Source organism: Hyaena hyaena, unplaced genomic scaffold (genome assembly GCF_003009895.1).
Source record: "Hyaena hyaena isolate Hyena2069 unplaced genomic scaffold, ASM300989v1 scaffold_482, whole genome shotgun sequence".
NCBI classification, from domain to species: Eukaryota; Metazoa; Chordata; class Mammalia; order Carnivora; family Hyaenidae; genus Hyaena; species Hyaena hyaena.
Genome location: NW_024081119.1, coordinates 76,729 through 198,624, shown reverse-complemented (window position 1 = coordinate 198,624; position 121,896 = coordinate 76,729). Strand labels below are relative to the sequence as shown.

At 36.5% G+C, this 121,896-nt stretch overlaps 2 protein-coding genes across 3 annotated transcripts; one reads left to right on the top strand and one right to left on the bottom strand.

Annotated features, from left to right (window-relative positions):
* Positions 1 to 371: 371 nt before the first annotated feature.
* On the bottom strand, positions 372 to 10,861 carry ENY2 (ENY2 transcription and export complex 2 subunit). Of its 2 annotated transcripts, none has more exons than XM_039254392.1 (5): positions 10,779 to 10,861; positions 9,262 to 9,338; positions 5,557 to 5,627; positions 4,152 to 4,226; positions 372 to 1,502 (listed from the first exon to the last, which is right to left on the bottom strand). In XM_039254392.1, exons 2-5 carry the CDS (start codon positions 9,327 to 9,329, stop codon positions 1,426 to 1,428), a joined length of 291 nt encoding a protein of 96 aa, XP_039110323.1. In that variant the 5' UTR covers positions 9,330 to 9,338; positions 10,779 to 10,861; the 3' UTR covers positions 372 to 1,425. The 2 variants fall into 2 exon arrangements, with proteins under 2 accessions (XP_039110323.1, XP_039110322.1); XM_039254391.1 differs by having other exon boundaries at positions 10,707 to 10,853.
* Positions 10,862 to 11,081: 220 nt separating this feature from the next.
* Positions 11,082 to 84,532, top strand: NUDCD1 (NudC domain containing 1). The gene is made up of 10 exons (XM_039254389.1): positions 11,082 to 11,289; positions 24,030 to 24,184; positions 38,058 to 38,243; positions 42,050 to 42,230; positions 45,924 to 46,106; positions 49,238 to 49,442; positions 52,485 to 52,629; positions 57,552 to 57,677; positions 81,749 to 81,908; positions 83,913 to 84,532. Exons 1-10 carry the CDS (start codon positions 11,172 to 11,174, stop codon positions 84,203 to 84,205), a joined length of 1,752 nt encoding a protein of 583 aa, XP_039110320.1. The 5' UTR covers positions 11,082 to 11,171; the 3' UTR covers positions 84,206 to 84,532.
* The last annotated feature ends 37,364 nt before the right edge of the window (positions 84,533 to 121,896 follow it).

The following is a 121,896-nucleotide window of genomic DNA, read 5'->3' as shown; positions in this document are numbered from 1 at the left end:
TAAAATGATGAGGCTTGACCTTTTGTAAGATCACTTAGGTAACAGTGTGGAAGAATCATTGGGTAAGGAGGCATGGACAACTAAACCGGAAACAGGAGCCTACTGCAATAATCTGTCTGCACTAAGGCAGTCCAGATGGCAGGAAGTGGACAATTTTACAACCTTGCTACAAAGTGTCCTCCCTCAGCTGCATAAACCTTGACTGAGAGAGCCTGTCTGGAACGGAGAAATCTTGTGCCATACCTCTTACCTTCTGAATTAGTATTTTAACAAGCTCTGGTAATCTGTAGGTCTGGGAGGTACCACTCAGAGATAAGGAACACAGTTAAGGGCAGTTACTGGAGGAAAAGAAGTCACTGTCTTAGGTGTGGTCAGTTTAAGGTGTTTATGGAACATCCAAGAAAGCTGATCCACAGCAGTTGGGTACCCGGGTCTGGAGGCTGGGTTGAAGTCTGGTTTGGAGATACAATTTACCATTTATCAACAAGTTTATATTTGAAGCCATAGTCCAACCCAAGTGTCCTGGAATTTGCCCAGGAAAAGTATATCATTAGTCAAGCAGAGGGCCCAGGAGGGAGCACTAAAACACGCCATTTTTTAAAGTCCCATACAGCAAAAGGTATCCACAAGAAACAGTAGGAACTTCCAGTGTAGGAATACACAATGTGAGGAGTGGGAAGAAAGGTCCAAGTGGCAGGATGGTCAACATTCTCATTCCAGCAGAGGTCACATAAGAATAGACAAGAGTCCATTGGATTTGGCAATCTTGATGTCAGAGTAAAGCTACAGGTGGAGATTATTTCCCAGTAAGTTCTTTCTTGACCTTAGTATGTGGGGATGCAATTTAGAGTTTCTGCTCTCAAAGTTCAGATGAGTAGAGTATGTGAGAGGAGCATGGTGTGGAGCCAGTTTGCAAGTGTTTTCTCTTCCAAAAGGATGGTAAGTTCTTTGAGGAATAAGGAAGGCACATAAAGATGATTAAGACCCAGTCCCAACCCTCAGCATTTATAACAAATCAGAAATAAGACATCTGTAGTACAAGATGGGACATGTATTATAAAATACCATAGAGATCCAAAAGAGGAATATACCATATCCAGAAAACAAGAGCCTGCTTACTTCTCTTCACTTGTTAACAGATATATGCACATACTTAACATTTAAAGTGTATTACTTGCTGACTTTTTCTTTCAACAAATCTGGTGAAGTATTAATAAAGTCCCTTTTATTCGCAAATCCAAGGAAACTTCAAACTCATTCATGAGATATTTATTAAAATAACACATTTAGGGAAAAAAATCAATACAATGTATACATCATTACCATCATACAAAAAAGGATTTTATTTTGGGAAATCGATTCCTAATTTATGGCAAGTTTTACTTTCAGAAATAAAACCACAAAACGACACAATCTAATTCAATCTTAAAGGCTGGCATGCTGAGCAAGGAATGTTCTTATTCTTTGTAGGAGCTCCTTCTTTACACTGTCAGGTACCAGGGCTGAAACATAAAAATAAAAATGTAAGAGTAAGAAGATTCCAATTAACATATGTCAATTTGGTATTTGATATTTTATTCTGGATTAACAAAATAATTTCATGAAAAATCCACATGCTTCAATAAAGAAATAGGTAAAGATACCTGAAAAAGTATATTTGCAATTCATTATTTGAGTGAACTGTCCAATACCTAAATACACTGCACACTGATGAGGAAAAAACAGGAGACAATTCTTTAAACTAGGAGTGGAAAAGGCCTTTTTTCAACACAGAAGTACAGCAGGTTGATAAATTTGTTTTAAATGCAACACTGACAATTCAGTAAGTTGGTCAAAATCACCATGAACAAAGGCAAAAGACAAAAAGCGGAAAAACACTCTTACAGAATTGGGCTGATCTCTTTACTATAGAATTTCTCCAAATTGATAAGAAAAAGATGAGACTAATAGAAAAATGAGCAAGAGAGATAAAGAAAAGGAGAAACACAGTTCTTGAACATAGAAGGGGTTTAACCCCATAACTGAAATGTAAATTAAAACCACATTCAAATAGCATGTTTTACCAATCATGTTGGCTAAAAACCAAAGGTCAGTAATACCCTGTGCTGGCAAGACTGAGGGAAAACTGGCGCTCTTACAGTAGCTGGTAGGGAATATAAATTGGTTGCACATTTTTGGGCCACTAACTTGGCAAGACTTTATTGAAGTGCACAAACTCACTCAGCAAAAAGATGCAAAAACTGCAACAGGGGTTACATTTATGGTATTTTTACTTTTTCAATGTTGAACCATGTGACTATTATCTATTCAGAGTATCAAACTAAAAATGAAAAACAAAAAAGCCCTACTCTTTAAAATTTCCATTACTATTAAATGTCAACAAACAAATGTACACTATTGTTTTTCCTTTTGTGGCTACTAATAAATAAGGACAATTGCAAATGAACAAAAACTTCTCATGCTACTTGCTTGTATCTAAAGGAAACTAAAAGCTTCAGATACAGTTAAATATTTGTATAGTGAATTTCACAAATAAGTATGCAAGTTAAATAAGGCACAGACTCTTCCTGACAAACTGTTTAAGCCTGTGAGAAATAAAGGCTACATAATTATGATCACTAGAAATGTAATCAGTACGTACATTGAACATACTTGAACAAACATTATGTGATGGAGACTAGAGCGGTTGCCCTGGAGTTAGGGATATACCCTGTGACCATAAAAGGACAGCTTGAGGGATGGGGGTTGGAGGTACTTACACGAATCCATACATGTGTATAAAATTCATAGCACTGCACACTAAGAAAAAGTCAATTCTACTTTATCTTAATTTAAAAAAGAAAATATTTCTCTTTTTTATAAAAGACGACAAAGAACATAAAGGATTCATTTTGACCTCTGTGTTCTGTATTTGCTCTAGCAGTGGAGCTACACAGGACAGAAATGTCCAAGATGCAAGTGTTAAGAGAGAAGCAAAGGAAATTTCCATCCTGTATAACCAGCTCCTAAATGTTAATAGATTAAACGTAAATTAAAGAAGGAAAAGAGAAAAAGAAACTGGAGAAAATTATTTTAAAATGTAATTCGTGGGGGGAGCAATACATACTGTTTCTTGTTTTGTCTTTCTTTTCCCTGAGACATGCTTGATGAAAAGTCATGGTTTTTAGCGTAAACAGGCCTACAGATGGCTGGAAGGGACGATGGGATTCTGTAGCTCTTTCCCAGCAGATAGTTCAGAGAATTAGTATTCTCTAGCAATAATTTTCAAACTCATTTACTTTTCACACTTAAATTCTTTTTACTATTTCTATGTGAGAAAACAGATAATGAATCAAATGACCAAAAAAAACCCTTTCTTCAAAATAAATGAAAATCATGTAGCTATATCTGAGGTAACAATGTAACTAACTTAGTATATATTACATTAACACCAATGTTAATATACTTCCTCTCCTTCCTTTGCCTTCTGAATGGAAATAAAGATGATTGTAGTGTGAATTTTAAATATAGGTTACTTTTAATATGAAGTTGTGGAGCTGCCCAATTCTTAATTAGACACTTAAGCAGACAGAACTTTACTTTTCTTTTCAAAATGTTTATTTATTTTGAGAGAGACCGTGTAAGTGAGGGAGGAGCAGAGAGAGAGAGGGAGAGAGAGAATCCTAAGCAGGCTCCATGCTGAGCTCCATGACCTGGGCTGAAATTAAGAGTTGGATGCTCAACTGACAAAGTCACCCAGGTGCCCCAGAACTTTACTTACTTAAAAAACAAACAAACAAACAAAAAAAAACATTAGAGCATTGACTCTGGGGCTAGAGAAACTTTGGATTACTGAAATCGGGCCATATCTAATAAAATTTATGAATCCTAGCTTCAGGTAATACTCGACCCTACAAAATCCTGTATTTTAAAAACTATTTGTCTTACCAACCATTATCAACTTACATTTCTATACTGTTTCAGAGTGCAAAAACATTTCATACTTCTATTTATTACTCAAGACTATGCTAGACAGGCAAGTAGGCAATTATCTGTCCCACTGAGGAAAATTCAAGTATCCAAACATTTTGGAAAGGGTGAACCAGCAAGAGAGAAAGTAAAAAGTCATGTCTTCAGCACACGTTTCCTTCCGCACAATTTGTATTCCTTACCTCTGCCTTTTGGTGTGATTTCAGCCACCAAGTCATCAACAGTAACGTGTTCTAGTCCTTTTTCTTTAATTACCTCTTATGCAAAAGCAAAAAACAAATCATATCATTTAAAATCATTATCTGTAAGAAAGATTTTCATAGAGGAAGGGTTAAGATCATGTTTTTAGAGTGCAGACTGGTCTTTAAAAAAAAAAAAAGAGGACACTTCTTTTTTTCTTTTCTATTGAAGATTTAGTTCAACCTTAAACACATTAAGTATTCACCAGATCAAAATCTTAAAAGCCTATACAAGCTAAATAACTTGTAACTTAACAAGTATAACACTAAGAATGAATCTGAACTGCAAGGTCAAATCTCACATGTGTAAAAAGCTGGAAACTTAGAACTGGACAGATCTTATTTCACTATAATGGCAGCTTCTGAATGCGTGGAGGGAGGAAAAGCTATTATTTGAGCCTAACTTGTAATTTCATATCCCCAAATTAAAGTATAGAACAACTCATTTGTTCATTTCTTGTCTCTAGGCTGGGTCTAAAGAAGAGGGAAAGGAGTTAACATTACTGGAACCCTATGTGCTGGGTGTTTTGCAGCATTTAATATTCACAACAATCTAATGGGCTGGGCATCTTTCCACTTCACAGGAGAGCCAACTGAGGCTTCAAGATTAAATAATTCCTCCAAACATGAGCTGAAGTCCAGCTGCAGTCTCTTCCAGTGAAGGTCTGTACGACCTCAAAGTCTATCCTTTTACTAATTCATAACATTGTCTTCTTAGGATTAATGATATAAATAGTTTCTAATATCATTAATTGTAGAAACAATTACAATATAATGGGAGTTCACTGAAAGTATTCAGAATTCCATTATTCCAGAGCTGAGCCAGGAAAGACGGCTCGTCTTCAGGACACGTATATAATCTACCTAGTGGTATCCTTGTTGATACTCAGTAAAGTAACAAGCCTCCACACCACAGTTTAAAAAGTAAGTGTAATTATGTAAGACTTTTGTAGGTAAATTCTTCAAAAAATAACACTGTTAAAGCCTAGAGATATAATTCCTATAAAGTCTGCCAATCATAAAGTGTTCACTTTGTTATAAAGTTAAAACACAGGAATAACTAATGTTTCACTTTGTGTAGGGACACTGAAAATGGTTGGATTCCATACTTCAGTGCTGGAGAAAATCTTGCGTCACTGAGTTACAAAAAATACAAAGAAAATTTCTAAAGATTCAGGAATTACATCTACCAAAAGGAAACAAAAGGAGGAAATCATTCAATTTTCCATATGTTTAAAATTATGCTCAGCACTCAAAAGATCTTAAAATACTGCCTATAATATTTCTAGTGAACTCCAAACCAACAAGAACAATGGAATTAGCTTATCTTGTAAATGAAACTGATTACCTTTACAGTGTGCCTTCAACTGGTCCTTCCAGCCACATTCAATTAATTTAGCTCTCAGCAACTCTTTGAGGCTGTTGAGAAAGAAATATTTTCATATTAAACTACAACAATGGACAGTATTTTAGATAGGATGTTTGAGGCAAAAGTTCAAATGTTCAATTAAAAATTCCCTGCCTTCTAGGCACAAAAGCTTTAACTGTGGCCTAATCTTGGTTCTATTACTAATTCTTTGATCTTATGGAAATCATTTAGACTCTGGACCTCATTTACATCATTAGTAGTTAAATGAAGTGGATGAGGTAGAAGGACTTCTCAAGAAACTACTGTCTGGCCTTCTCATACACATTCTATTTCCCTCCACCAACAGGAATACTGTGAGTCCAGTACAATTTCTAGATGGTATTAGTTGAACTTGAAGCAGGTGCACCTCAAAAGTCTTCATATCTATTCTCTGACTACAAATCCTTATCCTTTAGCTTTCTTGCTCCCCATCATATTCCTCTCTAACCTCAAAAAAATTTCCCCTCAATTTTTCCCAACAACCTTCCAAATTATATACTAAGTATGGTATTTCATTGATTCTAAGACTGTTTTTCGCCCCCACATTCCAATAATTCAGTAATTGGTATGCCTGTCATAACTTAATTGGCAGTATTTTCTTTTTCCCTACTGGTAAAAAAATAATAATAATAATGGTGTTTATTACAACTGACTGCATCATGTGTATAATAAAATATTTCCTATCCTTTTGCTATACCCATTCTTAACAAATCTTCAATCTTTAATCTAAATCATTTCTCAGCTTCAACATGTCATGTCCCAAACCAAACCATTTCTCTTTCAATATTCCTAGACATCCACTAAGTGACATTTCCATCTTGGTATTAAATTAGGTCTTCCCATCTTCCTTTTTCTTTTTTTTTTTAATGTTTATTTATCCTTAAGAGTGTGTGCACACAGGCTTCAGTGGGGGAGGGGCAGAGACACAGAGACACAGAATCCAAAGCAGACTCCAGGCCCTGAGCTGTCAGCACAGAGCCCAAAGCAGGGCTCACCCTGCTGAGCTAAGCAATGAGATCATGACCTGAGCTGAAGTCGGACGTTTAACTGACTGAGCCACTTAGGCTCCCGGTCTTTCCATCTTAACAGAGTCAACACCCAACTCCTTCTTCTCTCCCACCTCAACCTAGTCTGTCAGAATGCCAGTGTCCATCCTGGTTCCTCAGGCTAGAAAACCTGGCAGCATCCTTCACTCAGCAACTTAACATTATACATATAATCCATAGGAGCAATTCCTCCTGGTTCCAGTTTTAAATACGTACCTACAATCCAATTTTTTTTTTTTTTTTTTTTTAACCATCTTTGCCATTACTCCCCTAGTCCAAACCAGCTTCTTCTCTCGACTGGACCACTACCAAAGCCCCTTTCTCGTCCCCTGCTCCACTCTCCTTCTCCTTCTGCTCAAAACAGCCCAGTGCTTCCCAATTAATTAGACTAAAATTCCAGGTCAGCCTAAATAACCCTCCATGACCTTCCCCCTCCCCAGGTATCTCTTCTTCCTCTCAATTCACTCAGGCTGATGAACTTCACGTGCTCCTCAAAATGCCAGGCAAGGTTCTGTCTCAGGTCCTTGACTCTTGGAAGTTCCCCCCATTCACTCATATCCTTCTGATTTCTTATCTGTAAAGCCCTCTTTTTTTTTTATTGTCTCAAATACACACCCCATTATTCTGTTTTATTTCTCCTCTAGAACTATACCATCTACATAAAACAGACGTATTGTCTGTCTCCTCCCATTAGAATGTAAGCTCCATGAAAGGACAGACTTTTTATTTTGTTCACTACTGTATTTCCAGCACCTTAACAGGAAATAGCATGTGGTAGAAACTCAGTAACTTTAAGCTGCATGAATGAAGAGACAAATAAATAGTAATAAATAATCCCCTTTATATATTACTTTCAATACTATCCTCTCAGTTCCCCAAGGCACTGTTCTGGATGCCTTCTTCCTCATTTCTCATATTTGAGGGCTGTTGATTTTACTTTAAAAAATTTTAAGTTCTCCTTTCCATTTTTGCTTTTTTTCGTTTTTAACCTGATATATAACCTGTTAATACATTCTTCTGTAATATAGCTCTAGCCCTTTAAGTCTATCCTCCACATTGCCAGAATAGTATTCCTAAAGAGCAAATGTGATGTAGTCACACACACCCCCCTCCTAGGTATTTTTTAATTTCTCCCCCCACCCAAGGATAAAGTCAGATGTTTTTGCAAACCCATCACCCGTTTTCCTGCCCTTTCTTTGACACCGTTCTCAGTGTAATAAATCTGTGCAGGGTTCCAGCAATGGAAATGAGACCCAGGCAAGGCTGATCATAACTGGCCTATGTACCTAAGTAAGATGGTAATCAAGCCAGGTACTTTGCTGGAACTACTAGGAGAAAGGTAGTCTGAGCCAGAGGGATGTGAATTCTGAACTGCTGATCTCTGCCACCTTGTGGGTAGTCTGCTTAAGAATAAAGCCAACACAGAGGAAAACAGAGCTGAGAAAGAAAAAGAAAAACATATTCTTGGTAACAAGTTTTGAGTGCTTGGACCTAGCGGAGCCTGAAGCAACTTCAAGCTCTTGACTTTTTAATTAGATAAGCTTATATATTTCCACTGATTAAGCAAGTTTTTGAGTTCAGTTTCTATTATTTACAAATGAAAGAATTCTGACTTACACCAAATCCACTCCTCCTGTCTACTGTTCCAGCAACATCACTTTCATACTTTACCTGCTAGCTTTAATTTTGCAGTTCCTCGGAACGTTATCATGTTGTAACAAATCTGTGACTTTGCACATTCTGTTCCATTTTGCCTTGAATGTCTTCTCTGCTTTATTGGCTGGAAGAACTGCTAATCTTTCTGCCTGAGCTGAAATACCTCTTTTGTAACTGATTATGTTAACCCCAAGCAAAGTTGAAAGATCCCTCCTATTCCTTAAATCTCTCTTTTTTTTTTTTACCCTACTTCTGTAAGCCTTTCTTTATTCCCAAGCCTCTGCTTAGTACTTCTACACCTGTTCATTCTTCAAATATTTACTTGGCCAGTTACGTGCTAGGCATACAATGCTGGGGATACAATGGTATTTCTACTGTCAAGGAACTTAGGTTATATTGGAGGACACAAATAAGCAAAGTAGGTGGTTATAATACAATGTGATTAAGTGCTAGGATAGAACAAGGTATCTTAGACTTAAGGGATTCCTATAAGAGATGATATTTAAACTAAGACCTGAAAGATGAGCTAGAATTAAAGACCAGGGAAGAGGAATGTTTTAGAGTAGGAACAGCACATGTTGCTCTGAGGGTAACAGTATGGTAACTGAAACTAGTTCTATCATATTATCTCTCTGTTAATAACTAGGGAACATGAGGTTTTTAGTTGTAGTAATCTGGGTATATTTTCTTCTCCATTAGATTATACATTCTTTGAAAGTCATTTCTTGTTCATCTTTTTAGAGAACTCCTTTTCATTTGAGTCATGCAATACTGAACGGTCCTATTTTTTTATAGATGTTAGGAATTGAAGCTTTTGATAATCTCAATTATCTGTAATTCCTTCCATTGACATCAGTTTGCTCCTTGATATTAGATTCTTACATTAATATAACCATAACTTAAAGATATTAAATGTAATTTATTAACACAATCCATTGCTTACCGTTCTCTTTCTCCAGTTTCTATCAACTTTTGGTTAATCGCTGCTCTCATCTGCGCATCTTTGTTCATCTTGCTAACCTGAACATCAACATGTATTTTCAGATACAGAACACCCACAAAGCATTTTCTTCTAAATCCTCTAGGTAAGCATCCCAACACATAACATTCTATCAACTGAAGGGGTGATAAATTTCAACATTGTGTTAACAATGTCATTACTCTCATACTGATTAACTCACGATTTTCTTCCCCCATATGCCCTTTATTAATGAGTCTTTGGATAATAATAATTATTGTAACATTTATGACACACTTATGTGCCCATTACTGGTTTTTTTTAACCTCATTTAATTCCCAAAACTTATCCTTTTATGTATGAATTATTAACATAATTTGTATTTTACAATTGAGAAAACTGAGGCACCAAGATAGAAAGCTGCGAAGGCAGAATTTGAACTCAGGTACTCTAACCTGAGAAGCCCCAAAACACTTTAACAGTACATCATAAGTGACTGCTAATAATTTCTGCACTTGAACTGCATTCCAGATTTCTGGGAAGTCATAAACCCTAAATACCAATAAAAGATTAAGCACTGTTGGTGAAAAATAAAGTTTGCAGACTAGGCTCTAAGTGCTTTACTTTTCACTAGGATGTGCCCAGAATTACAACTCTCAAACTACCTCCAAATATGCGTTTGTGTATGCACTTCATCAAAGCTTGCTGGTGGGATAAGGGAAAAATAAATCTCGAACTTATTCCCAGCCTAGAAAATTTTCAATTCTCAGGAAAAAAAGAAAAAAAAAAGACAACCCAAACCAAAGTGATGTAGAAAGTAGGTTCGAATGTAAAAACTTGGAATAAGGTAACATTACTGCGCATAATCTGTCACTAACTTGGCACTACTTTTGCTGTCCCCCATCTTCGCCTATGTGAAAACTCAGACTGGCAATGAGTTTTGAGTTGGGTAAAAAAAATTTTTTTGAGTGGAACAGGAAAAAGGAGGGGCTGAGAAAGGACTTAGAAATGTTTGCTTATGTCGTTGGAGGCTAACATTTTCAAAATAACTCTAAGGTCTAGTCGGTACCATTCCTAGAGTATTCAACTCGATCTCGCCTTGGCCCCTAAAAGACGGATAGTGACCTTGGACAAGTCAATTCTTAAAGGCCTCAGTTTTCTCACTGGTAAAACAAGGGCGCTAGGGGATCCCTCCCAGTTCAGACATTCTTTGGGAAAATAGAATAGGGCGGAGACAGCGGGAGAGGCGGGAGGGGAGGAGCCAGAAAACAAAGCGTGGACTGGCTTCAGGCCAACTCCGGTTGCACGCCCTGTCGGAGAGCCCTACAGGCCCGCGAGCGCGGGTCGGGAAAGCTAACGAAAGACAGCACATCGAAAGGAGCCTGGGCTGGGCCCGGGTCCCGGCCCTGAGGACCACGGGCATAGCTCACCACCATCACCGCGGGCGAGGGCCGTCCCTTCCCAGCGACGAAATGACCCTTGCGCTGACGACCGTTACCTACCACACTCTTCGGCTGCCCGGACTTAGACCCTCAGTAGCTCGGGCACCTAAGCACACAGAAAGCTAAAACACGCATTTCCGGGGCGGGGTCTCGCCACCCTGCCTATAAATGTGAGAATTTAACCAGCGCGGGCCGCCTCCTGGTAGCTCAGCCCTCTGGGTAAGAAAGTCCATACCCTGCAGTCGCGCGAGCGCTAAGTCTCCTAAAGACTACATAGCCCGGCATGCAACAGAGTCCACTTTCGCATGGACACTACATTTCCCAGAAGGCATCCCGCACCGCAGTGTTTCTTGGGATGGGAACCACGCCGCCTGCCAGCCTCGGTGCTACGAGCGAAGCGCGGACCTTTCAACAAGAGCTTTATTAATTTTCACGCTGCGACCTAGGAAGGCTATGGAGGTGGCTGCTAATTGCTCTCTGCGTGTGAAGAGACCTCTGTTGGATCCTCGCTTCGAGGGTTACAAGCTCTCCCTCGAGCCGCTGCCCTGTTACCAGCTGGAGCTTGACGCAGGTGGGAAGCGGCGACGACCCCCCAGACTCTTCCCCCTTTCGGTTGCCAGCCGTCGGACCCTTTCCTCATTTTCCTCCTTTCTGACTTGGGCAAGCAAAGCGACCGGGGCCTTCCGCATGTCCCGTCGGGCTAGGGTGGACCGGGGGTGGCCGCCTCTGGAGAGGGAAGCCCATCCCGGAACCCAGTGGGAGTCTCCTTCGCCGGGTTCGGCCCGAGTTCCAGGGTCCGTCACGCAGCTGCTGGCTGGGCTCTGGCCGCTTGTCCGTCCCTGGCCTGGGCCCCGCTTTCGCTCTCGAGCATCCTCGGGAACCGTGTGCCTTGAGAAGTAACATCTTAGAGGACCCCCCCCCACCTCCCGACGGCAGAGATCAATTTCTTAGAAACTCCATTGCAGTTCAGAGCATTTTCAGTTCCATAGGTGCTGTCAGACTAAAGACGCTATCTTAGAGAATATCTCTAGGAAATTTTGAGGAAACGTTGATTTAGTACCTACACTTATATTTGTTTGTGTATCTGAGGCTGGCCATAATATTCATCCTTGTTCTTACAAGGTTATGAATGGTATTTTCGTTAAAGATAAAGAGCCCAGAGATTTGCATTTTTAACACCTCTAGTGATTCTGATGCATGTTGTGAGTGGATCACACTTTCAGAAATACTGATCTAGAATTAATAAATCTTATCAGATAAGTGTTTATTAATTGATTTATAAAATTTGGAAACTTCTATCAAGAGCCTGTTTTATGTTACCTGGTGATAATCAAGATAAATTAGGTACAGTCTGTAACATAAAATGCAGTCGTGTATTTGGGAAGAAAACTGTAAACATAATTTTAAAACGATCCGATAAGGCAGTGATCTGGTTATGTACAGAACACAATGTTAGTACTTAAGAATCTTTCCAAACCAGCCTGGAGATCTGGAAAAGCTTCCTGGAGGATTGATATCTAACATGAGTTTTTAAGAATAGGTAAGAGTTGACTCAGGTAAGATAAAATGAGCTTGGTTTTTCTTTTCATTCTCTTCCTCTCCTTTTCCCACCCTATGTCAGTAAATGGTACCATTATGTTTAATTTATGCATTAAAAGGCCACCCAAAACTCAGTGGCTCAAAGAAGTAAGCAGTTATTGCTCACACGTTTACAAGTCAGGTAGGTGGTTCTTCTAGTCATGGTTTGGGCTTATTCCTATATTTTTGTTCACTTATGGGTCTGTTTGTTGCTCTGCTCTTGGCTGAGCATATGTTTGGGGGTTCTCTGGCTACAGATTGGTATAAGATTATTTCAGATGGTTTCTGCTTAGTTCTTCCCCATGTGGTCTCTCATTCTTTAGTAGGCTTTTTAATCCAAGAGAAAACTAGCAGTGCACAGGCACTTTTTTAAGCTGCCAGAAGTAAGTTTGCTGTTGTCCCATTGGTCAAAGCAAGTCATATTGTCAAGCCTTACAGTCAGTTTAGCAAGCTCATAGCAAAGCCAGGGAGGCATAAAAAATTGGGACTGTTAGTGCAAGTCTATATAGTTACTTATATTGGAGTCATGAAGTATTTCTTTTAGCCCCCTTGTTAAGTATGTCGGCAAGTACAGTCAGCTCAAGATTTGACTTCTTGCCCCGTCCCTTGTCCAAATCAGTTATTTCTTACCTTAACTATAGTAGCTTATTGACTAGCTTTCCTGCCATTTCATTCTCCTTCATTCCATTCTCTGTAAAACAGTATTATCATAGTTTTTAATTCTATATTTATTTATTTGATATCTTTTTCCTCCACTAGACTGTGAGCTCCATGAAGACAGTAATGTTTCTCTTTTGTCCACTACTTTATCCCTAGTGCTTAAGATTGTAGGTACTAAATAAATTGAATGAATGAAGAAAAGGAGTTGTTATGGAGATCATTCCATTCCTGAGGAAACATGAGTAAAAAAGGGAAAGCGTGCATGGGTTTCGGACAGGACACTGCTGCAGTCCTATGTTGCTGGAGGAAAAAATCTGGGGAATAAGAGATGAGTTAGATAGGGGAGAGTCTTAAGGACTTTATCTACACCTCTTGGTGTGTTTCTTTTTGTGGGCCCTTACAATTAAAAATAAAGTTCAGCTGTTAAAGATTTGCCAACTTTTTAATTTGCTGAGTGGAGATGCTTCTTTTGTTTGTTTCAAGTGTTTATTTAAATTCTAATTAGGTAACATATAGTGTTATATTGGTTTCAGGAGTAGAACTTAATGATTAATCACTTACATGTAATACTTAGTGCTCATCACAAGTGCCCTCTTCAATACCCACCATCCATCTAGTCCATCCCCCCACCCACCTGCCTTCCATCAACCCTCAAATCTGTATAGTTAAGTCTCTTATGGTTTGCTCACTTCCCTTTTTTCCTTTCCTTTCCTGTGTTCATCTGTTTTGCTTCTTAAATTCCACATAGGAGTGAAATGATACAGCATTTGTCTTTCTCTGTAGCTCTTAAGTGGAGATGTTTCTTAAGCACTGTGATGTCCTCACCATTCTTTCATAAGTCAAAGGATATTTTAACATCAAAAAAGCAGGAAGCAAACTCTCACAATAGTCCTCTAAATTGAATACATTAACTTTATTAATGACTCCCTGAGTTTTTATTGTTGTTCCCTCATTTCATCATTTTTTGGTTTTGGAATCTATGTTTGGGATGCACAATTGGAGGTGATGATGAGCTGCCACTTAGGGTTTTACGTATAGAAAGCAGATAGATTTATTAGAGATTGATTCGAGCCCTGCATTGGACTCTGTGCTGACAGCTCAGAGCCTGGAGCCTGCTTCTGATTCTGGGTCTCCCTCTCTCTCTACCCCTCTCCAGCCTGCACTCTGTCTCTCTCTCTCAAAAAATAAAACGTTTAAAAAAAAAGAGGATCTGTGGCGACCGAATCTGGGAAATTGGGGAATAGAGACAGGAGACTAGTTGGGAGGCTTTTGCAATAGTTTAAGAGAGGGACTTGCATTAAGAATTTACTACCTGATGAGCCATCTGGGTGGCTCAGTCAGTTAAGCATCCAACTTCAGCTCAGGTCATGATCTCACGGTTTGTGGGTTCGAGCCCTGCATCGAGCTCTGTGCTGACAGCTAGCTCAGAGCCTGGAGCCTGCTTCAGATTCTGTGTCTCCCTCTCTCTCTCTCTGACTCTCCCCTGCCCGTGCTGTCTCTCTCAAAAATGAATAAACATTAAAAAAATAATAATAATAAAGAATTACTACCTAAGGATGATGATGAAGAGGATAATTATTTCATTTTTAATTATTTGTTTTTTAAGTTTATTTATTTTGAGAGGGACAGAGATAGTGTGAGTGGGGAAGGGGCAGAGAGGGAGATAGAGAGGCAGAGAATCCCAAGCAGGCTTTGCACTGTCAGCACAGAGCCTGGCATGGGGCTCAAACCCATGAAACTGTGAGAGTTGAACCAGAGCCAAACCAACGAGTCCAACGCTTAACCAATTGAGCCACCCAGGTGCCCTGAGGTTAATTCTTTTAAAAATTGTCATTTCTGGAGGTGGTGGGGTATGATTGAGGAGCTCTTCTTGGCAACTTGATTTCTTTTATACTACTCAAGGAATTTACAGTATTTCAGCAAAAATGTTAGCGGTGTGTGAAGCTTTGCATTTAGGATGTGAGGTTGAAGATGTGCTCTCGTCTTGGAGTTTTAGTACTGGCTCATTTTTATTCTCTTTTTTTAAATAATAATAGTAAATTGTTCCCTTTGCTATATAAACAGTACAACTGCCAATTTAGGGTTTTCTTTTTGGCCAAATTTTATTTATTTTGAAAGAGACAGCTCTTGCTGTCAGCACAGAGTCCAACGCAGGGCTCAGTGAGATGAACTCATGAGATCACGACCTGAGCGGAGATCAAGAGTCAGGCACCTGACTGACTGAGCCACCTAGACGCTCCAGTTTGTGTTTCTCTTTGCTAAAGAACTAAGCAAAAAACTTCTTTTTATAAAATTGTGATTGTTTTTTGACCCGGCAATTCCATTTCTGGGTATTTATTTTCTTTTAAAATTAATTAAAATTAATTAATAAATTAATAAATTAAAATTAATTAATAAATTAATAAATAAAATTAAAATGAATGTTTATTTATTTATTTGAGAGAGACAGAGGCAGTGTGAGTAGAAATAGGAGAGAGAGAACCCCAAGCAAGCTCTGTGCTACCAGCACAGAGCCTGACTCGGGACTTGAACTCCTGAAACTGTGAGATCATGATCTGAGCTGAAACCAAGAGTTGGATACATAACCGACTGAGCTACCCCGACACCCCTCTGGGCATTTCTTTTATACAGATCTTGCGTACTTCCTGTGCCCTTCTGTTACTAGCCCTCTGTTCCTCCACATACCCCCTTCAGTCCCTAAGCAAACTACTGCTATGTTGTCTGTTACTATAAATTAGTTTGCATTTTCTAGAGTTTTATAAACATGGAATTACACAGTATGTATTCTTTTTTGTCTGCTTCTTTTACTCACCATAATTACTTTTACTTCATGCCTGTGTGAGAGAAGGATATTGAAATCTCTGACTATAATTGTAGATTTTTCTTTTTCCTTGCAGTTCTGTTCATTTTTGCTTCATATCTTTTGAAGCTCTGTTATTTTGCATAAACATCATTGGTTATTATATCCTTCCTCCAGCTGTCTTTTGCTAAATATTACCATAGTGTGTGTATTTATTTCTACCTTTTAACTTTTAACCTATTTGTGTCTTAGTATTTAACATGTGTTTCTTATTGGCAGAAGTAGTTGAGTCTTGTTTTTTTTATTCAACCTGACAATCTCTACCTTGTCATTATGCTGTTTATATTCAATGTGATTATTGATTTTGTTAGTTTGATATTTCATCTTGCTAGTGGTATTCTGTTTGTACTATTTAGTCTTTGGGAAAATGGAATTTTCCTTTTTTTTTTTTAAATTTTGTTCATTTCCATTTTTCTACCTTCTTTGGGGTTGAATATTTTCTTTTTTTTCTTTTTAAAACACTTTTTAATGTTTATTTCTTTCTAAGAGAGAGACAGAGAACAAGCAGGGGAGGGGCACAGAGAGAGGGAGATACAGAATCAGAAGCATGCTCTGGGCTCTGAGTTGTCTTTGAACTCATTATGAGATCATGAGCTGAGCCGAAGTTGGATGCTTAACCAACTGAGCCACCCAGGGGCCCCTGGGTTGAATGTTTTCTTAAGAATTCATTTTTATCATATTTCTTGATTTTTTTAGCCATAGCTCTTTGTTATTTTACTAGTTGCTTTAGAGCTAATGGTATACATCTTTAAAGATATTTTTGATGTTTGTTTATTTTTGAGAGATACAGAGAGAGAGTGTGCGGGCACTCAGGTAGGAGAGGAGCAAAGAGAAAGGGAGACAGAGTCTCAAGCAGGCTCTGTGCTGCCAGTGCAGAGTCCAATGTAGGGCTCAAACTCAAAAGTATGAGATCAGGACCTGAGTGGAAACCAAGAGTCAGATGCTTAGCTGACTAAGCCATTCAGGTGTCCCAATAGCATACATCTTTAATTTACTACATGATATGTTCAATAATGTTATACTTCGCTTGTAATATAAAACTCTACAATAGTGTACTTCTATTTCTTTTCTCCTGGCCTTTATGCTGTTAGGTTTGTATTTTCTTTTCATTTTTTTAAAATCTTTTCTTAATGTTTATTTATTATTGAGAGACAGAGAAGGAGACACAGAATGTGAAACAGGCTCCAGCTCTGAGCTGTCAGCACAGAGCCCGACCGGGGCTCGAACTCACAATCCGCAAGATCATGACCTAAGCCGAAGTCAGATGCTTAACTCACTAAGCCACCCAGTCGCCCCTGGTTTGTATTTTCAAAAGATATTTTTGCCATGTGTAGGAGTCTAGGTTTATACCTTTTCTTCTTTCAGTACATTTGACCCTGGGATAATGTAGGTTTGAAATACACAGGTCCATTTATATGTGGATTTTTGTCAGTAAATCTAGTGCAGGACTGTAAATATGTCTTCTCTTCCTTATGATGTTAATAGCATTTTTTTCTAGCTTATTTTATATAAGACTACAGAATATAGTATGTATACAGAATATGTGCTAATTCTGTTATTGGTTAGGTTTCTGGTCAAAAGAAGGCTATCAGTAGTTAAGTTTATGGGGAATCAGAAAGTTACATGTGGATTTTCGAATGTGCTATGGTCAGTGCCTCTTACCCCTGTTATTCAAAAGTCAAATATGCTTTAAAGATGCTGCCCTACTCTCTTCTAGCTATTATTGTTTTGATGAGAAATCTGGTGTTCTCCAATCTTTACTCTTTTATATATGACATGTGTTTTTTCTCTTTTACATTGCTTTTGAGCAATTTGATTTGAGTTTGTTGTTCTGTCTAGATCTGTGGGTTTATAGTTTTAAAATTTGTAAAATGTTCAGCCATTTTTTTCAGTTCTTGTTTCTTCAGAACTCGTCTTTATTTTAAGGAATCTAATTTCCCGTTTTTATTTTTTATTTTTTTTTTAGTTTATTTATTTTGAAAGAGAGAGAGAATGCAGGGAAGTGGCAGAGAGAAGGGAGAGAGAGAACCTCAGGCAGGCTCTTGTGCTGATAGCGCAGAGCTTGAGGCAGGGCTTGATCCCACGAACTGTGACCTCCTGACTGTGTTGAGATTGAGAGTTGGACATTTGACTGACTGAGCCCCCCAGGGGCTCCCAGTTGCCCATTTGTAGATGGCTGGATATTGGCCCCTGCTTATCAGTGCTCTTGATTTTTGTGTTTTTTCCATTCTTTTTTTCCTCCATTTTGCATAGTTTTTATGTTCATTCCTTTAGCTTCACTAATCTTTTCTTTTGCAATGTCTGATTTGTTGTTAACCCCATCACGTGTATTTTTCATCATAGATGTTGTAGTTTTCATCTCTGTCTACATTTTTCATGTTTGTTATTTTGAACATATGGAGTATATACTTGTTAAATCTTTTTTGTCTTTATTGTTTTGAACAATGGAATGGATTTTAATAATGCAGTGTTCTCTTCTACTAATTATAACTTCTGTATCAGTTATGTTTAGCTTCTGTTGATTTTTCTCTTCGGGGCACCTGGGTGGCTCAGTTGGTTAAGCATCCGACTTCAGCTCAGGTCATGATCTCACAGTTTGTGGGTTTGAGCCCCACATAGGGCTCTGTGCTGACAGCTAGCTCAGAGCCTGCAGCCTGTTTCAGATTCTGTGACTCCCTCTCTCTCTGACCCTCCCCTGCTCACGCTGTCTCTATCTCTCTGTCAAAAATAAAAAACATTATTTATAAATAATTATTAAATTTATTTATAAATTATAATTATAATAAAAAATAAAGCATTAAAAATGGATTATTCTCTTCATTGTGGGTTTTTTCCCCCTCTTTCCATGCCTAGTAATATTTGGATGCTAGAAATTGTGAATTTTACCTTGTTGACTGGAGAATAGGTTTATATTCTTATAAATCTAATTGAACTTGATTCTGGGATGCAGTTGAGTTACTGGAAACGTTAATTTCAATTTTTTTTATTTAAAGTTTTTTTTTTTTTTTTTTTTTTCTGAGAGAGAGAGAGACAGTGTGAGCAGGGGAGGGTCAGAGAGAGAGGGAGACACAGAATCTGAAACAGGCTCCAGGCTCTGACCTAGCTGTCAGCACAGAGCCCAATGCAGGGCTCAAACCCATGAACCGTGAGATCATGACCTGAGCCGAAGTCGGATGCTTTACCAACTGAGCCACCCAGGCGCCCCTGGAAACGTTAATTTCATTTAGTCCTTTATGATTTGTTAGGCTGGTCTGGAGCAATGCTCAGTCTAGGGCTAATTATTCCCCACTACTGAGACAGGACTTTTCTGTGTATTTTACCCATTATCCCATGAAGTAGGTGTTTTCTCCATTCTACCTGTTGGTAGCAGTCACAGTTCCCAGCCTTGTGTGAGTGTCCAAAACTTCCCTCTAATTCTAGAAGAGGTAGAAGAGAATGGAATAATAAACAACCAAGTGAGAATTAACCTTGGACAGGAGAAGAGAAGCAGGAAAGTTGCACTTTCTTTTCTTCATATGTACCATATAACAAGTACTTTACATGTTTTAAAGTGAAGCTTGTTAATAATTTCATTCAAGTATTATTAATTTTCATTACAGATGAGGAGATAGGGTAGAAAGGCCAGTAACTTAAGAAAACTACTTGACAGTGGCAAAGCAGACTCTAAAGCTTAAGCCTTTTCTAATGATTTATGTGTTCTCGTTGGGTTGTTTCTTCAGGGGAGGGAGAATAAAAGCTGGTGAAGATTTAGGCTGTAGTCGGACTAGGAGGAAGAAACGAGCTCTGTCACCATTGGAGTTATGTAGAGTTTACTGTAAAATTCATAACTGTTCCTAGGGTGGAAAAAATGGGCAAGAGAGGTAGATGACTGTTAATTTGTGCAGAAGCGTTGTATAAAATAGATTAGTGGGAGCAATGCTCTGAAGTCTGTTTCTGCTGTGTTCCATAAGTCTTGCTTCAGAACTCATAATACAGACTCGTACAGTAGTTACAGTTTTAGTTTTGCTCTCTTCCGTTTCAGTTATCCATGTCAACTGCAGTGTAGAAGCAGATGATCCTCTTTCTGATGTATTGTCAGAAGGTCAGTGGTAGCCTGACATTCTATCACAGTGCCTGTGTCGCTTACATCACTTCATCTGATCATACAGGCATGTTTTCATCTCACATCATTAACAGGAAGAAGATATTTAGAGAGAGACCGCATTCATTGTAGCTTTTAGGTCAGTATATTGTTATAATTTCTCTATTTTATTGTCAGTTACTGTTAATTTCTTAGTAGGCCTAATTTATAAATTAAACTTTACTATTCGTATGTATGTATAGGAAAAAACAATATATATAGGGATCGGAATCTGTGATTTCAAGCATCCACTGGGGATCTTAGGACATATTCCTTGTAGATAGGGGGAGTGGGCATGGGGGCTACTACTTTTTTTTTTTTTTGCATTTTTATTTTTTATACACAAATAGGAAACTCAGTAAGTAACTTGGTCAAAAGATTTAATTCATTGGGTATGATTAGAAGATAAATAGTCTAAAAAGTGACCTTTGTAAGTTAACATTTAATGTTCTTTGCCTCCATCCCTATTTTTTCTTAAAGTACTATACTTTGCTTCTGTTGGTATTAGAATGAATCATATTTAATTGGGTCAAATGAGTTGAATATTGGCAATTTCATGTGGTTCAACATAATAGTATATTTTGAAAGGACAAGAAGCAGTAACTGTAACCATTGTTAACACCATTACAAGGATCATGTGTGTTTTATACTTACTAGTATATGTCTACTGCCAAGTACAATACACATAGTAGACATTCAATAAATAATTTGTTAATGAGAAGCTATAGATTTTTGAGGTTTCATACAGGTTCTGTAAGAAATTTAGGTAAGGATTAAGGGAAATTTTCTTCTTGTCAGGTCCTAAGTTCTTTTTAAAAGACTGAAAGAGAAGAATTTTTCAGCAAAGCTCTTTTATTTCTTTCTTTTATTTTTATTTCTAATGCAAGATAATAAATAATAAAATTTTTACTACTCTGGCCTCTTAGCCTTCTGTTAAAGAGGTTCCCCTTCTTCCACCAAATCCAAGAACCCAGCAGAGATTTAATATTCCTTGCTCTCCAACTCCTTTTTTGGGAGGCTCTCTACTACTTTTGCCTTTCAGTTGCTCTCTCTCCTTTCATAAACTCAAGGTGGTTGACATGAAAAATGCAATGATAACTTCTCCTTTCTCATTTGAGGCTAGAAATGCAGCTTTTTTTCTGTGCATTAACAGCTTTTACAAACGATTTAGTATGTAATATGCCCAATGCTCATTTCTGTGTCCAAATAACTTACATAAATTATCTTGTTAGAATACAACAAAGACTTAGACTATATCATAGTCCCCTAGTAATAGTTTTCCAGATCCTTATCTTCACAGATAATAAGGCAGAGGGCTAGGAAGCCTCTGGCTTGTTTGGGATCGCCCGGGGTCTTTAGCACAAATATGAAGTAAATGTATTTGTCATGTTATTCTCTGGTATTACTGCTTTGGGCCATTATTTTATTATGCACATTTCTTGCAGTATTGAGTTTCATCCACACAGTGGTGCTAGAAAACCAAGAATTGATTATTGTTTCTCTCCTAATCAGTGGAATAAGTACTTATAACTGTTCCTTACAAAATAAATATTTCTTTGAATCATATAATAGCAATTTCCTCAACCTTCATCAGATCCATAACAAAGTTTATAATGATTTTACTCCTGTGATACCTCTAAACTTTAGTTATCCTTTACCAAGATGACTGCAGTAACTTCCTAATGAATCTTTCTGGTGTAAACCTTAAAAATAAAACAGCTGGGGCATCTGGGTGGCTTGGTCACTTAAGCATCCATCTTCCACTCAGGTCATGATTTTGTGGTTTGTGAGTTGAAGCCCTGTGTTGGGCTCTAAGCTGACAGCTCAAAGCCTGGAGCCTGCTTTGGATTCTGGTGCGCTCTCGCTCTCTCTCTCTCTCTCTCTCTCTCTGCCCTTCCCCCACTCATGCTCTGTCTCTCTCTGTCTCTCAAAAATAAATAAACATTAAAAAAAATAAAAATAAAGCAGACAAGTTATTTTATCAGCAAAATGGATTTATTTGAGATTATTAGAGATTTGGAATTCGGGACATGCAGGCTTTGGCAAAACCATAGGCAAGTCCAGCAAACAAAGGAGAATGTTACTTTATGGAGAAAAAGGAGGAAGTTGGGAGGGATTGTTTTGAATCTCCAATGTTTTGTCCATTGGAGAACAGCAAAAGTACAGGGTAATGTTGATTTCTCATTAGCTAAGTTATAGGAGTAGTCCCATTTTTTTGTAGGAGATGCAATGTATATTTTTTCCCTCTTGGGGCTTGTAATTGAGGATTCTTCCTATTGAATATTATTCTGTTGGGGTCTGCAAGTGCCAATTCTTCCTGTAATTGATGTTGAGTGGTAGGGTCCCCCTGCTATCCTCCCTTCTGTACTTCTAGTGAGGCTTCCCTTTATTATATTTAGTGTATTTTACCTTGCTTTGCTTTCGTCTGTTTTACATACTGTACTTAGAAGTAATCTTTTATAAATTTGAATCTGAACTGTACTCTTCTGCTTAAAAACTCTTAAATGAATTACAATTAAGTTTACCAGTAAATAAAGACAAGGTCTTTCATGACCCAATTTCTGCCTAGTTCTCTAGCTATTTACCTATAGCCTTTTCTTGTATGAATCTCCATAGTGCTTTGTAGTTCAGCCATCTTTTGGTTTCTTTGAACACAAGTTTTTCCTCCTAGTTTTGCCTGTTTTTCCTTTTGCCTATGATAAGTAGGTGTGTGTGTGTGTGTGTGTGTGTGTGTGTGTGCATGCATGTATAGATATATTCCTTCATAAGTTACTTTACTGTTTCCTTTCTAGCTTGGGTCATATTTCTGAAAACTTTCATTAATTCCCCTTCTCCACAGATCAGTGCCCAGTGTCATTTGTTCTCATAATACTAAGTAATTTTTCTTCCAAACATTTATTACAGTTTCATTATATATTTACTTATGTAGTTATTTGACTGATGTCCATTTCCTCACTGAATCATGAGTGTTAAGGTAGATTCTGTGCTTTTTACTCATCATTGTATCATTGGTGCCTATTAAATTATGCTGAATAAATCAGTGAATGAATATAAGTCAGCCAGGCCTCAAGGCAGGTAGGTAATGGAAGTAGGAACAGATGAACATTATGGAAAGAAAAGAAAATACTTGAAATTAGAATACAGTAAGTTCAGTTTACTTTTATATTTTCTGTCAGAATAGAAATTAATTCTAGGTCATGGGCAGCCCTGAGTGGTAAGGGTTCCTATATGCATGTGAAGGAAGGAAGAATGAGATCACATTTAGCCTAATAAAATTATGGAAATTGTTAAGAGAGTAGATCATAAAAGTTCTCATCACGAGAAAAAAATTAAGTGATGGATATATTAAGTAAACTTAATGTGGTAATCATTTCACAATATGTTCATGTATCAAGTCTTTATGTTGTACACTTTAAACTTACACAATGTTATATGCCAATTATATCACAATAAAGGTGGAAAAAAGTAAAATAAAGTTATGGAGGTTGCTAATGCCCAGTGGAAAACATTGTTCTTCAGGAAACTTGGTTTCTATTCCAGATAGAATATTTTGTTCTGCCTCTTGGGAAAGATGTGATAAAACACTGGAGAAATCACCATTTGTGCTTACATTTATTTCCATAATTGTATAACAATATAATGAAAACATTCTCTTTATTTCTTGATGTGTGGAAAAGAAAAAAAAAGAATGAGATACAATAGAGGTAAAAGCATTTTAAAAACTATAAAAACTCTCCATAAAATGGACTTAATATTTGCCCCAGAGACAGAAAATCCTTCAATTTTAGAATTTCCCTGTTCTTTTCATTCAAAATTATAAAGAAGAGGTGCCTAAAAGAAAAGATGTTATGGCATGAAAAGCTCTATCTCTTACGGCCACTGTCAGGGATCATGTCAGTTTGACTCACTGCTTATCCTCTACACACAGTGCCTAGTGGGTGCCTAGAAGTTATTTTGGAATAAATAATATAGTGAATTTGTTCTGAAAGCCTCTATGATTAGCATTCTGTGATTTCTTCATCTTGTAAGCACTGCAGAAAGAAATAATCAGAAGTGAAACCTGTGATGTTTGTTTATTTTTCTTGTATTTCAGCTGTGGCAGAAGTAAAACTTCGAGATGATCAGTATACACTGGAACACATGCATGCTTTTGGAATGTACAATTATCTGCACTGTGACTCATGGTATCAAGACAGTGTCTACTACATTGATAACCTTGGGAGGGTTATGAATTTAACAGTGATGCTGGTAAGAAAAATACCTGTAATAAGAGGATTTTCCAATAAATCTGATTCTTAATTTTCATTTTTAATCTGATGTCCAGAGAATTGAGATACACATATCTTTAATCTATGGAATCTAATCATTAATCTATATAAGGCTCCATTCTGTTTAATTCAATTTTAATTTTTCCCTTTGTTTCTATCACTTATTTATTCCCTTCCACTCCCACCAATGAGCAACAGACTCTAATGGGTTTTATAGATCAATATTGATCTAGATGTTCATTTCTGCCTTTTCTAATGTAAAGTATTAACCCTTACTATGACAGTGAATTTGTTTATTTTTCTTTTTAATTCTTGCTTTTTGTATTTTTAGTCATGTTATTTGGGGTTCAAACATTTTGTCTGCTATGGATTTGTCCTTTTAGCATTATGAAACACCCCTCTTTATCTCTAGATTCTGGGAATGATTTTTGTCTTGAAATCTTCTAATATTTATACAGTGTGATAGCTTTTTTTATTAGTAGTATATTCATCTTTTTCTGTCTTTTTTTCTTTCACTTTATCAGTGTTGGTTTTAGTCTGATGCCTTACACCGCTCAGCCATCCTGACATGACGGTGTTGTTATTTTTAAAGTGCATCTCTTGTAAACAGCATACAGTTGGGCCTTGTTTTGTATCTAGCATGACAATTTGTCCTTTAAATGAAGGGCTTAGTACATTTATATTTAATGTAATTACTGATATGGTTGTGTTTATGTTACCATTTTCCTGTCTTTTCAATTTGCCCCATCTGTTCTTTGTTCTTTATCTCTCTGTTCCTACCTGTTTTGGGATTAGTCACATTTTCTTAAAATTCCATTTAATTTTCTCTTTTGGCTTTTTATCTAAACCTGTTTGTACTATTATTTTTTTTCAGTGGTTAATATAGAGATTGTAGTATTCATCCTTAAATGGTAATAGTCTGCCTCTAATATTATTTTATTATAAAAACTTTACAATAATATTTCCCTTTTACCCTTTAAGCTATTTTTGTCCTATATTTCACTTTACATATTGTAAATTCCACACTGTTAATGTATTTGCTTTAAACAGTAGAATGATAATAGCTTCCTAACTACTCTGCTCTTTCTACTACACCTCTACATTGCATCTGCAGAATCAGTCAGATTTTTTTTTAAGATTCCACATGTAAGATTCATAGGGTATTTGTCTTTTCTGACTTATTTCACTTAGCATAATGCCTCAAGTTCCATCCATATTGTCGCCAAGGACAAGTTTCATTCCTTTTTATGGCTAAATAATACATTCCATTTTTTATATATATGATACATTTTCTTTATCATTCGTCTGTTGATGGACACTTAGGTTTTTTGGTTTTGTTTTGTTTTTGTTTTTTGACTATTGTAAATAATGCTGCAGTGAACATGGGGATATATATATCTTTTTGAGTTACTGTTTTTATTTTCTTGTGATAAATACCGAGAAGTGGAATCACTGGATCATAGGGTAATTCTATTTTTAATTTTTTGAGAAACCTCCATACTGCTTTCCATAGTGGCTGCACCAATTTACATACCCACTAACAATGCATGAGGATTTCCTTTTCTCCACATTCTTTCCAAACCTTGTTACTTCTGGTCTTTTTGATACTAGCCGTTCTGGCATGTATGCCATGATAATCTCATTGTGGTTTTGATTTGCGTTTCGCTGATGATTAGTGACGTCAAGCAAGTTTTCATATACTTGTTGGCTATCTGTAGGTCTTCTTTGGAAAAATGTCTGTTCAGATCCTCTGCCCATTTTTAAAAAATGTTTATTTATTTTGAGAGAGAACGAGCATGAGAGCAGAGGAGGGGCAGAGAAAGAGTGAGAGAGAGAGAATCCAAAGCAGGCTCCATGCTGTCAACTCAGAACCTGATGTGAGGCTTAAACTTATGACCTGTTAGATCATGACCTGAGCTGAAATCCGGAGTTGGGTGCTTAACCGACTGAGCCACCCAGGCCCCACCCCCATTTTTTAATAAGATTGTTTGTGAGGTTTTTTTGGGCGGGGACGGTGGATTGCTATTGTATAAGTTCTTTATATATTTTGGATAGCTTATGGTTTGCAAATATTTTTCTCTCATTCCCTAGATTGACTTTTCATTTTGTTAATCATTTCCTTTGCTCTGCAGAAGCTTTTTAACTTGATGTAGTTTCACTCATTTATTTTTGCTTTTATTGCCTTTGCTTTTGGTGTCAAATTAAAAATATCATTGCTAAGACCAACATCAAGGAATTTACCACTTACGTTTTCTTTTGGGAGTTTTATGGCTTCAGGTTACATTCAAGTCTTTAATCCAGTTTGAGTTTATTTAAGTGTATGATATAAGATAGGGGTCCAGTTTCATTCTTTTGCATATGGCTGTCTGGTTTTCCAAAGACCATTTATTGAAGAGGCTGTCTTCTCCCTATTGAGTATTCTTGGTTCCTTTGTTGTAAATTAATTGATCATATACATGTGGTTTTATTTCTGGACTCTATTCTGTTCCATTGACTTGCACTTCCATACTGTTTTGATGATTGTAGCTTTGTAAAGTATTTTGAAATCAGGAAGCATGATGCCTCCAGCTTTGGTCCTTCTTTCTCAAGATTGCTTTTAGCTTTTTGAGGTCTTTTGTAGTTCTGTACAAATTTGAGGATTGTTGTATTTCTACCAAAACTGACATTGGAGTTTTAATTGGGATTGCATCGAATCTGTAGTTTGCTTTGGCTAGTATGGACATTTTAACGATATTGATTCTTCCAATCCATGAGAATGGAGTATCTTTCCATTTATTTGTGCTTTCTTGTAAATTCTTTTTATTGGTTTCCTGTGTGTCCTTCCAGAGGTTGCTTATTTTTTCTGTATGTCTTTTATTTTTTTAGCAAGTGTAAATACAAGGTGATATATTTTAAAAATACAAACTCCTCATCTTGGTATATACAGTTTATTGTGCTCTTCTTTCCAACCTTGTGTTTTACCATTTTGTACACTAGTCTCTAGCAATACCTGAGACATGGCCTGTACCCTGGTGTCCCCCACTCATTTCCCAGGTGATTAACTCTACCAGGAACATTCTTAGTTCTTGCCAGGTTGCTTCCCAGTCGTTACTTAGGACCTAGCAAACCATCTCTTCTATTAAGCTTTCCCTGACATCCCCCCTTTGCTCCTCTAGGAATATTCAAGCTGTTGGCTTTCAGATCTGTGTGGACTTTGAATTCCTTCTAGGCCAGAGGTTCACAAGACTTCTTCTGCATAGGGCCAGATAATAAATACTGTACAGTTTGTAGGCTAGACAGTCTTATGTCACAGCTGCTAGGTTTTGGTGTAATAGTGAGAAAACAGCATTAGGCAATATGTAAATGAATGAATGTGACTGCATTCTAAGCTCATTGACTATAGTTTGCCAACCCTTGGTCTAGGCCCTGGGTTTTTCTAATATTTCTATTATCCTGCCATCCAGCAGAAGGCTTGGTCAGTTTGTTGAAATAACAACAACTGTTTAAAGCTTGTTTTTATCCTTTTTAGTTGTCTTTGCATTCTTGATAGGATCTTCCTCTTCATATTTCTTTTCTGGGTTCAGGTATGAGTCTTTGGTTTGTTGAGAGAAATAACTTGACTGAATAAGAAATGTTTATTTTTATATATGCCTAGTAATATATTTTTATTATAGATATAAACATACATTTTACAAATATCTTGTTTATATACATTCCTCAGCAAACATTTATTGAACGCTATTATGTGCTTAGTAGCCACAAACACAAATAAATTGATTAACATGTAACAGTGGAAGTAGGGATAAGATGCAGGCATAGTATCAGAGAGGAAATGACAAATGTTGAGAGATGAAGTGTTCCAAAAAATCTCAGACGAGTTGTCACCTTACCAAAATTGTGAAGGGTCAGTTAATTTGCCATACAGGTTGAGGCAGCTGTGTTTGCACACGACTTAAGACGCACATTCAGCAAATTTCCACAGGCATGTGTGTGCACTACAGGATTGCTAAAACACAGAGTATGTATGGAAGGACCTAAATGGTATATATGCAGCTTTGGTTGGAGATGAGGATGACAAGGTGAGCAGAGGCCGGGATGTGAAGGGAGGGAGGAACAGTCATGTGTTAAGCAAAGAGAAATATTAAAAAGGAAGATTGATTCTTTGACTCATTTTAGTACTACTATGCTTGGCTGGGAGAGGGGTATGGTAGAGTCACAGTTTTAGGCCAGAAGCTTGGTTTTATCAGTCCACTTGTTGATAATCCTGATTTGGGATACTAATTCCAATTTAAATCACAAGATTGATGAGAAATGCAGAATGAAAGTTTAATGATAGCATTTGAAATACCATAAGCAGTATGAACTGGTCAATATAGTTTTATTCTCCTGATAGAAAGTTTTCATAGGAAATCAAATGCTGTAAATTAAAAAAAATTTTATTAAAAATATTTCAATAAACAGTTTTGCTTTGAGAAGGAGACAGTGTGAGTAGGGCAGGGGCAGAGAGAGAAGGAGGCACGGAATCCAAAGTAGGCTTCAGGCTCTGAGCTTGTCAGCACAGAGCCTGATGCAGGGCTGGAACCCACAAACTGTGAGATCACGACCTGAGTAGAAGTTGCACGCACCACCTACTGAGCCTCCCAGGAGCCCCTCAAATACCATGATTTTAATACGATTGCTTATTTGACATGGAATCTGAGCAAAGACTAATATGTCTTTGATCCCTTTTCCTGACCTATTCTCTAGTTCTGTGGACATCTTAGAATAACAGTACTGAACTGTAAAAAATTCACATATAAGCGAACTGTTGCAGCTCAAACCTGCATTGTCCAAGGGTCAACTGAATTTCCTTCCCTTACTTCCCCAGTTTGAACTTAACATTGAAATAATCTCTTTTGTTCAAAAAAGTATACACCTTTCCATATATATAATGTATATTTAAGTTTGTTTAGCTGCCTGATAAAATAGGCTTTAAAAAAAATTTTTTTTTAAATTTTTTTTGTTTGCAATTACACATAACTTTTTTTTTTTTTTTTTTAACAAATAGTTTATTTTCAAGTTGGTTTCCATATAACACCCGGTGCTCATCCCCACACGTGCCCTCCTCCAAAAAACTTTTTATTGGCAAGCAATAAGGAATCATAATTTAGAACACAGGACTTCCAGGGGCGCGTGGGTGACTCAGTTGGTTGAGCGTCAGACTTCGGCTCAGGTCATGATCTTGCGGTTCATGGGTTCGAGCCCCGCGTTGGGCTCTGTGCTGGCAGCCAGCTCAGAGCCTGGAGCCTGTTTCAGATTTTGTATCTCCCTCTCTCTCTGACTTTCCCCTGCTCATGCTTTCTTTCTCTCAGAAATAAATAAAAAAACATAAAAAAAAAAAAAAAAGACTTCCAGTAAAGTTTCCACAAGTTGTATTCTTTCAGTTCTCATTTATCATCTCATCCCTGAACTCTTTGAGCACTTCATATGCATTCTCTGTTTAGCAATTGGATTATAAGGTCCTTGAATTATTCAGCTGAAAAGGTGTGTAATAGGGATGCCTGGGTGGCTCAGTCAATGAAGCATCCGACTTTGGCTCAGGTCATGATCTTGAGGTTTGTGAGTTTGAGCCCCGCATTGGGTTCTGTGCTGACTGCTCAGAGCCTGGAGCCTGCTCCAGATTCCGTCTCCCTCCCTCTCTCTGCCCCTCCCCTGCTTGCACTCTGTCTCTTTCTCTCAAAAATAAACAAACATAAAAAAAAAAAGGTGTATAATATACACTCTAAAATTAATTGATCTTGTATGGAAAAGACCTACCATATAACTTTTTTTTGTCTTCCTTCAGCTGGTGACACTGTATGTTTGACGATCGATCCCTGGCTCCGAATTTTAGTTTTTGCAGGTTTATCTCCTGGGCTGGAGAGTTGTCACCAGAGAGGAATCCTCTGGGTTCTTGTCTGAGAGAGAGGTGTAAGGCCTGATCCTGTTTTCTGAGATCCAAGGAAAAGAAAAGAGTTTGTGGTATCATCTTTTAATACGTGGAGATCTGACTCGTTCCCCTCTTTTCTTTCAGTAGTGTTCTTTACCCCTGTGTTTAGCTGGGCCTGGTGTCCAGAGTCAGTCTAGTTTAAACTAGAGAAATCTCCAGTGTTTTCCTGCAGTGGGGAATTTATATTATTTTGGAGAGAATTGGTATTTTTATGATTTTTTTTCCCCACCCCAGAACATGGTATGTCTTTCTGTTTATTTAGGTATGCTTTTATGTCCTTAAGTAAGAGTTTTATAGTTTTCCTTTGACCTTATGCTCATTTTACTAAATTTATTCTTAAGTTATTTTGAAGTTTCAGCCCATTGTTAATAAAATAAAGTTTTTGTATTATTTTAGGTGCTTATTATATAAACATTATAATAACAGCCACCTTATTTGATAATTTAGTAATTTTTACCTACTCCCATTTAGGTTTTCAAAATGTACAATTATATCATCAGCAGGAGGAAACAGTTTTTTTAAACCATTTTTTTTTTAATGTTTTATTTATTTCTAGGAGAGAGAGAGAGACAGCGTGAGCAGGGGACGGTCAGAGAGAGAGGGAGTCACAGACTCCGAAACAGGCTCCAGGCTCTAAGCTGGCAGTCAGCACAGAGCCCGATGCGGGGCTTGAACCCGCGAACCGCGAGATCATGACCTAAGCAAAAGTCGGACGCTTAATCGACTAAGCCACCCAGGTGCCCCAGGAGGAAACAGTTTTATCTCTCCTTTTCTAATGTTTTGAAAATGGAAATAACATTCCCTTCCCATTCCATTTTTGTCTAATTGCTGTTATAAGATAGAACCTCTAAAACAATGTTGAATAATAATGGGGATTGCAGGTATCCTTGTTTAGCTCTTGATTTTTATTATAATGGCTCTTAAATTAATTTAAAATATTTTTGGTTTTGATAAATAACTTTTATTTTTTTATTTTATTTTTTTAAATGTTTACTTTTTAACATTTATTTATTTTTGAGAGAGAAACAGAGCATTAGTGGTGGAGGGCCAGAGGGAGAAGGAGACACAGAATCCGAACCGGGCTCTAGGTTCTGAGCTGTCAGCACAGAGCCAGATGTGGGGCTTGAACCCACAAACCCTGAGATCATGCCCTAAGTGAAATCGGATGCTTAACTGACTGAGCCATCCAGGCGCCCCAAATGTTTGTTTATTTTTGAGAGAGAGAGAGAGCCAGCAGAGGAGGGGCAAAGAGAGAGGAGGACAGAGGATCTGAAGCAGACTCTGCTGACAGTAGAGAGCCTGATGTGGGGCTTGAACCCACAAGATCATGACCTGAGCCAAAGTTGGACACTTAACCAACTGAGCCACCCAGGTGCCCCCTTATTTTTTCGGTTTCTGTTCTGTATATTTTATCACATGCTTTTCAGCACCCACTTACTGTTAATGATTATATGCTTTTCATTAATTATCACTGTAGTGAATTGATACATTTATTAAATTGCTTACTTTCCTGGGATAAACCCTTTTTGGGCAGAGTATATTCTTCTCATAAAATATTGGCTTCTATTTTCTGATATTTTTAGAATATTTGTATTTACAAATTATAGCTGTTTCTTTTTTGGGGGGGATGATATATGTCAGAATTTCATTAAAGTTTTGCTGGCTTAAAGGAATTAGAGAGCTTTCTAGAGTTGGAACAGTTTAAGATTGGAATTATCTATTCCCTATATGTTAAATAAAGATCCTTTTAGGACCTGTCTTCTCTTTGTCCTTTTCAGTGTTAGTCTTCCAATTAACCTCTCCGATTCATTCAATGGTAATTGGCTTAGTCAAACTCTGTTTTTTGGGTAATTTTGTAATGTATTTTTTTGTTAGGGAAGATCATTTATTTCTTCTTAAGTTCTCAGATTTGTTGCTGTAAATTTGCATGTTTTATGCTTTAAGATTATCTTCTCTTGTTCCTTTCTCTGTAATCCTTTTTCCTTAATCAAACTTTAGAAGGATATTTTTATTCTTTTAAAAGACCCATGTCTGGGGTTGTTTTAGTTTGTTTTCTTAGTTCAGCTATTTTTTTGGTTTTCAAACTGTTTATAATGCACATCAGAATCACTTGGAGTAGTTGATGAAAGGCTAATTTAAACTTATGGTTCTTAAAGATTCTGATTCAGTATGTCAGGGTTGGTCATGGTCTGGGAATCTGCATTTTATCAGGTACCTACATGATTTTGTTTGTGGTCCAATGACCAAATTTTTCATTTTGTTTTGTTTTTAATTTCTTTTAATGTTTATTTACTTTTGAGAGTGAGGGACAGAGAGAGAGAAGGAGACAGAGTCTGAAACAGGGTTTCAGCTCTGAGCTATCAGTACAGAGTCCAGTGCAGGGCTCAAACTCTGGAACGGCAAGATCATGACCCAGGCTGAAGTCAGACACTTAACCAACTGAGCCACCCCGGTGCCCCATCATTGACCAAGTTTTGAGAAATTCTGCAAGTGTGGTGCAGATGAATACCACATTTCTTATTTTTCAGATCAGCAACAAGAAATTGATTTGCTCTTTGAAGTTCTGTGTTGCCGGGCAGGTGGAAAGTGTTGGCCACTGGCTATACGTTGACATTTTTTTATTTTTAAGCAGAAAAATTGTTCTGATACCCATTTTACTGTCTGTTTTTTTTTTTTTTTTTTTTTTTTTTTTTAGTCAAAGGCACACATGCACAAATCCCAAAGAGGGATGGTGGCTGGTTTACAAATAACTCCCACCTCCCCCTTGTTAAATCTGTGGTAAATACTGCAGTCAGAGAAGGTTGTAAGGGCCCAGGAAAGGAAATCCACACATCGTCTGACCTTGAGATGTCAGGAGTCCCAGCAGATGGCAGCAGTTCAACACACAGGTTTATAGAGGCATTCTACTTCCCAGTCAGTGTGATCTGTGGGTTTACAGTCCTTAATTTTAGAGAAATGCCAGATGGGAGGAAAAAGTGCTTTAGAAAGTAGAAAATGCCTTAGGAAAGCAAAAAAAAAAAAAAAAAGATTCTTAAAATTTAATTCTTACGTTGTCATTTTATTAGGTGTTAGGACTTCTTTTAAAGTAATGTATTTTATTTCTTAATATTTAGAGAATTCAGTCGATCATTATTTTTCCATTTATCTGAAAAACTACTTTGTTCTCCTAAAGAAGCATGCCTCTTTAAATTGCACTTAAAACTGGAGGAGAGTTGGCGGATTCTGTATGAAACCAGCATATGTGAGGCTATATCATGGGCTGAGTGACATGCTGTAACTGCTCGTTAGCCTAGCTCATTGCATGTCAGTATCTGTAGATTAGCATTCTGTAGACCTGCATCTTACCTTATTTTTTACAATTGCGTTTATTAATAGGGAGCCAGTAATAACTGGTAAATATACCTTCTTGAAGACAAAAATAAAAAGGGAGGAGGGAGTCAATTTGAACTATATGTTCTTCATCAATTATTAAAAGTTTTATGTTATATAGAGACATTACTCATTCAAATTCCACTTAATAAAACAGCATTTCTTAAAGCATTAGCCAAAAAAAGCGACAAAGGGAAAAGGAAAAAGGATGTTTTGTTTTTCTTTCAAATAAGCTTAACCGTTATTAGTGATGAAAGCCTTTCTCCAGAAAAGATCACTTCCTTTTAAAAGGGCAGAATTTTAAATGTCAGTGTGTAATAATACTAGTAAATGGCACCCTTACTTAATTTTGCCTGGCCATTTTTCTCTGAACTTGGGTAGTGCTTTCTATAAACATGTATGCATTAGAAAAATGCCTTGTCTGTTAAAACCTCATCTTCGTAGCTGTTAACTAAGAGGCCTTCAATCTCCTGTTTAGAGATGTTTTTCATAAATACAGTTCATATATGATTTACTATGTCATTTATATACAGTATATTAACATTATAATTTTTGAATTACATTTTACTTACCCAGGAATTTAATTAAAAATTTTATATAATGTTTTAGCCTGAAGAACAACTGAGTATGGCAATTGCATTCATAATGTTTTGTTTCTTTTTGTTTTGTTTTGTTCTTTTCTTGCAGGGGGAGGGGAATATTCCAGAAACTGCAGTGAGATCTTAGGTATAATTTGTTTAGAAAAACCAACTTCATAAGATTTTGTAATAGTTAAATGAGATGGCAAAAAGTCAAAGCACTTATTTCATATAATGCTTGTACATGTAGTCATTCAGTAAATGTTCCATTCACCAATGAAATTGTAATTCCTCTGTAATTCAGCTGTGAAATATTACTGCAGAATTATTTTCAGCAGCTTTGAATATAGTTAAATTAAGCTTTTTTTTTTGGTCTCGCAGAAGAAAATTATTGGGTGGGACAAAGACATTATAGATGCCAGTATCATAAAGCATTATTATGAGGACACTTTGTAAAACTGTCAATGGAAGTTATTCAGAGATAATTTAACACTCTAAGATTTACAGAAGAAAATATTTCTGTTGCGTACAGTCCATTTAAAATTAGATGTGCCCTTTAGGCCTTAGATTTCAAAAATTAGGAACATTCAGGTTGCTTTCACTTATTTATTAAAAGGTTATCATTTAACTTATGTAAGGGAGATACTGTGTCTTTTGTATTTTAATTTATTTTAGCTTTACATTTATATTTTTGAGTGTCTTAGTCATTATATTTGGTATCAAAATAATTTATCTGATAACTAGACTCCCAGGAATCTCAGTTATGTGTAACCTTACATTTAAAAGAAAGTGGTTTTAGAGTGGTTCTGTAGGTTAAGTGTTCAACTTCTGCTCTGTTCACGATCTTACTGTTTGTGAGTTCAAGCCCTGTGTTGGGCTCTGTGCTGTCACTGTGGAGCCTGCTTTGGATCCTCTGTTCCCCTCTCTCTCTGCTACTTCCCCATTCATTCTCTCTCTCTTTCTCAAAAATAAATAAACATTAAAAAAAAATTTAAAAGAAAGTGGTTTAAAACCACCTTTGTAATTGTATATGAAATGAAGAATAGTGATTTAACAGGTTTAAGCCCTGTATTTTACCTAACAGTGGTTCACTGGTTTAGTAGCAGTGAAGGGCATGTAGTGGAGACCACTAGAAACCTTTACTTTGAAACAACTGTATTAAGGAAGAACTCCCATTTTATTTTATGCTATTAGTATCTTTTAAACTACCTATATCACACATAAATTGCTGAGTGTGAGGAAAAAAAAAAAAAAAGTCAAGCAATGTACCTAAAGCAAAAAAGGAGTTTCCCTTACCCTCAGTCTCCCTGCCTGCCAGTTGCGCTATGGCCTTTGATCTTTTCTTCCTTTCTACTGGTAAATAAACACTGTTAACAGCCCAGCATGTCTGTGTACACCTTACTCTGTGCTGTCATACCACAGCATTTAGTTGTTTTAACATATACTATGGATTCATACTGTAGATATTCTGCATCTTTTTTTTTCCAGTTATTATTTTAGAGATCTTTTTATGTCAGTATTATAAATCCACTTCAGTATATTTAACAGTTGCTTGGTATTCCAAAGGATGGATTTTTACAATTAACCATTCCTCCACCAGTGCTCTCCAGACAGAGATGCCAGGTACTCACCTGTAGTTGAACAAGTTGTATTTATGATATTTTACAATAGAAGAGAATCTACACCATGGAGAACCACATAGTGTTTCACTAAGAAGATATTAGAAAGGATTTATTAGAGGATTGGGCTTCTATTAGGTGATTTTCTTTTTCCTGCTTAATTTTGTTAACCATAGTTTTTCTATTCTTTTTCCTTTTCAGCATTTTGAATAATCATGTATTTCTAGTTGTTAAGTCTTTATGCTGTCGATACTAATCCTGTGTTATTTTTCTCCCTGTCTCCTACATGTCTATTATTTTTCACAGGAAGACTTTCTCCACCCTGAGATTAAAACATGATTAATCCTCTAACAAAGTTATTTTACTTTTTCTTTAAAACACTTAGATTATTAATCTATTTGGAATGTGGAATATTTTTGTACATGCTGTCAGGGAGAGAGTAATTTTTTCCGGAAGATCTCTAGTATCCTGATACCGTTTGTTGGCCACTCCATTTATTTCTCACTAAGTGGAAATACCACGTGATGTTCTAAATGCCTACAGAGGCATCAACCTGCAGTAAAATATCTCTTAATTGACTTCCATTTAACTGAGTGACTGCAGTAACTGATATTCTGTATTCCTTCTATATAATATACTGACTGAAGACCGGAGTAAGCTTAATGTTTACTGCCAGTAGGCCACTCAGTACTTAATATGCTAAGAACAATTCTGTTTCTGCTAGTGGAGTTTTTATCACTAATACTCAGATTTGGTCATTCTAAAATCCTTATGCCAGCTGTCATTGTATTTTCATTATTTAATCAGTATTATGTAAACCAATAAACTATAAATACAAAAAGAAGGAAAGGTCCCATTTCAAAGCAAACCAAACCGGATGCTTTAGAAAGAGACAGTAGGTCACTATAGAACTTGTGGCTAGTAAGGACATTTTGTATGGTTTACTTAAATTTTGTTAATATATACACAGATTTAAGTAATTAAAAGGAACAGAATAAAATACATGAATCATAAATTGTTTTGGGGCTGTAGGGAAATTTGTTAACTGAAAACTAAAGCTTTAACAACAACAAATTATTGAGTTGAGTACATTTTGATGTATAAGATGAAGTCTATTTCCTGAAATGTAGACCTTTTGGTTTTAAGTTTATTTATTTATTTGAGAGAGAGAATGCCAGTAAGAGAGGGGCAAAGAGAAGAGGAGAAAGAATCCCAAGGAGGCTCGTGCAGAGCCCCATGCAGGGCTTGATCTCACTAAATACGAGATCATGATGAGAACCAAAGGCAAGAGTTGGATGTTTGAGCCACTTAGGTGCCCCAGAAATGTAGGCCTTTTTATATATTTTCTTGTAAAACATTTTAATGATGGAGCCATCTTACAGCTTTAAATTGTAAGGATATAGATACACTAAAAATGTGTTGACAGAAACCTAAGTTGTTAATAGTACGAATGTGGTGTTTTTGTACCGTAGGCTGATGTCTGTGGAGGCATTTAGAATCTGATGTAGTATTTCCAATTAGTTAAAAATTCTGGTCATTAACTCTAAACTTAAGAATGAAGAGGGACACCTAGGTCGTTCAGTCTGATTCTTGATTTCAGCTCAGGTCATAATCTCATAGGTCCTGAGTTCGAGCCCCACATGGGGCTCTGTGCTGACAGTGTGGAGCCTGCTTGGGATTCTCTGTCTCCTCCTCTCTCCACCCTGTACTCGGTTGCTCGCTCGCTCTTTCTCAAAAATAAATAAACTTAATAAAAAAAGAGAGAGAAGAATGATGACCAGATTGCTATAATGTTACTATAATTACTATTGGTGTGTAGTATCTTACTTCAACATTTAGAGACTTGAAATAATAAACGTGTGTCATCTCACACAGCTTCTATGGGTGAGAAATCAGAATGGCCTAGCTGGGTGGTTCCTATGTGTCTTATGAGGCTGTAGCCAAGATGTCAGCCCAGAGAGCAGTGATCTCAAGGCTGGACTAAGACTGAAACTCCCAAAACAGTTAGCTCACTGGGTGTTGGTTATGGTCAGGAGCCTTTATGCCCTCCCCGTGTGTGTCCAACAGAGCAAAATAGAAGATGTGAAAGAACCTATGACCCAAGTTTGAGAAGTCACATACTGTCACTTCTGCCATATTTTATTAGAAGTGAGTCAGTAGTACAGCTCATACTCAGAGGGAGGGGAATTAGGCAGCTTCTCTTTTTTTTTTTTTTTTTTTTTTAAGGCAGCTTCTCTTAAACGAGAGACCAACCACTACACTGCACGTATTTATTCTATGCGTATATGGATGAAGAAGAAGGAAGGGAGGATTCATTAATAATGTTTGACTTCTTTTTAGGACACTGCTTTAGGAAAACCACGAGAGGTGTTTCGACTTCCCACAGACTTGACAGCATACGACAATCGCCTTTGTGCATCTATCCATTTCACATCTTCTACCTGGGTTACCTTATCAGATGGAACTGGACGATTGTATCTCATTGGTACGGGTGAACGTGGAAATAGTGCTTCTGAGAAATGGGAGGTGCGGTTTTTGTTACATACTTCTTTTTAAGAATTATGCAAAGTCTGGAAAGTATATATGATACAGACCTTAGTGATTTTGAAATAATAGTTTCTGGGCATAGTTTATATGTCACCTCTTTGTTTTTATAATATATAATGTTTTTGAAGTTTTTAATTATGTAGTATGTACCTTTTACAAAACTGATGTGTTAACCATTTCTGGTTTGATCAGGGGTCGTTGCAGGTTGTCAGGAATTGCATTCATTTTTTCAGCGAATGTTTGTTAACTGCTTTATATGTGTGTAAAGCAGTACCCTAAGCATTGATATTACCTCCTTCTTGAAGAAGAGTTAGCCAGAAATTACACTGGGGTATCTTTCGTCCTTAACTCATGTGATATTTGCTGGTATCTTTATGGGCCCAGCACACTTCTGCAGTACCACCCTGCTACCTGTCTAGTGAGTTGCCATTGGTCAAACAGTGAGTTGACCAGAGTATTCCTCACTGAGAAGAATACACTGTAGGGGCACCTGGGTGGCTCAGTTGGTTAAGCATCGGACTTCAGCTCAGGTCATGATCTCACGGTTCATGGGTTTGAGCCCCATATCAAGCTCTGTGTTGACAGCCAGCTCAGAGCCTGGAGCCTGTTTCAGATTCTGTGTCTCCCTCTCTCTGCCCCTCCCGTGCTCATGCCATGTCTCTCTGTCTCTCTCTCTCTCTCTGTGTCTCTCTCTGTCTCTCTCAGAAATAAATAAAACATTAAAAAAAATTTTTTTAAAGAAAAATACACTGTAACACACATATACTGATGTGCCGATCTCTAAGATATTCTTTTTATTTCAGTTTTCTTTTTTCTTTTCTTTAAATGTTTGTTTATTTTTGAGAGAGCGAGCGAGTGCGTGCCAGTGGTGGGGGGGCAGAGAATGGGGGGGACAGAGGATCTGAAGCAGGCAGGGCTCGGACTCATGAACTGTGATATCATGAACTGAGCTGGAGTCAAGATGCTTAGCCTACTGAGCCACCCAGGTATCCCTATTTCAGTTTTCTTAAAGCAATGTAACATTTTAAAAAAAAAATTTTAAGTTTTTTTGAGAGACAGTGAGACAGCATGAATGAGGGAGGGACAGGGAGAGAGAGAAGACGACACAGAATCTGAAGCAGGCCCCAGTCTCCTAGCTGTCAGCAGAGCCCAATGCAGGGTTCAAACTCACGAACCATGAGATCATGACCTGAGCCAAAGCTGGACGCTTAAGTGACTGAGCCACCCAGGTACCCCAACAATGTAATATTTTTAAATCTTATGGGCAAATTAGGATTTTAATAATAATAAGTAAGGAATTAATTTCTCTAGTGTCACAGTTTTTGAAGGTAGGAAAGAATGACACGGAGTTATACTAATAAATATATGGTGATACTTCTACTGTCTAAATCTTAGAAGGTGGCCTTTAGTTCTGGGTAAACAAATAAGAACTTAATAAATAGATTTATATCTTATAAAATATTTTTAGCAGATCAGATACCTACAAAGATCTGGCTTTAATTAGTTGAGAAAAACCAAGAAGGCCTTAGAACCAAATGGCTTACCTTCCTAAGTTATATTAAATGGCATACTACCAAATTGTAGTAATTCAAAAAACTAAACAAAAAACATGATAAATAACCAGAACAATGATAGCCTGTTTAGAAGGGAACTTTGTAGGCCCTGGTAGTCGCAGATTCAAATATTCATTGGACACTGTGACATTTTCTAATTGGCCTCCAGTGTTAAAATTTTTTTTTATTTCCTTTTTTCTTTTCTTTTTTTTTTTTTTTAACTGAGGCAATGTGGTATATATAGCATAGCTACCTGAAACACTTGGAGTTTGGAAAGTGATGGGCAGGAGAGATATGAATGAGAACTTACTATTATCAAGCTGTGGATTCTGTTGGTTTTGAGCAGGAAGAGACACACTGACCGAGCTCACCTTCAGCTTAAAAATAACACCACATACTCTGCCAGAAGGAAATTTATATGGGTTTATAATTCATTTGGTTTCTACTATGTGCATCCCCTTGGTGTATATTAGTTTTTAGTAATATTTTCTAAATCAGAAACTTAAATCTGCTTCCTGCCCTCTTCAGTATACACTGCTATAATGAAATAAGCACCCTCTGAGATGTTTGTAGTGAGTAATAGTTTTAACTGGGCCTGGGAAGAGAGACTGGGACAGGGATTGGACCTGGGCGTTCACCAAGGTGGGAGGGATACTGTGGAATACTGGTCACTTTAAGAGAAGCAACTTAGGAGAGTTTGACTTTGGGGAAATTGGTGTAACAGAGAGGAATCTAAAGGTGCGAGTGGTTAGGGGTCCAGTAGAGCATACGGGGGCCAAGTAGGGGCCGTGATGAATGAAGTGTAGGAAGAGAAATAAAGGAGACAGGAAGACTGCCTACTTTACAGATGTGTTGCCTCTAGTGTGACGGGGTGCTGTGTATCAGCAGTACCACATTTGAGTTGCTAGGCTTGTTCAGGAGATAGGAACTTTCAGCCTAACCGTTTATAAAAGTTTAGACATCCACTCCATGGTCTCATTCCATCCTTTTCACTCAGCTGAGAGAGAGAAGAGGAGGAAGCAGCTATTTGTACTAGCTATTTGTACCTGACAAAGCTTATCATTTTTCTTTCCTTTCTCCTTTTTGTCTCCCAACGTCAGCCAACTAAAACTTACCTTTATCATCTCAGTTTTGAGTATTTGATGTATTTTTTCTTGTTATTGCTGTTTTCTGTTTATGCAAGACCGTAGAATGGATTCCAAAGGTCTACTGTTGGAATAATTTGGGAAGAGGTGCTCAAACATTTAGGGAAATTGGCATTAAAGCACACTTTTCTTTATAAGGCTTTCAAGTAGGAACACATAGGAAGAGATTCTGGATAAAAGGGGCATTTTTTGTGTGTGTTTTTTACCCCCAGAAAAAGGTTTTTTGGTTTTTTTCTAAAAACTAACTTTTGTCATTTGAACGTTTCTTTCAGCTGTTTATTTGAAAATCTTGCTTAGCCGACAGTCTTAAAATGTCTCTTATTATTTACTCTTAAATAAATATATAGTCTTTTAGATCATGTGCTTGTGATATAAAAAGAATTTAAGATTTTGTGATGCCTAAATTTGCTCTTTAAAAAGAAACTTCAGTATTCTATTTAAATAGAGTTTGCTGAATTACAACTTTTTAAAAATTTTAACCTTTAAATGTAAATAGGCTCTTTCGTTTTAGAGAGATTAGAGTTTTAGTGATGTGTTCTCCAATTCCTTTGCCTCTGTCCTTTGCAGACTTCCAGGGACAAACAGAAGAACAAACCAAAACAAAACAATAGAAAAAAACATACATGCACACACCTGCACACAAACATGCACGATACTCAGAAACTAAGAGAAACAAAGCAAAACCAAATCATATACGAGATAGAAGAGATGAGGGGACCGGACCAGCGTTGACCTGCTCCTCTTCTGTAGAGCTCTGTAACTTGATAATTCTTTTCCAGGAGGTCACTTCTAGTTCTCTTTCTCCTTTTCATACTGTTTGGATGCCTTATTGTTTTTCTTGTTTCTAAGCCAAGAGTACTGGCCAGTTTTCTCTGTTAAACAGAGAAAGACAGCGTCTTTAAAAAGTTCTTTTTCAGAGAATATTAGTTGAACTTGTCATCTTTATTTAAAGGCTATTGCATTTTTCTACTCCTTGTAATAAATAGTATCCAATTAGTTGTTATATTGTCAGTATTTTGTACATAACCTCTGATGTGCCACCTGCATTTGTACATTTATGGGTATGTGTATTTTTTTTTATTTGTAGATTATGTTTAATGAAGAGCTTGGGAATCCTTTTATCATAATTCACAGTATCTCATTGATGAATACTGAAGAACATTCAATAACTACCTTACTTCTTCGAATAGAGAAAGAAGAATTGGATATGAAAGGAAGTGGATTCTACGTTTCTTTGGAATGGGTCACTATCAGCAAGAAAAATAAAGGTAAAATATACCCACAGTGTGAATCCACAAGTGGTTGGTGCCATTTAGTAGTTTTTGAAATGCAAAGCTGTTCCTGTAAATGCTGTGTGCTTTTTCATAGGTGTTGTTGCTGTGATTCTAATACCCGACATCTAGTGGAATGAATTCCTATAGATAGTTTTTCCCCAGATACGGGTTATAGAAACAATAACTTCCACAGTCAGGTATGCCTTTTTGTATAAAAGGAGACATTCTTACATAATTGTGGAAGAATTTAAAGTGTATATTTTCAGTATATACAAGACTATACACATATATTCTTATGTGTATGTATATCATACATAAGGATTTACGTATATAATTAAATTTAAGTTAAAATACAGTGTAATTGAAGGAGAAATTAAATATAAATACCTAGATGGAAACAAATCCTTTATTTCCTTAAATCACAGTTGTGATGTCTTTTAAATCTAATTGAACTTTGCTGTTCATTTCTACCTTCAGGAAAAGTGCTGGTTTTTCTGACCCAGAGTGCTTCTTCTAGCAGTGTAGAAAGTCTCGACTCTTGGGCTGTTTGAAACTGTCTATCAGACTTCTAACTTGGACATCAGAAATTATTCTTCACTTTATTGAGTAGGATTCCTATAATGGTTTGGCCTTGCCCTTCACCAGTGCTTCATTCTTACTGTTGTTGAAAACTAAGGGAGCTTGTTTCCGTGACTCTGCCCTTTTTCTAAGTTTTTATTAACTTATTTAACATAAGTTAAAGAAGGTTCATAAGAACCTTAAATTACAGTTGACCCTTGAACAACAGGTTTAGTTTAAATTGTATAGTTTAAACTGTATAGTTCAAGTCCACGTGTACATGGATATTTTTGATATTTGATATTTTGATACAGGACAGTACTGTAAATGTATTTTCCCTTCCTTACAATTTCCTGAATAACGCTTTCTTTCTTCTAGCTTATTTTTAACAATACAGTATATAATATATATGCAAAGTATATGTTAATTGACTGTTTTTATTATCAGTAAAGCTTTCAGTCAACAGTACACTATTAATAGTTAAGTGGGAGTCAAAAGTTATAGGCAGATTTTTGGCTGCGTGGGGGATCTGTGTCCCTAACCTCCATGTGGGTTTTTTTTTGTTTGTTTGTTTGTTTTTGAGAGAATGAGAGAAAGTTTGAGTGGGAGAGAGAGAGGGAGACAAAGGATACGAAGCAGGCTCTATGCTGATAGCAGAGCCTAATGAGGGGCTCAAACTGAACCATGACATCGCGACCTGAGCCAAAGGTGGATGCTTAACGAATTGAGCCAATTTTACAGGCTCTCTCATTTCATTTCTTAATGTCTCATTCCTTTCATCCCCTTAAGTATTATTTATATAATTGTTATTCTTTTTCTTTTTTTTAATGAACATAACAGCAGTGCTTTTCTAAACTGTGTTATATAGAACATTTGATAAATTATGTTTTATAGTTAAATAAATTTGAAAATATGGGCATATAATAATATAATATCCCTTTTACACACTGAGCATGTTAAAGATTATAAAAGTTTTGAGTAAAAACAAAAAGACAACTTAATTTTAATCAAGTATTTCCCAGCTTATCTAATCATGGAGTTCATTTGAAATCCACACGTTATTTTCTGTTGCACTCATGTTGGGAAAAGCCACCCTGTAAGCCATGTGGTATCTAAGTCTGGGTGTTTGAAATCAGGTAGGACTCTTTCCCTTACAGGTACCTGTGTAGGAAGCATAGGAATTTTTAGTTCATTCGTAAATTTACAAGTCTTTTCTTAAATATGTGTGAAATGAAGGTGAAAGTAGGTGAAGATTTAGAGGAAAACAAGAACATCTATTTAAAACAGATTGTATCAGGGGCGCCTGAGTGTCTCAGTCGGTTAAGCGTCCGACTTCGACTCAGATCATGATCTTGTGGTTCGTGGGTTCTAGCCCCATGTTGGGCTCTGTGCTGACAGCCAGCTCAGAGCCTGGAGCCTATTTCGGATTCTATGTCTCCTTCTCTCTCTGACCTTCCCCTGCTCACGCTCTCCCTCTCTCTTTCTCTCAGAAATAAATAAAACATTAAATAAATAAGTAAATAAAACATTGTATCATTATGTATAATATGTGACATTGGGTTATAATTTTTGACTACTCAGGGTGAAGCTTGTTAAAGTTTAACTCCAAAAGAGTAACAGTGTAATTAAAGATAAGGATCCAAAACAAACAAACAAACAAACAAAAAAAACCCCACCTTGGGGCACCTGGGTGCCTCAGTTGGTTAAGCATCTGACTTCGGCTCAGGTCATGATCTCACGATTCATAGGTTCAAGCTCCGCATCAGGCTCTGTGCTGACAGCTAGCTCAGAGCCTGGAGCCTGCTTCAGATTCTGTGTCTCCCGCTTTCTCTGACCGTCCCCTGCTCACGCTTCTTCTCTCTCTCATTCTCTCTCTCTCTCTCTCTCTCTCAGAAATAAATAAAACATTAAAAAAAATTTTTTTAAACCCACCAAACCTATTTTCAAGAATAAATTCAATTATTTTACCAGTAACTTTCATTATACAGTTAATTTTATATCTTTTCTTTATATCTCATATTTTAAATTTGTATCTTAAAATCAAGTATTGTGGCACCTGGGTTAAGTGTCTGACTTAACTGTTGATTTCGTCTCAGGTCGTGATCTCACAGTTCACAAGTTTGAGCCCTGCATTGGGCTCTGTGCCGTCAGTGCGGAGCCTGCTTGGGTTCTTTCTCCCTTTCTCTCTGCCCCTCCCCTGCGAGTACGCATGTGTGCTTTCTAATAAATAAACATGTTTTTAAAAATTATCATTATTTATGCCTGATTCATTAGGCATATAGATCTGAATCATTTCTACCATAAACATTTCATTTTAAGGAAACCCCTTTAAATAACTAGAATGAGCAGAAAAATAGGTCACACCATACCTTTCCTTTATACTTCATTTGTGGCTCTTTACAAAAGTTGCCTATCGTGTACCTGCTGGAGAAGTAGTAAGGCTATAGTAAAGGAAAAGGTAGATCCTTCAGAAGCTGATATTTAGGTAAGTCAGTCTAGAGCACTGGTATTCAATGGAAATTTCTACAAAACGGACATGTTTTATATGTGTGCCATTTAATACAGTAGCAGCTACCCATGCATGGCTATAGAACATTTTAAATGTGGCTAATGTGACTGAGGAATTGAATTTTAAATTTTACTTAATTTTGATTAAATAGCCACTATGGCCAGTAGCTACCACATTGAAAAGCACAATCTAGGGCGGATTTCATCAGATCTAGTATTTTAAAGTAGGGGTGAATTTATAGAAAATTAGTTATAAAAATTTTTTAGCCATATAAGACTCTTGATAGCATGCCTTTTAGTAGTACACTTAAAATACTTAATTTTAGGGGCAACCTGGGTTGCTCAGTTGGTTAAGCATCTGACTTAGGCTCAGGTCATGATCTCCATGTCCCAGAGTTTGAGCCCCACCTGCACTGGGCTCAGTGCTGACCGCCCAGAGCCTGGAGCCTGCTTGGGATTCTGTCTCCTTTGCCCTCTGCCCCTCCCCCGCTCATGCTCTGTCTCAAAAATAAACATTAAAAAAAATTTTTTTAATTGTAACTAATATGCAAATTTTTTCAGGATATTTTTATAATATGGTGTCTTTTTAATTTTTTGTTCTAAAATACTTTGTTTTTACAGATAATAAAAAATATGAAATCATTAAGCGTGATATTCTCCGTGGAAAGTCAGTGCCACATTATGCTGCTATTGAGCCTGATGGGAAGGGTCTGATGATTGTCTCCTACAAGTCCTTCACATTTGTACATGTTGGTCAAGATCTTGAAGAAAATAAGAATGAGAACATGTCTGAGAAAATCAAAGGTAATTTTACTGTTCATCTTCATATAGCTCTTGTGTGTTTATGTACACACACGTTTATGTCTGGTTTGTCTTAAGTAGGTGCTTAACTTTTCTTTATTTTCCTTTGTATTTATCAGAATTGTCTTTTGTAAAATGTACTGTCTAAATAGTGTGAATTGTTTTAATCAGTAATTTCATAATTACCAAAAATGTTTTTAAAAAACCTGTACCTTAGCTTACCTTAAGAGATGTTTAGTAAATCCTTATTAAGTGAATAATGTCTCTATGTTATTGGTGTTTGTGAAGCTAGCATATTAGTATTGAAGATATTAATCTTTTAAAATAAGCTAACTGTTGATTATAGGTGTATACTAATGTAGATGTTTTTAACTTTTAGTACTAAGCTAAAAAAAGTTCTGCGGGCAGAATCACTGAGTTTTCCCACTGTTAAATGGATAAATGGATGAAGGTAGTGTTTTAGAATGAAGACAGCAGTAAGGTCTTTAAAATTTATATTTATATATGAAGACTGTATACTCTTATATTCAAGAGAACATCATCCTGTAACTATTACTATTCATAATTCTGATGTTTATAACCAGAGAATAGTGTATTTTACTTGAGATTTTCACAGTATTTAACAATTATACATCTTTGAGTGTCCCTTTTTTGTTAATTATATAAAATAAAAATTAGTTTCACTATACTTAGAGCTTTCTAAACAAAAAATTCATTGAAAAATATTTGAAGACAATAATGTAATAAATGTTTTAAAAATATTTACCACAGGTTTATAAATATATGCACGTTTGAATATGAGAGTTGTGCTTGATGACCTTTTATTTAGCCTTTTAACAACTTGGTTTCCCATGTGATATGTTTTATGTTAGATTATCTCTAAGATCCCTTTCTGAATAAATTCTACTCTTCTGTCTTAATTATAATGTTAAAACTCTTCTAGAACTTAGCCAGAACATCTATTCATATCTCCAGACCACATGCCCCTAGAACTCTAGGGAGCAACTGCAAAGGAAATGAAAGAATTCCCTAGTCTTTGGAAGCATTCAGCCTCATACCTGACACCATGTGGTTCCAAGAGAGATTGTAGCCTGGGATGGACACAACATCTGTTTAAATCATCGCTACCAATTTAGGTGTTGTTTTTCTTGTTGACATCTCACATTATATTTTGATTTCCTCCTGAATTCATTATTATGTCTTCCCTTCCCTTTTAGTGTGAACTTTAAATCCCCTGTATTTTTGTTTCTCTTCTAATAAACAGCCTTTACCTATAAAGTAAAAATGTAATTTTTTAAAAAATTATGGATAATTTGTTAATTATAGCATTCTTTTAAATCTTCTGAGAATGTATATGGGTTTCTGTAAACCTCAAGAAGACTGATATTGTCTGTTGCCCATTTGGTGTTGTCATAATGATATAAATAATAGCATTTTCTTAGAAAAGACTTAAAACATTTCCAAAAACATAGGCATTTAGCAACCAACAATTGAGAAAATTTAGTTGTTTGTATACCTTTTAGTGGAGAAAGGATTAAAAAATTCTGGCTTTCCATTTAGTTTACTTCCATGGAATTTAAGTTTTACTAGAAGCCCATGTGATTTTGCAGACTCCTCCCCTTTCCATATCTTGCAGAAGGTACCCATTGAATCATTGTTACATATAAATTGCCTTGTTAACTTTTGTGGTAGACAGAAAATTGAGTAAAACAGATGACTTGTCTTAAGGTGCTTATAGTTCTCAATCTTTTAAGGTATAGTTCAAACTTTTTCAGTGAATTTATATTAAAAGTACTTCTAAAGAGATTAAGAGAGAGGATCTGAGAGCCTGCTTAAAGGAATATGGTGCAAGTTAGAAATTAATCCAAAGGACAATTTTATACTAAAAATTTATGCATTTTTTATACTTATTCCTGTAATATGCTTATTAAATTTCATTTAACATCAAATAGAAGTGATCTTTTAAGAAGATACATCATACTTTCTATATCTTTGAGCATAGCTAGTACTTACAAAGTTTTTACACAAAATAGCACAAAAATAAAAAGAATGATAACCCCCTCAGAAAAGAATCATAACCCTTATTTACTGAGAGTTTATAATATATTTAATAATAGGATTGATATTAAATATTTTATATGCATTAACTCATTTTAATTTTAACAGTTCTGTGAGAAAATGTAATATTTTGTTACCTTATTTTACAGATTAGGAAAAAGAGGGTCATAGATAAAATTGCATACCAAGATTAATAAGTGGTTGAGCCAAGATTCAAGACCTAGGACTAATCAACTCTAGAGTACTAGTTCCTAACCACTATGTTATATTTCTTTCTGATTAGTGGGTGGATAGATTAATGTTTATGGATATCATTAAGCAAATATTTATTTATTTCCTAGCGAGTATTTTTCTTTTTCCATTTAAGCCCTATTTTCTTATTTCATCCTATGGGTATTTCAACCTGTAGCATGATGAGTTTAAAGCTTTTTATAAGACAAGCCAAGGAAATCAAGAAGAAGATAAAGAGAGAATTCTTTTATTGGGAGCTTGGACAAAATATACTGGCAGCCCTCGAATTTCCTGTGAAGTTGCTTTCATGCAACAAAGTTGTGGAGTAGAATTTATAAATATATATATCTTTTATTTTTATGTTGGTGTGTATCTCACCAAATAATAGTGGTCTCCTTTACCACAGAGTTACATTGTTAGGGCCAGTTAAAGCAGTGGTGAAAGTTTCAGACCGTGGTTTATGACAGATTTGTTACTCTTTTGAAGTAGGCATCTGCTGTGTGTGTAAAGAGGAAGAAGGAGTAAAGGGGGAAACTGGGAGGCAGGGAGAGAATGAATGGGGATAAAGATTGCTATCATTAGTGTTTTATGAGTGCTTCCATCCTGGAGCATTAGGTAAGCCTAGAAAAAGAAATGTCAAGTGCAGTTATAACTCTGAAAATTCCCTAAAAGATCTGTATGTTTTTGTTTATAATTACTTTTTTTCTTTTTTTGGTGAGAAGATCACTAGAAATTACGCCAAGATTTCCTTTAGATAGGTGTTCTTTTGTATGCTCTGGTCTCTCATTTCGTGTGTTCTGGTCTCCACTTTTTTATTACGTAATGTATTTTCCTTTTCCCAATAGAACCTCTGTATTACTGGCAACAGACTGAAGATGATTTGACAGTAACAATACAGCTTCCAGAAGGCATTTCTAAGGAGGACATTCAAGTACAGTTTTTGCCTGATCACATCAACATTGTGCTGAAGGGTCAGAGGTTTTTGGAAGGAAATCTCTATTCATCTATTGATCAAGAAAGCAGTACATGGATGATTAAAGAGAATAAAAGGTATATAGAGAGAATTGTATTTATATTTAAATTTATTTTTTATAATTTTTTTCTTTTTCTTTTTTTTTAACCTTTCCACAGTGGTTACACCAAAGTTGAATACTACAATAGGTCTGTCTGTATTGTTGATTCTTTTCTTAAGACAGATTAAAAAAAGAATTACTGTATCAAAACATAATTTTCATGAGGATTAAATATGCTAGTAATATTATTGTTTGTATTCCATGGTAGAGTTTTTTATTACCAGCCCTGGAAGAAATAATAACAGTAGTAACAGTAATAATTAATAGATAAAAATGGCTAATTATTTTAATTAATACTTTAAAATTTTTTAAGAGAACTAATCTTTTTTTTATTAACTTCAGTTTGCCAACTAGATAATACATTCCCATTCTTTAAATTTTAAGATACATAAAAAACAGTGTGAAGGCTCCCTCTAGCCCAGGTGCTCCAGCAGATATATATTTTTTTGAACAAAAAGTTTTAAAACATAACTACAGTTTTACAGCTTGCTTTTGTTGACTTTCAACAGTAAATTTTGAAGAACTTTCCATAAAGTATAATGACTTACTTTATTCTCCTTTATGGCTGTTTATGATCTTTTACTCTGTCGCCTGCACATTTTTTTTGAAAAGGGTCCTTTATTGTTGGATTTTTTGACTGTTTGCAGTCGTTTGCTACAGTGAATAACTTTCATAGATATATGAGAGAATTTAATGTGTGCAGAAATATATATGGAGAATAAATACCTATAAGTGGAATCAATACTTCTTTGAAAATTACAGAGAATAAGTATTTTTCCTGTGTAAGTTAGCCATGTCCATTTTTTTGTGAATTATGTGTTCAGGACACAAAAATAGATGATATAGTCAGCTTATCAGAACAGAACTTTTCAGTACATCAAAACTGAGAATTTCTTCTCTTCTAAAGATACCATTAAGAAAACAAAGAAGCAGGCCGTGGACTGGGGAAAAAATATTTTCAGTATGCATACAAAACAGAGGAATTGCATTCTCCATATATAAGAAACTCTGCTAGAAATTTATAATTAGAAGATAACCCAATCTTAAATATAATCAAATCATTTGAATTGACATATCACAGTAGAAGATATTTGAATGTTAAGCATATGAAAAAAATAGTAGGGAAAGGTACATTGAAGCTGGATGAGACACCCGTGCATGACTAGAACTAAAGGCTGGTGGTATCGAATGTCGACAAGAATGTGGAGCATGTCCATTGCCGGTGGGAGGGAAAAATGATGGTCACTCTGGCAAACTGTTTAGTAGTTTCTTAGGCTAAGCATATATATATATACCCACTTTGTAACCCCAAAATTCCACTAGATATTTACTCAAGAGAAATGAAAATGCATGTTAAAAAAAATAAAAGACCCCCTCAAGTATATTTATAGCAACTCTATTCGTAAAAAACTCAAACTGAAAACAATTCAGATGTTCATGAAAAGGTGAAGGATAAAAACACAGTGGTGTTAAATGCACACAATGGAATGCTCTGCAATACAAGACAGTGATGTGATAAACAGGATTGATTAAAGTAGTATTGAAGAACATGGACTTAGAGCCAGACTGCTTCACTAGCTTGCCACTAACCTTGGCAAGTTACTTAACTTCTCAGTGCTTTTCTTTTCTTACTTTGTAAAATGAAGATGAAAATAGTACTTTATTTGGTTGTGGTGAGCAAGCAGTGAGTTAAAACATGTGGGATGCTTAAAGACAGCACCTAGCATATGGGAAGCATTAGATAAGTATGAGTAGTTGCTGTCATGATTATTATCTTCATCATCATCATCCTTTTCAAGATGAGCTTTCTTTTAGAGAGTAGGTTATGGTGGTAATTTTTAATGCTAATGATAGGAACTCATTACATAGAAAAGATATTTTGTATAGTCTCCTAAAGTTTCAGAAAAAGTTAAAGTGCCATAATTAATTGATGAGGTGATGATAATAACAGCCTTGAAAAAGAATGACTGATAAGCGTGCATGTTCTGTTTGATAATTATGATAACAGTTATTATTGTGTCCTTGCAATTATATCCTTGCAGTTGGGTCCCAGGGCATGGGTTAGTATAGCACACGTGTACCAGAGGTGGCACATGGGAAAGGGTGCGTTCCTTGGGAACAGCTACCACCACCCTGCTTTTCTCTGTGTTCTGGCAACGGCTACGCCTAAAGCAGCTTACTTGAATTTCCCTTCCTGTTCGAGAGACATGTGGGCAAGCCTCTATGCTCCTGTGTCCACGGTCTTCCCTGACTCAGCTCTCTCTCTCTTTCCTGCTGCATCAGACCTTAATCTCCATATTCCTGGATAGGCCTTTTTAGTGTGTTTGGAATTTGTTCAGTGGCTTAAATGTACAGAATTAGATTTTCAGTTGATAAGAAGACATTAACAACTTTTTTTCCCTTATGTTACCAAAGTTAATTACTTTCTAATTTCTACTTTCTTTTCAGTTCTTTAAAATCTGTATTTTAAGAATTAATATTTGTAGTGATCTAACCTGCCTGGTGTTTACATTAGTATATATTATGGCTACTAGTTTGGGAAAATGAAGCTAATTATTGGCTTCACATACAAAAAAGTACATTTAGTTACAGTCTCTGTCCAATTAATATTATATGCCTGCCTCAACCACCGGCCTTACTGCCATCACCATTCCCTAGTAAAATCTCTCAGATTCTTGCTGCTTGCGTTTCTGTCTCTTTCGGTAGCATACTGCACACCTGGACTACAACAGCATTACTCTTGCCGCTCTTCTCATGAAGCCATTTGGCATGCCGTTTCCAGCGGCACTTTATTGATTGTTTAGGAAGGACAAATTATTACCCTTGGGTTATAGATTTTCCAGCATATGCAGTACCAAAATGAACACAGGTTTTGGTAATACATCTTCTGGACACCAGGGTGGTGTAGATTCAGTGGAAGATTCTTTTGTTTCCTATTGGTTATATAATTTGTGTAGTTGCTTAATGTAACATTAAGCATGTTACAAGTATCATATTACTTTTCTCCTTTAACTTCTAGCTTGGAGATTTTCTTGACTAAAAAGAATGAAGGACTAACATGGCCAGAGCTAGTGGTCGGTGATAAACAAGGAGAGTTTATAAGAGACTCAGCCCAGTGTGCTGCAATAGCTGAACGTTTGATGCACTTGACCTCTGAAGAACTGGTAAGCAATTGCAATAGTAGGGTGACTTTCCAAAGGCCCAGAATAATGTTATGTGAGGATTGTACCAGGTTTCTCAAACATTATTTTACATTTCCTAATGTTAGAGATACAGATTAGGCACTACAGACTATTGTTTGAATGTAGCTTAAAATTCTAATATTTATTCCTTACACTATGTGAATATATATATGTGTGTGGGATTGTTGTATAAGGTGGATTGCATGTATATCTGTATAAACATGTATATGTATACACACACATAGACACATAGATATTCTCCTTTAGTAGAATCAATAGACTGATATTGGCAAGGACAAAATTAGGATTTTACTGGCTACCAATGCTAATAATCTACTTGTCATCATTGAAATTTTCTAGAATATCTTAGAATATCACAAGAGGTATATATACCACAGTTAATTATGATTGACAAAGTAATTCATTATAATGATTAAGTGATAATACACTACTCATTCATTTGTGAGATTTTGTTGAATATTTTCCAGTCTGATGACTTTTAAGATAATGTTAAAAATTTGAATAAGCAGGGGCACCTGGGTGGCTCAGTTGGTTATCGTCTGACTTCAGCTCTCAGGTCAGGATCTTGCAGTTCACGGGTTTAAGCCCTGCGTTGGGCTTTGTGCTGACAGCCCAGAGCCTGGAACATGCTTCAGATTCTGTGGGTCCCTCTCTCTCTCTGCCTTTTCCATGCTCTTGCTCTTTTTCTTTCTCAAAAATAAACAAACATTAAAGAAAAATTGTTTAAAATTGAATAAAGCATTATAACAGAATCTTAGTCACCATGTTTTGGTGACATGTTTAGTCACCAAAAATGATATCAGTACATGTAAAATGTCTGACTTATTGCCATCTGGAATTAGAATAATGAGAAAAAAACTGTTAGGAGGTAGTTTATAATATAGGGTTAATTATATCCTAAAGTGGAAAGGAAATCAGAATATTGAAGGTAAATGTTTCTATCAAAAGAAAACATGGCCAAAATGGAGAAATCAAGTTTCACATCTACTAGCAATAATTAAAAATTTCAGGGGGCACCTGGGTTGCTCAGTCACTTGAGTGCCCTACCTCGGCTCAGGTCATGATCTCGTGGTTCATGAGCTCAAGCCCCACATCGGGCTCACTGCTGTCCATGCAGAGTCTGCTTCAGATCCTCAGTCCCCCCTCTCTCTGTCCCTACCACAAATTCAGGATCTCTGGAACTTTTTTGTAAGACTATGAAACTTTGATTTCATAGCCCTGGTGTTACAGTAAGCCCATGCAGACTACATTGCCCTATATTCATTCATTCAGCAAGCATTTATTGTGATAAGGGCTCTGGGATGTATAGTGATAGTGGGGTTTGTTATGATTTTATAGATATTGTTCCTAACTGCCTTTTAAACCTGATTATTTCAAGGGAATATTGGTATATATGAGTAAGTTATTTATGTCTGAACACCAGTGTGTTTGGGGAAAATAAACAAACATAGAATCTTGTTATCTGCAGCTGAAGGCTGGCTTGTGTTTTTTCAAATCTTTATACTTTTTCTTACCTTTCTGCATTGGTTAGAACTTCTAATCCATTGTAAAATAGAAATGGTGAATAGTGAAAGCAGACATTTTTGCCTTGTTTGTAAGCTTGGAAAAATAATTGAATATTTCACTATTAAGTATGGACTATTTTTGTCATGTTGAGGAAATTTTCTTCTATTATACTGAGTTTTTAATCATGAAAGGCCATATAGAATTTTGTGAAATATACTCCCTTCATTTGTGGTATAAACCTCACTTAGTCATGATGTATAATCCCTTTTATGTTCTACCAGTGTGGGTTTGCTAATATATTATTGAGGAGTTTTGCATCTATATTTGTGAGAAATATTGGTCTGTAGTAGTTTTGTCGTCTTACTGTCATTACCCAGTTTTGGTATCTGGGTAATGCTGATGTCTTAAAATAAATAGGGAAGTATTTCCTGCTTTTTCTATTTCTGGAAGAGATTGTATAGATTTGGCATTATTTCTTTAAATACAGAATTTGCCAATGAAACTGGACTGGACTTTTTTTTTTTTTTTGGAAGATTTTAACCATGAATTTAATTCCTTTATTAAATACAGGATTATATTGGGCATCTATTTCCTTTGGCTTTTTTTTTTTTCAGTTTCCAGTTTCATTTTTTGTTATTACATTGATTATTTTCTGCTATTTGCTTACTTTGAATTTATTTTGCTCTATTTTTAAAAGTGAAAGTTTACATGATTGATTTTTTTAACCTACTTTTCTTTTGAAAGCATTTAATGCTATACACTTCATTCCAAACACTACTTGACTTGCATCCTCCTTAATGCATCCATTAAGGATGATTTGATTTGGTGCTATATTTCAGTATTTTATGTGGCTGATATTTATTCCTTGCTTGTTCTTTCTCCTAGGACAGAACTGTTCATGACTCGTAACTGAAAGTCTAGGATGTTTACAGGGATTCTCCTGTGTCAGCCTGAGCTTCAGTTTTTGTCTCCCAAGCACTTTATTAATATCAGCATTCAGCTCTTGAGTCCCTTGCCTGCTTCTTTCCACTTACCTTTTTCAGCTGTGCTTGAAAATCAATAAATGCCTATAGAGAAGCGGCAGAGGGTTCTCTTCTCTGCTGTTCCCCTTTCTCTGTAATCTTGCCCTGTTTAATTCTGCCTGCCTTGATAGTCCTGAACTTCTTTTTTTGACATTTTATTTATTTTTGAGAGACAGAGACAGAATCTAAAGCAGGCTCCAGGCTCTGAGCCATTGGCACAGAGCCTGACCCAGGGCTCAAATCCACAAACCGTGAGATCATGACATGAGCCAAAGTTGGAGACTTAACTGACTGAGCCACTCAAGTGCACCAGTAGTCCTGAACTTTAATTTTTGCTCTCTAATCTTTAACATACAGGTAATGGAAAAGGGAAGGGAGGGAGAAGTGCAGAGGGTGCCTTCTCTGTGCTCCTGGACATGTATATATTCTTGAATCACTGAACAAATGGCTCCAGCTAATTGTTGACCTTGCCTTCCCAGCCAGTCATAGCAACCAGAATTTTTTCCATTGATAATTTAGGCTGACTCAACTAGGTAGCTCCAAATCCCAGGTGGAACATAGACAAGGTTGATCTTCTGTCACTTCTGTAACTCCCAGCCATTTAGTTTCAGAGACTTCTCAGGTCATTTCATCAAGTTTTCAGTAAGATGACTACATTTCAGCAAATGAGGTGTGTGGACATTTGGTCAATTGTAGAATTATATTTCTGTTGTATATATGTATATACACAATTTATATGCATATATATATATGCAAATTATCACTTCAGCATTGTGATCCTTTTACTCTATGAGGGTTATAAGGCCAGACAGCACTTCTTGCATTTTAACAATGGAACATATTAAAATTACTTTAATGATTCCATTTATCTTTTCTTTTGGCTTATTAGCTACACCTTTATGTTTTTATATGTGTGTATGTGTGTATTTAGTGGTTGTTCTGGAGTTTACACTGTATGTCTTTAATTTATCACCGTCTTTCTTCAAAAACTATTATATCATTTCACTTATAATTGAAGAGCTTCACAATATATTTCCATTTCTTCATCCTTTGTATTCTTTTTTTATTATTTCTAGGAGAGAGAGACAGCGTGAGCAGGGGAGGGTCAGAGAGAGAGGGAGATACAGACTCTGAAATGGGCTCTAGGCTCTGAGCTGGCAGTCAGCACAGAGTCCGACGCGGGGCTCGAACCCACAAACCGCGAGATCATGACCTAAGCGAAAGTCAGACGCTTAACCGACTAAGCCACCCAGGCGCCCCCATCCTTTGTATTCTTATCATACATTTCATTTTTACATGTTATAAACTCAGTAACACATTATTATTTCAACTTTAATCAGTCAGTTATTTTTTAAATTTAAAGAGATTAAAATATGGGGGGAGGGTCTTACCTTGACCCACATATTACACATTTCCTCTGTTCTACGTTTCTTTGTGTTGATTCATATTTCCAACTGTTGTCATTTTGTTCCTGGCTGAACAACTTCTGTTAGCATTTCTGGTAGTGTAGGTTTAGGGGGAAAATTTGTTTGCTGTAAAAATACTTAAGTTGTCTTCTTTTTAAAAATATTTTTGGTAAGTATATTAAGTCCATGTCGATAGGGTTTTTCCCCCTTTCACAACTCCATTGTTTTCTGCCTTGAATAGTTTCTGATGAGAAGTTGGCTGTCATTTGTATCTTTGTTCATCTGTTCATAATGTGTCTTTTCCTCCTCTGACTACTTTTAAGATTTCTCTTCATTACTACTTTTCAGCAGTTTCATTATAATGTGATTTGCAGTGGGTTTTTTAAATGTTTTCTTTGACCTTCAATTTATAGAGTTACAGTTTTCATCATTTAGTGACCATTTCTTTCAATTCTTTTTCCTTTCTCCCTGCCCTTGTCTAGTTGTTCATGTGTTAGACCATTTGATATTTGTTCCCCTGGTCATTTCAGTTCTCTTTTTATTTTTTGGTCCTCTTTGTGTTTCATTTTCGATAGACTCTCTTGCTGTGTTGCAAGCTCACAGGTCTCCTGCTGTGTCTAATAAGCTGTCAATCCCATCTTTTTTGCTTTCCACTTCAGATATTGTATTTTCATATTTAGAAGTTCAGTTTGGTTCTTTTTTAAAAATATCTTCCATACCTTTCTCAACATATATGTATTTTTCTGTACATCTTTGAGTATAAAAAACTGTTGTAATATCTTTCTGGTGATTTCATCACTCTGTCATTTCTGGGTTTTGTTGACTAGGATTTATCAGTCATGGGTCTGAAATTTAGTTTTTAATTACTGTTATAATCTTGATATTTTAAGTATGAAGAAATCCACTGTCTTATTGTTAATGGTTTGTTTATTTTGTTTTCTGGTCTAAGAATCCAAATCCCGATAAAGAAAAACCTCCTTGTAATGCTCAAGAGTTAGAAGAATGTGATATTTTCTTTGAAGAGAGCTCCAGTTTATGCAGATTTGATGGCATTACACTAAAAACTACTCATGTGGTAAGTTTTTGATCATTCTATTTTTTTTTTTTAATATTTTTTATTTATTTCTAGGAGAGAGAGACAGCGTGAGCAGGGGAGGGTCAGAGAGAGAGGGAGAAACAGACTCTGAAATTGGCTCCAGGCTCTGAGCTGGCAGTCAGCACAGAGCCGGATGCGGGGCTCGAACCCACGAACCGCGAGATCATGACCTAAGCGAAAGTCGGACGCTTAACCGACTAAGCCACCCAGGCACCCCTCTTTGTTTTGCTTCTTAAATTCCACATGACTGATCATTCTATTTCTAAAAATTTATGAATAAATACAAGTTATAGGAGATAATAATTAACTGGCCAAACATGTAATTTGCAAACCTGGCTTGATTGCAAAGCTGAGCAGCTAAGTAAATGACAAACCCTTGAACTTTCTGTTTGATCTTTACTAATTGATGTGCAAGATAAAGGATTTATAGTTTGTGTGGTTTTTTGGGGTGGGTGGTGGCTATCATCTAAAACTCATTACTTCATGAAGTGGCAGTTTATACCACTATCCCTTATAAAACAATGTTGCCTTATTTTGATACTGTTACATATTTGATATCTTGTAAGCTTTTTTCTGTTTAGGTTTTTATGTATAGTTACAACTAATTTATAATAACCATATCTTTTTTCACTTAATCTGTTTTTTTGTTTTTGTTTTTTTTTTTTGCTGTTGACTATTTCATGATATTGCCTTTGACTCTTTCTTTCATGAAGAATTTTTTCATTTATTTGTTTTGGTGTTTCTGACTGACTTGTGTGATCTTACTTTTTCACAAAATGTGTTCCTAAAGAGCATGCATGATAGACTTCATTATAAGTAGGTTATATTGTCAGAAAGTTAAGAAATGTACATACAATCCCTCACTGTACCATAGTTTTTTAGAGACAATATTTGATAAAACATTTCCAGCATTTTGCACATACTCTAAAACTGTTTAATCACAGTTAAGTGTTAATTGCTGGTTTAACTCCAATGAATAGCTATTTGTATATATTGCAAAATGATTACCAAAATAAGTCTAGTTAACATTTGTCACCATACATAGTTACAAACTTTTTCTCTTATAATGAGAACTTTTAAGATCTGTTAATATTTCAAATATTAAGTACAGTATTAACTAATAGTCATCATGCTATAAATTACAGCCCCCAACACATACTTATAATAAATGGAAGACTGGGGCTCCTGGGTGGCTCAGAGGGTTAAGCATCCGACTTCAGCTCAGGTCATGATCTCACGGTTCTTGGATTCGAGCCCCACGTCAGACTCTGTGCTGACAGCTAGCTCAGAATCTGGAGCCTGCTTCAGATTCTGTGTCTCCCTCTCTCTCTGACCTTCCCCTTCTCATGTGCTCTCGCTCGCTCTCTCTCTCTCAGAAAATTAAAAAAAAAAAAAAAATATATATATATATATAAAATAAATGGAAGATTATACCTTTGACACCCATAATCCATCCTTCAGCCACTGTCAGGTATGACGAGCAGAAGAGAGGGAGAGAGAATCTAAAGCAGGTTTCAAGCCCAGTGAGGAGGCCGACATGGGGTTCGATCTCATGACTATGAAATTCTAGCCCGAAATCAAGACTTGCATGCTTAACCAACTGAGCCACCACCCATGTGCCCCTGATTTACATTTCTTGATGTTTAATGTTGTTGAGCACCTTTTCATGTATAAATTGGCCATAGGTAGGTCTTTGGAAAAATGTCTGTTTAGTTGCTTTAATCATTTTCTTTTAATTGCATTGTTTGTTTTTTGCTGTTTAGTTATAGGAGTTCTTTATAAATTTTGGATGTTAACCCCTTATCCAGATATATAATTCACAAGTATTTTTTCCCATTCAGTAGGTTGCCTTTTCATTTTGTTGCCCATTTCCTTTGCTGTTCAGATTTTTCGTATGAAATAGTCCCACTTGTTACTTTTGCTTTTGTTGCCTTTGCTCCTAAGTATTTGTCCCCAAAAATCGTTTCCAAGACTGAGGTCAAGAAGCTCACTGCCTCTATTTTGTTCTAGAAGTTTTATGATTTCAGGCCTTATGTTCAGCTTTTTAATCCATTTGAGTGCGTTTATGTGTGATGTAAAGATAGTGGTCCAGTTTTGGGTTGGGTTGGGTTTTTTTTTTTTTTTTTTGCATGTGGCTATCAGTTTTCCCAACAGCGTTTTTTGAAAAGACTGTCCTTTCCCCATTGTATATTCTTGACTTCTTTATCATAAATTGACCATATATGGATAGGTTTGCTTATGGCCTCTCTGTTCCATTGGACTCTATTTTTATTTTTTATTTTTTTAAATATTTATTTATTTTGAGAGAGCGGAAGGGAGGGAACATGAGTGGGGGAGGGGCAGAGAGAGAGGGAGAGAGAGAGAATCCCAAGCAGACTCTGAGCCTATGGAGGGCTCAGTCCCACAAAACATGAGCTCATGACCAGAGCCAAAATCAAAAGTCATATGCTTACCTCTCTGAGCCACCCAGGTGCCTCAGGACTCTGTGTCTATTTTTATACCAGTACTATACTATTTTGATTACTATAGCTAGCTTTGTAATATAGTTTGAAATTAGGAAACATTTTTTAAGACTGCTTTAGCTATTTAGGATATTTTCTGGTTCCATACAAATTTTAGAATTTTTGTTTTATTTCTTGGGAAAATGCCATTTAGGATTTTAATAGGAATTTTATTGAATCTGTAGATTGCTTTGGTAATAATGGACATTTTAACAATTTTTCCAGTCTATAAATGTGGAATGTCTTACCATTTATTTTTGTCTTCAGTTTCTTTCATTGGTGTCTTACAGTTTTCAGTTTAGAGGTTATTCACCTCCTTTGTTAAATTTATCCCTATTTTCATCTTTTTGATGAAACTGTTAATAAGATTATTTTGTTGATTTCTCTTTCCAACATTATGTATACAGAAACACAACACCTTTTTGTATGTTAACTTTGTTCTGCAACTTTACTGAATTTAATAGTTTTTTGGTAGTCTTTAGGGTTTTCTATATAATGTCATGTCATCTTCAAATACTGACAGTTTTACTTCTTTCTTTCTGATTTCGATGCCTTTTTATTTGCCTTGCCTAATTGCCCTGCTTAGGACTTCCAAGACTGTTGAATAAAAGTGCTAAGAGGAGGCATCCTAATATTAATCATCAGTATTGGCCTATAATTTTTTTTTTCTTGTGGGATTTTTGTCTGGTTGTGGTATCAGGGTAATGCTGGCCTTGTAAAATGAATTTGGAAGTGTACCCTCCTCTTTGGTTTTTTGGAAAAGTTTGAAAAAGATTGGTATTTTTATTTGAATGTTTGGAAGGAAGCTGTCTGCTCCTAGACTTTGTAGGGAGATTTTTGGTTACTGATTCAATCACTTTATCCATTTATTCTAGGTTGTCATGTGTGTTGATGTATAGTTGTTTATGGTGGTCTCATTATGATCCTTTATTTCTGTAGTATCAGTTGGGATTCTTTTTCATTTCTGATTTTATCGGAGTTCATTCTTTTTTTCTTGGTAAGTCTAGATAAAGGTTTGTCAATTTTATCTTTTTCAAAGGACCAACTCTTAGAGACTAAAAAAGAGTAGAAAAGATCAGTGAAACTATTTCATTTATTTCCAGTCTTTGTTATTTCCTTCTTTTCACTAACTTTGGGTTTTATTTGTTCTTTTACTGGCCCCTTGAGTTAATGACATTAGTTTTTTTGTTATTTTTGTTTCTTGAAGTAGTCACTTATTGATATTAACTTCACTCTTAGAACTGCTTTGCTTCATTCCAAATGTTTTGTTACTTTGTATTTCCATTTTCTTTTGTCTCAAGGTATTTTTTTATTTACCTTGTGGTTTCTTCTTTGACCCATTGGTTGTATTATAGCATGTTGCTTAATCTCCACATATTTGTGAATTTTCAGGTTTTATTCTTATAAATGATTGTAGTTTCATACCATTGTGGTCAAAAAAATGCTTGATGTGATTTCAGTCTTACATTTTTTCAAACTTGTTTTGTGGCCTAATATATGATTTATTTTGGAGACTGTTCCATATTCACTTTAGAACAATGTGTATTGCTTTGGATGAAATGTTATATATACGTTTGTTAAGTCCATCCTCATGATTTTCTGAGTAGCTGATCTATCCATTGGTGAAAGTGCGATATTAAAGTCCCCTTCAGGTCTTAATATTTGCTTTATGTATTTGGGTACCTCTGTGTTGGGTTCATAAATATTTACAAATGTTATATTCTCTTGTTAGAGTGACCTTTTATGATTATTTAATGATTTTGCCTCTTAGTACAGTCTGTGTCTTCAAGTCTTTGTTGTCTGATATAAGTATAGCTACCCCAGATTTCTTTTGGTTTCCACTGAATGGAATATCTTTTGCGATCCCTTTATTTTCAGCCTTTGTGTCTTTACTTCTGAAGTGAGCCTCTTCTAGGCAGCATATAGATGGGTCTTATTTTTTTCTTTCTGTCACTCTATGTATTGAGAATTTAATCTGTTTGCATGTAGATTAATTATTATTAGGTATGTACTTATTGCCTTTTGCGACTTAATTTTCTGGCTGTTTTTTAGTTTCTCTGTTACTTTCTTCTCTTCTGTCTTCCTTTGTGATTTGATGATTTTCCATAGTGGTATGCTTAAACTCCTTTATGTATCTACTGTAGGTTTTTGCTTAGTGGTTACCATGAGGTTTACATCTATTTTTTTTTTTTAATTTATTTATTTTGAGAAGGAGAGAGCATGTACACGAGCAGGGGAGGGGCAGAGAGAGAATCCCAAGCAGGCTCCATGCTCAGCACAGAGCCTGACATGGGGCTTAATCTCCATGACCGTGAGATCGTGACCTGAGCCAAAGTCAAGAGTCGGACACCTAACTGAGCTACCCCAGGTGCCCCAAGGAGGTTAACGCTTAAAAGCTTAGATTTGTAACCATTTCTTTTATGTTGACAACAGCTTTAAGTCTGAATGCATTTTAAAGCTATACATTTTATTTCCCTGAAACTGTTTTTAATGTCACAGTTGATATTTTTTTTATCTTGTGTATCCCATAACAAATAGTGTAGTTGTGTTTTTACAACTTTTGCCATTTAACCTTTATGCTACCTTTCTAGGTGATTAACTTGCCATCTTCACATTAGATTTTGAAAGTTATTGTGTATTTACCTTTACCAGTGAGGTTTGTATTTCCATATGGTTTTCTGGTACTGTTTGGCATCCTTTTTGTTCAGCTTAAAGAAGTTCCTTGACATTTCTTATAAGGCCAGTCTAGGACTGATGAATTCCTTCACCTTTTGCTTCTCTGGAAAACTGTTTCTCCTGCCATCTGAATGATATCCTTGCCAGGTAGAGTATTCTTGGTTGGAAGTCTTTTTTTTTTTTTTTTTTACTTTAGCACTTTGAGTGTATCATGCTACCCACCTTCTAGCCTGCGAAGTTTCTCCTGAAAAAAACTGCTGGTAGTGTTGGTGGGATGGTGGGGGCCCCTTATAACATAACAAGCTGTTTTTGTTTTCCTGCTTTTAAGATTCTCTCCTTTAACTTTTGACATTTTAAATATGATGTGTCTTGGTGTAAGTCTTTTTGAGCTCATATTACTTAAAACTTTATGGGCTTCTTCAACCCTCCCTTCCTTCCTCAGGTTTTCCCTTTGTTTAGCCATTCTTCTGTGCTTGGGGAATATCTTTATGACTGTTATTTTGATCTCTTCATTGGGTAAACAAACCACTTACCTCCATTTCATTAAGATTTCTTTCTGAGTTCTTGTTTTTTCCTCTTTGAAACATTCCTGTTTCTTCATTTTCCTGACTCTGTGTTGGTTTCTCTGCATTAAACAGCCAGCTCTCCAGGTCTTGAAGGAATGGTCTCTTGTAGGAAATGAACCTTATTGTTCAGCTCTGCCGTAGCTCTTGGTTGTCTCCCAAACCTTTTTGATTGTCCAAGCAGCCTGTTTTACTTTCAGTGGCTCCTAGTATTTGGGGGTTTACCAAGACCTGTCAATGTCCCTAAAGGGAGGATCTCAGTCAGCACCCACATTCAGATTGATCGGAAGCCTGTCCCTCAGGCAACAGCTTTTAAAGTAGGCAAATAGGGGCGCCTGGGTGGCTCAGTTTGTTAAGTGTCTGACTTCTCAGGTCATGATCTCAACAGTTCGTGGGTTCGAGCCCTGCGTCTGACTCTGTGCTGACAGCTAGCTCATAGCCTGGAGCCTGCGTCTAATTCTGTGCCTCCCTCTCTCTCTAGCCCTCCCCTGCTCACGCTGTCTCTCTCTCTCAGAAATACATTAAAACATTAAAAAATAAATAAAGTAGGCAAATAGTCATAACCAGAAGTCCCACTGTCCACCAGAACCAGGTACTAGAGGTGTACCCTGGCTGGCAGCCATAAAAATCAGTGTGCCAAGAAAGTGTACAGGTATCTTTCCAGGGGATACTGGCACTCTGGAAGAATGCAGAGAGAGAGTGCAGTAATGCCTGCTGCTTTCTGTCTCCAGAAAGTATCTCAGTAAGTCCGTGTATGTAAAATGAAAACCCTGTCCCTGGGGCTGAGATTCCAGGCAAAGCAAATAGGTCTTTTTCACAGAAAGACTTGGGGTATGTTTCATTCTGTTAGTGCAATGCCCTTGTGGTAGCTGGCCAAGAACTGCATCTCCAGTCTTTTAGTGTCCCATAGGACCTGGGAATAAAGGGTCCACTGTATAGGCAATTTGGGGGGCGGGGAGGAGGCATCCACTGGATAGCAGCCATAACACCTGAGACCACCAGATTAAAAACTGGGGTGCCAGATGTGTGGGAAAGCTTTCTTCTGGAAATGCTGTGCTCTGGAACACAGCAGAGGGAGAGTGCAAAGATAGCACCCGCATTCTGAGGTCTCTAGAGGGTTATAGCCAGCTCTTAGATATGTTTAATGAGAAACCTGCCCCTCAGCGACAGCTATGAAGTTAAGCTAATGGGTTTTCTTTGCAGAAAGACTGGGTACTGTAGTCTTTTGTCTCTGTGCTTTGCCCTGGGTTAACTGGTTTGCCAGTGAACTCTTTGTCCTGTACAGGCTTGTGGGACCTGCAAGTATAAACCCCACTAGTTGCCAGAGCTAGGTGCCCTGGAGGTCTCCCCTGGGTGACTGACAGCCACAAAAATTGGGGCACCAGATGAGAGTGCAACTAACTCATTTCTGAGAGGTACCAGTGCTCTGGAGTAAAGCAGATGGAGAATGGAAATGTGTCACCTGCTCGTCTGTGTCCCTTGAGAGTATTACAGTGTCTCTAGAGGAGTGTTAAAATGAGCTTCTTTCACAGAAGATCTGGGTACTTTGCAGTCAGCTGCCTCTGTGCCCCATGGCCCTATAATCACAGTTTCTCAGTTCACGCACCCTCGGCATTCAAACATTAAAGTTTTGGAGGTTCATCTCTCAAGTGCAGGTCTTGAAAGGTGGGGTGCTTAATGTGGGCTTAAACTCGTTATTCCTCAGGGAGTAACTCAGTGTTTCGGGTGCCCTCCCGATTCTAGGTGACCATACCAAGGGTGCAGTTTATGGTGAGATGATATCTTACCTCTCTGCCTGCTTGGGTGTGGGTGTTTTTTTCCCAGAGGAGATTGTTCCATATGTAGCTGTAGATTGGCGTGTGCATGTGAGGAGGTGAGTTCAGGATCTTTCTGCATTGCCACCTTGAACTGAATCTCGTAAGTATCTTGTCTTTGTCTCAGTTGGGTTAAATTTGAGACCAAAGTTTTTTTTTCTACAATTATGAGCACTTCAGTTTTTCTGTTATTAGACATTTTATATAAATATGCAAAGACTGTGTGAAGTACAAATGTATAAACATTGCTGTTTGTGTATAAGTGGAATGGGTATAGATGGAACAGCTCCAACAAATGAGTAAGTACATCTTCTTTGTAAAGGCAGAATTGGCTTGTCAGTGTATTGTATGAAAATCAAGGTTTACCTGGTCAAATGTGTAGTTTCTTGGTATACCCAAGGGGTACCAGTTGGTTTGCCATTGGAGGAAGGAAACAAAGAAGGCTAAAATATTTCAGATGTTCACTGCTGCATCCATTCTCGGAATCAAATAGTACTTTATTGACAATGTGTACTTCTTTCTGCAATGTTTACTCTAAGTTCTCCCTTGATTTCATTTTTCATGACTGGACAGTTTGAAATTACCTGTACATGGAAAGGTCAGTGTCCTTATAGTTTTAGGAAACAACACTGTAACAAAAAGGTCAGAACTCTGACACTTAATGACAGACTTTTCAAAATATAAATTCCCTGAAAGAAATGGAAATCAGGGTTAGAATTTAGCATTTTGAAAATAAAATAGTAAATGAATATATGCAGCAGCACAATAAAAGAGAAATATTAGATTTGAGAAAGAAAAGTAATAAGATGTGGTCATGGGGGTATAAAACTCAAGTTAGAATTCAAATACAGTTGACGAGATATTTTTGCTTCTGTCTAGATCTGTATGCAAAATATTACCCACTGGCCACAGAGTAGTTATTGAGCATTTGAAATTGTAGCTTGTCTGAAATGAGATGTACTATAAGTATGAAATACACAACCAGATTTCGAAGTCTTAGAATAAAAAATAATATACGTTAATACCTTGTTACCTCATAAAAATTCATAAGGTTTTATACATTTGATTAATATACTCCTAAGACTCCTTTTTCTGTTTTTATTACTTTTTAATGTGACTACTAGAAAATTCAAAATTACATACTTGGTTTGTAGTAATCTGCAGTGATCAAATTAAACATAAGCTTAATCAAAAGACAGGATATTTTTTTTAAATTACAGTGAATTTCTAAGATCACATGAGATGGTATTCATCATATATTGCTTAAAACAGAACATTAAAATAGCTGAAAAAAAGTATTTACAACTTATAGATAAATAAAGCCGTTAAGAGTGGAAGCAGAGGAGTTACAAAAAGGAAATAATTCTTTTAGGTTAATGTCATCATGAAAGCTAGTATAAAAGACCTGTATCTGATATGCTGTTTCTTTCAAGAAGATACTAAGGATGAGATCAGAAGTTACAGAGGAAAGAAATACATTTAGAAAGTATCTAAGCCCATGGTTCTCAAGCTCTTTGGTCTCAGGATCCCTTTACATTCTCACATTCCTTGGGGTATCAATTTCTAATACTTGGTCAAATTTGATGTAGTGCAAAAAAAAAATTAAGCTATATAATAATTTTGCTACTATGCTGCCATAACAGAGTACTACAGACTGGGTGGCTTAAACAGTGGAAATTTATTTTCTCTCAGTTCCGGAGACTAGAAGTCAAAGATCTTGGGTGTTAGCATGTTAGATTCTTCTGAAGCCTCTCCTTCCTTAGTCTTCACATGGTCCTCCCCTGCGTGTGTTTGTTTCCTAATATGTTATAACAACACCAGTCATACTGGATTAAGACACACCCTAATGACCCAGTTTAATTTCCCCTTTTAAAGGTTCTGTCTCCAAATACTTCACATTCCGAGGTACTAGGGGGTTAGGACTTAAACATATGACTTTGGGAAGGATACAGCTTAGCCCATAACAATATCCTTCACTTAGATTTTAGCAGTTACTAACATTTTGCCACACTTATTTTCTCTTTGTTTTTCTACCTCCTTTTTGCTGAAACATTTAGGAACAGTGGCACATGCCATGTTCTTTCATCTCTACTATCTCACATGTGCACTAAAGATGAAGGCATTTTCTTATATAAGCACAATACAAGTCAGGAAATTTAACATTGATATACTTTTATCTAACATAGTTTGTAGCAATTTTTTTTCCTGATTTGGAAACCTGTTGCACTTAGTTGTAGGGTCACTTTAGTTTTCTTTTATTTGGAACATCCAGGTACCCACCCTTGAGGTCATTGACTTTATTTTGTACCTTTTGTGGACTGTCTCCAGTATTTCTTCAAGATCAGATTCACTTGCTGCATTTTTGCCAGAAATATCACATAAATGGTACTCCTTTTTCGTGTACCACATGAAGAAGAACTTCATGGCAGTTTTCTGTACTGTTGTGGTGTGGAGTTTAATTGGGTGGTATTTACCTGGTTTCCCTGCCCCCAAGTTAACATCTTCCCCTTTGAATTAATAAGTACTTGTGTGAAATGAAAAAAGAAACACAATGGTTCAAAATTTTGGGGATGCAGGAAAAGCAGTTTCTAAGGGAGATGTTTATAGTGATACAAGCCTATCTCAAGAAATAAGAAAAATGTCAAACAATCTCACCTAAAAATGAAAGGAACAAGAAAAAGAACAAAGCCCAAAGTTAGTAGAAGGAAAGTAATAAAGAATAGAGCAGAAGTAATTAAAATAGACCAGTGACTAAAAGCTGGTTCTTTGAAAAGATAAAATTGATAAACCTTTAGCCAAAATCATCAAGAAAAAAAGAAGACTCAAATAGAATCAGAAATTAAAGTTAAAACTGACACCATAGAAATACAAAGGACTGAGACAAAAAATTATTTGCCAACAAACTGAATAACCTAGAAAATGGATAAATTCTTAGAAATATACAACTTCCAAGACTGAATCAGAAAGAAAAAATCTGGGGCGCCTGGGTGGCTTAGTCGGTTAAACGTCCGACTTTTGCTTAGGTCATGATCTCGCGGTTCGTGGGTTCGGGCCCCGCGTCGGGCTTTGTGCTGACTGCCAGCTCAGAGCCTGGAGCCTATTTCAGAGTCTGTATCTCCCTCTCTCTCTGACCCTCCCCTGCTCACACTGTCTCTCTCTCTCTCTCCTAGAAATAAATAAAAATATTAAAAAAAAATAATCTGAACAGACTAACAGTTAGTAGTGAAATTGAATCATTAATCAAAAAACTCCCAAAAAAACAAAGTCCAAGAATGGATGACTTCAAAGATAAATTCTACTAAAAATTAAAGAAAAAGTAATACCTATTCTTAGCAAACTGTTCCAAATTATAGAAGAGGAAGGAAGGTTTACAAATTCTTTCCATAAGTCTAGTATTACCCTGATACCAAAACCAGGCAAAGACACTTAAAAAAAAAAAAGTAGTAATTCCACTACTGGTATTTACCCAGAGAAAGGAAAAACACTAATTCAAAAGGGTAAATGCACCCCTGTGTTCATTGCATTATTTCTTACAGTAGCCAAGATATGAAAGCAACCCAAGTGTCCATCGATAGAAGAATGGACAGAGAAAGTGTGGTATGTGAACACATGCAATAGAATATTACTCAGCTATAAAAAAAAAAAAAGTGTGAAATCTTTAAATCTTGGGGCACCTGAGTGGTTCAGTTGGTAGAGCATCCAACTTGATTTCGGCTCAGGCTGTGATTCCAGGGTTGTGAGATCGAACTTCATGCTGAATGTGGAGGCTGCTTAAGATTCTTTTCCTCTCCCTCTTTTCTCCCACTCGTGGTCTCTCTCTAAAATTAAAAAAAAAAAAAAAAAAAGTGCTTGTGTGAGTTAGTTGAGCATCCAGCCTTGTCTCAGGTTCATGAGTTCGAGGTCCACATTGGGTTGTGCACTGTGTCACTCTCCCCCTCTATGCCACTACCCGCCTGCTTGCTCTTTCTCTCTCAAAATATATAAAAACTTTTAGAAAAAAGTGTGAAATCTCACCATTTTGACAATGTGGTTGCACATAAGTAGAGGGTATGTAAAGTAATTTGGACAGAGAAAACAAATACTATATGACTTTGTTTATATGTAGAATATAATAAATAAAAAGCAGAACCAAATCCATAACTACAGGGAACTAGTGGAAAGGGCAGGGGATGGCCAGAATAGGTGAGAGGGAGTAGAAGAAACATGTCTGTAGTTATGAAAAGAATAAATCGTGGGGATGAAAGGTACAGATATAAGGAATATAGCCAGCGGTATTATAACAACGCTGTATGGTCACAGATGGTAGCCACAGTTGTGGTGGGCATAGCATAACATAAAGATTTGTCAAGACACTATGTTATTCACCTCAAGCTAATAGAACATCAGATGTTAAACTGTACTTCAATTTAAAAAAAAGTAAAACTGTCCCCAAAGAATAAAATGCCTAGGAATAAATGTAACCAAGAAGATGAAAGACCTGTTCTCTAAAAACTATAACATATTGTTGAAAGAAATTGAAGGAAACACAAAGAAATGGAAATCTACATGATGCTTATGGATTGGAAGAATTTAGATTGTTAAAATGACCATAATTCTCAAAGCAATCTAGATATTTAGTGAAATGCCTATCAAGGTACCAATAGCATTTTTCACAGAACTAGAACAAAAAATCCTGTAATTTGTATGAGTCACAAAAGACTAATAGCCAAGGTATTCTTGAGAAAACAAAGCTCGAGATGTCACAATCCCAGATTTCAAACTATATTACAAAGCCATAGTAATCAAAACAGTATAGTATGGCACAAAAATAGATACATAAGTTAGTAGAACAGAAAAAGAGAGCCCAGTGATCAACCCATGCTGATATGGTCAATTAATATATGACAAACAGGGAGTATTAATGTTCCCTATAAAATGGGGAAAATTAATAAATGGTACTGGGAGAGCAGAACAGCTACATTGTAAAAGAATGAAACTAGACCATTCCTTTACACCATACACAAAAATAAACTAAAAATGGATTAAAAAGTTAAATATAAGACCTGAAGCCATTTAACTCCCATAAGAAAACATAGGCAATAAAGGCTTGCACATCAGCGTAGGCAATATTTTTCTCAATCTGTCTCCTCAGGCAAGAGAAACAATAGTAAAAGTAAACCATTGGGACTACATCAAACTAAAAATCTTTTGCATGGCAAAGGAAATCATCAATGAAATGAAAGGTCACTTACTGAGTTGGAGAAGATATTTATAAATGACATATCCAATAAGGGATTAATATCCAAAATATATAAAGAACTCATAGAACTCCACACCAGAAAACCAATGTTTTAAAAAATGGGCAGAGGAACTGAACAGGCATTTTTCCAAAGAAAACGCACAGATGACTAGGTACCTATGAAAAAACTTCATGAACCAAGCTCTGCTAACTTCAGTCTTTTCTTCTGCTGCTTCTTCACCTCTCCCAGCCTTCAAAGAATTAGAGTCTTGCTCTAGGCTTTGGCTTCAGGAAATGTTGGGGCCGGTTTCATCTTCTGTCCACACCACTAAAACTTTCTCCCTGTCAGCTAAGGTTGTTTTGCTTCCTTATAGCTGGTGTGTTCGCTTTAGTACCACTTTTAATTTCCTTTAAGAACTTTTCCTTTGCATTCACAACTTGGCTAATCATTTGGGGCAAGAGGCCTAGTTTTGGGCCTTTCTCAGCCTTTGATATGCCTTCCTATAGATTCAGTTCTCCATCTTATATGGGTGAGGTTTGTGGCACCCGAAACAGTAACAATAGTTAACACCAAAGATTGCCAATCACAGATGACAGTAACAAATATAATAATAATGAGCAAGTTTGAAATGTTGTTAAGAATTACCAAAATGTCAAAAAGGGACACAGTGAGCAAATGCTGTTGAAAAAATGGCACCAGTAGACTTGCTCAGCACAGTTTTGATACAAACCTTCAGTTGTTTAAAAAAAAAAAAAAAAAAAAGCTGCATCTGTGAGGCACAATAAAACGAGCTATGCCTGTAATTTATGCCACACTCAAAGAGCACCTTCTCCTCCAAGCAGCTTTCTCCAGTGTTAATAAAAAGAAATAATGCATCAATAACTTAAACTTTTCCTGTAGAACTTACCTCATTTCCTTTATATGTTCTTGGAGATGACTCTGGGTAAGATACTTAGCCCCTATCTTATTCTATAAATATGACAATAATAGTACTTGTTTTACAGTTACTATAATGAATAAAATATATCTCAAGCCACCTGCACAGTGCTTGACACAAAGACTGTAGTAAATGCATATGTCCTTTATTAGCCATCTTCTATCCATTCTGCCTTAAATACTGTAGTCATCCAAAATTAAACAGATGAGATGAGCAACATTAATGGAGAAAACAAAGCAATTTTGGAGAGATCTTCATGGAATCATATAGCACTTAAAACATTTTGTGCCTGAGAAATGTGTGACTCGCTATTAACCTGACTCTGTTAATCTAGCATAATTAGAGACAAATTTGTAAACTTTTGCACCATTTCAAAAATAAGAAATGCAAGATTCATTATTCTGTTTGTCATTTTATTGTCAAATTATATTTTATCTATAATTCCAACTGTATGCCCATCACTTTCAATTTTATACTTTCCTATAATGCATATGTTTCAGTAGTTTGTAGATCTTCCCAGAAAAAGTGAACAAGTTATTCTTGAAATAAGATTTGGGTGCTTTAAATATACTCAAAACCAAGTTTCTGGAAGTTGTAAAAACAAAATTAATTAGTCTGATGATAACTGCGAACAGTAGTATACTTTGAGACAAAACATACCCTTTAGATGAGGTAAATAATTTAGAATTCTTCTCTGTGTAGGAGATTGTATAATATTCATTTTACTTAATAAATTCCAGCCTTCCTAGTATTCCCCACAGGTGAATTAGATTATTCCACTAAAAAAAAAAAATTATGCCACTAAAAGATATTTGATCCCTCCTGGATTGGTCAGTTGGTCAGTGGACATGATAGGAAAATAGGCTTTATAATTCCATTCAAAGGTTGCAGAGTAGCTAAAGGAATTGTATATAAACAGTGATTTTAAGATAACACCTAAAAATGTCAGGTTTCATTTTTCTCATGACAGTATTAGAATCTCTTGACAATTATTTATGCTTTTCAGTATTTTTAAAATTAAATACAAGTTAGTTAACATACAGTGTAATAATGATTTTATAAGTAGAATTTAGTGATCCATCACTTAACATACAATACCCAGTGCTCATCCCAAGTGCCCTGTCTTAATGCCCATCCCCCATTTAGCCCATCCCCCCACCCCAGTATTCCTCTAGCAACTCTGTTTGTTCTCTGTATTTAAGAGTATCTTATGGTGTGCCTCCCTCTCTGTTTTATCTTCCCTTCCCCTGTGTTCATTTGTTTTGTTTCTTAAATTCCACATATGAGTGAAATCATGTATTTGTCTTTTTCTGACTTATTTTCCTTAGCATAATACACTCCATTTCAATCACATTGTTGCAAATGGCAAGATTTCATTCTTTTTGATCGCTGAGTAACATTCCATTGTATGCTTTTTACTACTTTTTCTTACCTTCACTAGCTTGGATTTCCAGCATGATAGTAAGAGTAATGAGGGCAAATACCCTTTCCTGTCACCAGTCTTAGTGGCGAGAAGCATTTGGTCTTTTACTGTAAAGTACAATGTTAATTTTAGGTTTCTCAGGGAAGCAGTTACCTTTAATTTCTAGTTTGCAAAGCATTTTTTAAATAAATGGAGGCTAAAATATTTTTCTTTAGTCTATTGATAATGCTAAACTTCACTGATTGATAATTTGGATGCTGAATCAGCCTTGAATTCCCAAGATAAACTGTACTTGGTCATGATGTATTATCCTTTTTACTTATTACAGTATTTGACTTACTAATATTTTACTGAGACTTTTTGCATTTACATTCGTGAGGAATAATAGTTTCTCTCCTTTTTTTGCATTTTTCTTTTCTTGTCATATCTTTGGTTATCAGAGTAATGTTGACCTCATAAAATAAGTTGAGAGTTGTTCCTTTCTTTTGTTTCCTGAAACACTTTGATACTGTTTTCATTCAGTAAAACACTCAAATGAAGCATTCTAGGTCTGGAGATTTCTTTGTTGGCAGGTTTTCAACAATAAATTCAATCCTGTTAACAGATACAGGACTACCAAGGTTATCTGTTTCTCCTTGATGAACTGTGATAATGCTGGTCTTTCAAGAACTTGTTTAACTTAAATTATCAAATATATGAAAATATAGTTGCTCATAATAATTATTACACCTTAGTGTCTTGGACCTTTATGCACATTTTTATTCCTGATATTGTCATTTCGGTCTTCATTTTCCTTGGGTTATTCTGGTGAGAGACTTATCAGCCTGATCCTTTCAAAGGACCAGCTTTTGGTTTCATTGCTTCTCTTTATTATTTTCAGTTTCACTGATTTCTTCTCTTACCTTTATAAATTTTGTTCTTCCTGTCTGCTTTAGATTTTGTTTGCTCTTCTTTTCCTAGTTTAAGGTGGAAGCTTAAACTATTGAGACATTTTTTTCTTTTCTAATATAGCCTGTAATGCTACACAGTTCTCTCTAAGCATTGTTTTAGTTGCATCCCACATGTCCTGTGCTTCATTTTCATTCAGTACAAAATTTCCTAATCTTCATGGGGTCCACTATAATTCATGGGGTATTCAGAAACATGTTAATTTCTGAATTATTTGTGGGTTTTCCAGAATTTTCTGTTTTACTAATATCTAATTGTTTTCAGTGTTTGAGAGAGCATGTGTGAGTGGGGAAAGGCAGAGAGAGGAGGAAAGAGAGTCCCAAACAGGCTCCGCACTGTCAGTGCAGAGTCTGATGTAGGGCTTGAACTCACGAACCAAGAGATTGTGACCTGAACCAAAATCAAGTCAGATGCTTAACCAACCAGGTGCCTCTACTGATATCTAATTTAATTCTGTTATGGTCAGAGAACATTCTCTTTTTATGATTCTTATTCTTTTAAATTTGTTTTTTATAGGACAGAATATGGTCTATTTTGGTGAATTTTCCATATCTCTTCTGGGATTCCAGTCAGATGTATGTTAGACTATTTGATATTGCCTGACAACATTTAGATGCTTAATTTTTTGTTTTTAATCCCTGCCCCCTCCTCCACACTTTGGTTTAGGTTCTACTAATTTTTAATAACCTATTTTCAAGGTCACTAATTCTTCTTCCATAGATGTATTGAGTATACTGATGAGTTTGTTGCAGGCATTTTTCTCTTGTTGTGTTTTTTTTCCCCTAGGATTTTTATTTGTCTTTGAAGTTTCTCTCTGTTTTAATTCTGCATTTATTTATGTATGTAACCTATCTCTTCTACTAAACTCTTTAAAATCCCAGCATTATTTTAGTTCCTTGTCTGGTATTTCCAAAATATGGATCATCTGAGTCTGGTTCCCTGCTCTGCCTTGTTTCTTGACAGTGGGATGTTTTTACTTTCTTCATTTTTTTGTGTCTTACAATTTTTGATTGAATACTGGATGTGAAAAATAGTAGAGACTGAGGTAAGTAGTATTTATGCCTGGGAGTGGACACAACTTCTGCTAGGTCATCAGTATGGGTGGCTGTGACCGGATGGTTGCGAAAAGGCTGATCTAACCTTGAGTTTTGTTGTTCTTACGTTTACCCTCAGTGCATCCCTAGCTGCACATTCCCCTAGTGGTGTTACACTCTGGTGGAGGCTTAGTTGATGGAGGATTTTCCCCAACTCTACTATTCTGCCCTAAGCTTTGGGCTTTCACTAAACCTCTGCCTCTCAGAGAGAGTCTCTCTATGCTCTTACTCATTGTCTAGTGGTAGACTGCTGTTACCAGTTACTTGGTGCTTCCCAGCCTGATTGGGGGCGGGAAGGGTTGTGTGGATGAGGGGTTCAGTCTCTTGTTTCAGCCTCAGTCCTGAGCCTTGTGTTCTTGGGTTTCAGGGTTTGGGACTTCTCTGTGATACTGTCCTTCCTCTAGAAAATTTGTAACAGTTCAGGTCCAGGGTGACTTAAATTCTCCTCCAGGCACAGAGATGGTAGTTTTAAAAATATTTTATTTTTATTCCTCTCATCTGCAACAGGTCTTCCTGAGCCCTTGGGATGCTAAGATTTAATGCTTTTCTCCCAACAGCTTAAGACTTGATACTTACAGAAAATAATCCAAGAAGGGCATTCTGCATTTTCCACAGAGGAAGTCACTTCCTTCCTCAAACCCCATACCATCAGAGCACCTCCCTTGCTCCCAGTCTTTTTTGCTAGGAACTAAGAAGATCTGTAATCCAAAGGATTCCATACTTGCTGTCCCACACTAGGCCTTTGGCAGTTTGTTAGTTGAATTCTCAATTATGGCAGTTCTTTTCTTCTTTCTATGCTCAGATGGAAGAGTTCTCCTAGCCCATCTCCTAGGTAACACCTGGTTTTCCTCAGATTTTAAGCTACTTGGTTTCCCTGTAACCTCAGCTCTCTGAAGAATTTTTAAAAGGACTGATTCTCCAGATTCTCCAGCCTTTTCTTGTTACGTTTGGAGTGACATTCTTTCCAGCTTTCTTCATCCTAGGCAGAATCTAGAATTCCTTTGCTTACTATCAATAAACATGCTTAAAAAGCCTAGAACTTCAACTTAATAGTCAGTAAATTAGTGATGGTTCAAATGCCAAAATGAACAATAAACACAATTATGCCACCAACAGAAGGGCAAAAGACATGGTCAGAGAGAATATAGTAAGCATGATAGGAGGTAGAAAGTAAGTGACTGAAGTGGATACAGGTATGAGGAAAGAAGATGGTGATATGATCACAGTGACACCACAGTGAAGTACAGAACAAGGGACATTTGGTTCTCAAGAGACAAGTAGATTACCTGTTCATCACAGCTGGGTACTATTTTCTAAACAATGTGCCACTTCTCCTTTAGACCTGACCTGCCACTGCATTTGTTTGTAGAATGACCTAGTTCTTCATGAGATCTCAAAGAGATTGTTTCCACTGTTCCCTATGATCTCCACGTATGTTCACATTCAACATCCACCTCAAGAGAATTCCAGAGGTTTTCTCTTTTCCCTGCAAACTTTAAAAATCCACACTACATAATTTTGCCCAAAAGCAAAACAAATCAATATTAAGATTCCAAACTAAAGTAACTAGTTTTGTTAAGTGAATTAAGTAAATAAAAATGAAGTGTGATAATTTAAGAAGTACAATTAAAATCACGTGCACTTTTGTATGATCCTATGGAAACAAAAAATATCAACATAAGAAAACGCAGAACAAAAATATTTGAAGCAGATAAAACAAAGGAAGTGAAACATTTATCTGGCATGGGCAAATTACCTGTAAGAATCAAGAATAAGATGCTCTAAGGTTCCCTGAAGAGTTAAGAACAGGTGCTACAGATCCCAAGGTCACAATTTGGTAGCCAAGAGCAAAATGGGACAGCACATAACAAAGAAGGGAAGGATAGCTGCTTTGGGCAAACACTGACAAAAGAAGTAGCACCCAGTAGCTTATTAGCAGTGGAAAGAACAAAAACAAACCACACATAACCAGAAAATACATTTTTAAAATGGAGAAAGCTGCAATTACCTGGTGTAGTATTAAAGGGTTCTACTCACTTCAGATGCCTCTAAGGGTATTATTGGAAACATATACAGCATGGTAATTAACGTTTACCCTGATGACATTCAACCATCAATAACATGTTTCTCTCTCTTCTGATGCTCTATATAAGATGTTGGGCAAATAACAAATTTTAGTAAGATTCCATTAAAGCCTTGAAATCTGGTTTTAGCACTTAAATAAGAATTCCCTTATACTAGACAATGTACTCCTTTGGAAAACTCATTCTTTGCTAATGCCAAATTTCTTGCCTTAAAAAATCGTAAATCCATAAACTGGCCAATAAAATATCCACATTCCTTTTATTTTCATGTTTATTAAAGAAAAGATTGTATTTATCTTTGAAGTACTAATGAAAACTACAGAGTAAAATATTCTCTAGAGAAAATTTTGAAATGTATTTCAAGTAGTCAGTTGACACTTCCTTTTTCTTTATAGAACACTTACCAGTTAAAGACTTTTGAAGATTAAATGTCAAAGTAAAGACATTTAAAGAACTTCTAATAACTGCTATTACCAAATTAAATTAAAAATGAGTATCAAGAGAAAGGTTCTGTCTGTTCAGAAACAAACTGTTTATAGGAGGCCAGAATGAAAAGTTAGTGACATGAAACTTTAATTCCAGAATCTATTATTGAATTCCAAATTCAAGCACTCTCTACATAGAATAAATTGCTAAAATTTACACTGTTCTTACTATGCACTGAGTATTGGATTGATCTGTATCTACAACTGTATAAGGAAAAATATTCCCTGTATTTTTCCTTTACTCTCACAACACTGCCACGTTCAGAACATTTCTGATACCAGATGTGTGGGTTTTCCACACATCAAGTAGTTTTCTGACACTAGTAGGATGTCCTACAATTCAGTTCAGTTCTGACACAACCTACTTGGAGGTAGTGTCAGATCCCACAAGCTAAGGCCTCAGATCCATAAAACTCTCCCCTAAACTCCCACTTCAGATGCTAATTACAAATCCCAGGTTCGTCTGTACTTCTGATGGGCCATAAATCAGGGTTCCAACAACCCTTTCCTTGGGTTCCATAATTTGCTAAGACAGTTAACAAAATGCACATTGACTAATTTATTATAAAAAATACAATAAAGGATATAATGAACATCTAGATGGAAGAGATGCATAATGCAAACTATAGAGGAAGGTGCACAAAACCTCCATTCCCTCACCAGACTTGCCATCTTCCTAGTACACCCATGTATTCAGCAACTCAGAAGCTGTATAAACCCTGTACTTTTGGGACTTTTATGAAGGTTTCATCACATAGGCATGATCAGTCATTAACTCAGTATCTAGTCTCCCTGTCCTAAAGGATAGGAGGTGGAGCTGAAAGTTCCAAGCTTCTAATCATGGCGTCTTTCTGGTGAACAACGTCTATCCTGAAGCCATCCAGGAGCCCACCAAGAGTCATCTCAGAACAAAAGACACTCCTATAACTTAGAGTCAAATACCAAGGGATTAGGAGCTCTGTGTTAGGAACCTGGATCAAAGATCAGGTATTACAAAAAAAGATGCTCCTAGCATTATCACTCTGGAAATTATAAGAGTTTCAGGAACTCTATGCTAGGACCTGGAGGCAGAGAACAATTATATACATATTTTCTATTATTTTACAACTACCTTATTTAATCTTCACTACTTAAGAATTAGAAATTTGATCCCATTTTATAGAAGAGGAAGCTCAAATTTAAGAGGTTAAGAGATTTAAGTTAGGAAGCTAATAAATGGCAACTGGGATTTCAGTTCAGATATGCTTCCAAACCCACATTTTTAATCACCACCACTGCATGCTCTCTTAAAACCCATTTTATTATTTTTAAGTTTATTGATTTATTTTGAGATAGAGCATGAGTGGGGGAGGGACCGCAAGAGGAAGAGAATCCCAAGCAGGCTCCATGCTGCCAGCACAGAGCCCTATGCAAACAAAACCATAGGGAATCATCCTCTCACTCCAGTGAAAACAGCTAGTAACCAGTGAGAATGACCAAAAAATGGGGCGCCTGGGTGGCTCAGTCGGTTAAGCATCCGACTTCGGCTCAGGTCATGATCTCACAGCTCGTGGGTTTGAGCCCCGTGTCGGAATCTGTGCTGACAGCCAGCTCAGAGCCTGGAGCCTGTTTCAGATTCTGTATCTCCCTCTCTCTCTGACCCTTCCCTGCTCATGCTGTCTGTCTGTCTGTCTGTCTCTCTCTCTCTCTCTCTCAGAAATAAAATAAAAAGCATTTAAAAAAAGTTTTTATTGAAAAAAGAATGGCCAAAAAGTAACAAGTGTTGGTGAGGATGTGCAGAAAAGGGAATACTTGTGCAGTCTTTGTGGAAATATACATTGGTGCAACCATTATGCAAAATGCAAGAATGGAGATTCCTCAAAAGATTAGAAATCCAGTTATTCCACTTCTGGGTATTTATTCAAAGAAAATAAACACACAAACAAAGCACTAACCCCCATGCTCATGGTAACATTATTTATGATAGCCAAGAGCCAATACAGGGGAACAATATATGTCCATTGATTAACGGATTTAACAAAAAGTGTATATACATACAACAGAATATACTTTATCCATAAAAAGGAAGGAAATCTTGCCATTTGTGACAACATGGATGCACTTTGATGCCATTATGCTAAGTGAAATAAGACAAATCATCTCATTTATATGTGGAACCTCTAAAAACAAAACAAATGAACAGACAACAACAGATTCCTAAATACAGAGAACTGGTGATTGCCAGAGGGGATGGCGGTTAGGAGACAGACAAAATAGATGAAGAAAGTTAAGTCCATACTTGAAGTTATAAAAAGGTCACAGAGCTCAAGAGTACAGCATAGGGAAGAATATAGTCAATCATATTGTAAGAACTTTGGATGGTGACTTTTGTAACTATACCTATCATGGTGAGCATTATGTAATGTGTATGCGATTATTGGATCACTAGGTCATATACCTAAAACTGTTGTATTATATGTCAACTCTGTTTCAATTAAAAATAAATAATAATTACTATAAAATGGACTTTTTAGGGCAGAGGGCGCCTGGGTGGCTCAGCTGGTTAAGCATGTGATTCTTGGCTTTGTCTCAGGTCATGATCTCATGGTTCACGGGTTCAAGCCCCATGTCAGGCTCCGTGCTGACAGAGCTGAGCCTGTTTGGGATTCTCTTGGTCTCTCTCTCTCTCTCTCTCTCTCTCTCTCTCCCTCTCTCCCCTCCTCCCCCGCTCATTCTCTCTGTCTCAAAATAAATAAAGTAAAAAAAAAAATTTTTTTTTTAATGGGCTTTTGGGATGCCCAGATGGCTCAGTTGATTGAGGATCCACCTCTTGAATTCAGCTCAGGTCAGGATCTCATAGTTTCATGAGTTAGAGCCCCACATAAGTGAGAGTGGAAGAGAAGAAACATTTAAATCAGATTAAGAGGGCCTTTTTCTTTTCCAAGAAAAATGTACCTGTTTTATTTTAAGTGTTTCACTGTTATATAAACAGAGATGAAGTAAACATCCTTGTATGTATTTACATAGAGACACATATAGTTTTTGAACACGCTCTGCCGTCCTCTTCCCCTTCTGAAGAAGACAAACAAAAGTTCTATCCTCAGGCATTGCTGGGGCAACAGAAATTGGGTTGCTCTGTCACAGAATTCTCCTGTGACAGGAGCCTCTGCCTGCTTGCTCAGCTGTACCACTAAATCCCCTTGCTGGAAAGCCACACCGTTTTCCCTGTTGAGTACAGGTCAGGTCTCTCTCATTGAAAACCAACATTTTCATTCTCCAGTCTGCTCTGAAACTCATGAAAGCAATTCAGTATTTATCAGGTACTATGAGTATTTTATGTTTTCTGCATTTGATGTGATTTTGTTGGTGTTGTATTTAGGCACTCCAAATATGAGTCTCAACCTGATGGTTTTGTATTAAAAATGAATTCCTTTATGGGGCTCCTGGGTGGCTCAGTGAGTTAAGTGTCTGACTTCGGCTCAGGTGATGATGTCATAGTTAGTGGGTTCGAGTCCCACATTGGGCTCTGTGCTGACAGCTAGCTTGGAGCCTGGAGCCTCTTTTGGATTCTGTGTCTCCCTCTCTCTTTCTGACCCTCCCCTGCTCATGCTGTCTCTCTCTCTCTCTCACTCTCTCAGAAAAAAAAAAAAATTCAAAAAAATGAATCCCTTTAGTCATGAATATTGCAATAAAATTAACATAATAAACATTCTTGACATTGATACTATAATTAAATATTACATCTGCTTAAATAATTTGTAAACAGATTTGAGTTTGAATCCCAGACTTGTGGTTTTTCTTTGTAGCCTAGAACAAGTTCTCAGACTCTCCATGGTCTTTATCTATTAAGTGCAGATAATGACAACCTTGTGGTTGTTGAAATTAATATTTATAACATGCCTGGCATATAGGACATGCTCATAAATCTTAGTAGCTATAATTGTTCTTGGTAATTATTATTACAGGTCACCATATGTAAACTTCCTATTTGTAATTCTGTGGTTTAAAAAATGTTCTGCCTATAAATGTTTTGTATCATGTTTTAAACTAGGTTACTAACTAGTTGATGAATATATTACAGTGAAGGGGTTAAGAACATAGGTGCCGGGTTCAATCTCAGCTCCATGACTTATTACCAGGCTGGCTTTGGGCAAGTAACTTTCCTGAACTTTAAAATGGATATGACAGTAGCACATTTCTCAGGAGGTAATCAACTTGCCTGTATAAAAAGTTTAGCAAACTTGCTGACATAACTGTGTGTCAGTTATTGGCATCATCATTATCATTATTAATTTGCTGAATAAATTATCCTTTGTCACTATTTTAGGTGAATCTTGGAAGCAACCAGTACCTTTTCTCAGTCATAGTGGATCCTAAAGAAATGCCCTGCTTCTGCTTACGCCATGATGTTGATGCCCTGCTCTGGCAGCCACACTCTAGCAAACAGGATGATATGTGGGAGCACATTGCAACTTTCAATGCTTTAGGTATAAAGCAAGCTCTTTGACAACATTTTCCATTATATCAAAAATTATGGTCATCATTTTTTTTAGTTCGTTTCTTTTTTCTTTCTTTTTTTTTTTTTTTAATATGAGCTGTCCTAATTACCTTTGGATTGATTTGTGCTATCTTTGGCTGCTTTTACTATAGTTGATGAATGTTAGTACTTTTGGAACAGTAAGACTAATCTATTTTTATGCTTGTACAAAAGATCAGCATAGAATAGAAATCAAAGTGGTTATCTAATTCTTCTAATCAGTTATTTGTTTATTCCAAGTAAGCTGTATGGTATTAGACTATGAACAGCCCGGTTGACACTACCCTATGTGGGACTTGTATTCAGGTTTCTTCAGAGCAAAAACCTCATAGACTTGCTCTAAGGAAATGCACATTAAGAGACTTCTTTCACGGAACTTATGTGCAAAAGAGAGCCATTGTAATGAAAACACTTAGGGAAAATGGTGGTAAGCAGAAATCAAATTTATCCTGTAGGATAAAAGGGAAAATGATTTTAAAACTAGGGCTTGAAAAGTTTTAAGATACATAATTATAGATGTATGCAGTAATTGATTTTATGTTAGTATATTAGTATTGTGTGGGAGAAATTTTTTTATATAAATTGGGCATAGTTACTGCTTTATTGAGTGATTATTTTAAACTGGGAACAGGAAGTAAAATTATATATTCTGAATACAACCTTAATTATAAAGATTTGTTAGTTATCACTTATAGTTAATAATGTAGACTGCTAAACTGGTTCAGACTCCAAATGGATTTTTATGATCTGAAATACAGAGTTTTATTGAAAAATATAAACATATAATTTTTGCCCTCTGTATAATTTTTTAATTCTGAATCTCCTTTTTTCAGTAAGGTAATCTCTATCACATAATTTTATATGCTTAGATTCTCCATTTGTATCCGTTAATCTGTTATCATGGAAGAATTCTACTACAGTTTAAGTTAAATCAACATTAAATTCCATATGTAGTCTTGAGATATTGTATACATTATTAATTTTCAAGGTTAGCCTGGAAAGTTAATTCTAACATACTCAGATAGGTATCTACATCCTCTTCACTTTTTCCTCTCAAACCTGTTTAATGATAAAACCAATATTGATCTTTCTTTGTTCATTATTTGATGAGGTCAGTTTACATTACTGTTCTGTTTTTATCTCACATGCTATAACATTCAGTAACCATGTCCCAGTTTGAAAATCCTAATTTATATTTCAGAACATAAATGCCCTTTTAACCTGTAAAGATAATTTTTTAAAAGACAAGATTAAGATTTTAGAAAAGTTTTCAAGGGATGTTCTAATTAAGTTTTTAAAATTAGAGACTTAAATTTTCATTCCAGCTTGTAGTGATCTCAAGGCTCTACTTCTGGGAGCTGAAGTACCAACAAAATCCTGTGACACTGTTGGAATCGGTGTATAAAAATGTAACTAACATTATAGAAGTAATAAGAGACTGCATTGTCACATTAGCATTTTTAGGCTCGGGGGCTATATTATGAACATACTACTGAAATAACTTTACAGTGGTATCTTATAAATATTTTTCCATTTATTTGATAAAGAGTCTGTAATGCCACATCTGTGATTGATGAGCCTAATTATTGGCATTTAAAGATAGTTTGACATGTTAAAGACATGGGGCATTTCAGTCCTTTTGATTTTTTAGATTTTTAGCGTCCTAATTATTCATGGAAATAAGGAACTATATTGTGGTTTTCTTAAAGAGATAAAACCCTACCTGTTTTGTTCCTTAGGAATTAAAGCTCTATTTTTGCACCAGTCAGGAGAAACTGATTGTGGGTAATCACTAATGGTTCAGAATTCACACACTGTTGAATATTTATGGTGTATATTTTATCAAGGCATTTTTAATATATAATAAAAACTGGGAAATACCAAATGTGTAATCACATATTCTTTTTAATATATGGGTTTTTTTTTTTTTTTCTGTTTTTCTATTTCATGACAGGCTACGTCCAAGCATCAAAGAGAGACAAAAAATTTTTTGCCTGTGCTCCAAACTACTCGTATGCAGCCCTGTGCGAGTGCCTTCGTCGAGTGTTCATCTACCGCCAGCCCACGCCCATGTCCACTGTACTTTACAACAGAAAGGAAGGCCGGCAAGTAGGGCAGGTTGCTAAGCAGCAAGTAGCAAGCCTAGAAACCAATGATCCTATTTTAGGCTTTCAAGCAACAAATGAGAGATTATTTGTTCTCACTACCAAAAACCTCTTTTTAATAAAAGTAAATACAGAGAACTGATCACCCCAACATGTTGGCTTCTCTGTACTGGGAAAAGTAGTCAGTGGTAGCCAGGAAGCTTAGTAGTTATACTGTAGCCTATTAAGTTTTACTATGTTAAATAAATTATCTTCTATGGATTGTTTTATTTTTAAAGGAAATTGGAAATATATTCAAGAGATTATGATTCTATAAAAGCTAATGGAATGAAGCTGCAAACTTAGAGAAAATTCACTTCTGTAAAAAAATGTAAAGTATTAGAATGATTTTTTTTAAAAGTCTGGAATTTCATCTTTTATATGAAAGATGTACAATTCAGTGTTTAAAAATAAAAATATTTATCACGTACTCTGTTCATTGATATAGTTTCTTCCTTCTGTACCTATAGAACTTAGGATAACAGTTAAACTATTGATTCTTATAAATACTTATTTAAGTGGACTGAAAAGCTGAGGTAGAGGGGTAAATACAACAGATGTTCACCAGGTCCAGCACTGTTAAGAGTTTGCTGAGAGACTAAGATTTGTTTTTCTTTTCAAAAATTTTTTTCATTTATTAAATTTTTATTCATTTTCTCTTACACAGACATAGACAAAGAGAGATGATGAGGTTCCGTAAAGTGTAGCTCTTATCCATTGCTGTACAACAAGCCACCTCAAAACTCAGTGATTTAAAACAAGACCATTTGAAAACTTGTGATTCACTGATTGATGTGCCTGGGTCTGTTCTACATGGCTCCAGTAAGCTACACTCATCTTATTCCTGTGATAGAGAAGACCTTGCAAGAGGGCAAGACTGATATACAAGAGCTTATCAAGCCCATGTTTCCATCACATTTGCTCTTCTTCCATTGAAGAAGCTGGTAAAAATTATGCCTAATAATAGAATGTTGGAGTAATAAACAAATGAAAAGTAAGCCCCTCTTAAATTAGTATGAAAGAATAATGAGCAAAAACAACAAAGATAAAAGGTAACCAATCAGATATCAGGATATATTATGAAGTGGTAAACAAAGGTGGTAGGTATATCATTGGATCAGTAAATAGGCACACATTTTTTATTTACTTAAATATGTATAATTTCAGACCCAGAAAACAAAAATATGAGAGAAGATTAATGGATTTATTATAAAATGTAAAATTTCCTTATGACCTGATTCTGTAACAGTGGTAAAACAGACTGAGAGGATACTTATCAATGCATAATAGAGGAGGGTTAAAATCTAGAATAATCTAGAAAGTCAAAACACTATTATTCATAATAAAAAGCAACTGCACAATAGGGAAGGAGACAAAAGATATTAACAGCTAATTTACTTTTAAAAAGATGCTCAGTCTCCCAGGTAATCAGGGAAATTGGTAAAAAAATGTAAAGTTTTAGAAGGTGATATATTGACCCAGGTAGGGGAAAATGAGAACTCTCCTACACTGTTGGTAGAAGTGTCAGTGGGTACTAGAGGACAGTTGGTAAGTATGTATTCACATAAACAGTGCATTTTCCATAATCCCAGAAATCCTGGAAAATACTCAACTTGTACCCAGAGCAATAAATCTAAGAATATATGCATTGTAGTGATGCTTCTAATAAAAAATTTGGAGAAATGTAAATGTCCTTCATTAGGGGAATAACTCAGTTGTGTTTTTATGTTAGAATAGTATATATTAATGTTTATAAAAAGCTTGAAGTTAAATCCCTCTTTATGGGTCTGAAAACCCCCTGACACTCATTATATATGTAATATGTTTCCCCTTTCTCATAAGAGAAAGATGCAGTTAAATTCCAACACCTGGGCAATTTACAACAGGATTTGTGTTTCTCAAAAGGATAGATAACACCTGTGAGAACTCTTTTCGTTCATAAAAATGTATTTTTTTTGAATCTTTAATGTGTATGTCAAAGAGGAGAATATCCCTTAGTGCCTCAAAGGAAATAGGAGAGTTAAGATTGTATGTTGCCTTCTTTCCTAAGTTTCTGCCATGGGAAAGAAAGAGCCAACCCCATGACTCTGCTTTGAATAAGTATTTTGGGTTTAAAAGCAGGCAAGCCATGTTCCAAGAGAGGTCACTTGTGTTGGATCCATTGCCAGCCCCATCCACCTTGAGATTCTGTTCCACCTGTCTTTTCCTCCAGCAGACTAACCCAGGCATGCATTATGGCTGTGTGTCAGAATGTGGCAGCCAAGATCAACTGCACTGGTATATATCAAACCTCTGCTTGTATCACATTTTCTCATATCATATTGGCCAAAGCAAATCACATAGCTTATCCCAGAGTTAGAGTGGACCCTGCAAAGTTACATGACAGAGGACCTGGATATGGGGTGGGCAAAGAATTGGGATTATTTTTGAAATCTATCAGATGTACCCCATATCATGTCCAAACAATGTAGATTTCTAGCCTTCCCCACACACACATGCTTCATGGCACACAGAAAATTATACTTCTAGCACACTGGGAGTGCTCTTGGCCAGAAGTGACCTTGGCTATCCAATATGGCATGCCCCAACCCCTGCATTCTATGGACTTGCTTCCTCCAAAACACCCTTGGGAGGAGTCCATCCAAAGAGGTGCCACAAGCTTGGCAGTGTGCAAGCAGCCTTGATGGGTCAGCACCACCCCAAAGAGACTCCTGCTCAGAGAGAGAAGATAACCACCACACACACCCTGTGGTCCCAGCAGTGGACTGCAGACCTCTCCCAAAAATGAAAACTCAGGGGAAGCACCCTGCAGTTCTGTGCTGCTGCAGCTGTGGCAAATGCCTGGTCTGACCCTACTCAAGCCCAAGGCGGTCCCATACTGGCCCACTAACACAGGAATCAAACCCTGCCACAATAGGCAGAGGGCCACTGCAGATGACTGGACTAAAGGCAAATGCAACTCAGCCACAATAGTAGGGTGCATGCAACACACAGGAGACAACCCTGAGCAGCCAGGTTCAGGTAAACCGGGAACGTTGTACAGCAGGGCACTCCAAGACCTCTGCTTTGTAAGTCCACTACTTCCAAGAGCAGGAGACATAGCTGACTTTCCTAACACACAGAAACAGACTCAGAGTTAGGCAAAATGAGAAGACAGAGAAGTATGTCCCCAGTAAGGGAACAAGAAAAAAATCACAGCAAGAGAGCTGAATGAAATGGATATAAGTAATATGCCTGATAAAGAATTTAAAGTAATAGTCACAATGATATTCTCTGGGCTGGAGTAAAGAGTGGACGACATCAGTGAGAACCTCAATAAAGAGCATAAAAAAGAACCCATCAGAGATGAAATACTCAGTAAATACTACTAGAGAAAACAAGAATGGATCCACAACCTAGAGGACAGAGTAATAGAAAGCTGTCAAGCTGAACAGGAGAGAGAAAAAAAATAAATAAAAACTGAAGAGATTAAGGAAACTCAATAATACAATTAAGTGTAGTAACTTTCCCATTATAGGAATTCCAGAAGAAAGAAAAAGAGGGCAGAAAATTTATTTTAGGAAATAATAGTTATAAATTCCCCAAATCTGGGGAAGGAAACAGAAATCTAGATCTTAGAGGCATAGAATGCCCCCAACAAAATCAACCCAAGGAGGTCCAAAACACATAGTAATTAAAATGGCAATGGGGCGCCTGGATGGCTCAGTCGGTTAAGCATCCAACTTCAGCTCAGGTCATAATCTCACAGCTTTTGAGTTCAAGCCCCACCTCAGGCTCTGTGCTGACAGCTCGGAGCCTGGAGCCTGCTTCAGATTCTTTGTCTCCCTCTCTGCCCCTCCTCTGCTTACATTCTGTCTCTGTTTCTCTCAAAAATAAATAAACATTAAAAAAAATTAAGAATAAAATAAAATGGCAAAAAATAGTGATAAAGAGAATTTTAAAACCAACAAGAAAAAAGTTACAGATAAGGGAAACCCCATAAGGCTATCAGCTGATATTTCAGCAGAAAATTTGCAGGCCGGAAGGGAAGTGCTGAAAAGAAAAACCGCAACCAAGAATACTCTATCCAGCAAGGCTATCATTCAGAATAGAAGGAGAAGTTTCTCAGACAAATAACAGTTGAAGGAATTCATCACCACTAAACCAGCCTTACCAGAAATGTTAAAAGGGGCTCTGAGTGGAAAGGAAAGACTATAAGCAGGACTAATAAGATTAGGAAGCACAAAAGCAGGAAAATTGAGTATATGTATAAAAATCCATCAAGGGATCCACAAAATAAAAGGATGAGGAGTATGACACCATATACTGGGGGAAGAGGAGTAAAAGTTCAGCGCTTTTAGAATGGTTCAAACTTAAGTGACCATCAGCTTCATATATACAACTATGTGTATGAAATGTTATATATATAAACATAATGGTAACCGCAAATCAAAATCCAGTAATAGATATGCAAAAAATAAAGAGAAAGGAATCCAAGTAGATCACTGAAGAAAACCAGCAAACCGAGAGAGGAGAGTAAATGCTGGAACAGGGAAGAACTACAAAAGGAACAGTAAAACAAGTAACAAAATGGTGGCCTGTACATACTTATTAATAATTATTTTGCATGTTAATGAACTAAATGTTCCAGTCAAAAGACATAGGATGATGGAATGGATAAAAAAGCAAGACCCACCTATCTAGATGCTGCCTATGAGAGACTCATTTCAGGCCTAAGACACATGCAGATCTAAAATGAAGGGGTGGGAAAAGCATTTATCATGCAAATAGAAGTGAAAAGAAAAGTGGGCTAGCAATATTTATATCAGACAAAATAGATTTTAAAACAAAGATTATAACAAGAGACAAGGAAGGTGATAACCTAATCATAAAGGAAACAATCCAACAAAAATATATAACAAGTGTAAATATTTATAACCCCAACCTGAGAGCACTCAAGTACATAAAGTAGCTAATAACAAAAATAAAGGAAGTAATTGATAGTAATACAATAATAATAGGGAAATTTAACACCTCACCAGTATGAATAGATCACCCAAACAAAATCAACAAGAAAATAGGAGCTTTGAATGACGACACATTGGGCCAGATGGATTTAATGGACACAATCAAAACCTTCCATCCTAAAACAGCAGAATACACACTCTTTTCAAGTGCACATGGAACAGACTGGATTATACTCTGGGTCACAAAACAAGTCTCAACAGATTAAAAAAGATTAAAGTCATACTATGCATCTTTTCTGACCCAATCCTATATAAAACTAGAAATCAACCACAAGAAAAAATCTGGGAAGAACACAACTATATTGAAGTTAAATAACATGAAACAATGAATGGGGCAACCAAAAAATCAAAGAAGAAATAAAAAGTAAATGGAGACAAGTGAAAATGAAAACACGATGCTTCAAAATCTTTGGGTTGCAGGAAAAGCTGTTCTGAGGGAAATTTATAGCAATACAGGCCAACCTCAAGAAGCCAGAATATTTTCACTAAACAACCTAACCTTACACCTACAGAAGCTAGAAAAAGAACAACAACAACAAACCCAAACCAGTAGAAGGAAGAAAATATTAAAGATTGAAGCCAAAATAAATGGCAGAAACAATAACAAGATAGAACAGATCAATAAAACAAGGAACTGGTTCTTAGGAAAGATCACCAAAATTAACAAACCTTTAGTCAGACTCAAAGAAAGAGTAAAAGAGAGAGACACTGAGAGAGACCAATCTCAAACAAAATCAGAAATGAAAGAGGAGAAATAACAACTGACATCATAGAAATAAAGAATTATCAGAGAATACTATGCCAACAAATTAGAAAACCAAAAGAAATGGATAACTTTTTAGAAACCTATAACCTACCAAATCAGGAGGAACCAGAAAATTTGAACGGACTATTAGCAATGAAATAGATTCAGTAATACAAAAAAATTGCCAACAAAGTCTAGAACCAGAGAGATTCACAGGTGAGTTCTACCACTAATGTTTGGTAGAACATTAACAATTAACAATTAAGTAATTGTTAATACCTATTGTTCTCAAATTATTCTGAAAAATAGAAGAGGAAGAAACACTTCCAAATTCATTCTGAGGTCAACAATATCCTAATACCCAAACCAGGTAAAAATATTACCAAAAAAAAAAAAAAGAGAGAGAGAGAGAGAGAGAGAGAGAACTCTGATAAACACAGATGCAACACTCCCCAAAAAAATACTAGCAAACCAAATCCAACAAACATTAAAAAAAAATCACTCCCCATATTCAAGTGGGGTTTATTCCTTGGATGCAAGGGTGGTTCAATATTTGTAAATCAATCAGTGTGATACATCATTTCAAAAGAGAAGGGATAAAAACCATATGCATTTCAATGATAAAGAAAACACATTCAGCAAAGCACAACATCTATTCATGATAAAAACTCACAACAAATTAGGTTTAAAGGAAACATAATAAAAGCCATATAAGAAAAATCCACAGCTAGCACTTTGCTCTATGGTGAAAAAATGAGAGATTTCCTCCTAAGATCAGGAACAAGACAAAGATGTCTACTCTCACCATTTCGATTTACCGTAGTACTAGAAGTCCTACTATTATGTCCACAGCAATCAGACAAGAAAAAGAAAGAAAAGGCATACAGATTGGTAAGGAAGAAATAAAACTTTCTCTATTTGCAGATGACATGAACACTATATACACAGGAAACCCTAAAGACTCCACCAAAAAACTACTAAAACTGATAGTAAGGTCACAGGATACAAAATCCATTTATAGAATTCATGGCATTTATATACACTAATCATGAAATAGCAGAAAGAGAAATTAATGAAAGAACCCCATTTATAATCGCACCAAATAATAAAATAGTTGGGAATAAATTTAGCCAAAGATGTGAAAAACTTGTACTCTGGAAACTATAAAATACCAGTGAAAGAAATTAAAAATGATGCAAACAAATAGAAAAGATATTCCATGCCTGTGGATTGGAAGAACAAATATTATTAACATGTCCATACTAACCAAAGGAATTTACACTTTTAATGCAATTCCCATCAAAACACCAACAGCATTTTTCACAGAACTAGAAGAAATAATACTAAAATTTGTATAGAACCACAAAAGACCCTGAATAACCAAAGCAATCTTGAAAAAGAATAAAACCAGGTAACATAATCCATCATAATCTCTAATTTCAAGATCTACTACAAAGCTGCAGTAATCAAAGCAGTACAGCACTGGCATAAAAGTAGACACAGATCAATAGAGCAGAATAAAGACCTCAGAACTAAACCCACAATTATATGGTCAATTAATCTTTGACAAAGAAGGCAAGAATATATAATGGGAAGAAGTCTCTTCAAAAAATGGTGCTGGGAAAACTGGACAGCTATATGCAAAACAATGAAACTGGGCCACTTTCTTACTCTATACACAAAAATAAACTCAAAATGTATTAAAGACCTAATGTGATGCCTGAAACCATAAAAATCATAGAAGGGGGCACAGGCAGTAATTTCTCTGACATCAGCCATCCAACATTTTTCTAGTTATGCCTCCAGAAGCAAGGAAAACAAAAGCAAAAATAAACTGTTGGAACTACATAAAAAGTTTCTATACACCAAAAGAAACAATCAACAAAGCAAAAAGACATCTTGTTGAATGGTAGAATATATTTGCAAATGACATATCCAATAAGAGATCAATATCCAAAATGTATAAAGAACCTATACAACTCAAATAAAAAAAAATCTCAACCCAATTAAAAAACAGGAAGATGGGGCAACTGGATGGCTCGGTTTGTTAAACATCTGAATTTGGCTCAGGTCATGATCTTGTGGTTGGTGAGTTCAAACTCTACATCAGGCTCTGCTCTAACAGTGTGGAGCCTGCTTGGGATTCTCTTTCTCTCCCTCTCTCTCTGCCCCTCCTCCACTCATGCTTTCTCTCTGTCTCAAAATAAATAAATAAACTTAAAAAATAAAAAATGGAAAGAAGACATGAACAGATATTTCTCCCAAGATGACACAGATGGCCAAAATGAAAAGATGCTCAACATCACTAATATCAGGAAAATGAAAATCAAAACCACAACAAAATATCACCTCACACCTATCAGAATGACTAAAATCAAAAACACAAGAAGCCAAGTGCTGGCCAGGGTGTAGAATAAAAGGAACCTTCGTGTACTGTTGGGGAGAATGCAAACTGGTGCTGCCACTGTAGAAAATTGTCTGGAGGTTCCTCAAAAAATTAAAAGTATGTTACCATATGATCCAGTAATCCCATTACTGAGCATTTACCCAAAGAATATCAAAACACTAATTCAAAGATATTTGCACTCCTATGTTTACTATAGCATTATTTACAATACCAAATTATGGAAGCAACCCGTGTCCATCAATAGATAAATGGAGAAGGAATAAATGGAAAATGGATGGATCTGGACAGTATAATGCTAAGTGAAATCAGTCAGTCAGAAAAAGACAAATATCATATGATTTTACTCATGTGGGATTTAAGGAACAAAAGAAATGAACAAAGAAAAAAGTGACAGAAAAATTAGACTTTTAAATATAGAGAAATGGTTGTTAGCAGAGGGGAGGTGGGTGAGGGGATAGGTGGCATAAGTGAAGGGAACTGACAGTTCCCTTATCATGATGACCATGGAGTAATATACAGAACTGTTGAATCACTATATTATACATCTAAAACTAACACAACACTATGTTAATCATATTGGAAAATTTAAACCTTATTGAAGTATGATTTGTACACAGTGATTTATGTCCATTTAACATGTGCAATTGGATCTGTTTTAATATATTTTGATATGAATTATTCATATGTAATAATATATAATGTATATATTACATGTGTATTCATATATACTTAGTGAAATTACCACTATAAAATCAATCTGGAGTGGCTGTATTAATATCACACAAAATCAATTTCAGACCAAAGAATTATACCAAGGATAAAGAAGGCCATTGCATGACAAAGGTCAGTTATGCAAGAGAACATAAAAATTTTGAAAGTTTATGCCCCTAATAAGAAAGCTTCAAGATACACAAAGACTAATAAACTGTAAGAATAAATAGAAAAATCAATAGTTACAGTTGGAAATTGGAATACACTTCTTTTAGTCATTGATAAAAACAAGCAGACAGAAAATCAACAAGGATATAGAAAATTCAAGTAATGCTATCAACCAAGATGACTTTATTGAATTTATAAAAAACATACTTCCCAACAGAATAATATTCTTAATCTTAATAAACATTCTTAAGTGCAAACATAATATTTGTCAAGATAGACTGTATTCTGGGCCATAAAACAAATCTCAACAAATCAACAAGTATCAAGTCATGTCCTCTGAGCAAAACATAATTAAATTAAAAATCAATAACAGAAAGCCCTTTAGAATATCCCCAAATACTGTGAAATTACATATAGACTTGTAAATAATTTAAACAAAATATAATCAAACAGTAATCAGAAAGTGTTCAAAATGAATGTAAATGAGACCTATTAAAATTTGTGACGCTGTTATAGCAGTATTTAAAGGAAATTTATAGCACTGAATGCTTTTATTAGGAAAGAAGATCTCAAGTCAATGAACTTAGCTTCCAATTTCAAACACTAGAAAAAGTGCAAGCTCAACCCAAAGTAAGTGGCATAAAAGAAAATAGTAATTACTAGGTTATAAATCAATGAAATAGGAATCAAGAAAATCAATGAAACCAAAACTTGGTTCCTTGGTTTATCAGTTCCTAAAAACTGATAAAATTAACCATCCGTCAAATTCATCAGGAAAAAAAGATAAAAATTACCAATATCAAGCAATGAGAGAAGTGAGATCACTACAAATTTTACAGATATTTTAAAATGTGGAAATATTATGGACAACTTTATTCCAATAATTAGAACAATTTAGAAAATATAGACAAATTCTTTGAAAGACACAAGTGACCAAAGGTCAGTCAAGAAGAAACAGATCACTTGAATAGCTTTATATCTATTTCTAAAATGGAGTTTATAAGTAAGAACCTTCCCACTAATACCTACAGACCAGATGGCACCACAAGTGAATTCTACCAAACATTTGAGGAAGTAATATCAATTCTACACAAACCTTTAGAAAATTGAAAAAGAGGGTATATTCCTCATCTATTTGGTAAAGTCAGCATTATCTTGAAACCAAAACCTAGCAAATACAATAAAAGAAAACTATATACTAATATCCTTCGTGAACATGAATAATTCTTATCACAATTTTAGCAACTTAAACAATAATATAAAGGGTATAAAAAGGACAATACATCATGACCAGATGGAGATTATCTGAACAAGGCAAGTTTGGTTTTAGATTTTAAATACACCTCAATGAAATTTACCATATCAACAGACTAAAGAAAATTAATAAATATAAGATTTTATCTGTAGGTATTTAAAAAGTTTTGGATAAAGTCTAACATTCTTATGAAAAACTTACAGCAAACTGGAAATGAAAGGGAAATTCTTCAACCTGATACAGGTAACATAATACTTAGTGGTGAAAGACTTGGTGCTTTCCGCACTGCCATAATCCCCAACCCTTGTCACCAAGATCAGAAACAGGGTCAGAATGTCTGTTCTCATCACTTCTATTCAAAATTGTACCACCAGGTTCTAATTTGTGCACTCTGGCAAGAAAAATAAAAGATATCCAGATTTGAAAAGAAGTAAAGCTGTCTTTCTCCATTGTAACATGATCATTTGTATTGAAAATCCTTCAAAATTTATTTAAAATAAAATAAATATATAAAATACATTTATTTAAAATAAAACTACTACATCTGTTAGTTTATTAGAGTTGCGGGAAACAATACCAATATGCAAAATTCAGCTATTTCTGTATCCTAGGAGCCAACAATCAGAAACTGATGTGAAAACAGCAGCATTTATAACAGCACTGTTCATGAGTCAGAACAGTTAGTTGCAATTAAGATGTTTCTATAGATTTGTTTCAATAGATTTATCTATAGATTTGATTCAATGAATCAAAATGTCCTAACATGCATTTCTTTTTCGGTAAACTATGGTATAACAAGGACCTAGAATATCAAAAAGAACAACAAAATCTTATACTACCAGATTTTAAGGCTTATTATAAAGCTATAGCAATCAAGACAATAGACAATGTGGTAATGGCATCAAGACAGATGAAGTGATTGATAAAATGGAGAGTCCAGGTACAGATGTAGATGTATGGACATACATGATCAGTTAGTTGAATTTAGACAAAGATATGAAGACAATTCACTGGAGAAAGGATAATTTCATCCCTCAAAATGGTGTCGGAACATTTGGATATCCATTTTTACCTTTTTATTAGACTGAATAATGGTTACCCAAAGATATCAGATACTAATCCCCAAAACCTATAAATATTACTATATAAAAAGTGGTTATATTAAAGATCTTACATGGAGAGATTATCCTGGATTATCTAGGTGGACCCTAAATCCAATGACAGTGACTTTATAAGAGACAGAGGGAGATTATAAACACAGAGAAGAGGTTATATGAAGACAGACACCAAAATTGGAACGATGTCCACAGGCTAAGAATTCTGGCAGCCACCAGAAGCTAGAAGAGGCAAATAATGGATTCTCCTCCAGAGCATGCAAAGAGAGTATAGCCTTCCTGACATGTTGATTTTTAATTTCTGACCTCAGATCTATGAGGACATATGTTTCTATCATTTTAAGTCACAAATTTTGTGGTAATTTACTATAGTGGTCATAAGAAATAGCCTTATAACAAAATTGAAATGGATTATAAATCTAAAATGTAAAATCTGAAACTTTGTAACTTCTAGAAGATAAAAGAAAAGAAAATCTTTGTAACCTGGGGCTAGGCAAAGATTTCTTGCTTAGGACACCAAAAAGGAAGATCCACTGAAGAGAAAACTGATACATTGAACTTTAAGAAATTATGTCCTTTGTAAGACAGTTGTAGAATGAACAACAAGCCACAGACTGGGAGAAACTTTTTCAAATCACTTATCTGATAAAGGACTAGTATCCAAAGTATATAAAGAACTCAATCAAACTCATCAACTGTTGGTAAGAAAATAATCAAATGAGGGGTGCCTGGGTGGCTCAGTCAGTTAAACGTCCAACTCGGTTTCATCTCAGGCCATGATCATTTCGTGGGTTTCAGCCCCATGTCAGGCTGACACAGCCTGCTTGGGATTCTCTCCCTCTCTATCTGCCTTTCCCCCACTCAGCCTGTCTCTCTTAAAAATAAATTAATAAATAAACTTAAAAAAAATCAAAAGAATAAATATTTTTAAATGGGTCAAAAATGAAAACATAATAAGACTACATAGCTATTGAAATGCCCCAAATTTAAGACTGATCATAACTAGCTTTGGTGAGGAGAAACTGGAATTCTCATATACTGCTGATTGGAATTGTGAAATGAAAAATCACTTTGGAAAATAGGCAATTTTCTAGAATGTCAAACATATCTAACTTATGACTGAACCATTTCACTTACTCATTCTCTTACCCAAGAGAAATGAAAGTATATGCCCATGCAAAGACTTATACATAGCCAAATCATTTGTAATAGTCAAACCTGAGAACAAGCCACATGTCTATCACAGATGAATAAATTCACTGTGAGATATTTCTGCAATAGACTGTTACATGACAATAAAAAATAAACTATTGATATAAACATAGATGAATCACAAAATAATTATGCTGAGTGCAACAAGCCAAAGTATGTGCTAAATTACTTAATTTGTATGAGTTTCTATTAATTGCTAACAAATTTATATTGATAAGAAACAGATCAGTGGTTGCTGAGAGGGAGGGGTTGAAGGAAGATTATAAAGGGTCATAAGGAAACATTTTGAGGTATTTTGATAGTTTATGAGGGTGTACACAAGTCAAAATTTATTCAACAGTATGCTTTAAATGGGCAGTTTATGTCAATGAATTATGTCCATAATGCTATTAAAATTTTTATTTAAGGATTAGGTATTTAATTTTTATCAAAATGTTCTCCTATTGGTATAATCATTTTTTTTTTACTATGTTTCTTCTTTTATTAATGACTTGTATTCCAATAGGACTTTTGTACACATTTCCTAGATTTTGGGCATCAGCATACATGTCCCCTTATTTTGGTAGCTATACCGTAATTTCTTTCTGAAACCATATACTTGTAGGTCACTGGCTCCATCCTTGGTACCATCACTTAAAGCTAAACTAATTCATACTTTGCACTGCTCTCACTGGTTATGGTGATTGGCTCATAAAAGGGCACCTGATCCATTTACAACCAATAATTCACAATGACTATTTGCTGTCATTTCTGGCACAAAGACATGCCACTGGATATGAGAATGAAGGGACATAAACAAAACCAAATTTGTCACTATAGGAAGGTGAGAACCTCTCAAAATATGGAACCAACAGAGGGAGGGAACTAAGAGACTGTGAGAGAGAAAATAGATCCTGATTACATCATCTAGTCTACCTAGCAGTACATAAAGCTAGATCTATTCTTGGACGTTTGGGTAATGTGAGTCATTAAGTTATCTTTTTGTCTAAGACTTTTGGTCAAAAGTAGCCTCATTCCATGATGATAAAGCCTCTTAATGTGTAACTCCGCTCTTCACATTGAGACTTCATTCTAGATTTTTACATCTGAGTTTATGGATGATAGTTAAATTATGTTTTTATCAACAGCAGTAGTAAATACCGGTGTGTAAATAAATTACATGTGCTTTTGAGAAGGGGAAATTTTTTTTCCACTTCAACATAGGTCTGCTACTCTCATCAAAAATGTGTATTTATGAAAATAAATTTAGAAAACAACTTCTTTGGTACCAGGGAGGGAAGATAAAAGATTTATGAGATCTTTCAGTTCTGAAACTGTATTTTCTGACTGCCATTTTTTCCATATGCCCACACTACAGATCTTTCACTCTAAATGGGAGGAAAAAATCTGTAGAATATTGTATTTTTAAACCATTTTCTATAACTAATTTTTTTAAAGTTTGAAATTCACTTTAATGCTTGCTAAAATATCCAATAAAGATATTTACTTCTCTTATTTCTGGAAAAATGGTACCAGGGGAATATTGAAGAAGATTGAGTATATTCTTGACATTAAAACAAATATTGCTTTTTTATCTGCCATGTGTATTTCCCCCAGGAAAAAATATGGTTTGGCATGCAATGTTAATTCAGTTACTGAGATTATGAAATGAAGAACTCTGAAATAAATGTTGTTATTCTCTGGTCCTTTACTCAATAGCACATATGTTTTCAGTTTTTCTCTGTCTGCAAATACATACCCCACTAGAGGAAAAAATAGAAGAATGAGGGTATCTTAATGGAAGTACAAGGTAATAAAAGTATGAAGTGTATTCTCTAATGTTGGTATAATAGTTTCCACTGGCATTTCAGGAACCCAGTTGGAATGGGATAGGAGGAAAAACAACTAAGAAATTGAGAATGGAAAACAAAATGGAAAGCTAAAAGGAAAGCAGCCTGGCAGGACCCACCAACATCAAGTCTGGGTATATGCCCAAAATAAATAAAAACTAGTACATGAAATATTCATAGTAGCATTACTCATAATAACCAAAAGTATAAACAAATGGATGGATGGCTAAATAGGTGATAGGTCCATACAATGGGATATTATTTGGCAACAAAAAGGCATACATACTACAGTATGTATGAACTTTGAAAATATGCTATGTTTTTGTGTAACTTTGCTAAGTGTCAAAGATGATCAAAATGTGAACAGAAATCTTCAAGTTTTGTTTAGCAAAATAAACATGATTTAGGGAGTTGGCTTTTCCCCAATACCTTCTCTGTAAAATGGGGACATTAATACATTCCCCCCAGAGTTGTGAGGGTTATAGCTTATATAGAGTGCCTAATTATCCATATATGCTAGTTTCCTCAAAAGGCTTTATAGTGTCTTAAAGAATACACAACTGATAAATAAGAATAATTACAACAGCATGATATTGGATGTGAAATAAGGTATTTCTCCCTGTAATTGGCTTCTAAGCTTGTAGAAAGAGAACAAAGATTGGTAAGCATGCTATTTGTGGGCTTGAGGAACCAACTCCTGAGGGCACCAGGGCTTGCTGAGAGGGCAGTGTTCCCAGAAACTATACTGCCAGCATTCATACTCCTACTACCTCCAGGTAATTTTAGAGGATTTAGATGGAGAGAGAAATTTCCCGATTGGAGAAGGGAGAGAGAGGGAATGTCTGACAAGTTTTCCTCCCCAAGAAGATGCTGAGAATTCCTTGTAAAGCATGGAGGTGTCAAAGAAGAATAACTGCATTTGTTTTCTTGTCAGATTTGTGCTTAGCTAGCACGGTTTTTCACCTGCGCTTTGCTACTGGAGCAGGGTAAAGAGCAGTGGAGCCAGATAATTTGGTAGTGAGATATCAGTGAGGAAAGGGGAAAAGGACCCTGAACTGAGTTTCTGATGCCTGAGTCAGGGAGATGGGTTCTCTTCCTGGCTGTAGGCACTAGTGTTAGGAGTAAAGACAATCGATGGGATTGAAAGCCAGAGATTCTCCAAGGACAGACACAGTCTGTGACACTGAAGCACTATATCTGAGAGCAGCTACAAAGTGGGTGCAGTTATATGCTAGACTATCTCACAGGGGCAACCGATAAAAATCAGAAAGCTTGATTCTGAAAGTCTCAAGGATAAGGGGAGACAGAATGAAGTCGGCTAGATATCTGCAGATTAGTAACAGCAGCAGTATATTGTAATATAGTGGTCCAGCACCTGACTACTGCAACCAGACTGCTTAGATTCATACACTCAAGATTAGGGGCAAGTTGTAGAAGGACTACATGGTCTTTAAGTTGGAACATCCTGTGCGAGAGGTCCAACCTTTTAAATTTCTTTGAAACTTTTCTGTAAGTTAAGGACAGAAAATTCTTTCAAAAACAACAAACAAATAAAACCTCTTGGGATATTGAAATAGAAGATAGACTAATAACACTATCTTAAATTTACACATTTATCTAAATGACAGGTTGGAATCTCTGCCTTAACGTGCAGAGGAGCCACAGACATTTCAAAAATCTGTTTCTTAAAGGTAATAATATTACATCTAGTATGCAGTTAGCACCTACTATATACAAGCCATTGTTCTAGTACTTTACTTATTAGCTCTTTTCTCATAACAATCCTATTATTCTACTAAAGAGGAAACTAGGACATGGAATTTAAGTACCCCGTTTTAGTTATATAGGGGTAAGTGGCAGAGTCTCGACTTGAACCAAGGCAATACAGACTCTAGGGAGCTCTTGATTACTTTTTAAATTTGCTTTTACATGCACAGGTAGTGACTTCTCCACATACTTCTTGATGATGGTGGTAGTGGTGATTTCTTATCATATATGTCCTTAGTCTCTAGGATTTTAAGTAGATGGAATTTTAGACATAATTATATTTCTCAATTATTGCTTTTCTTTTATTGCTTGGTTAACTTTTCTTGGGGTTGTCTGTATTCAATGTCTTTAGATAACAGGTTTGGGGAAAGGGGGTAATTAGACGTATTTAAGTCAAAAAATAAATTAAAATGTTAAATCAATGGGAAAATTTGGTTTATGATTTTAGAAACTCATGATTTCACCTCATGCTTGTTGTGGTGGGTCTAGATCATTTCAATTGTGGTTTCCATACCACTGCTTTTGAATTTCTTCCAGGTGCATGGTTTTTAATGGTTTCCTCAGTGATCTGACAAATGGCCAACTCCAGCTGTATGATAATTCCTAATGAGGCCTAAAAGGGTTATTAAAGTTTGTATGATGAGAAGAAAAACTACTATCCAACTATTTCTGAACAACCTTCATTAAACAATGCTTCTTACATAGTTTTTTGATTCTCTTTTCTCCAGGTTTTGGCTCCCTACTCCCCCCTTTTTAAACCTCGAGTATTTTAGTTCTCAAGGAATCATTTCAACCTAGGTTGAATACTGGGCTAACGGTACTTGTTTACTTACCCAAAGACCATGTTTTATAAAGATAGCAGCCATTAAGCTCCCAGATTTACCCAGCATCCATGAGTCATTAAGAAAGCAGGAAAGCCTGTTGACCTATTTATCAAATCTGCCCACTGTGAAGCCAGATGCAGTGACATATTTTTTGAAAGGAGTGAACTTCTTTGTAGCAATTTAACTAGTGGTTTCTACTGCATTCCTGGTAAGACTCTGCGAATGATGACTCCTAAGAATTTACTCATTGTAGGTAGCTAAAAAGCAGTACACATCATCTGTCCCTTAGTAAATGTTCTCACTTTTTGATCCTAGGTCTGAAGGCAAGTGTACCAACTTTTCAAACTGATGTGAAATTAGAAACTGCAGTCAGTCCATGGTCATCAAAAACCAAATATAATGGGTTGAGTTGGAAATGTAGCTTTTAATAAATAAGAAAATCCAACACTGCCACAAGCATTGTAAGTGGTTTAAAGAGAGGCTTTGGCAACTGTACTCCCTAATTTTTTCTAAGAGTTATATTTAAAGCCACATTTAAAAAACTATTATATATTGATATCATTATTCTGCTTTTACTGTCACTCAGTTGGAAATAATATGCTGACTGGTAGCATTTTCTAGATAGTACTGTCAAGCTGGTTTTGTCCATTCTGGACTCCAGAATCTTAATTGCAATAGGAATTGTAGAGAGATTCTTTAACTTAATAGATATCTTGTTGTATTAGTATTATAATACAACAAATTACTAAACAATCACAAAATTAGTGGCTTAAAAACAACACAAACTTAACAGTTCTGGAAGTCAGAAATTCCAAATTGGTTCCGCCAGCCAAAACCAAGGTGTAGGGGAAGATTTGTTTCCTTGACTTCCAGCTTCTAGAGGCTGTCTGCTTTTCTTGGCTTGTGGCCCTTTTCCATCTTCAAAGCCAACAATGGTGGTTGAATTTGTCATGCTGCATTACTCTGACATTGACTCTACTTGTGCCTCCTTGTTCAATTTTTTGGGGCCCTGTTGATTACACTGGGTACCTTGAGATGATACAGGATAATATACCTATCTTAAAGTGATTTGATTAATAACTTATTTCCATCTGCAATAACATTTCTTTGTCTTATAATGTAACATATTTACAGATCCTGGGGATTAGAATGTAGGACATTTGGTGGGGGGCATTTTTCTGCCTACTACAGCTAATAGCATGCTATGTAGAATACATAGATTTTAAAATAATAAGTTGAAGCCTTAACATTTTTTATTTTATTATTTACTTTTGTTAACAAGATACACCTGTATACATACATCCTGAAAGCAGTCTCTATCTTAAGTCCTGTTTGAAATAAGACAATGTATAAACAAAAAAGCAAACAAAAGGCAATACTGATAAAAAGAATATTTGCTATAAATTATGATAAAATTTACATGTGAAATACTCCTGCAAATGAATAATGAAAACCTACAGGTCACCCACAAATAAATAGGAAAATAGGTTAAGCACATTTCAAAATAAGAAAGAAATTAGAAGTGGGTTGCTGAAATGGTTAGAGGAAATGATACTTGTAACACTATGAAGGGGGACAGTGAGGATATGGGAGCCAGTTTACCAAAACAGAACCCCGTGAAGATTCTGGACTCAGACTTGATCAGGTGGGAAAGTGAATGTGGCTGAAATCAGAGAAATTAACTAAATGTCTCTATATGGGCCAGCTGTAACTGTGGCTTTCCTTAGTCTCTTCTGCCCTGCTAGTAGAGCAGAGGTAGATGGAATTTTTTAAGTTATTTATTTTTGAGAGAGAGAGAGAGAAAGCAGGGAAGAGGCGGGGTGGGGGTGGGGGTGGGGGGAGAGAATCCCAAGCAGGTTCCACACAGTCAGTGCAGAGCCTGATGGAGAGCTCAAACTCATGAACTCCTAGATCATGACCTGAGTTGAAATCAAGAGTCAGATGCTTAACCAACTGAGCCACCCAGGCGCCCTGGCAGATGGCATTTTCCAAGGCAAAACATTTGTTGTCACCCTGCTTTATTTTTTAAAGAAAAAATAAAAGAGAGGGAACCACAGACCTGATTATCTGGAAATAACTAAGGCTTCTGTTGAAGATGCTGGAGCTTCCAAGAAAAGTAGTTCTTATTCTAAAATTTGTACCCTGATAAATGGTTCTGTTGGCCCACAATGAAGTAGATTATATTTATTGACGTACCTGAATTTCCTTAGTACAGTTCTCAAATTTTTTAGTGCTAGAGAAGGACCTAGTCAGAAAAAAGCCCAAGATACCACGGTGGCAATCTCTCCATTTGTTTTAAACAACAGCAGATAACTTATGGTGGGGATTCACCACTTATAGAATTTTCTGGAACCGAATTAGGAAATAAAAAGTTTCCAGGCTAAAAGGACCTACCTACTGTCGGAAAATAATTGTAGAAAGACACACCCAAACAGTATCATGAACTCTCACAATACCAAGATTAAATGATGATCCTAATTTTCAAAGACAAAACCAAATTACTTAAAAGGTCTTAAAAGGTCAAATTACTTAAAATTACTTAAGAGTCATGATGACATCAGACTTTTCCCCCCAACTGTCTTGGAGAGTAGAAAATAATGGCACAATGAACTGAGATTTCTGTCATAAAGTTATTTTCAATCTAGAAATATATATCCAACAAATTATCAATTTAATGTGAGGACAGACTCTATATCTTTTTTCCCTGAATGTAAGTTCTAGGAAAGTTGAATATGTTCTTAGTAAGAATATAGTCCAACAAAATGATAGCGTAAACCAAGACAGGGAAGAATATAAAATACTAAGAACAGTGGGATCAAACAAATAAAGTGATAAGAAGGGACTCATGAGAACTTAAAAAACAATGAACTCTTGAGCAGTTAGTGCCCAGTCAAGTTAGGAAGAAAAGACAGATGGTTCTGAGAGGGGAAGTTCTACAGAATAAAATCAATATTTGAACTTAGAAAAAACTCAGAGTATGCTAAATACAAATAAAACGAAAAAACAAAAAGAAAAAATTGCAAATAGAATTCCTGAGCAAAATAAAAGTTGGAGAAGTCATAGCTCAAATGTGATACCAAGTGATACATGGCATGAAGTTAAGCATGTTCAGCTTAATTTTCTCTTCAAGTTGCATTGGGTCAAGATATCGTACACACAGAGGAGGAAATGCAATCCAAACAGATTACTTAGGTATTTACCAATTACTGCTTATATAATCATAACTATGGAAATATTTTGTATTGGGTCTCAATTTTTAGAGTCAACCTAAAGACACAAAAAAGAAGAGTTTACAATGACTGCCAGAAATATTATAAATATTAACCTTGTGGCTACAGAGGATGACATATAGAAAAGAAGAGGAAGAACTGAGAAAGAGCATGGGTGCCAATCTTCTTATCTCACAAAGTGGGATTCAATAGAGAGAATGTTAAAAGTTTCTAGAGTATGCTATTTAAATTATCAAGACAGCCAGCAAAACAATTAAAAAATAATAAAAGCATGAACATCATACTTAGAGAGGAAGAGTAACAGAGGTACAGTGAACTCCAGAGGCCACCCCAGCCATTGCCTGCACAGACTGGCCTAATGGCCTCCTGTGTCTCTTCCTCTCTGCCAGAATTGGCTTGCATAGTGGACAGGCCAGAACTGCTAGGAAGATAGCTGAGAAATAGCTCTCAAATAATGAGGATGAAAGTTTACAGTCAGGGAGATAACTTTGAGTTGTCTTTTTTTATAAGGTCTTTTTTTATAGGGTTCCCAAAGACACTTAGCCCAGTTGGCCACAGAGACAACTCACTCATTAATCCAGCATCCATTGGCTTTTCCCCCTTCTGTGCTATACTTCCTCTCTTTGTCACTGTGCAGATAAACTACTTGTACATAGGGGCGCCTGGGTGGCTCAGTCGGTTAAGCGTCCGACTTTCGCTTAGGTCATGATCTCGCAGTTTGTGGGTTCGAGCCCAGCGTCGGGTTCTGTACTGACTGCCAGCTCAGAGCCTGGAGCCTGTTTCAGTCTGTGACTCCCTCTCTCTCTCTGACCCTCCCCTGCTCACGCTGTCTCTCTCTCTCTCCTATAAATAAATAAAACATTAAAAAAACAAAACAAAAAAAAAAAACAACTACTTGTACATAAACCTTTGTCTCAGGGCCTGTTTTTAGTGGGAACCAAACTAAACTATAAAATGTGAGTCAAGTCAAATCATTTTCATACCCAGGATCTAATACATATCGTCTAAATTTGGTAAAATGAAAAATGGCAGTTTGAGCATGTTAGTCAATTATGATGAAAACCACCAAAACAGAATCAAACAGAAATTTTGAAAGTTTGTTTCTGATGGAGGCTTAGGTGGGATGGGAGACAATAATTTTATTATGTAAGTGGCAAAGGAAATGAACAGACTATTGACAAAAGAAGAAAAGACTAAACTTGTATAAAACTTTCTGGGCCTCCCTAGTAATTAAAGAGACATAAGGATGAATCATTTTTCACTTTTCAGTTAGAACATCTTTAAGCACGTCATAGCCAAGTTTACATAGGTAACAAGAGTAAAGTGAAATAAGCACTTTTTTTTTACAGAAGGTAAAGAGAAACAAGCACAAGATAATAGGAATGAAGTGAAATAGCATTTTTTCATACACTGCCAGAGAGATTTTAAACTTACACAATCTTTCTGAAAAACCAACGTAGGGATATCTTTAAAAGCCTTAATATTTCTCACATTTTCTAACTCTATAATTGCATTTCTTGGGGACAATTTCAGAAGATGAATAAAAAATGCATACATTGATCCATAAAGATATTCATTGCATTATGACTTACAATAGTGACAAATGAAAACAAATAAGATGAGGAGAATTATAAGTACATTAGTATATATTCATACAATAAAAGACTATGAAGATATTAAATATGATTATGAAGAAATTTTATTCACATAGGAAAAGTTTACAGTCTAAAGTGAGGTGAAGAAGGTAGAGTATGAAATTGTATAGGTTTTATTACCTCAAATATCTAAAACTTTACTTTTAAAAAAGACAAAAGAAATTAGCAGAAAAGGCTATACAATGTTAAAATTCTAGCTGGCATCTGCCTTTGAAAGAGAGTTTTATTAGGAACTTATCCTAATAAGACATTTGGAAACATCAGTATTTTTCACAGAGCAAGAACAAATAATTCTAAGATTTGTATGGAACCAGAAAAGACCCCAAATAGCCAAAGTACTGTTGAAAAGGAAAAGCAAAGTAGGAGGCATCACAATTCTGGACTTGAAGCTGTATTACAAACTGTAGTCATTAATACAGTATGGTACTGGCACAAAAACAAACATATAGATCAATGGAACAGAATAGATAACCGAGCATTGGACCCACAAATGTATGGCTAACCAATCTTCAACAAAGCAGGAAAGAATATCCAGTGGAAAAAAAACAAGTCTCTTGAACAAATGGTGTTAGGAAAACTGGACAGCAACATGCAGAAGAATGAAACTAGACCCCTTTCTTACATCATCCACAAAAATAAATTGAAAATGGATGAAAGACCTAAATGTGAGGCAGGAAACCATGAAAATCCTAGAGGATAACACAGGCAGCAACTTCTTTGACTTTGGCCAGAGAAACTTCTTACTAGACACATCTCCAAAGGCAAGGGAAACAAAAGCAAAAATGAACTATTGGGACTTCATCAAGATAAAAGATGTCTGAACAGTGAAGGAGACAATCAACAAAACTAAAAGGCAACTGAAGGAATGGGAGAAGATATTCGAAAATGGCATATTGGATAAGGGTTAGTATCCAAAATCTATAAAACTCAACACCACAAAAATAAATAATCTGGTTAAGAAATGGGCAGAAGAAATAAACAGACATTTCTCTAAAGAAGACATACTAAGAGACACCATGAAAAAATGCTCAACATCACTCAGCATCATGGAAATACAAACCAAAATCACAATGAGATACCACCTCACCCCCATCAGAATGGCTAAAGATAACAGTTCAGGAAACAACAAATACTGGTGAGAATGCACAGAAAGGAGAATCCTCTTGCACTGTTGGTGGGAATGCAAACTGATGCAGCCACTCTGGAAATCAGTATGAAGTTTCCTCAAAAAGTTAAAAATAGAGCTAACCTATGACCCAGCAATTGTACTACTAGGTATTTATCCAAAGGTTACAAAATGCTGTTTGAAGGGACACATGTACCCTGATGTTTATCAGCATTATCAACAATAGTCAAACTGTGGAAAGAACCCAAACGTTCATTGACTAATGAATGGATAAAGATGTTGTATATACGTACAATAGAATATCACTCAGCCATCAAAAAGAATGAAATCTTGCCATTTGCAATGACAGGGACGGAACTAGAGTGTATTATGCTATGCAAAATAAGTCAGTCAGAGAAAGACAATGACATATGATTTCACTCATATGTGGAATTTAAACAAAACGATGAACATAGGGGAAGAGAACAAAAATAAGATAAAAACAGAAAGGGAGGCAAACCATAAGAGGCTCAACTATAGAGAAAACAGGGTTTCTGGGAGGAGGGGGGTGGGGCTTGGGATAAATGGGTGGTGATTATTAAAGAGGACACTTGTGAGAAGCACTGCGTATTATATGTAAATAAAGAATCACTAAATTCTACCCATGAAACCAATACTACACTATATATTAATTAATGTGAATTTAAATAAAATCTTGGAAGAAAAATAAGGTTTCTAGGTGAATCGGTTACAGTTGAGATCCACAGATCTGGCAGACAACCGAACCACTGAAATATCTTACCATTATCTGGTATATATTGAATTAGTAATAAAAATGTACAAATGAATGAAATGTTGATACTATACACACCAGATCCCCTTGTTATTGGTTATGAAGTTTTGTTCATGTTTTATTAAAAAAAAGACATTTGGAATGAAGTTGAATAATTGAGATGTAAAGGCCACAGATTATGATGAAGAAATGTCCATGTACGGGGAAATGGATTGAATTTTCTTAGTATTGCTAATGAGAAAGGGAAATGGGAGAAGGAAAAGGGTAGAGATGAGAGAGAATGAAATGATGTTAAAAGGCCATGAGGTAGGCAACAGGGCTGTGCCTCAGGACACAGCCTCCATCAAACCTGTAGTGCATTCCCCTAAACTCACAAATGTGATTTTGAGAGAGGCTGTTGACAGAAGAGGCTGTCATGTGGTGTGCTTTGTTCATGGTGTGGTACAAGTAATATGCAGGATGCTGGGTCCCCATTGCTGGAATGATGGAGATATGGAAACTTTGCAGGAATTGACTAATGTCTTTGGAGGGGTTGTGTACAGTTTCCATTTCCATAAGTGATGAGTTCAGAACAGAGTCATAGGGTGTTTAGGAAATTTCACTTACATTAGAATTACCAGCTTTATACTCACATTTAAAACTATGTTAGGCAAGGACTTTGATTGTAAAGTGGGAGAAGCACTTGTTGAAAGGGTTTGAACTGCTGCATGAACCAGGGACCATCTGGGACCTGGGAGTTTGAACTAGAACTTAAACGCCATTGACACACATGTCTTCTTGGTTCTCTCTTGCTAGTGTATCAGCTTAATTCTCTTCTGATGCTCACTGGATTTCTCCATCTGCTATAATGGGACTGGCAACACTTTACAGTATTATATATATCCTAACAGCTTTGTGATTAGCTTAAGTTGGAAAAAAACAGCAGATAGCCCAGATGGGCTTGATTTGATTTGATTTGTGTGCGTGTGTGTGTGTGTGTGTGTGAGAGAGAGAGAGAGAGAGAGAGAGAGAGAGAGAGAACTCATCTTTTTTTAATCACTGTGGCTAAATGGGCAAGTTTCTGTAATGGTTCAATTGTGGAGTGGAGATAGGCTTGATACTAGATTACAGGAGACCAAATAGAGCCAATGGGAGGGTTCAGAGCCTAGCCGGTCTCCACAATAGAAACAAGCAAGCAATAAAACACCCAAGTACAAAGAGGACAAAAAAACTATAAATCAGGAATTTTAAACACTGCCACCTGGCTCCAGGAGAATAGCTATAACCGTGGATTGTCTGAAGCCTTCTAACCCTTCAGCTACAAAGATCAGCATGTGTGGATACCTGTTGTACAAGCATCCAAGAACAGGAGTTTTCCACGTTACTTAACCTTTAAATCCATACGAGATCACTTTCTAATATGGACTGACAATCGGAGGATCATGTAATACACCTTTAATAAATACATAGGAAATCTCCTAAATAAATAAACATAAAACAAATAACAAACTCAATAAACTTCCCTAGTAATTCTATTATTCTTGAGGGAGACTTTATCTCTCTGCGAGATAGCTCATTTTCCTTCTTCCCCTTACCTCTTCTCAGACTCCATAAAAAACACTTCTTCTGTGCCCTTCTTCTTGCCTTGGGTTTTGCTCTTTGCTGGCAGCAGCTTATCAGATAAACTCATCTGTGCTAATGTGTGACATCGCCCAGGTAACGGGGCTTATTGTTGACTACAAAGGATAAATCTCCCTTGTATCCAAACTGTCCCCCTGGGCCAAATTACTTTCCTCTAAAATGCCAGTGTATTTTTTCATTAAATTGATTTCAAATCCTTCAGGTTATTAGGTTTATGGCAGCCCCATTAAGTAGAACAATGATGATTTATGTAAGAAGTTAAGCCAGGATCATTGTTTTGTTCAATAAAAAGGTTCATGGGTCTGCAGCTGGGTTCTTAGGTCTCTCATCTTTGCACTGCAAGATTGTTGCTCTGTGACTTACATGATCTCCCGGTTTTGTTCCCTAAAAGCCTATCATTCCTCCTTGGAACTGTTGATCAGAATTTGCAGCATACAAATCATGGCTGTGAAGTTCAAGTCCCTGCTGAGCAAGCTGCAGGAGCTTCGGGTCAAGAGAGACCTTGTAAAACTTCCAGATCTAACTCTTCTGGGCCTTGTGACTTAGGGTCTATCTCTCTTTCTTTTTTTTCCTTTATATTTTAGTTTTTATTACTATTTTCTTTAATAATAATTTATTGCCAAGTTAGCTAACAAAGAGTGTATACAGTGTGCTCTTGGCTTCAGGAGTAGATTCCCATGATTCATTGCTTACATACAACACTCAGTGCTCATCCCAACAAGTGCCTTCCTCAACACCATTACCCATTTCCCCCTCTCCACCCACTCAATTGTTTGTTCTCTGCATTTACGAGTCTCTATGGTTTGCCTCCCTCTCTGTTTTTATCTTATTTTTCCTTCCCTTCCCCTATGTTCATCTGTTAAGTTTCTCAAATTCCATATGAGTGAAATCATGTGATATCTGTCATTCTCTGACTGACTTATTTCACTTAGCACACTACCCTCCAGTCCCATCTATGTTGTTGCAAATGGCAAATTTTCATTCTTTCTCGTTGTCAAGTATTATTTCATTGTATATATAATTATAGCTACATCCTTATCCATTCATCAGTTTGGACATTTGGGTTCTTTCCATAATTTGGCTATTGTTAACAGTGCTGCTATATTTGTTGGGGTACATGTGCCCCTGTACATCAGCACTCCTATGTCCTTTGAATAAATTGCTAGTAGTGCTATTGCTGGGTTGTAGGGTAGTTCTGTTTTTAATTTTTTGAGGAGGCTCCACATTGTTTTCCAGAGTGGCTGCACCAGTTTGTATTCCCACAAATAGTGCAAGAGGGTTCCCATTTCTCCACGTCCTCACCAACATCTGTTGTTTCCTGGATTGTTAATTTTAGCCATGCTGGTGTGAGGTGACATCTCAATGTGGTTTTCATTGTATTTCCCTGATGATGAATGATGTTGAGCGTCTTTACATGTGTCTGTTGGCCATCTGGAGGTTTTCTTTGAAAAAGTGTCTGTTGGGGCACCTGGGTGGCTCGGTTGATTAAGTGTCTGACTTCGGCTCAGGTCATGATCTCACGGTTCATGGGTTTGAGCCCTGCATCAGGTTCTGTGCTGGCAGCTCAAAGCCTGGAGCCTGTTTCAGATTCTGTGTCCCCCTCTCTCTCTGCCCCTCCCCTTCTCATGCTCTCTGTCTCAAAAATAAAGTATATTAAAAAAGTTTTTTTGAAAAAAGTGTCTATTCATGCGTTCTGCCCATTTCTTCATCGGATTGTTTGTTTTTCCAGTGTGGAATTTGGTAAGTTCTTTATAGATTTTGGATACTAACCCTTTATCTCATATGCCATTTGCATATATCTTCTCTCATTAGGTCAGTTGCCTTTTACTTTTGCTGATTGTTTCCTTTGCAGTGCAGAAGCATTTTATCTTGATGAAGCCCCAATAGTTCATTTTTGCTTTTATTTTCCTTGCCTTTGGAGAGGTATTGAATAAAAAGTGGCCATGGCTGAGGTCAAGGAGGTTGTTGCCTGTTTTCTCCTCTAGGATTTTGATGGTTTCCTCTCTTACATTTAGGTCTTTCATCCATTTTGAGTTTATTTTTGTGTATGGTATAAGAAATGGTCCAGTTTCATTCTTCTGCATGTTGCTGTCCAGTTCTCCCAGCACCATTTGCAAAAGACACTGTATTTTCTCCATTGGATATTCTTTCCTGCGTTGTCAAAGATTAGTTGGCCATACATTTGTGGGTCCAGTTCTGAGTTCTCTATTCCATTGGTCTATGTGTCTGTTTTTGTGCCAATGCCGTACTGTCTTGATGATGACAGATTTGTAGTAGAGGCTAAAGTCTGGGATTGTGATGCCTCCCACTTTGGTTTTCTTTTTCAACTTGACTTTGGCTATTCTGGGTCTTTTGTGGTTCCATACAACTTTTAGGATTGTTCTAGCTCTGAGAAGAATGCAGGTGCAATTTTGATTGAGATTGCATTGAATGCGTAGGTTGCTTTGGGTAGTATTGACATTTTAACTATATTTGTTCTTCCTATCTATGAGCACGGAATATTTTTCCATTTCTTTGAGTCTTCTTCAATGTCTTTCATAAATTTTCTATAGTTTTCAGCATACGTATCTTTTACATCTTTGGTTAGGTTTATTTCTAGGTATTTTATGGTTCTTGGTGTGACTGTAAATGGAATTGATTCTCTTTCTGTTGCTTCATTATTGGTGTATAGAAATGCAACTGATTTCTTCTGTACATTGATTTTATATCCTGAGAGTTTGCTGAATTCATGTATCAGTTCTAGCAGCTTTTTGGTGGAGTCTTTCAGGTTTTCCACGTAGAGTATCATGTCATCTGCAAAAAGTGAAAATGCGACTTCTTCTTTGCCAATTTGGATGCCTTGTACTTTATTTTGTTGTCTGATTGCTGAGGGTAGGACTTCCAACACTCTGTTAAACAACAGTGCTGAGAGTGGACATCCCAGTCATGTTCCTAATCTCAGGGAGAAAGCTTTCAGTTTTTCTCCACTGTGGATAATATTAGCTGAGGGCTTTTCATATACAGCTTTTATGATGTTATGTTCCTTCTATCCGGACTATCTTGAGGGTTCTTTATTAACAAAAGAGGCTGTATTTTGTTAAATGCTTTTTATGCAGCTATTGACAGGATCATGTGGTTCTTATCTTTTCTTTTATTAATGTGATATATCACATTGTTTGATTTGTGAATATTGAACCTCCTGTATAGCCCAGGAACGAATCCCACTTGATCATAGTGAATAATCCTTTTAATATACTGTTGAATTCAATTTGCTAGTATCTTGTTGAGAATATTTGCATTCAGGAATATTGGCCTGTAATTCTCCTTTTTAGTGGGGTCTCTGGTTTGGGAATCAAGGAAATGCTGGCTTCATATAATGAGTCTGGAAGCTTTTCTCCCATTTCTATTTTTTTGGAACAGCTTGAGGAAAAATAGGTATTAACTATGTTTTAAATGTGTGGTAGAATTTCTCTGTGAAGCCATCTGGCTCAGGACTCTCATTTGTTGGGAGGATTTTTGATAACTGATTCAATTTCTTCACTATTTGTGGGTCTGTTAAAATTTTCTATTTCTTCCCATTTGAGTTTTGGTAGTGCATGGGTGACTAGGAAATTTTAGATTTCCTCCAGGTTGTCTAGTTTGTTGGCATATAATTTTCCATAGTTTCCTCTAATAATTGTTTGTATTTCTGTGGTGTTGGTTGTGATCTCTCCTCTTTCACTCATGATTTTATCTATTTGGGTTCTCTCTTTTCTTTTTGAGAAGTCTGGCTAGGAGTTTATCAATTTTGTTTATTCTGTCAAAAAATCTGCTCTTAGATTCATTGATCTGTTTTACTGTTTTTTTTTAAAAATTCTATATTGTTTATTTCTGCTCTAATCTTCATTATTTCTCTTCTTCTGCTGCCTTTGGGATTTCTTTGCTGCTCTGTTTCTAGTTCCTTTAGGTATGAGGTTAGGTTTTGTATTTGGGATTTTTCTTGTTTCTTGAGATAGGCCTGCCTGGATCGCAATGTATTTTCCTCTTAGGACTGCCAATGCTGCATCCCAAAAGGTTTGAACTGTCATGTTTTCATTTTCATTTGCTTCTGTTTATTTTTTAATTTTTTCTTTAATTGCCTGGCTGACCCATTCATTCTTTAGTAGGAAGTTCTTTAACGTCCATGCATTTGGAGGCTTTCCAATTTTTTCTTGTGGTTGATTTCAAATTACATAGTATTGTGATCTGCAAATATGCATGGTATGATCTCAATTATTTTATATTTATTAAGGGCTGTTTTGTGGCCCAGTATGTGATCTATCTTGGAGATGTTGCATGTGCACTCAAGAAGAATGTTTATTTTGCTTCTTTGGGATGAAAAGTTTTGAATATATCTATCAAGTCCATCTGGTCCAGTGTATCATCCAAGGCCATTGTTTCTTTATTGATTTTCTGCCTAGATGATCTGTCCATTGTTGTAAGTGGAATATTAAAATCCTCTACAATTACCAATATTCTTATCAATAAGATTGCTTATGTTTGTGATTGATTTTTATACTTGTACTTTCAAGTTGGGAGCATAAACATTTACAAGTTAGCTCTTCTTGATGGATAGACTCCATAATTATGATATAATGTCCTTCTTCATCTCTTTTTACAGCCTATAGTTGAAAATCTAGTTTTTCTGATATAAGCATGGCTACTCCAGCTTTCTTTTGACTTCCAGTAGCTTCCAGTAGCATGACAGATGATTCTCCATCCCCTCACTTTCAATCTGAAAGTGTCCTTAGGTCTAAAATGGGTCTCTCTCTCTTTTTTTTTTAATCCATTCTGGCACCCTATGTCTTTTGATTGGAGCATTTAGTCCATATACATTCAGAGTTATTATTGAAAGATACGTATTTATTGTCATTGTGTTATCTGTAGGTTTCATGCTTGTGGTGATATCTCGGGTCCCTGGTAGTCTTTGCAGCATTCCTGTCACAGAGTCCCCCTTAGGAGCTCTTGCAGGACTGGTTTAGCGGTCACAAACTCCTTTAGTTTTTGTTTGTCTGGGAAAGCCTGTATCTCTCCTTCTGTTTTGAATGACAGCCTTGCTGGATAAAGGATTCTTGGCTGCATATTTTTCCTAATCAGCACAGTGAATATTTTCTGCCATTCCTTTCTGGCCTGCCAAGTTTTAACGGACAGGTCTGCTGCTACCCTTATGTGTCTACCCTTATAGGTTAAGGCCTATTTGTCCCAAGCTGCTTTCAGAATTCTCTATTTTTGTATTTTGCTAGTTTCACTATGGTATGCTATAGAGAAGATGTATTCTAGTTAAATTCGAAGGGTGTTCTCTGTGTCTCTTGGATTTGAATGTCCTTTTTCTTCCCCAGATTAGAGAAGTTCTCAGGTATAATTTGTTCAAGCAAACCTTCTGCCCCTTTCTCTTTCTTCTAGAACTCCTATGACACAGATATTATTACATTTCATTGAATCACTTATTTCTCTAATTCTCCTTTTGTGGTCTAGTATTCTTTTTCTCAGCCTTATCATTTTCCATAATTTTATCTTCTATTTCCCTTATTCTCCCTTCTGCATCCTCCATCTTCGCTGTCACCACATCTAGTTTATTTTGCACTTCCTTTACAGAATTTCTTAATTCACCATAACTATTTCTTAGTTCCTTGATCTCTGCAGGAATAGATTCTCTGCTGTCTTCTATGCTTTTTTCAAGCCCAGCTATTAATCTTGTGACTATTATACTAAATTCTTGATCAGATATATCTGTTTCTGAGCTGTCTCTAGCTGTCATTTCTTCCTGGAATTTCTGTTGAGAATTCTTCCATCTAGTCATTTTGGCTAGTTTTCGGTCCTTTACAAGTTTTAATAGCTTGTTAGGTGTCCTGCACCTGTGAGTACTACTATATTAAAAAGAAGTCAAATACTGTCCATGGCCTGACCCTTCAGGCCAGTGTTGTGTGCGTTGCTGTGATCCTGGTTGCTTTATCTCCCTACTTGTAATGGTGGTTTGGACCTTCCACCAGGTGTGCTTTGATTTGTTTGTTGAGGTAACACTGAAGAAACTTTAAAATGGGGTGGTAGTGGTAGAAGAAGCCTTATCCTATACAAAGAGAAATGACAGAGGCAGGGAAAAAGAAAAAAAATTACCAGGCAGAGAGTCAGAGAAACCATATGGCTTAATCCAAAGAAAGAGAGAGAGAGAGAGAGAGAGTAGATAATGAAGAAGGAAATACAGAAGAGGTGTAAAATAGATTAAAAATATCTGCTGAAACAAACCAACAACCAGAATAACCAGAATAGAGAAGACCAGAAATCAGAAAATGCAAAATTGCTAGACCAATATCTGATGGTACCTTGGAATTGGCGGCTGCACTAGTCTGGGGGAGGGGCTATCTGGTTCAGTCAGTGTCAGTCTTGCTCTGTTAGATATGCAGTTACCAGGCACAGAGGGGTGTGATTTGGTGCAGGTGGGTCCTGCCTCCACTGTGGGCCCCTTGTGCATTCCCTGAATCCCCACCTTGTTGGTGATGGGGAGAAAACTGGTGACACACCAACCTCTCCTCCCTGTACTGGTGTCCCAAATCACTCTGTTCAGGTAGTCCTCACAGTGCCACACAGGCACGAGCTGGCTGGTTTGTTCCACTCCATAGTCTCCTGCACCTCAGCTGGGATTCAAATCCTGAGGTCTTAAAGGTTCCCGCTCCACATACCCTGGTTCTGGGGTATTGCCATTCTGCCCAGCTGACAAAGGGCCTCTGGCTGGTGGGCGTCTACAGGGTCTTTTGTCCTTAGAGCCACTATATATCTTCTTCCCACAGCGCTCAAGGGAGGGGACTGCTCTCTCCTACTGTTCCTTTGAACTCACTACTGAGCCCTGGGCTGGCTCCCCTACTCACCAGGTGCATGTACAGGGTGGCAGGCCCCAGTCCAGAGAAAGTCCTTCAACCCGGTATTGTGTTAGAAATTGATTCTTTGTTTTTTTCCATTCTCCGGTCCATGGTCTGGGGAGGTTTTTCTCTTGTCCAAATACAGTCCTAAACTTCCACAGCCTCTTTCTCTTCCTTTTTTCTCTCCACAGAAGCGTATCCTTCCCCTCTGTGCCTACGCAACCCATTTTATCTCTCCCAATTTGCAATCATACACCTATGGCCCACCAAGTTGTCCCCATGAGCCCCTGGAGATGTTTTGGTCACTCTGTAGCCTGGATTCCTGGAATTTCAGGCCTTCTGGACTCCAAATGGCTGTTCTTCAGGGAGGAGGGAACTTCAAGTCCCCCTATTTCTCTGCCATGTTGACTTCTCCCCCTGGGTCTGTCTCTTAATGAACTTAAGTTTCACAGCTGTAAAGTAGGTAACAATACCTCACTGAGTGTTGCACAAGTTAAATACTGAATGAACCACTCTACCAGGCTGGAGTGTTTTCAGCCTGAACTATTTCTTGCCTTCCTTGCACTTTCCTCTTCTGTTGCAAGTAAGGAGACCTCTGCAGTCTGCATTTCCCTGGGTTCCCAGCTTCCACCAGGGAATCAACCAATGGAGAACACGGATTTAGGATCAGAGGTGTAGCTGAGAGAGGAGCCACAGTATTTTCCCTGTCTTCTCTGCCTTGGGTGATGGATCTGGTACATTCTGTCTCCTTCATGGCCTCATTTCCTGCTCGTTAGGTGTACCATGGTGTTAACTTCTGCTATGTGACCCTGGCCCCTGGGATTTGGTAATTCCACCTCCTCTCTGTCCCCTTAGCTTAGGAGTAATTAATCCTAAATTGTTTTTTTCTTTAGGAATCACTGCCTTGCCTTAGTGTGTCTTGTGTAGCTGCTCAGCTCTTCATTACCCACATAGCCAATTGCCTGCATTAAATTAAATCTTTTAGAAGTTCAAGTGGCTCTGTTTCCTGCTTGGTCCCTAACTGATATGACCCCCTAACATAGTAATGGTACCTTGTAGGTAGTTGTTTCACTTTGTTGAGGTTGCTTAAACATATACTTAAAATGAATTTGTTAAAGAAACCCAGAGCTGGACAGGAGGTAAAACAGTAAAAACAGATTCTATTCAGGAACTACTACTCCATTCCCTACTGGAATAGGAAAAAAAGAGACCTCAGCATGAAACTGGGGTCAGTTTGGGGTCATACAGCATGGACAAGTGGAGATTTATAGCCAAAGAGCAATGTGGGGATCAGTGGATATAAAGCAATTAAGAGGGAAATATCAGGGGGAGTGAGGGAACCCTGACAGGATTCTTACTAAAGGTAAGCCAAAGTAGTCAGTCGTCAAAGATTGGGGATGAGGAATTTGATCAGATATCAAGATGACCAGATATCAAGGGGGCAGGGGTGGATCTCTAAAGTGCCCTAGACATATTCTTGCTACAACTGGGTGATGCAGGACTGATAAGGATGGGCATCAAGGTTAAGGCCTAGGGGGATTGGAGAAGCCTGACTAAAGTTGGTCAAGAAGAGAGTCCCTGTCAATTTCTAAATATATTTCACTAATCAATAGAAAGTAGTAATATTTATGATACTATAAAAAATATGGTAGCATGTTAATTAAATAATTTCAAATTTCTGCTTGTTATACCTTTATTCAAAATGTCTAGAAACCAAGAATAACCAGAGGAACAAAAACAACATAAATACGATTTCTTTTAATATATATTAGTGGTATTAAATATCTCCCTGAATGCAACATTACAAGTATTTCCTTTAGCCATAAGATGACCAGTATTCTGTGGGCTTATGTGGGGAATAAGCTTAGGAATTGCCTGGGCTGTCACAGATGGGTTAACATAAAGAGTTAGAAAGCCATAGGATGTTCACATCCAAGTTTGGGTTAACAAGATTAGGTAGATAGGTATAGAGAGGGTGCGGGAGAGGTCCCAGTGTAGAGAGGGCAGGGCAAAGGGCCCAATATAGAACAAAGGTATATGAGGTAAACAAGATTAGGTAGCAACATTATAGCAATAGGACAAGAACCCAGAATGCTTCATTGTCACCACCCAAAAGGTGCTTCACTTGTTCTCAGTGGCATCAATGCCCGCCCAAGCTCCTCAGAAAGCTACCTCAGAGTCACTGTGGACCTTTCTCATGATCTTACATTCAATTCACTTTTGGGTCTCTACAAAAACATTTAGTCCCCACAGTCATCATCTGAGATCAGCCATGATCTCAACTTGGACAGTATTGACATTCTGGATGATTCTTCATCATGGGGGTTGTCTAGTGCATTGTAGGAGGTTTAACAGCATCCCTGGCCTCTACTCACTGGATGTCAGTATCACTTCCCTGCACAGTGTAAATCAAAAAGGTTTCTGGATATTGCCATTTTGTCACCAACAGTACCCCCCACCCTCGACCACTCTTCTCCACAGGAATGTTAACCTTATGTTTTAAAGAGAAAGGAAAAGCTCCATCTGACCAGTTTGAGCTCAATCACGGGCTCAAAACTGCACAGATGGACAAAGGAGTGTACAACAGTTACCCCTACTCATTATAATGTTAAAATCTCTGCCCAAGGAGGAGCACAAACCTCATTAACATATGTGAAACATGTATAGGCATATTTCCTAAATACACATGCATGATCATATATCTACCTCTACCTATGATGACAAAACCTCTTTCTGAATATTCATCATAACCCTAAATAAAAGGAACCCACTCATCCCCACTGAGAGACTCACAGCTTTGGAAGTTATTCCCTAAGATCATCTTACTTGCTGCAAATAAGTCTCATTTATGTGACAACTCTACTTGGTATAGTCTCTACCTGTAACTCATCAAGGAGCAAACTCAGGTTAGTTGGGTTATAAAATGTCCTGGGGGTGGCAGGAGGGCAATATTGTCCCAAGAGTCACGGTTTTAGACTAGAGTCTGGAGACTATTGTGGTAACCTTTTATCTGAGATCTCTTTTATCTCCCTGTAGTTTATGTAATATAGTTTAGTGTCATATAAGGAATTTGTCAGCATATAAAGCCTTTTGCAAACTAGCTTCTAGTCCTTTGCAGTTTAATCCCCTGCTTCTACATACTAGGCATCTTATGCCCCAGTCACACTGAAAACCACTCTACCAATATTCCAGATCCTTCTAGTCCTCAGCACTTTTGCAGAGGTGGTTCCTTCAGTCAGGTGTGCATGGTACATGCATTCTACATAGGGCAGGATTAGGAATTAGCTCTCTTGCCTGAGTGAAACAGGAGGGTCAGCTATAAGCAGCCTCCCAGGTGTTCCCAGTCAGGCTTTCTGAGGTCCTTAGGTAAAATTACTGTCTCTATTAACTGGGCTCTGTATTTGTTCTTTTCCTAAAAATAATTATTCTTAAGTTAATTTAAGTGGGGGGCACCTGGTTGGCTCCGTTGGTTAAGCGTCCAACTTTTCACAGTTCGTGGGCTCAAGCCCCGCATTGGGCTCTGTGCTGCTAGCCAGCTCAGAGCCTGGGACCTGTTTTGGGTTCTGTGTCTCCCTCTTTCTCTGACCCTCCCTGCTTATACAGTCTCTCTCTCTCTCTCTCTCTCTCTCTCTCTCTCTCTCAGAAATAAAAAAAAAAAAAATTAAAAAAATAAAAAAATTAAATTAAGTGGATTGAATGGGTCACAGGCTGGTTAAAACCTGATCTCCTTCTCTCATAGTTTTGGACTTGGGAATGTACACATATCAAGTTTCTCTCTGGTGGCTGAAGGTAGACCCTATACAACTTGGGAGTTTTTCCTAGAAAGCTGATCTACAAGGATAGAAAATAATGGTAAAGAAGTACAGGAAAGAGAGAAAATATCAATTCCTAGTGAAGTTCAGGACTCTGGTTCCAATATTTCTGAAATCCAACATGGTGGGAAGATCCTCCAACATCCTTAGAATACATTCTTCTTTAGGCTTTTGTTAGCTTGAGTTCAACTTGTATTACTTGTAGTAGCAAGTGTCCTACTTAAGACACTGGCAAAGCTACTCCATCACAGAAGGTAAAAAAAAAAAAAAAAAAAGGCCATTTGCTACTAGTCTCTAAACAATGATCAAGATCAGAATTTAACAAAGTGACTAAATAAGGTTCTTTTCTTGTCTTTCAGGCAAAAGAGATAATTTGAAATTTTACTTCAGATACTCATTCTTATAAAATTAGAAAATATAAAAATTTGTGGTTTCAAATTCTTCGCTATTCAGCCCATGAAGTCTCAAATCAATTTTGATTTTGTAAAATTTTAAACATTTAACATCACTGGTTTCTAGCTCTGGTATCTTTTATTCTTCATTCATTTCTTTAAATAAATCTGACCTATTTCCTCAACTTGCAACAAAGATGTTTGAACAAAGAAAACATGATTTTTAAACCTCCTTCCACTTCTGTGGATGATCTGGCAACTACAAAATATTTGAATTACTTTCAGCTTTAGTAAAGATCAACCTGCATCTTTTGGAAGGAGTATATTTTCAATTGAAAAGCCACATAAAGAAATATGACATGTATCCAAAATAAAACTAGGAAAGAAAAAAAATATAGTGCTCCTCTTGACCCTGATCTGTGGGCTCCCAAATGAGGTACTAGATTTAAAAAACAATTCGCAAGTACTTAATTCATCTACAGTTGGCTCTTGATAGAACTTTCCTTTATTGCCCAGATAGCCGGGACTGCATATTGCTTACCTTTTCTTCTCAAAGTTGAGTACACTGCCTGTGAAATCGTAGATGTTTAATAAATGTTGGTTGAATAAAGAAAAACATCCTAGGCTCCTGCCACCTATATTCTTGGTCTATGCCAAAATCATAGTTATTATCACTCTAGAAGTCAGAGGCCAGTTCAGAAAACAGAAACTGTATTAGGTATTTCAGAGGGGATTTAATACGAGAAATAGTTACAGGAGAGATAGAAGGTGGAAGCACAGTAAGCTGGAGGTGATAACTCCAGGAAAGAAACCATTCCACCAATGCCCCCTACAACAGATGAAATAGTCCGGTTGGGGGTTAACAGTTGGGGTTACCTTGCAGCTCAGAGCAGAGTCCCTGAGGATGTGAGGATGAAAAGAGGGGCTGAAGAGTGCCTCTGACTCAGGTGGTGCTTTAGTAGGTCGAAATGAGAGCAGTTGCTACCACTGAGGCATGCTGACAGGCATTCTCCATTTGTTCCTCCTTCCAGTCTCCACGGAGCACAGTGTTTTTCAACTAGGCATGGTTTTATTTCCCCGAAGACATTTGCAACTTCTGGAGACATTTTTGGTTGTCACACTGGGGTGGAAAATGTTACTGGCATCTAATGGTAGACACCAGGGAACTTACAATAAACATCCTATAATGTGGGGGTCCTCTGCTCTGGCTAGACAGTGGAAGTCCCCCACCACAAAGACTTACTCAGCATAGGAGAGTGATGTCACCAAACGGTGATATAGATCGCTCTTGACTTTG

Excerpts from the sequence above, each read along its gene's own strand:
- ENY2 (XM_039254391.1), bottom strand. Across the intron at positions 5,628-9,261 it reads GAAACTGGAGAAAGAGAACG|CCTCAAAGAGTTGCTGAGAG; the intron begins GTAAGCAATGGA and ends CTTTCTCAACAG. Across the intron at positions 1,503-4,151 it reads AATCACACCAAAAGGCAGAG|CCCTGGTACCTGACAGTGTA; the intron begins GTAAGGAATACA and ends TTTATGTTTCAG.
- NUDCD1 (XM_039254389.1), top strand. The coding sequence starts at position 11,172 with ATGGAGGTGGCTGCTAATTGCTCTCTGCGTGTGAAGAGACCTCTGTTG. Across the intron at positions 49,443-52,484 it reads ATGATTAAAGAGAATAAAAG|CTTGGAGATTTTCTTGACTA; the intron begins GTATATAGAGAG and ends TTTAACTTCTAG. Across the intron at positions 81,909-83,912 it reads TGCAACTTTCAATGCTTTAG|GCTACGTCCAAGCATCAAAG; the intron begins GTATAAAGCAAG and ends ATTTCATGACAG.